Here is a 144,179-nt window from a genome sequence, read left to right as displayed (position 1 = left end):
ATGACTCAAGCATAAACACTGTCCACTGGCATATGCATCAATAATGTCTCATCCAAGAGAGCATAGCACTATCAATGCATCACCTGCAATGTGTCAAAGCTGTCCCTCAGCATAAAATAGCATCCATATGCAAAGCGTCCATAAAAAATAGCATCCCACAAGGTAATTTGGGCCTATCAGCGCATCCAACAAGGACCGCAATGCATCCAAATAGCCTATAAATCATCCATTGCAACCCAATGCATACCACGAATGAGCACACACTGCTCAAACTGCAACCAGAGTGATCTGCATAAGGTATGCTCAAGAAATCATAGTCCCACGGTAATGAGCGCTACTGAAAATAGAACCTGAGATGCTTCAAAACATGGGCGCCATTGCATAATCGGACTCAGCAAGAAAATGTGCAAATATCTCTCTTCTGCCAGAACTCCAAAATCCCAACCGATGAATGAGAAATGGGAGTCAACACTTATCCACTGCCATGTGGCATAAATCTAAGGTTTCAAAACCTTAGTATGAAAAATACATAACAGAGAGACGAAATCGAATACACAGAGATTTATAACTCTGAAAATCCTCCACCGAATCACGCAAGAACTGATAGGTAGGGGTTTTTGGGCATCCGGAACGCAATGGGACAGACGGTTTTGGAAACCGTGGCCTCAATCACTGGGTCCAACACACGGACTGAAAAAAGTTTTTGGAAACAGAGCTATCTGTAAACTCCACCGGAGTGCGAATGATGAGCAACATAGAAGTTTTAGGACCTCCTGAGTCCACCGGAACTGACAGATCTCTGCAAATGGTTGCTCCAAACTTGAGTTCCAACACCCGGGCAAAAAACGCAGGAATTGACACAGTGAGTCAGAAATCCAGTGAAATGATCTTAGATTCAAGAATGAAGGTGTTTCCAAGCTCCTGAAGTAATGTGGACACCAAAAGCAAGCAATAGTTGCCTCTACAAGTCAATATAGAGTCTTTGTCATCGAACAAAACAGGGAAAAGCTCAAAAAACGACTTTTTCTTTGAAAGCTCTTAACAGGCTCTCAAAACCACTTCGTAAAGCCAAAGTGACTTTTCCAAAGGTTCCTCCAAGGTCTCTGCACACTCGGATGCAAGTAAAGTCACCCACAAAGCTTCCCACAGAGCTTCTCCTTCCTCCCACAGAGCTGCTGAGCTTCAAAGCATTCACGCACGCTCAGCTAGATCACCCGGGCTCTGATACCAATTGAGAGTGCTCTCAACGGAAGCAAGAATGGAAGAAGGAGAGAGAGAGACAGAGAGCCACACAAGTTTTGGTGGGTGCAGAACCACCCTAATCTTCTTTTTCATTCATTTATATATGTGTTTGAGTATTGTACATAACTGGGGTTAAGGCACAGTGACCTTTAACCCCCACATCTGGATGGTCCATGAAGGATTGGGCGGAGATTTTTCCTGATTTTCTTGAAGGTGTAGCCTTGAGTTGGCATGAGCCTTGTCGGACTCTACCAAGGAGGACTGGGACCAAGTGGTGGCAGCAATGAAGCAGAGATTTGAGGCAGTGGAGTCGCCAAATGCTTTGATGTTGCAATTGGACCAGTTCTATCAAGGAGAGGGTGAGATGATCTCTGTGTTGGCAATCTGATATGAAACTTTATAAACAAAGTATGAAAGGGCATATGCTCAATGCTTGGTACAACTAGAAGCCTTGGATGAATGTAGATTACAGGCCTTACAAAACTTGGAAGCTTCTCAAAAAAGGCGCAAGGCCCGTTTTGACACCAAATTACGCAAGAAGAAAGATATTGCAGAAGGAGATTTGGTAATGAGATTTGATAGCCGTCTGGACAAGCGGCTAGACAAAAATTTTATCGGCCAATGGGAGGGACCATATTGAGTCAAAAATAAGTTCACAACTGGAACCTATCAGATTGAGGATATTGATGGCATGGTGATACCCGAACACACCAATGAGTATCGCCTTAAATTCCTCTATGCTCAACCACCTTAAGGGCCAACAGACCCTTTATGTCACTAGAGAGGATCTGCTGGGGGGGGAAAGATGTGATGCCAAAAATTAATATTTTTTATTTGGTATTGGTATTGTTTTCTTCTATGTCTAATAAGAGTTTGAGTATCAAGTGATAGCCTAGCGGCTCTCACTTATTTCTCTTTTCTGAAATATTGTATGGGATTGAGAGGATGAGTGGAATGGATCATTGTAAATACCATAGGTATGAATTATAAATACCTTGGTATGGGGTGAGAGTTATTTGTGTATGGGATATTATGGGGTTTTTAGAAAATAGGAAGAGTGAGTCATATAAACAAGTGGGCTCATGTCCATGTGTTCTAATAATATAAGAGAGATCACATGCCAAGTGTGTGGAAGGCATGTGGAGGGGTGTGGAGTCAAGAGGAATCCTTCTAGAATTCCTATGTGGAATAAGGAGGATGTGGACATATGGAAAAGAGAGGGTCCCTATGGGCTCCATGTGGGGAGACTCTTGACTTTCTCAATATTTTAAGAGTCTTGAGCATCTTTTGATGGGACACATGGCAAGAGTAGCCAAAAAGGACATGGATGGTGACATACGGGCTTATGTGATTGATGGGGAAAGGAATCTACAGGCAGCAATTGTAAATGGGTGAAGGAGGGTGACAAAATCTCTATAAAAGAAGCCCTCCTCTCCCTTGTTCATCATCTCTTCAACCATTAGGCCTCATGTTTATATAGCTCTAGTCTCCTCAAGCCTCTTCCATGAACCTTTTCTCCCTCTTGTAGATATTCTCTTATGTAGACTCTTGAGTCCATCTCTCTCTAGTTTATTCTCTCTCTATGAGTAGTTTTGGAGCTTCCGCTCCCTCTTGTATGTATGAAACCTCTTCTTCTCCCTTGTGTTTGTAGTATTTTGAGTGTATTTGAGTGGAGTCTTACTCTCATGGCAATGAAAATCACTTCTTATCATTTTCCTTGAGTCTCCATTCCTATGTTCTTTTCTCTCTCTATTCAAGTCTCTAAAGTAGTTCTCGTTGGACCGCTCACTGTGTACACATGGTCCATCCGTTTCCTGAGCCACCATGCAAGCTTCTTCCTCTCTTTTAGGAAAATTCTAGGGGTATTGGATCGTTGATAATTGTGGAGCCTTGAGGGAGTAGTTTGCTTAGGCGAAATCTGCATGGGCAGATGGCAGCAGTTAATATAGTAGTTAGACCCCCTATCAGTATTTGGCCTATAACTTTCTCCTCGGTGGTCCGATTTTAATAAAGCTTATATCAGCATGAAGCTCTCTTTAAGGGTCTCCCTCCCATGTAATTAATTGTTTGCATTGGGTCTAGGACAAGAAGTTATGAGTCTCTATGTATTATTGTTTATTTCTATGGTAGTTTTTACCCCCTTTGAGTAAACTGTCCATATCTCTTCAATTGGTTATCTGTTTTCAATGAAACTTATATCAATACGAAGCTCACTTCAAGACACATCCCTGTATGTACTTTAGTTTTTTATATCAGTTTTTTGGTGGAAGTTATAGACCTTTGTGTTTTCTAGTAGTTTGTAGAATGATTTTGAGCTATTTCTAGAGGCTTCTGTGAAGGAGGTGCCATGTTTCCCCAGAATTTACCCATCCAGCCAAATCAGCCCGTAATTGCCCAAGTTTTGAAAGCCTTTGAATCTCGGGATGGGATTTTGCAATTAGGTTTGATTTCAAAGTTCAAAAGCATTCCCCAAAAACACTTAAAGGGAGCCGAACGCTTTTTCAAAGATTAGTAACTTTTGATGGGAGTCTCAAATTTAAGTGTAGTAAATGGAAAATTCCTTTTCCCATGCCTTTTTTTGCATGGGAATAGATGGTGTAACTTCATTCTACATCGCACAATCAAGGCAAAGCATCCCACTTTGAGTTTAACAAAGAATGTCCATGCTTCTTGTCATGTTGGAGTGAGTTTTGTCAAGGGAGCAGTGTTTAGTAAGAAGATTTTGTGTCTATGGATAGTATCCATCAACAACGTGTTAAGAGGATTATATAGATGGTTTAAAGTGACTAATTCCATTCATGCTTCTCTAAATAGATGAACCAGTTAGCCCTAAGATAAAGAGTAATGTATCTGAAGCTAAGAAGCCAAATAGCCCTTTAATTAGTATGTTTATGGGATTGGATGCCTTGCATATCTAAGATCCCTTTTGCTTTAGTATGCCCTGAATATATTTTCAAGGCAAAGGGAGCCTATACGCTCAACACATCAAATTAGAGGGGGATTAAAGGACCTCAAAATGGCTTCATGGCTTCTCTAAACTAAGATGGAAGTAGTTGGCCCAAACCTAAGGAGTGAGGTCTCAGAAGCCAAGAAGCCAGCTATTCATGTAATTAGTCTATCTAAGGTGGCTTTTCAGCTCTTGCTATTCCACCATTTGGCTTCTTTCTCCACAACTATCTTCTTTCTCACAACACAAACTCATTATAGGAATAATAATAAATAATTGTAAGAACCGGGCCCATTACACTATCTACAAATGTTATATGTGCTAAACTTGCACCAAGATTGAAGGGCAGTAAAAGCAACACCTATTTTTCATCTCATTCATCCCAACACATCAAATTAGAGGAATTGAAAAAGATTTCTTGGCTTCTTTAGATGGAACGACATGGCCTTGACATAAAGAGTAAGGTATCTGAAACCAAGAAGCCAGCTATTCCTATAATTACTTTATTTATGGTGGTTTATCAACACTTGTTAAAGCTAGTTCTATAATTTTAATAGATAATTGTAGGGATTTAACCATTGAACTATCGATAGGAGCCGTTATAAATAATTGTACTTGTGCCAAGACCCATTATAGGAAGCAACAAAAATTTGCCCTCTCATACATTCCCAACAAATTTTATTTTGCAATAACTTTTCAAACTATCTGAATGGATAATAAGTATGTTTTAAGACAAATCAAAAGAGCACAATTCATTTCAAAATAAGTGTTTCAATCCTACTCTGTAGATGAGCATGCTCAAAGCACTTATCTAGAATGCATTGGAAGTCTACATTCGTAAAAAATAAGTTGTGAGCCTTTGAGACCTCATACTTCCTCTAATGCCATTGATACATGAGATGCAAGTAATAGAGCTTTGATCAAGATTGGTGTAAATATATATTATTATAACTTTCATTACAAAAAGGTAGAGTAGACATGATAATGCTCAAAGCACTAATGCCACAATCACTGCAAGCCTATAGTAGTCAACAAGAAGTTACGAGCCTCCTCTAAGACCTCAAATCTCTCTCAGTTGCTATTGCATTCCTCAACATCAATGAGGTTGTGAATGACATGGTGCTGGATCTATCAAAGAGGTTTACAATGCTATCTCCTGGCTTTGAGACCAATGCCAAAATGAACATGCACAACTTCACATATCACTGACATCCAACGTGCTAAGGCTTCTCACATTTGGTAAATGCAATTCCTCTTTGGGAACCCTATGGCAAACAACACAAAAAAACCTTCAGCCAAAGGGTATAGATTTTTATTGGAATATTGAAATTAGAAGGAAAATACGAGTAAACTCATTGTGAGGTGTTAACATGTTCCCAAGATCCTCAATGAGAGCTTGATTGTCTGACAAGCCTACGATTACCTCCCATTCATTGCTAGCAAAAGATGGACACGCCACCTTAACATATGAGTTCCCTCAAGGTTTGAATTATAACACATTCATATCAATAATGGTGTTGGGGCATAGATTCAAAAGATAACAACCATGAGCTCCAACCCCAACTACTTTGCCCACAATCAACTCTTCCTAGTCAAAGTCCTCTAAAACAGATCTACTGCAGTGCTTTGGCCCATTGCTTGAGGCAATATGAAAGGGGCTCCACCTAACATATGTGAAAATTTGCTGTAGAAAACATACACTTAGAATTTCAAATGGGCTAAATATGAGGGGTCACCATTAATCTTGTTGTAGAATGTATCTCTGTGGTTGCTATTGGGCTTCATTATGGAAACCATACATGCTCTAACTCACCATGCTTTAACTCATGGAAAGGTTTGGGAAACCTTGAACAAGATTCTCTATGACCCTATGGTCTTTAAGAAAGCTTTCGATTTCGTTAAACTTTGAGGGAAAGTTTGGAGATAGAAAAACTGGTATTGGGGTGACAATGGACAACATGACGAGCTCTAATCCCACACGATATACCAAAGCCATCAATATGGTGGTGGTGACTTCAAATTACTTGGTCACTTTAGCCAAGGCCCCAACTTTGGCTTACCCAAGATGGGTATCCTTTGCATCTATTCACATTGTTGATGTATAATCCATAGGTCGTAGCATGTGGTTCCCATTGTTGTATGTGATGCTAAGAGGTGCTCAAAAGAGGATGAGGCTAGCATGTGGTTACCATTGTTGTATGTGATGCTAAGAGGTGATCAAATGAGGACAGGGGTAAACACACCAATAGTAGAAGTGATGAACATGAATCCCCAAAATTGGGATTTGAATTATAGACTACTTTTATTGATCTCCCTTTCTCAGGCCTAAGTATGAGAAACTAGTCTTTAAGGCATGGGGGTAGTTCAAAATGGAACGTGCATGGTGTCCAATGGCTAGGACAATGAGTGTAGCCATTGTGGAGAGGAGAATTGCAGATCATCTCCAATTTTTAAGAAGGCATTGAGGAAGAGAGTTTCACAAGGTGTCTTTGACGAGCATGGTGCATGTTTTCTTAAGGTTACCCAAACTGAGTTGTACACATAGTTTGTAGAGGCACATCTCGACTACAAGACTCAAGCAAGTGTGAAACTAATGATCCTCCCACTTTGCAGTGTGGGTGTTCTGTATGTAAGGGTAGAGCTCCCTTCTAAATGCATCAATGAATGCTACATGTGGAGCCTCTTTTTAAACAATTTGTAGCCTTCTTGTCATAACTCAGATCCTGCAACCGTCTAGTATGGTGGGCTTTTGGTCCCATATCAAAGTCTTTGTGAAAATCCACAACACGTGAGACTCAGGAGTGCTATGAAGCCCATCTAGCTACTGACTATGGCATGACGATAACTAATGTGCACAAAAATAGCAACCGTTACGAGGAGACAATACCATGTTGATTTCAAGTTATTTTTATGGTATCTTTGATTCCCTTAGTTGTCATCACAAGAGAGGGTTACCTCCTAGTCCACATGTTTTCATTCACCCATTACTGTGTCCATGAGAGGAAGATGCCTTGAATCATGCCCTTACCACATCATGAAGACTAAGGAATCCTGTAACGCTCTAGTTCGTGCCCCATAAAATTGTATACAATGGGTTGGTAAAAGAGGGTTAGGATATCCATATCATCATCAAGGATGATACCTTCATGGAAATAAGCCATGACAATCAGTGGATGGGCTTGTGTGGTGGTGTGGCAGAAAACCTGTTCGAGGTTATGTAAAGTGAGTGTATTGTAAAAAGAATGTCGTGTGGGAGGATGGTTGTGGAGGTTGTGTGCAAAAAGTACTGAAAGGTGTCATGGACTGTGTGTGAGGTGAAGCAAAGGGTGATACGATATGACACCTCAAGCAACCTTTGTGGAGTTGACGGGGTTCCGCTGCATGCAGATCTGTTTGGAGGGAGATAATTTGTTGCTACCATTACTAGATAATTTGTTGCTACCATTACTAGATGAGCTCGGCTTGCAACAACACTCAGAGTTCCAAAGCCTGCCTCTCCTCCTAGACATGGGCGTGTTGCTCTTGATCTAGAGTCGCTTGCAACTATAAGGCCTCCTAGTCCATCTAGAGTGTGTCATTTCTAGAGCACTCCGTGGCTAGGGCCTCTTAGGTTTGTTGTAGCTCTTGCTCCAGCTTCTTGCCGATTTCAATGGCATGGAGTCCGCTAGGCTCCACCACTAGGCGCTCTACTTTTTCCTTTTGGAGGGCCACTTTTGTTTGTTGGATCTTGTTATTGGTCCAGAACAGTGCCATATTTTGTCCCATGAAAATTTCCTGCCACCTTTGAAGAATGTTTCGTGTGGCGACTATTAAGGCTTTGATGGACTCCATGAAGGCCATCTCCTTCTGCCCAGGCTAGGTGTATTCTATCAACAAATTTTGATATCCCATGGTGAAAGTGTGGGCACTAGAGGTGCAAAACTTCGTAGCCTACTGATATAGATTGGGGTGGAATAGGGGTTGGAGAGGCTGTTGTCTCAGGCTAGGCGTTGGCTGTCATGTGTGTGGTGGGGGTTTGGGCTCCTATGACTCCTAGATCATGTTTATTATCTCCTCAATTGACCATTTTAGATGGGGCTTGCATTGGAGCCGTTCAACACTATCAACGGCTCTCTTTTGAACTTCCTCTGTGCATAGCCTTTCCAATTCTTCTTGTTGTTGAGGGAGGTCTTGGTGTTTCTTTTAGGCCGCATCTTCTTCCCTGAGTCATTGGGCCTTGGCCTCTTCCTGTAGTCTTTTTGTGGCTTCTTTGTCTTGCTACCTCTTAGCAACTGCTTCCTCTTGGACTTGTTGGCTCTACTCCTCCCTTCTGCATTTGGGCTAGGACTTTGTTGGCATAGATCTTGTGGAGGGGGCTGTGAGCAAATCAACTTCTCGTGCCACATCACCATACCCTTCTAAAATAGTGTCATTGGTGGACAAGGGATAGATGATGGGCATGAGGAACATGGGGTTGCCAATTTTGTCCCCATGCATGCAGATGCCAATGATTTCTTGATAGAAGTCCACCTAGTTTATATCTTCAGGTTTGTGGAGGTGGACACTGCCACAATGTGATGCTCCATAAGTTGGATTTGTGCAAGCAAAGTGACATCCTAAGCTGCTTTGGCCATTGCCGTGTTCCAGATGAGGTTGATAAGGATGCCACCCCTATGCACCTTAGTGTTGTAGTTGACAACCATGGCTATCCTTTTCTCCATGGTACACAACTTTGCAAATGGTGGGAGATCAAAGGCCTGTCGAACTATATCTACTGTGAATTGGTAGTAATGGTACTCCCCGTCTATGTGTATCTAGCTGGTTGGGCCTATGGCCTGATTGTGCCTATTGATGAATTCCATTCCTTGGCAGAGATTGAGGTGGCATGTTGGTGACTGTGTGCAGCCCGATCGCTTGGAAAAATAGTACTACCTTAGAGTCCTAGAGAGCGTGATAGGAAATGGCATTGTCAGCATTATACCTAAGTTGGGAATGGATGATGACCCCTTGGAGTTGCTCGTCGATCCAATCCTATTCAAGGGGTGAGAAACGTGTAGCTTGTACCACATGTTCATAAAGGTGTTGCACTCCCACGGTATCTAGTATGCATCTTTTACAAAGTCAATGAGTACTGTTTGTGGTGCAAGTGGAGGTGCTTGAGGGGCTAGCATGATTCCATAGTTGGGTTGCCCTTGGGGTGGATTATAGAAGTTCATCGGCCAAATAGGATTTGTGTTCACTAGTCCTGGCCTCGTGGAACCTGGAGCCAGCATGCATGGTGTGCTCATGTCTACTGGCCTCATTGGTATTGGCCTTAGCATAGGTATGATTACACTAGGCACATGCCTATAAGGTGTGGCCATGGGGATGAGAGTACATTCTAGAGCTCCTTCACAAGTTGTGTATAGATTAGGACGAGGGCTTGTTGGATGTCGTAAGGGGTTCTCCCCAAAGTCTATTTGATCGTTCCTCTACCCATTGGGACTTGGTGGCTAGAACCTTGGTACCCAGGGCTCAGATGTCCTTGTGAAGGATGGTTCACCCTCATAAAACTAAACACCTAATCCTGTAGGTTCCTCACTCGAGACGGGCAAGGGGTTGCTTTGAGCATTACCTAATACGGAAGTTGGTGGGGGGTCTTCCTGCTCTTCTTCACCCACTCTAGCTCACCTAGTGAAGGGATTGACTAGGTCGGGGTCATACAAGCCACACCATCCCATGAAATTGGAGAATGACTCCCTCAAACACGAGGTTGTAATGGAAGGGGTGGGAGATCGGGGCCTTATAGAGCTAGAATTAGGAGCCGTGGCAGCCCCAAGATTTGGGTTCAAGATTTCCCCCATTTCAGCCTCAAAGCTCATGGCATCCACCGAATTCGAGGACTTTGTGTGCATGGGACCGTGTACCGAATATGAACTTAAGGTCAAGATCCCTAATGGAACTAATAGTGCAGTGTTAGATGGATCAATTATGACATTGTTTGAAGCACTATCCTCTAAGCAACAGTGACTCAGAGTCTAGCTATGTTGCCGATTGTTTTTTGGTGCTCTTTGAGAATTTTTGAGTTTTTGTGTAAGGTTTGTGAGTACAAATGGATGCTATACTACCTATTTTACCTACTCAAATGAAAAAAGCACAAAAAACAACTTAAAAGCATCAAACATGAGATTTTTGAAGGGGGTGCCTGAGAACTCACTCCTACTTCAACTCAATCTGATCCAAACTCATTTTTTAGTGTTTTGAGTGAGATTTGATACCACACACACTTTAACAATCATCCCAACTAGCTATTCCTACAACCTGACAAAACAAAAAGCACTAAAAACCAAGCTTAAATGCATGAAAAAAAACTCTATGTGCAAGAATGATAGTTTCTACTTTCCTACTCCAAAATCACACTTTCCTCCTTCAATCCCATCCTATACTCCACTAACAACACTTCTAGTTAAGCTAGAAGCATTGTGCAATGGGTGAGCTTCTGTAATTTGAAAGCATACCTTGAACTCCCCGACACCGGTGCCAAAAATGCGGTTTGGCAATGACTCACGTGTCATGGGGATCTTGGAATAATGCCATCAAAGCCTCTACTCTTGACAACTCCTTGTGGGAGCTTCGTATGCACAAGCCTCGTGGTTGTGTCACCCAAGTGTCTATAGGTTTGTGTGCAAGTGATTCCATGCAGGAGAAAGGAGTGAGGGGGAGGAAAAGGGAAAGAGAAGAAGGGAATGAGGGCAAGAGGATGGAGAGAATGTAGAAAAAGAGAGAGCTTCTATTCCCAAAACTTGCAAGTACACAATGAAGAGTCAAGACCAAAGTCAAACTTTTGGCCTTATATACATTCCACCTTTTGAAGGGAGGGCTAACCCTTGTACTCTCATGTACCTCTCTCATTCTCATATTACAACCACTTGGGCCCATATGTCTCTAAGGCAAATGTCATATGCTAATCCTCACACTCTCTCCTACATCTCTGCTTGCTATTATATATAGTACATGAATTGTTAACCATTGTGGTGGTTAACAAAGGGGAAGAGGAATTAAAAAAGGGGAGAAGAGGGGAGGGCAAAGATGGTGGGATATGGGGGAGGAGGGAAGAGTAAGGAGGGGAGGGGGAAGAGGGTGGGAATGGGGGAGACGAGGAAGGAGGGGAGGGGGAAGAGGGTGGGGATATGGGCAGAGGAAGGGCGTGGTAGAGTAGATGGAAAGGGGGGAAAGGAGAGGGGTGGGGGGGGGGGTGACAGGTGGGAGGGTAAGTTCAAATGCTAAGAATGGGGACAAGAAATGCTAGAGGAGTATTGGTCACAAGGTAGGCATTAAATGCTAGGGGTAGTTGTAGGAAAAGGGCTTCACATAAAAACTTGGAGGCTTGGAAAAGCCCCTCTCCCCAACAGTGAGACCTTATGAAGGGAAATCCCTACCTTCATTTTCTGCATTGTAAATGGGATTACTCAAACATACCATGAATGAGGTGGCACCCAAGGGATGATAGAGGAGGGAACCATGCACCATGTATGATGGTAATATCTCTCCCATGCTCATGCACATACATTATGACCATGGCATGTCACCTATACACTTGCAACCTTGTAGAGGTATTTTGCATGTCCACCCACCCATCCAAATTACACAAATTTTCCATAAACTCATGCCTTTATATGCCATTCATAATATTATATTCATATGGACAATTAATATTATATTAATATGCATGGTATTAGTCACACCTCGATCAACATTACATTGGTGTAAGTTAATAGCTTAATATTAAATTAATATAGTTAGTATTAGTACTATTATAGGTTTGATTTACCTCAATATTTAAAAAATTTACTTTAATATAGACCAGATTAATAATATCTTGAGTTTTTTATTAGTGTGCTTAAACTTATCTTAATATAACTAAATAATACCTTGATTGAGGTATTAGCTTTTTTTTGAATTTAAAAATAAAACTTTAAACAATTAAATTATTAATACCTCGACTGAGGTATTAATAATACTAACCTAATATTAATATATTAACTTATACTAATTGCATATTAATATACTAACCTATACTAATGTACTATTAATAAATTATTAAGCCCATATTACTAACTTATGAAGGACCTCGATTGAGGTATTTTTAATGTAATACTAAGCTGTAATAACCTCATATTAATATAATAACCTATGCTAACCTTGCATTATTAAATTATTAACCTCATATTAAAATCACATTAAGGACCTCCATCGAGGTACACATGTTACCATACCATGCACCATGTGTATGCCGCATAGGATACACAACATATTGCCACGTTTAGATTTTCAGGCCACATGGAATACCTTGATCGAGGTTTTTGACACATAAGCCTTACCACATGTATGTCCATCAACAAGTAGACTATCCATGTAGGATGGTCCTACCTACCTCGATCAAGGTTCTGCTTGCCATGTAGGATTGACGAAATATCTTGATTGATGATTAGAAAATGCCATGTAGAATTTTTCTGACCATGCCATGTAGGACTCAAATTTCCTCGATCAAGGTACTCAAATGTGCGCAGAATTTCTTGTAGGAATTTTGAACCTAGAGGACATATGTGTCACCTCTTCATTGAATTAAATACCTCGATCGAGGTATACATACCTGCTGCCCAATTTTCATGTTCCTTTGTATTTCAAGGGTCCTACTTTACCCCAGACTAACAAAAATGGGTACCCTTACCTTGCAACCACCCAACCCCATAGGCATTTTTCCATGAGGTGAAATCACAGACTAAGCTACCATGTAGGAAAATTTGTTCCATTGAAGATTACAAGCTTCGTTGTCTACAGACTTTGACTTCCCTTCCATATCATTTTCACACTCTGATACCAATTGACAAAACTCATAAGCAACCTACTATTTCATACAAAGATCTTAACCAAAGGAGATCATTGAACTAAAATGCAAAATGATTCCCATTATCATACGCAAAGTAGAAAACCCAAACTACTCAGGGGGGCACTATGTAAAAACCCCATATAACGTGTGCAATCAAGGAGTATTAAAAAAACCCCTATCTACGGATATCTATAACCTATATACACCCCTTTTGTAACTTAAATTGACATGATTGAAGTATCCCTTATGTATGAAAATTTTCACTTTTTGAATTAAAAATTCCCTTATGTATGTATATTTTTTGTAACAGTTACTCGATAAAAATATGCAACCCCTTCTATTGGTTGCACGTGCTATCTTACATATTTCTTAACCCCTCAAGGCTAGACTACTAAATGCAAGAGAGGGGAGAAAGGGATGGAAAATAACACCAAAACTATTTAGCATTGTGTAAGCTTCAAAACTATGTAAAATAGGATGAAAATTGTGTAGAAGCTTTGAAAGCTATGCTTTGAAAGCTATGTAAAATTTTGTAAAACTATGAATTCCATAAAAAACTATGTAAAAATTGCATGTAAACTATGTTAAAGCTCTATGCCTAAAATGAAACATAGAAGTATAAAAATTTTGAGCAAAAATTTTTCAAGGGGCGCCAACTCAATATGTATTATATTACTAGCCCCGTCCAAAATCCAAGGTATGGGGGGACAAGGTCCATATAGAATATGCATGCAATTTCCTTAAAAATTTTCAAAAATATAAGGGAAAAATATGAAAATCTCATGTCCTCCCTCCCATAGAATATAAGATATACCTTGAAAAATATGCAAGATTTTAAGATTTGTACATATTTTTCTTAATATGTGAGGCCCAAGGAGGGGGGGGGGAGGGAGGATCTTTTGGATGAGGGGGGGGAACAAAAATACACTAAAATATGAAAACCCTTCTCCTTTCAAATTAATATAACTTTTTCATGTATTACCTAAATTTCAAGGTGTAAAGACATATTTGCAGCTCTTTTAGTGTAGAACACAACCATGTTAATTTAAGTAATTTCTACTCATGGCATATTGTTAAATTCATCTCATACTCAAGTACAATGAAGTCATTAGGGGTGGAGAGATAATAGAAAATAAAAAGGGATCAGAAGTGATGGCCACCATGAGGCGGTTGAATGACAAGTGTTGGTGGGAGGCTTTGCTATCATACATCCATGCGTGAGTACCTCTCCTTTCTTTACGTGCTCATGACCCTGTCAGATGCACAATCCTCGTATAGTTGTGCCATGTACTCCATAACCCGAAGTTTATGCTCATCACTGAGCTCACCAGCTCCATAAGTCTCTCTTGGAATCTCTCATTGTTGCAACAGAAGGATGGGATCTTCCACGACATCTTCTAAGCATTTCTACAAAATGGCACGGTGCCTTTGTATTCATTTTCATGAAGGGCTTTAGTCTCTTGCAGTTTGTTACAAAAAGGTTGTAATAGATGAGATCCTCCAACAAGCTCAATAGAGATGAGGAGAATCATCTATGGGTCAATGTTTGCTTGGGTGTAGTCATTTTTGGTGAGGTTTGGGGAATTTTTTATAAATAGGTATTTGGCTTGGTCTACAACTTATGCATTACTGAACGGACTTTAACAAAATTTTTCTTCAAGTTGTAGTACACATTTTAGTCTTGAACATGAGATTAAAAGAATATGGAATAAAGATTTGGGACAAGACCACTATGTTGCATGTGATGCATGCATCCTAAAGAGTATAGGATATAACAATTTTACTGACATGTATCACTAGAGGGGGGAAACACTGGTGGGCCTAAAATTTTACTACTCTCATGAATTTCAAAATTTCATACCTCCCGCCTAAAAACCTTTTAGTGTAATCCTTGCTCATCAATTCTACCCTTAAACATGCGCCCAAAATCTCCCTCCCCTTAAGGAGCATTAGCATTGAGATGCTGAATGCTGAGATGGCCCTTGTAGCTCAGAGGACATGTAGCAATGGGCAGTGCATAAAAACATTGAGGTTGGGCAACTCGGGTAAGTTGTCTTCTAGTCTTCGCTTGCCTCACAAGCTATCTAGTCTTTGTTTTACAGGTTCTATTCGAGCAATTCGCTGATCGTTTCCATGGTGTCAATGGCAAGATGCAGCTTGTCATGGCTTGCAAGAGAAGCAGATAAAGACTATGAGATAGGAAAGCTAAAAAGCTTGGTCAAGGCACAAGGAATAGAATGTGGAATGGCACTTTATGGAAATGGCAATGGAAGACACTTTTGCAATGTTTGTTGTAGAGGGAGAAACAATGAGAAGAAAAAAGACTTCTTGCAAAGAAGTAGCAGGAAGCGGTTGTAGTAGTTGCATGCCATCAGAGCGAGAAACATGAGCTTAGATCAACTAGCTGCAAAGAGGGCGACATTAGCTATGTTGGTGTCCCTTGAAACACAAGAGAAATGGCTAGGGTGCACAATGTTGAAGATGTTGTTAATCAAAAGGACCAACGTGGCTCCACCTATTGGACGCAGAGTGGAAGCAATGCACAATCATTCTGATTTAAAATAAGAAGGATGTTTGCAGACGGGATGCAAGAAGTTGGATGAGCACATCATACACATGCTAGATACAACGTAGATCAGTAGTTGCCTAAATCATTGAGGTGGTTATCTTTGATTGAGTTTTAGAATAGTTCAATTGTTTAATTTTAAAACCGGGCCGGTGTGGACTTAATGTGATTGTCCTAAACTAGCCCGATGGTTGGAACATCATGTGATTGTCCTAAACCAGCTCGGTAGTTGTTTGTAATTGAGTTTTGGAATGTCTAATTTCTACATCGAGCTGGCTCAAAGTTAATGTAATTGTCCTAAACTAGCCCAGTGATTAGAACATCAAGCAACCATGGCTAGTTTAGGTCAAACACCAGTTATGTGATTGTCATAAACCAGCATGGTTGAATAGAAATTAACAATATTATCTAATTGATGACTAGCCCAGTGGTTGAAATTGCTGTGTTTTCTGGTATTTAAATTTACTTTTTGCTAGCTCGGCTCATATAATAGTTAATTTCTAAACCTGATTGTCCTAAATCGGCCTAGTGGTTGGAACATCACTAAGCTATTTCACATCAAATGTCACTTACATGATTGAGATTGTGGTTGGATAGAAATACAGAATTAAACATCAACATGTTTTCACTGTCTAATTGTTATAAATCATCGAGACCTGTTCAAGTCAGACACCAATTATGTGACTGTCCTAAACCAATTATGTGACTGTCCTAAACCGGCTCGGTGGTAGAAAATGTTTTGTTTACTAGTAGCTTTAATTAGCTTAATTATTAGCTTGATGAGTTGAATTAGACTGTGTTTTCTGCATGTACAGTAATATGTTATCGAGTTATGTGATTGTCCTAAACTAGCATGGTCGAACAAAAATTACTACAGCAATATATTTTGCAGTAGAATAGCAATATAATGTTATTGTCTAATTGATGACTAGCTCGGTGGTGGTTGAAATTATTGTGTTGCCTAGTAGTTAAATTATTTAAATTTAAATTTCTATTGGTTTGGGTCATATGCCAGCTAATTTCTAAACATGATTGTCCTAAACCAGCCCTGTGGTTGGAATGTCACCGAGCTAGCTCAAGGCAAACAGCAGTTACATGATTGAATTGTGATTGGATAGAAATACAGAAGTAAATGCAACATATTGTTATTGTCTTATTAATATATATCACCAAGACTTGTTTAGAACAGATAGCAGTGATGTGACTATCCTAAACTAGCCCGGTGGTAGAAATTGTTTTGTTTTCTAGTAGCTGTGATTAGTTTAATTATACTATGTTTTATGTATGTACAACAATATATTATCGAGCTGCAGTTCAGTTCAAACACCAGCTCGGTGGTCGAAATTGTGATTGTCCTAAACTAGCCTGGTTGTTGTTCTTTACTAGTAGCTTGATTAGTTTAATTATTTTGTATTGAGAGACGGATTTGTTGCGTGAGGGACTCACACCCACCAGACATCTAATGGATAACTCTTTCCTCCCACCTTATTTATTCGGTGCCACCTCAAGTGTGGACTTTCTGAACCAAATGAAACTTAGAGAGTGGAGAAGACACCAGGACCCTGATGGACATAGGCATATGGGACTTTCCTTTTGGCCTGCTTGCCACACTAAAACTCCATAAACTGGTGGGTGCTTGATCTAGAGCTGCCATACCCATACCGGGCATTAGCTCAATTACCTTGATTAGTTTAATTATTAACTTGATTATATGTGACTGTCCTAAGCTAAAATTGTTTTGTTTTACTAATAGCTTGATTAAGTTTAATTATTAGCTTGATTATATGTGACTATCCTAAACTAGTTCGATGGTTGAAATTGTTTTGTTTAGATAGCGTTTTTGCATGTACTATCTTTTATTTTGTTTTGCTCATAGTAGTGCAAAAAGAGGGCTCGGTAGGGTTGTTTGTGCATCTTGGGTGAGCAGACTCAATATTATCTCATTCAAAAGATCCACATTATGGTACCATCCTGATGTCTATTCCAAGTGGGTAGCTCTAAGAGACCATCTAACTGACAGGCTCAGATTTTGAAGATGGGCATTGTGGACTTGGGACCATCTAATTTGCAGGCTCATATTTTCAAGATCCACATTATAACTTGAATGTCCTTAAAATGGATTGATGTCTATTCTTGGACAGCAGCTCTAAGATTGTGAACAATTGAAGTTCATTTGGACAATTATAACAGCCAGTTAAACACCGGCCCTACATGTGAGTGGTCACGACCTACCTCACATGAGCTTGCATCAAACTGTTATAATAATGTTATGACCATAGGCTCAGATTAGCATTGAGCCAAAATCAGCAGACTGTAAGAACAATAAGAAATCAGATTGTTAGAATTTCTAGTCATAATGCCTTTCAAAATAGTAGTTTGCTTGCCATTGAGTTATTATGATCTTCGCTCTGATGATAGAGAAATTCTCCCATGGCAAGCATCTAATTGCACATCATAGGTGGCCAGATGATGATGTACATGATGGCCATAGGCTACCAGCAAGGTGGGTGCTGGCTAGAATATTTAATTTGGGCCACCTCTCCTCCACCCTCATTCCAACAGTGTCAGTTAAGGGGGTGCGAGTATCACAATTGTCTTGTCATAGCAAGCGGTGGATTATGTGATCATAGCAACTATAGGCACCCAAAGTCACATGAACTGTCATAAGAAATGAAGGGGAAAAGAATGGGAGGCCAACAAATCCTCCAACCTGGTTATATAAAGGCCTTAAGGGGAGAGAGAAAATTTGCCACACCCAGGAAAAGCCTCTCCTACCCCCCCCCATGATCTCAAAGCCCCCTTCCACTCCTGTGATGAATCTTCTGATGCAACCCTGATGCCTCTTTTGCTTAATGCTGCTCAGGATCCATTGTTTGCCTTGTGGCTCTCCATCCTATAATACTCCCCAGGGGAGTTGCAAGATGGGTAGCCAAGGGAAATGGTCTTAATGAGGGGCTTCCTGAAAAGGTTGGACAGAATTTGTGCCATGTAGAGGTGGAGAATCAACTCCTAGCAGAGCACACAAGACATGCCCTTCTTCATCGGGCTGCCATTCGAAAAGGGAATGGTCAATCCAAGCACTCGACAACTATTTTTCAACAACAAAGACCTTCCAAGTCAAAGCAAGGAAGATTAATATCAATGAAGCATTGGTGGCAACATTGGTGGCAAGCACCTTCAAGCTATCCAATGAAGATGACAATACGGTAGATCCAACAAGGCACAAGGTAGCGTTTCCATTTTCCTCTTCACCCAGAAGGTGATGGAAACAAAAAAAATGTTGGGCATCTCTCATACCATCCTGGCACCACTTTTGAGATGATTGACCAAGGTTTTTCCACTTTTTGGTAGATTTCATGAAGATGTTGGAATGCTCGAGTCAAGGCTTTTCCATTTTTCTCACTTACTGGAGACACTTTGGATGCACAACTTTGGACAAAATGTCCCAAAAGGAAAGGGAAATGAGATACATTCTGTTGTTAGGGCAAAAGTGACACAAGTTAGTGGTGTTTATAAATTGTCTTTGGATGTAGATGTAATCTCTTTTGTTCAATTCTTGCTCAATGAAACTCTCAAAAACAATTGTTGAGTTGCTTTGAACTATCTTTGGATGTAATCTCTTTGTTCAACTTTTGCTCTCAACAATGGCTGATTTGTTATACTCGTGTGAAATCTCTTTTTAAACTTTAATATAAATAATACTATTACCATAGTCATTGTTGGTTGCAATCATTGCTCAAGCACTCGGTGCATTTTCCTTAGTTTTAGGATTAACTGCAAGTAGCACTAAAATAGTTTCAAGAACTAGCTTTGCGGTTGTAAGAGAAATACATTTTTCTTGCAACCCACACTAAAATAGAACCAATGTGGTGGTCACACAAGAAATTACATTTTCCTTGTTTTAGTTTTAATTACAAGTAACACTAAAATAGTTCCAAGAAGCAGTGCTGTGGTTGTAAGGAAATACATTTTCCTTGGTTCAGGATTAACCACAACCTAACTATAATAAAACTAGTGTAGTGGTTATTCATTTAGGACTAACTTTTGACCTCTTGTTTTAAACTATTAATTGCACTCTCATTCCATTATAACAACATGTTGTTCCAACCATCGGGCTGGTTTTAAACCTACCTGATGGCATGCTAAGAAGAAAGGGGACTCCTCGATGCAAAATATGAACAATTGTGGGACTCCAATGATTAAGGTAAATACATTTTCTTTGGTTTAGTTAGGTGTACTATACAGCCACCTCCAAGAACCAGTGTGATGGTTGAACCAAGCCAACATCAGCACGGTGGTCGAGAATCTAGATTATAGCAAAAAGGCTATGCATGGATGACAAGTGGTGAGCTACAAGAAGATGACAAGTGGCGAGTTGCGGATAGACGATAGGACGGACTGTGGATAGTTTGATGCACAAAGATGCAGCATAGAGATTGTGTGAAGGAGGGTAGAACTATTTGTGTAGGGAAATGTGTCGAGCTCTGCAGTGTTAAGAATATAAAGCTTTGATAGATTGCATCTCATTATTACACCAATAAGGTAGTCATTATGCCGAAAAAAATTCTGGCTAGAGCGAGTCCACCCAAAATTCAAAATATCATTCACCAATGCATCACGTAGCAGCCCCCAAATTTCCCCTAAAATAATTTCATGATTGGCTACATCTGATCATGCATTGACCCCTATGGTTAGTTATGAATCCATTAGGAGTATTTATGGTGTCAGTTTTGGTTGGTGGGTGTATGTTCTACATGGCATCTAGTGGGAGTGACCACTCTAATGAGATTGATGCATGTGGCAAGCAGCCCATGGTGGAATGGAGTAGAGGAGGTGTAAAGAATTTTTAGTACAAGACAAAGTGCACTAAGATTCTTCACAAGCTCGATCCTCATGAGCATACACAAATCATGCTAGAGTAGTAGTAATAATGTGAGAGGTCTGTGGGCAACTTCAGTCTCTACTTCATATATCTATCACATGAATCATACCATCTAATGTATGTTTCATGTGTACAGGGGCATGTGGTTGGCACCCTTGAAGAATATAAGTATGCATACAAGAATAGGTACCAATGCTCTCACAGTAGCAATGTTGATTGGGAGTGTAGAAGATTTCAGGGATGTCTTCTTTAATGTAAGAAATCCTCAAACTTTTAACTTAAACATTAATTTATGCAAACATGCAAATTCTAGTATGTAACTTTGGTGTCTTCGATCTTCGAGGTGTAGACTAATGACACCATCATTCACATTTGTGAACGACAGTTGGCAGACATGGAGAGGACTAGAGCAACTAGCAGTGGTGGCAATGGCAAAGAGGAGGATGAGACATACATGGAGCATACATGCAACTTGAAGAGGAGGACATGTCCAATGACTTTGATGGAACCTCAAAGGAGGAGACAACTCCACCGAGCATTCCTCAGAAGGTAGCTGGACAACAATGAGTAGAAAAGATGGCATGTCTTTTTGGGGTTGATAGCATGCAGCTATTATAGTGGTAGACTAGGCTAGGTTGTCCTTGTAATAGAATGACACAGAATATCCTCTTGCAATGAAATTCCAACAATATTGTGCCTTTGAGGCTAGACTTCCAATATATTTTAATTTGTAATGAAATTTTGACAATGTGTCATTAAGGCCATACTTACACACACACACACACACACAAAATAACTTTTAGTTTGGGGTAATTTCGCCCCAATCTGTCCTTAATTACGTTTTGCAATTTGATAGCATCGATAGAATGGGGATAGAATTGTCCAAAATATTTCTTTTTTACTAAATAAACAAAGCTAAAATAACCATCTATATAAACATTGACCTATAATTAACCTATTGACATTTATGTAGATAGTTATAAAGATAGCAATGAATTTTGAGTTTAAAAAATGGCCCCTTTTCCTATACAAACTTATAACTGTTTTAGAAAATCCATTAAAAGATGCCCTATGTAAGTGTATTTTTGTGAATTTACATCCAAAAAGTAATTTAATAATATCTTGTTGAACTCAAGTGAGAGTCACTTTTTTTAAAGTGAAGATATTGATATATCCATCTAAGTTTTTCCCATACTAGGAAGCCAAAGATATTTCTAGTTGTATTCAAATAGGTTTTGATGGCCACAATATTTCAACTTGGCAATTTTGAGAAGCTTTGTAAGTGTTCACCACAAACCCCAAACTTCCCTTTGGGCAAATACCCAACCGCCTAAGCTATCACTGCTCCACCTAAGCTAGTTGCTGCCCATGTTCAACTCCCTCGCTTTGGGCTTGTGTCCTTGTGTTACCTTGATGAAAGGCCTTAGGGAAAGCCTTATAAATACATGTAGGGGAATATGGGAGTGAAGGGAAGGTGAAAAGAAATTTCTAGAATAAAGCATTTCAACTATTTCTCCAAAGTGTTTTCTCAATATAAAATATAATTATTTATTGGTCCTTTCATCATAACATGTCAAAGTGATAATATTTTAATGTTTCCCCATATAGACATGTTCATGTTTCAAAAAGTTGACACCAACAAGACAATAATGAGAGAATCAATGAATGAATATGAGAGAGAGAGAGAGAGAGAGAGAGAGAGAGAGAGGTGGTGAAAGAGGTAAGAAGAAAAAATCCACTATTCTAAAAAGAGAGTGTGTGTGTGAGAGAGACAGAGAGATGGTGAAAGAGGTAAGAAGAAAAAATCCACTTTTCCAAAAATCCTCTAAGAAAGAATGCAATAAAGAAAAATGAACAAAGAAGACCTTTTGAGAAGCATTCACACTCATTCAAAAGGGTGAAGTTGTTCTATTCACACTTAAGGAGACAGATGTAAAGGTAAGCCCACTGTTTTACGCACAGCAAAGCGACCTCTTGACATTGGATGAGATTTTGCACAGTGGACAAGATCACACTTTTTCACAACAAATGGGATTGCGGAGACTAGAGCCTTGCTCAGGCCTTGTGGATAACCCTTCATTATTCCTTTTTCTAAAGAATGGGGACGTCTTTTTTCCTATAACGCACAAAAGGACAAGGACCAAGAGAATCACATAAAACTAACAGAATACGATGTCTTTGGAGTTTGCCTCTCACTCATAAAAGGACACGTAAAGATTATCATATAACAACGCTATTACTAACAGAATGCGATTTAAAATCTCCAAACAGCTATTGCTAACAGAATTCGATTCGAAATCTCCAAACACAAACAAAGACCACATAAATCGGACCACGCCCAAGATATGATCAGACTACGATTTCAGCTCTCCAGACAGCTCGACAACAACATCAGAAAGTAGCCAAGGGCAGATAAATCAAAACCTACACGAGGTACGATAGAAAGGATATCTCGATTGTAGCGAAGACCACAAACTGTCTTTGGACATGAGAACGAACTGCGAAGCTCTCCCTACCTCGAATCCCCAAATACCCTTGAAACGCTCGATTCCAATAAAGGATTCGAGCAAAGAGTTACGAATAGCTTATACACAAGAAAATAAAGGATTCGAGCAAAGAATTACGAAAAGCTTTGCTGCAGAACGTGCAAAAAGCTAAAACCGGGCCAAAGTTGCACTCTAATCCTAGCTGCACTAATTTTGCCGCACCCTTTGATGCTTGAAAAGAGCGGGGGCATAAAGATCAGCATTGCTTTTCCAAGCCGCATTATTAGCTGCGCAAGGACTCTGTCAGCCTTCAAGTCTTTGTCATCCAGCCCATCGCTCCCTCTTCACCACACACTCCATCTTCTACTTGCGTCAAATATCCTCAACGCTGCTGCTCATCTTCTGCTCTTTGCCTTCTCTCGCCTGCCGGCCTCACTCTTTGCTGCTTTTTGAGCATTCCAAACCTTGTATGGGGATGGCGATCGTCCAGAGAAGGGGCAGTGCTGCGATCTTCGTCTTCTTGTTTTCTTGTGAAGGCATTATGCTTTGTACCCAAGCTGCCATGACTCACCAGGTGGGTGGTACTCCCGGTTGGAGCCTTCCGAGTAGAGCCAACGTGAATTACACTGACTGGGCAAGCACGCAGACTTTCGTTGTCGGTGACACGCTCTGTAAGTGGACACTAACCTCGTGAGCTTGATCGATGCCTCCATCTCATAATCTTTGTGCTTTTGCATGACAAGTGCCGTTGCGCGAAGATAGGCGTGCGTTTCGATTCGTTTTCAATTTGCTTCCTTGCCGTTTCACAGATTTCAACTACAGCAAAGCATACCACAATGTTCTGGAGGTTAGCGGGGCCGATTTCGGGAGCTGCAACGCTGCGAACGCTATGGCCACTTACAATGACGGCGATACAATGATTCCCCTGAACAAGACGGGCACCTTCTACTTTATCTGTGGTTTTACTTCGCACTGCTCTTTAGGCCAGAAGGTCGCCGTGACAGTCACCCAAAAAGCCTCCAATTCTGGCAGTGAGCACGTAGTATTCGATCGTACTCTAGCAACGGGCTTTATCATCTTGGCTGCGTTGTACGTCGTTCTTGTTGTGTAGAAGTAGAACCGCACATGCAGAAGCCATGGGCTCGGTGTGCATGGCAACCGGTCAGCAGCAACACAACGCAGTTCAGCAGCTTGCTATGTTGGATACGATAATCTCCCCTATCTGTAACTTACGCATTGCTATTCTGTGCTTTGATAATACCTGCGGAAAACCTGAGTTACTTACGCATTGTTATTCTGTGCTTTGACAAGAAAACAGGTTTTTGTAATACTGTGGATCTTAACTTCCTTCTTTTTTCTGTGGATCTTAACTTCTTTCTTATGATATTACGTTGGATGGATGTTCAAGAAAAGCATGTCACTTTTGAATCGGGTACATGCCGAAATAATATAGAAAGTCTATGATATTATAGTACATAAGAATATTGCGTAGAATACTCTACTAGTGTGCACTACTTTGTGCATGTGAGTATCGCACACTTGTCAAAGATGATGGGCCGATAAATATAGAATGCTAGGGACGTCTTTAAACTTGTAGTATGCTCCTTCCATGGGGATTTTGAAATTCAAGGGACTCTAGTATGTTCTGGTGTTCTTCATGTTTAAAATATTTGTTTTAAATATTTAGAATTTGTGGCCAAATAGGCCAAAGGGCATGCTATCAAGTTTGATGTTGTGTATTATGAATCAATGACCTTTGGCATGCTTATGAGCCATATACCAAGCAAGTGCATGGAAAAAGAAACAATTCAAAATTATAGATAGTGTTGGATTTATTAAAAGATCTTTGCACATGCACTTCCATATTGCTCCATTTAGATCCTTCATGCCTCAACGTGCTGCAGACTGGGTTCCTCCCTCGCTGACTTCATTGCTTTCTTCCACTCACGCTTGTGAGCGGTGTGGGACGGGCCCCTTGGTGGTTGACCTCCCTCGAGCTTGGCAAGCTCCGCTAGTGCCTGCCTCTTAAGCCAAGATCTTTTATTGCCAAGTATCGTAACAATCTTTGACTTGGCCCATTTATCTGTGAACTAAACATTGGGGGTTTTAGGATACCTAGAGCGAACAGCAGCGAGGGTCTCATCGGCCAACCTCTTTGGATGGTCTTTGCAGTGGATAAAGCAATCTTTGTAATTGTTAGCAATTACAGAGCGCATGAAGGCCATGATGTCCTTCCCCCGTGCATCCATCAAGATGCCTCCTGTCTGAGTGATGTCATAGAAGATCATACCATCACCTAGAGGGACGTCTAAATCATCTGAATCATCCTCATCCCCACCACCACCCCTCCCAAAGCACTGTGCCATGCATCCCCCACCACTCTCCTTGCTACTACGCCTGCTACCATGTCGTGCTGAGCTAGTACGCTGGCCACTCGTAGCTGGAGATTGCACGGGACTACGTGGACCACTTGTAGCTCTGGAGAATCGAGTCTCGACTACACAGGAGTATGCCGACAGCTCTATGAGACAGAAGGACTCCTGACGGCATGGGGGAAGGGGCATAAGATGGCATGGGGGAAGGGGCTCGGCTGTGTAGCCGGCTGGGCTATGTTGACTCCGCTGGAGTAATCTCAGCTGGTGTGGGATTGGGGTGGTTTGGAGTCTGTAGTGCCGACTCCTGGGGGGTGTTTAGAGTACCTGTCATGTAGCTGTATAACTCCCCAAGACTGGGAGGGTGTCCTAAAAGGTTATATAACTCTCGAAAGATGGTCTCCCGAAGATCAGGTGAGCCTGAAGAGCTTCGTGGCCACATGATGGACTGGAAAAAAGAAAAAAAGAAGATTACTGATAAGCTGAGAAGAGAAAAAGAAGAGAAAAAGAGAGAGAAAAATTACCACAAAAAGAGAGGGAAAGAGAGGATAAAAGCGAGAAGGAAAGAAAGGTAAATATAGGAAAAGAGAGAAGAAAAGAGAGGCAAATCCTTTTCTTGGAAGTGGAAGTGGAAAAGGAAAGGGAAAGGGAGGAAAGAGAAAGGAAAGGAAAGGGAAGGGAAGAGAAGAGAAGAGAAGGGAAGGAAAGGGAAGGGAAGAGAAGGGAAGTGTAAGGGTCTAAAACTATCGGAGCGTCTATAGACGCGTCTGAGAAGCGCGTCTATTTTTGCGTATAACAGTGCGTCTATAGACGTGGCTATCTATTTTTAAAAATAGAGTAGATGCTATTAACTGGAAAAGAAATCAGGACTAGAGGCTAGAGGCTAAGCATGGCGACGCTCGAGGGCCATAGAGGAAAGGAGAATGTGAGGGCGAAACGTTATCATAGGAGGGAAAAAGGAATTAGAAGGGGAGGGAGACTATGACACAAGGGGAAATGGAGAGGGGGAAGAGAAGCATGTACATGATGGGAGGAGGAATGTAAAGATGGAGACATTGAGGGAAGAGAACCATCCTTTGTTTTGAAAGGAAGGGAAGGAAAAAATCAAAGTACTAGCTAGGTGGCTTTACAAGAATGAGCGTGTCCCATCAAGGAATACCCCCTTCTTTTATAGCCAAGAGAGGGGGTCTCTCCCAATAAATGCATCCTCCCACATGCATGGTGTGTGTGGAAAAGTCTCCCATGTGGGCTAGGCGGTTACGTACTCGCAATTATGTGCGACAACCCTTTGCCTCATTTTTCCACATAAATCAAGCCCCATATCTCAAGTCTATGATACTCCCTTGGTCTCTTCCCAATTTTATAATATGTTCAAACCTCTAGGAGGATAAGTGGAGGGTTGGCACAAGGAATCTTGCCAGCTCATCCTACTTTCCCCATTATTTAACTTGCTCTCTTAGACCTTCTATACCTCCCCCACATGGGCCTATCCTATATGGAGGGAATAACCCAATATAATATCCCTCTCCACATATTTTATATTACTTCTCCCATGGACTTTGAGCCATATCTCACTAAATGCAGCCTAGGTGGAGGGGTGGCACATGGAGGAGCCATGCCACCTTACATTTTATTATATTACTACCATGGATCACACCTTATGGGTCCTCTTATGTGGAAGGGTGGCACATGGTCATGCCCTGCCACCTCAACCCTGGGCCCTATGCACACCATATTTTATTATACTATTTCCACACATACAAACACACACACATATTAATGCCTTTTTCCTTAGACAAATTTATCCATAACAGTTCCCTCCCCCAGGCAGGGAATGCACAGCATTTCCATGCCTGGGTCCATCACGCACAAAGAAGGGCTTGTAGTAACGCTTGTTGATCACCTTCTTGCCATATGGTTCATGCAGCTCCTGAACTTGTACAGACCCATTGCTACGTTCCTTGATGACTTTGTATGGACCGGTCCACAGTGGCAGAAACTTCTTATCCATTTGGTGGTCCAATCTGTTATCAAAGCATAGCACAACATCCCCCTCAGCAAAATGTCTTTCCCATCCCTTGCGAATCTTAGCATCCAAGCGGGACTTTTGTTGATTCTTTTGGATCTCTGTTTGGTGTAGTGTAAGGCGTCGGGTTTCATCTAACTTCTCAAGTTGTACCAATCTGGCCTCTACATGTTCATCTTCTGTCATCCTCTGTTCTTATGCCAATCTCAAGGCCAGAATCTCTATCTCTAGTGGTAAAACTACCTCAGTACCATACACCAACTCAAAAGGAGTGTGACCTATAGACGTTTTATGAGTGATGTTGTAAGTCCACATGGCTTCAGTGACCTTCTGATCCCACTGGCTCTTGTTCCCTGTGGCCATTTTTCCCATGGTTTTACAAAGGAGGCCATTGGTCTGCTCCGTTTGACCCATGGATGCTGGATAATAGATGCTAGAAGTGTGATGATCAATACCCATGTGATCCATGAGTAATCCACTCCTTCATTTAAGAATGGACTCCCATGGTCAGAGACTATTTCCATGGGTGTCCCAAACCTTGTGCAGATACGTTCAAATATGAAATTTGAAACTGCCTTACCATTTGCAGCGGGGAGGGTGATAGCTTTAGCCCACTTAGTGACATACTGAGTGGCTACCAAAAGATACTTCTTTTTGCAAGCAGTCATGGGCAAGGGCCCGACAAAATCTATTCCCCACTTCTGAAACGGATGGATGGACATCACTAGGTGATGTTGCCCAGGACGCAAATCCTTCCTACCAAAGAATTGGCATGGTTCACAGGTTTTGCAATACAAAGTGACATCCTTAAACAAGGTCGGCCAATAGTATCCAGCATGTAAAATCTTCTTAGCTATATAGTCACTGGCATAGTGGCCTCCACAAAATCCATCATGATAATGCTTCAATACCTTAGGCACTTCATCTGCATCAATGGCCCGTCTTAGTACCCCATCCATGCCTTGACAGTACAACACCCCATCAAGGAGGGTGTAGCGCTTACTATCTCTGCGGATCTTCTTTCTCTCATAGCTAGTACTTTCTGGAGGAAAGGAGAAAGCAATCAGAAATCTGTAGATACCACCATACCATGGATCCCCAACTTCTATGGCCGCTACAAGGGTTACATCAAGGCACTCCTCTAAATCAATCAAAGCATTCTTCAAGTTGGAACAACCCCCTTTTACAATTTTGAAAGAAAAATCATATTCTTGTAAAACTGCCAACCATTTGGCCAACCAGCCCATGGGGTTTGGTGATTAAAGAACCTACTTTGCAAGACCAATGCTAGTGAGTATAATGAAGGACTTTCCAGCCACATAATGCCTAAATTTCTCAATGCAAAACACCAAAGACAAGGCATGCTTGTCAACCTCTAAATAGTGTCACTCAGTGTTGAGCAATTATCGAGAAGCAAATCAAACGGGATACATGAACCGATCCTCCCCTTGTTGGAGAAGAATACCTGCCAGAGTGTGCTCACCAAACCCAAGATTGATATAGAAAGTCTTTGACCAATCTGGATTGCATAGAATGGGTTGTGAAGCTAGAGCATTCTTGATTTGTGCAAACCCATGATCACAATCCTCATCCCAAGAGAAATCAACCCCATCTTTTAATAGAATAGTCATGGGTCGTGTCAAAGCAGCATATTGATCAATGAAGCGATGATAGTATCCTACTAGATTGACAAATGAGTGTACCTGACGTTTGGTTGTTGGTGGGGAGAGCTTGAGGATGGCTTCTACCTTCTTGCGGTCAGCAGGCTTGATGCCCTCAGATGAGACAATATGTCCCAGTAACCTCCCTTGAGTAGCTCCAATGGTGCATTTCTCAGGGTTGAGACTACCATTCGCATCATTGACCCTTTGGAAGGCCAACCTAACCTTCATGACATGCTCCTTACGTGATGAGAATATACAAAAATCATTTAAAAACACCTCCAAGAAATCCCCCAAATAAGGAGCAAACACCATCTGCATAAATCTCTGAAAGGTAGCAGGAGCATTGGTGAGGCCAAATGGCATTACTTTGAATGCAAATGTCCCCCAAGGTGTGGCAAACGTGGTTTTAAGCACATCCTCCTCAACAATCCTGATTTGATAAAACCTAGAGTAACCATCACAGAAAGTATACATCTCATGACCACTTACCTTCTCAAGAATGAGGTCTTGAAAGGGAAGAGGATGATGGTCCCTCTTGGTGGCTGCATTGAGTTTCTTATAGTCGATGTAGACCCGCCACTTGTTGTTTTTCTTTGGGGTGACTACCACTAGTGAAACCCATTCAGTATTGTGAACCGGAACAATAAACCTAGCTTCTACAAGCTTCTGCAACTCTGAGTGCAAAGCATCGGTCTGTAGGGGCCCTAATCTCCGATACTTCTGAACCACAGGCTTCAGCTCTATCTTGTGCTCTATGGTAGTCACATGGCAAAGGTGGTGGTAGCTAGTTGCAAAGAGGTCAGGGAAATCTTTGAACATTTCTAGGAACTAGTCTTTCTCACTTGGAGTGAGGTCTAGGGAAAGCATAGATTCAAGCTATTGAGGACTAGCTGTTACCTTTTCTGCAGGTGGCGAGGTCAGAGACACCCCCATCATGTAAACTTCCTCCTCTAAGAACTCCTCCCCCCCGTCTCATTCTTCCATTGATTCAGACACCGAGGATGAGAGAGTATCACTGTCTTGCTCCTCTTCTTTTTCTGGTTCTGTGGCACCTGGTTGCACCGGGATCTTCTCCTTAGAAGCACCAAAAGACATGTGTCCTGTCTTCCAATAGCTGACTACATCACTCTTTCTCAACCATGGTCTCCCGAGTATGGCTAGGTAACCCCTACCTGTATCTTCAATGTCCACTACATAGAAATTGACGGTGGTGGTCAACCCATTGACAGTGATGGGCAAATCCTCAATGACTCCCAGGGTGGCAAGTCATCAACCATTTGCTACCTTGATTTGAGTGGAGGAATGCCTTGTACATTTCAAATTCAATTTCTTCATGATTCAGGGCACCATGATATTACATGCAGCTCCCCCATCAACACACACATTTTTGACGCGGCAATTATCTATGATGACATCTACTATATGTGGGTGCTGATCAATTTCTTTAGAGATAGAAGATACCTCTCGTACCTTTCCCTTTTTCTTGCTCCTCCTTATTGAGAGCCCTTGTTGCAGCTCACGTCTCACCTTAGGGCTTAATGCTATTAGTTGAGGGAGCGTGATGCTCAAAGAACGATGAGCAAGTTCCTGAACAGTCTTCTTGCCCCGAATAGTCTTCTTGCCCCGAGCCGATGGGAAAATCCGAGGGCGACCACTTACTCCTGCGAGATCTTTTAGTCTTCTCTATTGGTGGGCCTGCCATCTCAGCATCTGAGGGCTCTGAGAAGGACACCTTCTTCCGAGGGCGGCCTGGTCCATGGTTTGGAGAGGGGTCCGAGGTGGTATGACTTCTTTTCCCGAGGTCAAGGATCTCTACATAAGAATCCTCAGTGCCAGATTCACTTAGAAGATTCACCCTTGGAATATTGGGACATTTCGTGCGATAATGACCTTTCTGGTGGCACTCGTAGCATACAACATTAGCTCAGTCTCTTGGAGGGTGGTTGGCTTGATTTCTGATGCCCACCATCTCAAGCCGAAGATCATTCAGGGCCTTGGCTAGGTCATTGACTCTGGGTTCTTTTACAGGAGGGGCCTCTTTAGTTGGAGGGGCCGAGGGAGTAGAAAGGAGGGGGGCTCGTGGGTGAGGCTGGGGAAATCTTCGAGGCGGAGGGTGAGAATATACACCTTGTTAAGGGTAAGCATCTAAGGGAGGACCATACATTTGAGGTGGAGGTGGTAGATACATCCCTGATGAGGGGTGGGGGTATGCCCCTGAGTTAGACCCCCCAGGTTGTTGTTGCAAGAATTGAGGGGGTTGCGGAGGGACAATCATCTTCTTTGAAGCGGGATCAGACTGAACTTTATCAAACTTTTGAGCAATCTCATTTGCTAGCATCATAGTTTTTGGATTCTCCCATTTAAGCTTGAGGCAGAATTCGTCACTTGCTCCTGCTACAAGGTAGCCCAGCACATGCTGAGTCATTCCAGCTCAAAATCTAGCATTATCCTCTTGTGTGGCAATTAAATGGTCCAGGAGCACGACCGCTCGATCCACATATCGACGCGCCGTCTCACCTTCTGACTGCTTCAAGTTTTCCACCTACAGGTACACATTCTCCAGGTCCTCTTCTTTGCCAAAATACTCAATCATCACTGCTGTCAACCTTGGCCAGCTTTGGCGAACATCTTCGGCCTGCTTCTCATACCACACTTGTTGAGCCAAACCCTCTAGAAATGTGGGAAGAACCAACAGCCATCTGTCCTCAATAAGAAAGTTGAGAGAAACACAACAGTGCTTGAAGGCCACAAGATACTCATTTGGATTTTCTTCAACCCGTCCACAAAACACGAGAATGTCAGCCATGCTTGGAAAATGGAAAAGAGAGAAGAAATGAGCCTTATCGATGGGTAAACAATGGAAAGAGGTAGCTTGAACTAAAAATCAGGTGAAGATACATCCACAAAGTACACATAGGTAGGGTAGGGTGTGACTGGTGTATTGCAAAATACTACACGGGAAGAATTTTTAGCATAGAATAGCTCATAGACAATCTTAAAAGGACCAACCCTCATGATATCGTAGCCATCTTTACAAACGAGGGTTAGAGATGCGGCGCTGCATGAGGTTGTTCATCAAGGCAAACAAGAATGCCATGAAAAATGTCAACAGTTGGAGAGCTTGCACATCACCTTCAGCTTCTTCTAGTTCTTGTAGTCGCCATGCTATTTCTTCAAGAGTTGTGCGGTCTGGCATCCTTCTTTTGAGCAATGTCCTTGAGGACCTTCCTAATGATCTTCTGAAGTCGGTAAACTCGTATCAAATATGCCCAACACTTAGTTTCACGATGACCACAACCTTTGCATTCCTTACAAATGATCACCCTCCTCCGTGGCTTGCGGCTTTGTTGGGGTGGTGCTTCCACTCGTGTCATGCATGATTGAAGTACAAGCTTCACGTGCCAAGAAATCAACAACTAGATTTCGAGCTTGAGGGATATGCGGAATTTTTACCTCTTCAAATTGGTTGCAAAGTTCCAATGCTTGTTGATGTCGTGGAACCAAGCCTTTGCTCTACACCTTCCACCTTCCACTAATTTGTTCACACACTAGTTCAAAATCTCCTTGCACTTCAAGTTGCTTGACGTGATGTTCTTGTGCTTTTTGTAGCCCAAAAATGAGTGCCGAGTACTCAACTTGGTTGCATGTACTTGTAGGTGCAGACTTGCTATAACAATACTCACCACCCGGTGAAGTGAGCTTCACACCCACACCAACAGCCTTGGTCGAAGGTTTGTAAGCTCCATCAAATTGAAGGATCCAAGATGTCATCACACCAAGACTAAAATCCGGACATCCCAAGTTTCTCGGTAGTCCAAGATAAGTAGAAGGAGAGGGTGGGGAGAATTCAATACTTGAGCCAAACGTTCAGCACCAAATAAACTGGCAATCCTTTGTTGATAGTTTATCTTTAGACCAAAAAGAATTACAACTTGAAGCTCAATGAGTAGAATTAAAATCAAAGTTCGATCACCGCACAATGAGTAGAATTAAAATCAAAGTTCTCCTAGCGTATCAATAGTTCTTCACCTTGAATCAACCACAGTGTATCATCCCACCCGTTGTCTCCTTGAACAATGCACTGGACAATCAGCCGTTGAAGGTCAACATGAAGATCAAGAAAGAGATCTTGCTAATTGGTAGCCATAATGAGCGGAGGACCAGGCACCAAATCCTTAAACTCGTCGAGAAGTGACATAAATATCTACCCTCCTCATGTGGCGTGCGTCCATGAAGTGGACTTGGAAAAGTTCTGAATCGGAGATCTAGTAGGAGATGTGAATAGAGCACATGAAATGAAGTACTTTTTCTTTTTACAGCAAGAGTAAACTCCCCACGGTTAGAGAGTTACAGTTCCCGAGATTTCAATATATAAGCAAAAATCATCACTTCCAACTTGTTGGCCCAATGATAAGTCTCCCTTTTGTGAAGGGGGAGGTCTTGGGTTCAAATCCTACTCTTTAATAAAAAGTTTAATAAAAAGAGAGGAGAGGAGAGGAGAAGAGAAAGAGAGGGAGAAGAGAAGAGAGAGGGGGGGCACGGGATCTGTTACAGTTTTGCAGAAACTCAAAAAATTATCCGCGACCAGAAGACACAGGAGCCCAGAAAACTATCGCGCGGGTGAATGCAGTAGACGCACGAACCCAAAAAAACTATCCACAACCAGAGGACGCGAGAGCTCAGAAAACTATCGCATGGGTGAACACAATATACGCGCGAAGCAAATGCGTGTGCAGGAACTCAAAAGGAGCACAGATGTTACAGTTCTGCAGATGCGACCGGTACGAGCAGAAGATTTGCCGACCAGAATACACGTAGGAACCATGAGCAGAAAGCAGGCAGACTGAAAGTGCAAAAGCAGGGAGGTTTTGCAGCCGTAGAGACAAGGAAGGCACACAGTTTGGAGGTGCAAAAGAAGAGAACTGTGCACGGAAGAGCCTGCAGTGCCACACCCAGTCATAGGAGTAACAAATTTTATACCACTAGCCGTGGAGATTTCGATCCCAACAGCCACACCAATTCTATTAGCCGGAAAATAAATCAGGACCAGAGGCTAGAGGCTAAGCATGGCGACGCTCAAGGGCCATAGAGGAAAGGAGAACGTGAGGGCGAAACATTATCATAGGAGGGGAAAAGGAATTAGAAGGGGAGGGAATGAAGAGGGAAACTATGACACAAGGGGAAATGGAGAGGGGGAAGAGAAGCATGTACATGATGGGAGGAGGAATGTAAAGATGGAGACATCAAGGGAAGAGGACCATGCTTTGTTTTGAAAGGAAGGGAAGGGAGAAATCAAAGTACTAGCTAGGTGGCTTTACAAGAATGAGCGTGTCACATCAAGGAATAGCCCCCTCCTTTTATAGCCAAGAGAGGGGGTCTCTCCCAATAAATGCATCCTCCCACATGCATGGTGTGTGTGGAAAAGTCTCCCATGTGGGCTAGGCGGTTACCCACTCGCAATTGTGTGTGACAATCCTTTGCCTCATTTTTTCACATAAATCAAGCCCCATATCTCAAGTCTATGATACTCCCTTGGTCTCTTCCCAATTTTATAATATGTTCAAACCTCTAGGAGGACAAGTGGAGGGTTGGCACAAGGAATCTTGCCACCTCATCCTACTTTCCCCATTATTTAACTCTTGGACCTTCTATACCTCCCCCACATGGGCCTATCCTATATGGAGGGAATAACCCAATATAATATCCCTCTCCACATATTTTATATTACTTCTCCCATGGACTTTGAGCCATATCTCACTAAATGCAGCCTAGGTGGAGGGGTGGCACATGGAGGAGCCATGCCACCTTACATTTTATAATATTACTACCATGGATCACACCTTATGGGTCCTCTTACATGGAAGGGTGGCACATGGTCATGCCCTGCCACCTCAACCCTGGGCCCTATGCACACCATATTTTATTATACTATTGCCACACATACAAACACACACACATATTAATGCCTTTTTCCTTAGACAAATTTATCCATAACAACGCGTCTATAGACGCGCTTGTACACATGGTTTTAGACGCACTCTCAGACGCATCCATAGATGCGCTCCAATAGATGGATTATTCTAAAAAGTCGAAAAGGACATGCACCTGACACAAAAGCGCAACACTCATACCAAAAACATTCGTTTCTTGGATACGACAAAGGACGAATACAAAGAGAGCAACTTTCAAAGAAATGAACCATAAAGAGACTTACCTTGGATAGAGGTATGGAAGCTTCTTGTCCTTCTTCTATTTCTTCTCTTCCTTGTTCACCCTCTTCTCCTGTGTGCTTGGAGATGATTGTGTAAGCTTGGAAGTAAGTGTGGGTGCATGGAGATAAGTGTTGGATCTGTGGATCTATTAATAGCAAAGCAAGCAAGCCGCGTGTAGCTTAAGGTATGTGAAGAAAAGCAAAGCAAGCGCACTAAAAGTAGATTTGAAAATCGTGTCTATAAGCGCGTCTAATGGCACGTCTATACACGCATCTAAATATGCATGTAATTGTGCATCTAAATACACAGAGGAGACACGCCTATAGACGCGCACCACAGAATCGACAGATGCAGTTTTAGACGTGCCACAGAGTTTTAAAATTAAATATTTGAAGAAAAGCAAATTTTTTGGGTTGTTTAGTTGTAGGATGTCTTCATCTTCAACAAGTAGCTCCAGTGAGGATGAATCCCTCCGTATCCACCATCGCAAAAAATCAAATGTATGTCTGATCGATGTCGAGGAAACATGTATCGTGCACGCAGGGTTACACTCAATCACATCTCAAAGTATGGAGAATGGGATGCGACCGTAAACATGGTAAGTGTTAAAGAGTTAAGGTTGATTGAGATATCTATGGGTGTTCATATGTTTGAGTTATGATCCCATTTTAATTTGATACAAGATGCAGTGCCACACACACATATGTTGCCCATTTATATATGTGTTTGAGTATTGTACATAATTGGGGTTAAGGCACAGTGACCTTTAACCCCCACAGCCCTATGCTCGTCATGAGGAGGCGAAGCATCAGTGATATGAGGTGGGATCTTCAAGAGGGACCGTTATGGATGCATGGAGTGATGGTGATTGTAGCCCTCCACCATTACCTCATGAAGCCATGGAGGAGGAGGTGTTTGATGATATGGTGTGGGATTTATATAATCTGAAGGGAGGGATGATAGCATGGAGCAGGACGATCTTTTTACCGCAGCATCGACTCCACTATTTGAGGGGTGCACATTCTCTATTCTACGTGCCTCCCTTGAGTTACTAAACTTGCAAACCATCTATGGATGGAGCAATGCAAGTTTGAATGCATTACTCAAGTAAGCTTTAAAGTCTATTTTGCAAACATGGTGAATTATGCACTTTTAATTATGAGTAGGCAACTGATGTGGCACCTTGAACCCACCAACTCTTAATTGCATCTATTGTTCAGATCTCACTACATTGGGTTACTATGCATGTCCTATTTGTGATCCTTCGCTAGTTGCCTCATGGGCAGATGCATTGAATAAGGTCATCTATGAGAATCACCATCGATTTCTCCCACCTGATCACCCTAGATATGTTGCCCCTTGGAATGAAGTCCTCCCACAATCACTCACTGCGGGAGATTTGATGAGAATTTGGGACGGTTCCACGACTCCTCCACCACTTGGCATGAGCTGGTAAGGGTTTGTAACTATTGTGTTCTATATTGGCTAGAAATAAAGATTGCCCGCTAACACTAGCTTTTGTTTAGATACTCCATCTTTTATCGTTTACCATATTGGTTAATCACCTGCTTGATCCCATGCATATCTTCAAGAATGTGGCATCTACCATTTGGGAGCATTTGAATGGGACACGAGATTCCGTAGGCATAATGAGGATTTACGTACCACAGGGAGGATGCGTGAAGCTTGGCCACAAGAGAGACCAAATGGGTGTGTTTTTTTACCTCGTGCACCATGGAGGTTATCAAAGCTAAAGATGGTGGTGGTGAAGCATGCTATTACTACAATTCGTACTCCCACTGGATGCATGAGGTGTTTGAAGGGGGCCTTTACAAAGAGCAAGAAAAGAGGTGTAGAGCAATTATATGGCTTGAAATCTCATGATTGGCACAAGATGCTCCAAGTAAGTATTTTATGTGCATAATATCTTTTTCCTTTCAAATTTGTGAGTGAATAATTATAAGCAACTAATCAACCACCTCCTCGTGGGTTCAGTTCATACTACCTACTAGCATTTCTCGTAGTGCATCGAAGGACGTGAAGGATTGTATTTACAAATTGGGCGAGCATGTGAGGTACTTTACACGATACAAAATATGATGCGTATCAATGCTCCATGCAAGGTCTTCATATTGCTCATATGGTGTACTTTTTCATTTCTAGGTATGTGAGCTCAAAGGAAATAGATCCCACCACACTTGGGAATGCTCGAGTTATGTCAGTGGAGGTGGATTGTTTAGTGGAGGAGACATTTCCACGTTCTATTCTCACAAGCCAACTACATCTCATAGTGCATTTGGTGGATGAGATTGCTATATGCGGTACTATACATGCACGATGGTTGTTCTTCCTCGAGCGCTTCAGGAAGACCTTCAAGAGCTTCATGAGACAAAATGCAAGGCCCGAATGTAGCATGGCCGAGGGTTGGTTGGTACAAGAGTCACTTGTATATATTTCTGAGTTTCTTGTTGATGTGGATAGCTCTCTCCCATGACTATGGAGAGATGATGAAGACCTAAGGATGACCTCTATTGTGCCTCAAGGGAAAGGACACAACAAAGTAATAGAATGGAGTTGCTTAATAATATCAACCTCTATTGCGTGCTTAATAGTGATGTGATGAAAAGATGGGTGACAAGATACGAGGATGCAAAGGCAAGAAGACAAGAAGAAAGGGCCCTCTTTCGTACACACATACCCTCAGTTTCTAAGGGCACTTCCAAAGGATATTCATGTGGATTGGCTACTTGACAAAATGGAGAAAGTAGAGAAAGACGAGGGGATGCATATCACAATGGAAGAATGGGAGTATGCTAGGGGATGCATGAGCAAGGTCAGTATATAGAATGTTATGCATAAGTTAGGAGCTTTCAATAATTTAAATTGCTTATTTAATTGATTTTTTATTGGTGTAGTGCACTATGTTCAATGCTATATGGTGTGAGGGCAACGGATTGATGATAAGAGAGATACACAAGATTGCGGCATCATTGCTAGCTTTGAGGGAGCCAATGGAGCCATGGATGATTATTGTGGCATAATCCAAGATATTATTAAGCTTGACTTTTGACACTTCTTTGTGTATGTTTTGGATGTAAAGTGGTTTAAGAACATGGTGGAAAGAGGCCCTAATGCAACAATTAAACGCCATGCAAGTGGCTTTGTAACTATTGACTCCATAAAGTTTTGGCAAAGTAGGAAGGACACACTAGTACTACCGCAACAATGTGAACAAGTACTGTGCACACATATAAAAATACTCGCTTTTAAATATTTGATACCTTTGATGCAAGGAAAATAACATGATTGTATTTGTGTTTGAATTAGGTTGTCTATCAACCAATGGTGGATAATAATAGATGGTGGCATGTCATACCTATTATGCCATGTTCCAAAGTGATGTATAGTACATTTACTAATATGGAGCATATGGAGGATGATCATGACCATGGAGGTGATGATGACCGTGATACGAGAGAGGAGGATGATCATGAGATAGGAGATATAGATATTGAGGCCATTACCCGTGAGGACGAGCCTACCATTGGTGATGCTGATTTCGATGAGCACATGAGTAGCACAAGTAGTAGTGGGTTGAATGTATTTGTAGATCTAAACACTTGTTTGGATTTTGAAGTAGATAGTTTGGCAAGGGTTGATCTCATTGAGGATGAGATTGACCATCATTGATATTGGCAAAACTATTTTACATACTGTCTCATTCTCCTCATCTCACTTAATTCTTGTATATGTGGGCTTGCAAAAAAGCATTGATGTTTTATTAAAATTATGTGCTTTGGTAATCATGGGCAATGTTTGAAAAGCAGTGATGTACACCAAAATCTCACTTTCTGTATTCTCTGTTTTGCATCTAAATACGCATCTAATTCTCAGTGTAGATGCACTAATACAGGTGCAAATAGATGCACTGACAGACGTAGTATTAGATGGGCTCATATTTTCTCAGTGTAGACACGCTATGTAGACACGCTAATAGACGTGTCAATACAAGCACAAATAGATGAGTTTTAGACGTGCTCGTAATTTCTCTATTCAAGCAATGCCTATAGACACGCCTGCTATTTTGCGCATCTATCAAGCGCGTCTATAGTTGCTTTATGTTGTTGTGAACATTGGAGGCTCGTTATTCCATACCTAATGTTCTTGGTTAGGTGTGTCCTTAGGTTGAGGAGAAGCTCATGTAGTGTACTTTTGAATGATTAGTTAGTTGCATGTATGTATAAATCAAAATCTTGATATTTTTGAATAAATTGCTATGTCTTATACTCTTCAAGATGCATGCTGATCCACATGTAACATAGTAGTTGTAATGCTTTGACGATCTCGTTCTAAATTGTTATTTCATAATTTTTTGGTCTCATGTTCAAGTTTAGAATGTGTAAAACTTGAAGACAAAGTTTGCTGAATTCTGTTGAGCAATGCATACGTTATGGGTCATGAAAGATACCTATATACAAAAAATTCCTTGAACCTCATAAAAAATGGCTACACCCAACCAAACAATGACCCAAAAACATGATATAAGAATTCTACCTCATGAGGACTAAAACATTACTCACATTTAGGGTGGTAATACATATATTATAAAAGGGAATCTTGAAGACGAGCTACCCTAAAAGTTATTTTATCTAACTTTTACATATTTTAAATATTGATTTACTATGACATAATGTAATTATTTTCTCTTTTTGGTCTTTCATAGATATTAATAAATTTCTCTCTCTCTCTCTCTCTCTCTCTCTCTCTCTCTCAGATAAAATAAGAGTTTGATTGCAAGTGAAACTTTGTAATCTGTATGACATAGCATTGAATAGCACGTTGATAGTACACCCATCATGGGGAAACTAGAGGTGTCCATCACCCCTCCAAGGAACTAAAGACTTTTAAGACCAATAAATAAAAATTCCCATGTGTCAAGAGTGGTTCCTATCATGTCATGCCATCTACCATGTATCTGCTCATCATAAGTTAGCCTAACATCAAGACTTTTGATGTTGAGATAGACATCTGTAATTCAGAGAGAGAGAGAGAAAAAATCTTTAAAAAGAGCTCAAAAATAGTACATACATTCATTATGACATTTATGTGCATTAGAATACAAGCTTTGGGATATGCCAACCAAGTGTTAACCTAATGAAGAGAGAAAAAGACATCTCTATAAAAACTATATATTTCAAGTGCTATGGCCAGTTGGCCATGACCCATGATATGCTTAAGCACATAGCTAATGGGACGAAAGTTGGGTTGGTATGCAATTTTTGCACTTTGTGCAATGTGAATACATGATGAGTGCATCCTTGATGAGAACATAGCCAACATGACAATAATAATTGCAAGCTAATTCCATGTAAATCCTAGCTACGAAGAGGGTGACATTAGCTATGTTGGTGTCCCCTGAAACAAAGGAGAAATGGCCTGGGCACACAAGGTCAAAGATGTTGTCGATCAGAGGGACCAACGTGGCTCCAATGATTGAACATAGAGTGGAAGCATTACACTATCATCCTGATAAGATGTCTGTGGGCTTCAACAAAAAGCAAGAAAAGGAGAGACAACCTAAGTGCAGAAGTCATTGCTAGAGTGACGACGTTTTGGCATGAAAATACGAGAGTTTCTCCAAATAGAAAGAACATCTGTAAAAGCAGATGGGACGCAAGGTGTTTGACGAGCACCTCATACACATGCTTGATACAACACAGGTCAATGGTTGCCTAAACCATCCTGGTGGTTGTTTGTGATTGAGCTTTAGGATAGTTTACTTGTTTCATTTCTAAACCAAGCCCTGTGATTAAAATTGTGATTGTCCTAAACTAGCTTGGTGGTTGAGATTGTGACTGCCTTAATCCAGCACAGTGGTTGAAATTATTTTTTTTCTCTAGTAGGTTGATTAGTTTAATTACTAGATTCATTATATGCCTATATTAAACCAAACCAGCGATTGAAATTGTTTTGTTTTCCCATAGGTTGATTAGTCCAATTAGACCACTTTTTTGCATGTGTTGTGTTTTGTTTTTCTTTCCTCATAGTAGTGCAAAAAGGGGGCTCGATGTATTGTTGCTCCCGCATGTTGCGTCAGTACAACAGATGAAGCTATATCTTAAGTTTATGGATTAGAATCCTGATATTTCAATTGGGCAGAGGAGCTTTAAGCATTGAAAGACCTGGTACGTCAGGAAACTCAAAGATAGGAATGTTTGTTGTTGCAAAACACACATAGCCTTTGACCTAGCGTAGCAAGCTATGAATGACTTGAGATCTGGTCGTGTTGGAGCATTGCTCCATCGGGATTGATGCCCATGTCTCCCTGATGAATGTGTAGTCTGTAGGCCACTTGGATCCTCATCATGTGTTGCAAAGGAGATTAGGTAAGCCTAAGGTCACTGTGGGAGCCAGTGGTTTGTCCAAAGGGAGACTGTGAGTGGCATCGCATTGAATTCATTCATGGCACATGCAAGCATTGTAGTTTGAAGTTGAAGAAGAGGCAGTTTCATGTCTATCCAAATGAAATGAGGGAAGCCAACCCTGTTGCTCTAAAATGGAGGAGATTTGAAAATGTCAATGTTGAAGGATCCAATAAAAAGAGATGGCTACTATCATATAAGAGCACTCAGCCGAGGGAGCTTATAGGTCAAGTGGTTCAATCCATCCCAAAATATGTGCTTCACAATTTCACTGCGAGCTGGTAGGATAAATAGTTCAAGATGTGCCTTATCAACTTTCCCCATGACATTATTGTCCCTGTCATAGATTTTGCAAAAAGTTATTCATTTTAAGAACAAGATGAGATACAAAGTGCTCACTGGTACAACAAGGAGATAACAATTCTTGTGCATGTATCATGTATAATCATTTTCTTGATTCTTCTACAACTGATGCCAATCTACTTGCAACACACATACCATTTCTACATTTCAGATGATAGGGAACATGGCATCTCATTTGTGCAGCATGCTTTTGTACTGCATTGGGAATGGATGAAGAAAGAATATCCCCATGCGGAGAATATCAAACAACATTGGGTTTGGTCAGATGGTGCTGCCTCTCAATTTAAATTAGCCCGTGGATTCTACTTTTTCTCAAGGTTCAAATCCCTAACCAATCTAGACATGATGTGGAATTTCTTTGGGTCTAGCCATGGCAAGGGTAAACATGATGGATGTGGTGCTATTATTAAGAAAGCTCTATTTAAACACCAATTAGCATGCCCTCAAGAAAAGCTCAATGATGCCCATGATGATGTGCAGAGTGTTCCATGAAGTGCAAGTGGATGAAGTGCAAAGGAGAAGCCAGCATAGTTGCAAGAAGATTAAAGGAGTTCATAGTTTGCACATCATATGAGGCTTTTTAAATAACCACATGATCAAAACAAGAAAACTTTCTTATTTCTGCAGCGCGTGCATCATAGGGGATCATGACAATTGTGAGAACATTGTAACAACTGTGAAGAGATAGAAGCAAGTTCAAGTTTTTCCTCTATGTTCAAATGGAGTGACAAACAATGGAGAGACAAACAATGACTAGCCACAATTTAGGGAGAGTATCGATGACCTCACTGACTATCTAGAAGAGGGGGATAACTTTGTAGTTGTTGTTGCCTCTAGGGAGAATGAGGAAGATGACCCATACTCTCCCCATACTTTGTGTTGCAGTGCACAAAACGTAAGCACAATGTTGAGAAAACATTTAAGGATAATTAGGGACCAACCTATGAGAGGTGGGATGTAGTAGTTGGAGGTTTTTGGTACAAAAAAACATCCAAGGGAGGCCACAATTATGAACTACTACATAAGAGTCCACAAACATTTGTGCACTCTCATTTAGTAAGAGCTATTAAGTCCCAGATGCCACAATGAAAGAAGGGCAAGAGTATCTTCAAATTGGATTTAGACATGCATGAGCACATCTTGGGGCGTCTTGGAGTGGTAGATGAAGATGACTAAGATAGTACTAAGAAAATGTAGTCTCATTGCAAGGAAACAATATTCCACTTGTCTTACAAAATGGAAAATGTATTTGAGGCTACTCTTATTTTAGTAAATCCCAAACTAACCACCGCACTTGTTTTTGTAATTTTTTTGTAAATCCCAAACGATAAATCCCACGCTTGGTTTTAGTATATCCCAAACAACCACTGCACTTGTTTTAGAAAATCCCATAACTAATCCACAAATCCTAAACGAATGAATTATATGCCATTCATTCATCTTGTAACAATAGAAGCAAACCACCACACTGGTGGCATTAACATCCTAGTGTATACCCAACCACCATGCTGGGGCGACCACTTATCCTACAACTATCATTGTGCTATCCTAAAATTATTGCAAAGTGCTATACTAAAACTGTCCCCTTTAGGCTAGTTCTCTTTACTAATTGTCATATTTCAACCACTAGGATGGTGACCACAAATCCTAAACGAATGAATTGTATGCCATTCATATTTTAATAATAGAAGCAAACCACCGTGCTGGTGCGAGTAGTGTGCAACTAATCACCACTTATCCTACACTGCCGCCGTGCTTCAGTGTCTACTTTCTCACTTCTGGTAGTTGTAGCAGGCAGGCACATTTTGATAAATGGAAAGACAATTTGCTACATAAAACTCAAGTTCTATTGCAATGTTGACTATATTAGAGGGGCAGTCAAACCCGAGTAATATATATCCAAGATTTACTACTATACAAAAAAATAGAGTAGCTGAAGTTCTAAGAGATTAAGTTCGAGATCTTTGAAGAACTTGTGATGTATGCAAGGCTTCAAGGACATGTATGCACTTGACATAGAGCACAATGAGACTTAAACCACGTACTTTTTAAATTGTGGGTCCTTATAATACTGAAGGCCTTCCCATAATTCCTCCTGTAATTGATCCATCTTTTGAATGACAATCTCAGGTCAATGTTGTGGAACACTAAGTTCCTCCTCCGATCGATTAATTTTATGTACGATAATCTCGGGTTGTCGAGGGAACCATAGAAAAATGGCTTCATTTTTTGCAGGATAGGCTAAAGAAATGTCATTATTGCTACCGTGGCTTTCCATCTCTGCTCCTTCGTTGTTCATTCACTGGTTCGTATTAAAGAGCATGCAACTGGCTTGTATTGAAGAGCATGCAACTCTCAACGATATTTCTACAACATCACTTCGATCACTTTGGAAATCTTTATAATATTGGATCACTCCGATCACTTTGGAGCTTTGTACAACATCACCTAGATCACTTTGGAAATATCTGTAATATTGGATGTATACAGATATCACCATAGCGACATCCATCATCATGGCAAGATCATAGAAACATCTCTTTCTCCATCATTAGCATTATCCAACCACTTTATTTCAAATATTCAACTCAGTTTAATTGAAATCTTTCATCTCACATTATGGTTCTTAGTTTGTCGAAGCACACTATCTAGTCACATAGCTGAGAAAACATCACTTCAATCACTTTGGAAATATTTTAATGTTGGATATATACAAACATATAAATATATGTGGATATTCAAAATCTTTCATCTGACATTAAAGGACACTATCTAGACTCTGAGCATTCTCCTGTTGTACTATGTGCTAGCGACCATCATAATGACACATCTTTTAAGTAAATTGTCATTTCACTTCTTACCCGCTCTTGTGTTGGTTTTTGTTTTCGTGTTTGTGTTTGCGTTTGTCCAATCCCCCCAAATTAGACTTGACATCATGGCACCTTGGTAGTGGTGGTAGAACGAGCATGTTTCGAGGCATGGGTGGTAAATCTACTTCTTCTCATTTAATTTATTGTTCTATTTGTTTTATTACATATTGGTCGCACTTTATCTAACTCTTAATTGAGAGTTCTATCTTGCCTGTTTGCTTGTAAATATTCTTTTGTATTGCAAAAAAATAAAAATTAGTGGGGAAAAATGGAGCCATAGCAAGCCCTATTTTTCCCCACTAATTTGTTTTTGAAAGTTTTGTTAAGGCTTGGTATATACCAACCTTTACCAGCATCATTATATACCAACGCGCATATAGTGACACATGTTTTTTGAGGTTTCTTCCTCTCTCATTAGCATTATCCAACCACTTTATTTCAAATCTTCAACTCAGTTTAATCATAATCTTTTGTCTTACGTTATGGTCCTTGGCCTGTCAAAGGACACTATCTAGTCACATAGCTGAGAAAACATCACTTCAATCACTTTAAAAATATTTTAATATTGGATATATATATATATATACATATATATATATATATATATATATATATATATATACATACATATACATATATATATACATACATATGTACACACACACACACACACACACACACATATATCTATATCTTAACAACTACACTTACATTGAGAAATCTAAAATAAAAAAATAGAGCAAGATACATGGAGAAGTTTAAAGAATGAATTTACATTGTGAAATATTGTACAATGCCAATCCTTTCTAAACAGATGGCCAATGGAAACTAGTCAGGAGACACATATACAAAATTTTCACCGAATTCCCTTTCAAAAATTGAATGGGGCAAGGAGTGGTCTCCACACTCGTCAAGAAGGGAGTACCCAATCAAGAGGGGCATTGGCTAGTCTAGACTTTGTTGATGATATCATCAATACCCTATTCTTTGAACAGCCCCACATCTAATTCATAGTAGAATGTACCACTTGTGCCTTAAACCATATTTAAATGATTATCTATATAGCACTATTAGGCCTCCAATCACCATGGTGGCTCGTAATTCTTTTGCCCTCATCTAGGATTTATTGCAACAAGCACTAAAATACCAGTAAAGTAGAAAAGAGTATTCTACTTATCCATTTGAGACTACGCTTCTTTTAGTAAATCCCAAACTAACCACCGCGCTTGTTTTGTAAATCCCAAATGATAAATCCCATGCTTGTTTGTAGTATATCCTAAACAACCACCATGCTGGTGGTAGTTAATATCCTAGTGTGCAACCAACCACCATGATGTGACGACCACTTATCCTGCATTACCACAATGCTATCCTAAAATTGTTGCAAAGTGTTACACTAAAATAGTCCCCTTTAGATTGGTTCTCTTTATCTATTGTCAGATTTCAGCCACTGGGGGCTGGAGACCACAAATCCTATACGAATAAATTGTATGCCATTCATCTTGTAATAATAGAAGCAAACCATTGCACTGGTATAAGGTAATATCCTAGTGTGCAACCAACGTCCGAGCTACAACCAACCAGTGCTATACTAAAACGAATTGCATTACTGCAAAGTGCTATCCTATAGATACATTGCCCAAGTAAACTCTGGAGAACATCAATAATTCAATAGATTACATTGATTACATCTCAAAGACTCCTTTCCTTCAGGGGGTTGGTTCCACATTGCTTTGAGCAGGTTGCCTTTTTGAGCTCCTTAGTTGTAGGATAGCCCTCCTTGCTCCTTTTCTAAAGGGGGCTGGTTCCACATTGCTTTGAGTAGGTCACCTTTTTGAGCTCTTTAATTGTAGCCTCGGCCCTCCTTGCTTCTGTCCTAAAGGGGGCTAGTTCCACATTGCTTTGAGCAACAGGTCGCCTTTTTGAGCTCCCTAATTGCAAGCTCGGCCCTCCTTGCTCCTTTCTTGAAGGGGGTTGGTTCCTCCCTTCAAGGGCATGGCCCCTCCCTTCATGTTGCTTCCTTTTTCCTTACTTTGAGCCTCTAGTTGTAGGCTCAGCCCTTCTTGCTCCTTTCTTGAACTCTTCCCTTCAAGCTCCTTTTCTTCGCTATCTGGATCAAGCTTGGGCTTCTTCAATTCAAACTCCTTGTCTTTTGAAATTTTTGCCTAAATGGCAAATTAGGGTGCATCATTTTCTTTCTTACTATGGATAGCTGTAGGAGGCAGGTAAATTTGATCTATCCATGAGCTGGGCAATGGCACATTACATAGTCTACATACCGAGCTTGCATGCACAAACACCCTAAAGCAAAAAACATGCATAGGCTGGGAGCATGCGGGCCATCGAATCATGCAGTCATCTATGATGGGGGTATAGCAGACCATGCATTTCGGTCCCTACTGCATAACATGATAGGCATCCAATCTAACTATTTGTGGGGGTTAAAGGTCACTATGCCTTTACCCCGGTTATGTACAATACTCAAACACATATATAAATGAATGAAAAAGAAGATTAGGGTGGTTCTGCACCCACCAAAACTTGTGGCTCTCTGTCTCTCTCTCTCTCTCCTTCTTCCCTTGCTTCCGTTGAGAGCACTCTCAACTGGTATCAGAGCCCAGGTGATCTAGCTGAGCGTGCGTGAATGCTTGAAGCTCAGCAGCTCTGTGGGAGGAAGGAGAAGCTCTGTGGGAAGCTTTGTGGGTGACTTTACTCGCATCCGAGTGTGCAGAGACCTTGAAGGAACCTTTGGAAAAGTCACTTTGGTTTTGCAAAGTGGTTTTGAGAGCCTGTTAAGTGTTTTTAAAGAAAAAGTCATTTTTTGAGCTTTTCCCTGTTCCGTTCGATGACAGAGACTCCGTATTGACATGTAGAGGCAACTATTGCTTTCTTTTGGTATCCACTTCACTTCAGGAGCTTGGAAACACCTTCATTCTTAAATCTGGGATCCTTTCATTGGATTTTCGACTCACTGTGTCAGTTTCTACGTTTTTTGCCCGGGTGTTGGAACTCAAGTTTAGAGCAACCATTTGTAGATCTGTCAGTTCCGGTGGACTCAAGAGGTTCTAAAACTTCTATGTTGCTGCTCATCATTTGCACTCCGGTGGAGTTTACAAACAGCTCTGTTTCCAAAAACGTTTTTCAGTCCGTGTGTTGGACCCAGTGATTGAGACCACGGTTTCCAAAACCGTCTGTCCCATTGCATTCTGGATGCCCAAAAACCTCTACCTATCAGTTCTTATGCGATTCGGTGGAGGATTTTTAGAGTTATAGATCTCTGTGTATTCGATTTCGTCTCTCTGTTATGCATTTTTCATTCTAAGGTTTTGAAACCTTAGATTTATGCCACATGGCAGTGGATAAGTGTTGACTCCCATTTCTCACTCATCGGTTGGGATTTTGGAGTTCTGGCAGAAGAGAGATATTTGCATATTTTCTTGCTGATTCTGATTATGCAATGGCGCCCACGTTTTGAGGCATCTTAGGTTCTATTTTCAGCAGCGGTCATTACCGTGGGACTATGATTTCTTGAGCATACCTTATGCAAATCACTCTAGTTGTAGTTTGAGCAGTGTGCGCTCATTTGTGGTATGCATTGGGTTGCAATGGATGATTTATAGGCCATTTGGATGCATTGCGGTCCTTGTTGGATGCGCTAATAGGCCCAAATTGCCTTGTGGGATGCTATTTTTTATGGACGCTTTGCACATGGATGCTATTTTATGCTGAGGGACAGCTTTGACACATTGCAGGTGATGCACTGATAGTGCTATGCTCTCTTGGATGAGATATTATTGATGCATATGCCAGTGGACGGTGTTTATGCTTGAGTCATTTGGCACTTATTGGCATTTTCTTTTGGGCCAGATTTGCTCATATGGATGCATAGTATATGCACATGAGTCAGATGTATCTTTTCATGCTTTGAGCTTTGAGTTTTGGTAATATTTCACTCTATTGTGACATACACATTTGGGTGCACCTGGTATTTAGTGTGATTCTCTATTGCAGGCACTAGCATTTGGGATTTTGTTTCATTTGCATCATGGCATCCTCTTCCATGTCTGAAAAGGAGTTTTTCAACATTAAAAAGTTTGATGGGACAAACTTTTCTTTGTGGAAAGAACAAATAAGGGATGTGCTTATTCAAAAGAAGCAGATTAAACCCTTGGCAGGGATTAAAGCTAAGCCTGCAAATATGTCTGAGGATGATTGGAATGAGTTGGATGCATTAGCAAAGTATACTATTAGACTTCATCTTGCAGAGTCAGTTTATTTCACAGTAGTAAATGAGCAGACTACGGAAGATTTGTGGAAGAAACTGTGTGCCACTTATGAGAAGGAAACTGCCTCTAATAAAGTTTACCTCATGAAGAGGTTGTTTGAGCTACAGATGAAGGAAGGGGTCTCCATTGCTTCTCACTTGAATGAATTCAATATTATTTTCAGCCAACTTTAGGCTCAAAAAATGAATTTTGATGCGGAGACTAAGGCAATATTTCTCTTATGTTCATTGCCATCCTCATGGGATACCTTCCATATAGCTATCAGTAACTCTGCACCTGGTGGAGTACTGAAATTTGATGATGTTGTGGGTAGCTTGTTGGCCGAGGAGATTAGACGGAAGTCTATGGATGGCAACAAGCAGGATGCAGCCTTAAATGTGCAAAGGGGCAGATCACAGTTCAGGGGGAAGTCCCAAGAAAGAGGGAAGTCTCGTAGCAAATCCAGGGCATGGAACATTGAGTGTTACCATTGTGGCAAGAAGGGCCATATGAAAAAGGATTGCTACAAGCTAAAAAGAGAGCAAAAGGATAAGAAAAAGAATGCAAATTGGGGTGCAAATCAAAAGGAAGAGAGTCCAAGGGAGGACAAAGGAAAAGTGAAGATCGAGGAGATCAATGCAGTCACACATGATAGTGACAATGATGTTCTCTTCATGTCTAGTTGATCTACAGAGTTGCTTGCCACTTCAGATGATGCATATTCCCAGGATTGGATTTTTGATTCTGGTGCTTCATTCCATGTTACTCCCCATAGGGAATGGTTCTCCACTTATGACAGTGGAAAGACAGGTTGTGTGCATCTTGGAAATGACTATGCATGTGACATAGTGGGAGCAGGTGACATAAAGTTTTCTTTTGCAAATGGGTCTGTGTTTGTTTTGAAACATGTGAGACATGTGCCTAAGCTGACCAAGAGTCTTATTTCAGTGAGTCAGCTAGATGATGCTGGTTTTCACACCACTTTTGGCTTTCAGAGTTGGAAAATTCAGAACGGCTTTATGCTTTTGGCCAGGGGTGCCAAGTGTGGGACTTTGTATCCCTTACATGTATCAGGGGTATTTGATCATGTTGTTGCAATAACCGAGCAGCCAAGCACTTCTTTGTGGCATTGCAGGTTGGGGCACATAAGCTAGAATGGAATGAAACTCTTATGCTGTTTGGGTTATGTACCGCATTTGAGTTTCTCTAATTTTGAATTTTGTGAGCACTGTCTCTATGGGAAGCAGACTAAATCAGCCCATAAAAGAAGGGGAAAGAAAGAGTTTGAAAAGCTTGATTTGGTGCATTCAGACGTATGTGGTCCCATGCCTACACGGTCATTAGGCGGGGCTGAATACTATGTGACATCCATTGATGATGCAACTAGGAAAGTGTGGGCTTATGCTATAGCTCGGAAGAGTGATGTGTTCCAGGTATTTCAGAAGACACGTACACAAAATTTTTATCGAATTCCCTTTCAAAAATTGAATGGGGCAGGGGGTGGTCTTCACACTCGTCAAGGAGGGGGTACCCAATCAGGAGGGGCATTGGCTAGACGAATCTAGATTTTGTTGATGATATCATCAATACCCTATTCATTGAACAGCTCCACATCTAATTCATAGTAGAATGTACAACTTGTGCCTTAAACCATATTTAAATGAATATCTATATGGCACTATCGGGCCTCCAATCACCGCGGTGGCTCGAAATTCTTTTGCCCTCATTTAGGATTTATTGCAACAAAGACTAAAATACCAGTAAAGTAGAAAAGAGTATTCCACTTATCCATTTGAGACTACACTTCTTTTAGTAAATCCCAAACTAACCACCGCACTTGTTTTGTAAATCCCAAATGATAAATCCCACGCTTGTTTGTAGTATATCCTAAACAACTACCATGCTGGTGGCAGTTAATATCCTAGTGTGCAACCAACCACCATGCTGACGACCACTTATCCTACATTACTGCCATGCTATCCTAAAATTGTTCCAAAGTGTTACACTAAATAGTCCCCTTTAGATTGGTTCTCTTTATCTATTGTCAGATTTCAGCCACTGGAATGGTGACCACAAATCCTATACAAACAAATTGGATGCCATTCATCTTGTAATAATAGAAGCAAACCATTGTGCTGGTGTACGTTAATATCCTAGTGTGCAACCAACCTCCAAGCTGCAACCAACCTGTGCTATACTAAAACAAATCGCATTACTGCAAAGTGCTATCCTATAGATACATTGCCCAAGTAAACTTTGGAGAACATTAACAATTTAATAGATTACATATAGATTACATTGATTACATCTCAAAGACTCCTTTCCTTCAGAAGGCTGGTTCCACATTGCTTTAAGTAGGTTGCCTTTTTGAGCTCCTTAGTTGCAGGCATAGCCCTCCTTGCTCTTTTTCTGAAGGGGGCTGGTTCCACATTTCTTTGAGTAGGTCACCTTTTTGAGCTCTCTGATTGTAGCCTTGGCCCCCTTGCTCCTAAAGGGGGCTGGTTCCACATTGCTTTGAGCAGGTCGCCTTTTTGAGCTCCTTGATTGCAAGCTCGGCCCTCCTTGCTCCTTTCTTGAAGGGGGTTGGTTCCTCCCTTCAAGGGCATGGCCCCTCCCTTCATGTTGCTTCCTTTTTCCTTACTTTGAGCCTCTAGTTGTAGGCTCGACCCTTATTGCTCCTTTCTTGAACTCCTCCTTTCAGGCTCCTTTTCTTTGCAGTCTTGATTAGACTTGGGCTTCTTTAATTCAATCTCCTTGTCTTTTGCAATTTTTGCCTAAATGGCAAATTTAGGTGCAACATCTGCTTTCTCACTGTGGATAGCTCTAGTAGGCAGGCACATTTGATCAATCCATGACCTGGGCAATGGCACATTACATAGTCTACATACTGAGCTTGCATGCACAAACACCCCAAAGCAAAAAACATGCATAGGGTGGGAGCATGCAGGCCATCGGATCATGCAGTCATATATGATGGGGGTATAGTAGACCATACATTTCAGTCCCTGCTGCATAACATGATAGGCATCCGATCTAACTATTGCGGCTGGCAATCCACAGTCTGACTCTGTACATGAATAAGTTGCTTCTTGATTCCTTCCTCCATCATTTCAAGGCTGTGGATGTTCTCCTTCATCTCCCCCACTCTTTGCTCACTCCATGCAACAAGTTCATCTAATTCCCTCAGCATCTCTTAAAGCTACTTAAATTGATCAATAGCATCAAGGTGGGCCATTTCTAAGACTTCCACTCTAGTTTGGAAATCTTTCATAACGACGGACTCCTTTTCAAAACTGTCAAAAGACACTACAAGCTCATGCACAACCTTATCATAGTCTTGTTGTAGGGGCTTATGATTAACTTTCCAAAATTGCAAACAAGGTTCTATATAATAAGTTCCACTGTGGCTGCTGTAACTTGCTCCACCGTGGCTTCTTTTTGCATCCTTATGTCCTAGAGAGCTACCTCGTTGTCTTCTCCACTGTGGTTACTCTCTGCCCCCCCATCCTGCCTGGCCTTGAAGCTCTCTCAGAGCTTCTGCATCAGCAGTCTTGGTTTTTGCATTCTCCCTTTTCAGTTCCTCCATCATCTGGTCTTTTTCAATGTTCGATGCATGATGCATGTTGCAAAGACATTTGTAAAGAGCCTCGTTTTTTGCTCTCTGATCTTCAAGATGCTTTTGCATCATTGCTAGCTCCTTCTCTATGATGTCCCCATCTATTTTCACATCTTCAAGCCTATCTCGGAGCTCCTTGACGTGCTTCTTTGCTTCTTCTCTTCTATGCCTTTCCATGTCAACAATTTTTATAGTGGCCTTAGCTTTCTCTCATGTCTACAAGGCCCTCACTTCTTCCTCCTCTATCTTGGATTTTGCACCCATTTTGAGAGTTTTCTCATGTAGCGAGTAGGCTTTGCTGTATTGGTGGCTTTCTCTTATAGAAAAGTCACCTTTTGAGACATCTTCTTATCGTATTGCTTTAAAATCCCTTTGAGGGTAGACGTCATAAGGTGCATTGCAACTCCATCAGACTAAGCTAACAATTTGGATTTGCCATCCATGCAATTCTTCAAGTTGGTTATCACACTCTTGGAGATCTCGTCCTTATGAAAGAGACATGGCATCCTTTCAAGTGCCCTATTGCTGCTTGAACCTGCAAACTTCACAGTTCCTCTCGTATCAAGAAAGAAGTGCATTATATTCTTCAGCACATCTTGGAGGCCTATTGGCAAGCTTGAAAGCTTGACTCCACCATCTTTACTAATCTGAGTGTTGGGGTATACATCTAGAATATCTTGTCTCTTCCACTGCTGCTCCAAGAGAAGTGTGCTTGCAAATTGCCTCCAAGAATGCCTAGTGCATTTTCAATCATGCTTTCAGTGATCATAATCTTTTGACCTTGATAGACTATTTGTCCCTCCTTCACGTTCTCCTCCTATACTAACCTGGTGAAGTTGGTGAGAGCATCCAAATTGGGCTTTTAAAGAGCGAGTGAGGAGCTCCCATATGTTGCAATTTCAAGATTAGAGGAGGAGAGGCTCTTCCACTATGCTGCAAAGGGGGAGCTCGTGGACTCTGCAAAGGCATAGGAAAGATTATGTGAGGAGCTATCATACTAAGTAGGGGGGAGGAAAGATCAAACTGTGTAGACACATTTTGGAGCTTGGTGTGTCTAGAGGGATCCATTATGAGAGGGAATAGAAGTTGTAGGAAGAGTACAAGGGAGAAAGAAATAGTCGAGAGGGATAGAAGACAGAACAGTGAAGGAAATGGAATAGTAGAGGGTTCAATTTGTAGTCTAAGTACAAGGGAGAAAGAAATAGTCGAGAGGGATAGAAGACAAAATACTCAAGGGAATGGAATAGTGGAGGCTTAGGATTATAGCCCGATTGTTGTACAGGAGAAAGAAATAGTTGAGATGGATATCAGATGAAATAGTGAAGGGAATGGAACTATCAAGGCAAGAGCCACCGTAGTGGTTGGACTGAATTTTGATTAATTCAAGGCAACAGTACTACCTTGCATGGTAATGAGTGATTAGAGGTGATTAGGCTTCATGATTTACGTCTATGCCACCTTCCGCTAGTGGTGGCAGCTTAAATTCCACCGAGGTGATGTCTAAGATTACCAACCACGTCAATGGTGGCGGTGGCTAAGATTCCACCAGGTTGGCAGTTAATGACTAGCCACCGCAGTGGCCCACAATTACTCACCTACTAGCTACCACCACCAGGCCTCCTCGATACAACATGATCCCAATCTTGTTACCTTCTCGTCTAAGTTCATTGCCTTGCAAAGGTTAGGATTTAAAATGCTCGCTCTTGTGGAATCTCTTCATTCCCTCGGTCGATGCCCCCCACATCTGCATGTCACCACCTTGGATAGCATGCACACCTCTGGCCTATATATGGATGTGCTCTATGGATTCCCTGGAGACATTGACAAAGATCTAATGATTTTCATATAGCGAAGTACTCTCGTCTTGTTGGGGGGGCCGTATACTGAGTTCTGCATTTGTGCAATGTGCACGATCTTCGGCCTCTACATCATCTCCTCCATCGGCTACCCAAAAATTTTGAATGCAATAAGCTAGGTTGGTGGCAATACTGAGTTGTACAAATATCCTCTTGCTATCAGTAATTGGCAATACTAAGTTGTACAAATATGCTCTTACTCAACGAGGCTCATAACCACTCAACAATGGCTAGATGTAATCTTTGCCCTAAAAGGCTCTCAGTGATCTTTTGGCTCGCTAGATGTAACCTTTTGGTCTCTAAGGCTCTCGGCAATTGCTGAGTTTTTACAAATGCAACCTCTTTTGCTCAATTTGAGGCTCGTAGTATTAATTGTTGTTAATTTTTATATAAACGACTCAACAATGGTGGCTGAGTGGTTATGCTCGCTAGATGTAATCTTTTGGCCTCTAAGGCTCTCAGCATTGCTGAGTTTTTATAAATGCAAAATCTTCTATTCAATTTTTGCTCTCAGTATAAATTATTACTAATTTTTATATAACATTATTGGATGTGGATGTAATCTCTTTTTCTCATTTTTTTACTCGATGAATTGTAGTTGATTATCTGGATGGCCTAGGCCTCCAGTCATCGTGATGGCTCGAGGTGCTAAAATAGCTCCAACAACCCATCGCAAAAATTTATTATTTGTCATGTAAAGCACTTTTTTTATTCTCTCTCCCATTCAAGAATTGACATTAGCACAGACATTTGCATTAGTTTTATTTAATTGTAATTTTCATTTTAATTTTCCTTCTCACCTAGATTTATTAAATGATGTAGGCTTTTGCCTAGAAGGAGAGCTTAAAGACATAACACATTTAAACAATCTAGACTAGGTCTTTAAAAAAAGCCAATCCAATCATTATGTAGCCTCTCCACATGCTTGGCAAGCCATAAATATGGTAATTGATATTTGTTTGAGGTAGATGATGGTGCATATACCTTCTTTGATCTTTTCTAATGCCATTCTCTACTACCCCCTTTAAGTGACCATTACACGATGGTCATTTGAGGCATTATGGTTTGGCATCATACATTGCTATCAAACATTCGTATTCATAGACTCTCATTGATGTCTAGGTGTGTTTGTATACATTTGGTATATCATTGGTCCACCTTGCTCATTTCATTCCTGGGGGCACCATTATGGAAAAACCCCATATAGTACATGCAATAAGGGGTATTAAAAGAAACCCCTATCTACAAATTTTTATAACCTATATACACCCCTTCTATAAATTTTCGGATGATTGAAGTATCCTTTATGTACGTTACTTTTTGAATTATAAAACCCCTTATATATATGTATATTTTCCATAACTCCATAAAAATATAAAACTCCTTCCATTGATCGCACGTGCTATCTTATATATTTCTTAGTGGCTCCCTCGATATTTCATTAAACATTCAATCTATAGAAAGATAATGTTTAACACTAAGATAGCTTTTCACAACTAATGATTCATCTTGTCTTCTATGGTCAATTCTAACTTAAAGGACCAAAAAATAATAATAATAATTGAATAAGTTCACATTAAATTAAAAACACACACTTGTACTTCCACATGTCAAATGCAATCGACAATGGTCACATAAATATTTGTATTTGCAGATATTAAATGCTTTCATTGCTAGGTGAGTTAGGCTAGCCTACATGAACACACACCTAACAATGGATACCCACATACATATTTACAAAATCTAAGATGAATTTAAGTATCTATCTAAAACTTCAAATAACATACTTCAAGCCCCGTTTCCCCTCTTTTTCCCCCCTTTCCTAGTTGGAATTCCCTACAAGTGCACTCTCACACATTTAATCATAGAATTAAAAGATTGTAAAAAGCATGATGACGGGATCCTAGGCATTATTTATATAGCTCCTTATGATATAGATTTAAATAAGGCATACTACATGGTAATAAGACAAACCTTGGCACACAATAAATTCAAAATACCACATGGTAATAAGACAATAAGCAAAACCTTGGCACATAATAAGACATACTGCATGATAATAAGCTAAAACCTTAGCACACAATAAATTCAAAATACCACATGGTTATCTGTCTAAAGTGGTGAATTATGTGTACTGCATGGTCATATCTTCTATTAAGATGCCATGTAAGTTAAATCACTATATGATAATGAGATGGATGGACTAGTAGATTAAAATGGGTGATTGATCAATTTTCATTCCAAAATTTGTCCAATATATACAGTTATAATGGATTAACTTAGATGGCAAGTGAAAGCTCATTAACATGAAGGAGAGAAAGGAATCCATGAATTAGAAATGTGAATTCTTTTCTTGCTTCTAATTTTGAAGAGGGACCAAATACATCCTTCTAAAGAGGGCTCATAATGCCTTTAGTCACTCCTATACACTGAATTCATCTATCCTAGGCACTTGCAATCACTCACACCTAATTAATCTCTCACACTTCGCATAATCTCACCTTCACATGACTCTCTCATGCACATAAATTCTCACACACAAAATGCACACCACCAAGCTTCTCATACAAGGGAGATCACATTTTCAAATTTAGCAAAAAGGGGATTATGTGAAAAGAGAATGCAAGTCATATGGTTGGATGCATGAAACAAAAGCTCAAAAAGCATTTCAAACCCATGTGAGCTAGAAATTAAAGATATGAGAAATATGCTACTTGCATTCCATGGACGTTTCTTTTTTTAATAGGTCCATTGTCTATGTAGGATTTCACATATATGGCAGAAAGTATGGATAAAACTTCTAGGTGTTTGATTTCTTAACACCCTTGATAATGTGACCTATAACATGAGGCATTGCTTGAGGATTTGTTCATCGATGCGTCATCCTATATGTGATGAATAGAGATGTCAGTTCTTAGATTAGATGTGTACCTCTTTCCAATTATTGTTCTTCAAAGTTTAGAATTTAAAGGGAGATGGTTCAAACATGAGGGGCTCACTACTACTCAAAGATGTTAAATAGGACATGTGTTTGGAGGGTCAATTTTAATACCGTTATTACTCATAGATTTTTCATCCTAATTCTCGATAATTTTTAGTTTTTATCTAAAGGTCAATTAAAAAATTATTTTTCTAACTATGTAAAAAATGTGCAGATGTGAAAGTAAAAACCCTCATCTTATGAATGCGCATGCTATCTTACATATACCGATAATGAACATTGAGGGATCAAAGCCATTTCCTTAACCAAATGGGTTTCATTCATATCCCCATGTGAGGCACTCTTCCGTCTGATATGGGCACAGTGGACATTTAGGTAGAGGTAAAGAATAGAGTATGAAAATGGGCACAATGGACATTTAGCTAGAGGTAGAGGTAAAGATAGAGTATGAAAATGATTTTAAATAGATGGCCTAGTTTTTCCTGTGGATGGCCAATAAATAAACTAAGAATTGTTGTAAATATAAGATCAGTGGCCCACTTGTGAACCCCCAAATGAGGAGAGTAATGGGGCTTGGCACATGTAGGATGTTAAATCTAGGTTGTGCCACATGTGCAGAAATGGCAGCAATGATTAAGTAGCTCTTTCATGTTGTGACATGGTTTGTTGTGTAGGATCTGATTGGGCATGATTGGTATAGGACTAGCAATAAGGTAGCTACAAGGTAGCTCCTATACATGCCTAAGAAGGGACCTAATAGGTTGATAGAGTTAGGACAAATTGATAGGTTGGCAATGTTCGAACAGGTCTCCCGTGCTACAAACAAAGATCAACCACTGTCAAGATGCCACATGATAAAGTTGGGCAATAATAGCACACACATGGTTAGACTAATCTATGGAAATCTAGGCTAGAGTTGATTTGGGTCAGTTGGTTAGCTGATTGGTTAACCAAGTTTAAAGGCTACCAAGCCATACCCGCCCTATAAAGGCCCCCTTATTGGTGCAATTACCATTTCATCCTATGTGTAGCCCTCAGCCCAATATTGGGCTCTATAGTGCACATCCCTACAATGAATAAAAGAGCACATGTGAGTGTAGGAGGAGCAATAACTAGAGCTCACCATAGAGCAAGTAGTTGAAGCCTATGGAGAGATGTGTTGTGATCTAGGAGGGGCTCTATCATAGAAGGTTCAAGAAAGTTAGTGCCACACATTTGCATATCTTTGTTGTAAAAATTGGTACATTTTTGGAGCTTCATATATACAATTTTATATTCTATAGATGAGGTTGTATATCTGTGTATTGCCTCTCAAATCTAATAGTGTTATCTATCTACACAAGTCTATAAATGATATAAACTACATGTTGCACTCTAAAAAACCTCTCGCATTTAATGTCTCGAGTTTAGGTATGTTTTCCAACATGGTATCAAAGCCAAGGTGATGAATATCCTTAGTGGCAAATCCAAAGTAACTTACTCTAAAGATTTGCTCTAGAAGATGACTAAAGGTCGAGGCATTTGCTCCAAGAAAGAAAGGCAACTTCAATTGTTGAATCCAAGAACTAACGTTTTGGTGAACAAACTCAAAGAATGAAGTTTCCAAATGGAGCTCCATGGCAAAGGGAGACAGTAGAATACAACCAAAGGATTGGATGAAGCAGGAAGCAGTATGAATCTAAACCCCAACATTGAGTGCCACGTCTGAAGACTAGTTGGGGTAGTGCAAGGATAGATCCACATCATCAACAATGTATCGAGATGACCAGCAAAGAAGATAGGGAACCCACATAAGGTGACAAGAGGATTGTACTAGAAAGTAACTAGTCAGAGGTGTGTGGCTAGACACCAAAAAGGCATCACAATGCCAAATGACATTAAAGTCAACCCATTAGACAAACGAGTCCACCACTAGCCAGCACAAAGAATTCCTCCATGCAAAGTCTATAAGCCTAGACTGATCCAAAGTTCAGGTGTTTACTCTCTTGCCATGAGCAAAATGAGCCTTTATTAATGCGATGAGTAATACAAGCCATGCAAATGTCATGTAGCTAGCCTTGTATGAAAGGATAGAGAGTCCTAGGTGCTAGGGTCTATGAATCTCACAATAAGGCTACTTGTTTGTATGGATAATGGAGCGCAACCAAAGTGCTATTTTCATATAGTTGTTGTGGCTCCAAGTACTAGAGACCAACCATAGCAGAATAATTGAGAATCTCTCTCTCTCTCTCTCTCTCTCTCTCTCTCTCTCTCTCTCTCTCTCTCTCTCTCTCTCTCTCTCTCTCTCTCTTTCTCTCTCTCTCTCTCTCTCTCCCTCCCTCCCTCTCCCTCTCCCTCTTCCACTCCCTCCCTCCCTCCCCCCCCCCCCCTCTCTCTCTCTCTCTCTCTCTCTCTCTCTCTCTCTCTCTCTCTCTCTCTCTCTCTCTCTCTCTCTCTCTCTCTCTCCGTCCCTCCCCCCCCCCGAGAGAGAGAGAGAGAGAGAGTGATGAGTCTATATGAGCCCTTTAGAGGTAGAGTTCATGATCATAGAGGCCTATCAGAGTGGGTTGAGAGTACCATTAGTGTGAAGCAGGGCTGCCCCCTTTCATTGACTCTCTTCAGGATCTACATTGATGAGATCACGTCCTTTGTTGACCGTCTAGGAGGAGAGGGCTCTCTACTGGCTGATCTAATGATAGAGATACTATTGTATGCAAATGATATTGTCCTCATTTCAGAGGGGTTGCAAAAACAATTGGAGGCTATAGCGGTGTTCTGTAGAGAGAGGGACCTAACAATTAAACTTGGGAAGATGAAGGTTATGATCTTCAATACATCCCGAGCAGTGCTCCACCGACATAGTTTCACTTTCCAAAGGGAGCCAATGGAGATAGTGCAGTTCTACACATACTTGGGCAGACTTGGGCGGAACACTGGGCCAGTCTTCACAATGATCCATGCTGCCAGAGCATGACTCACATGAGGGCAGGGCGCCTTAGCCTCGGACTAGAGAGACATTGTTTCCAGGTGCACTTCTAGGATCCACCGATGAAGGGTTGGCTTTTCGATACTCTTGTGAGACCGACTACCATGTATGCAGTATCCTTCTAGGGGAGTGATCTTTCAACGACGATAGACTGAAAGAGATTTGAGAGGCGACACATGACCATGGGATCCAGGATGATTAAGAGTAAACCCTCAGTCCCCCATCAGATTATACATGCAGAGTTTGCCATGACACCCCTACAAGTGGATGCCATCTTTCAGACAATGACATTCCTCCACAACGTCTAGGCCCTACCCCAGTTGAGACTATCCAGTCTAGCACTAGAGTCGTCTAGGTGACTAGCAAAGAGTGGTATTGACACATCATGGTATGCACATGTGTCCACATGGTTTGATAGCCATGGCATTCAGATGGACAGGCTCCCTCTCTTCTACTACAACATGGACATGCCACCTGAGTTGATCCCACACGATGAGATTAACCATATCATACAATTGGACCTCCTCCAACTCCATACATCTCAGACTTGGGAGCGAAGCTAGGTACTCCCTACGAAGATCCAATTCTACCATGATCAAAGCATGGGCTTGTTATCAGACCCCAGTACCTTGAGGATAGGAGAGTCTCACATGCACTGAGGATTGTCATCAGACAGATACTAGTCTTGTCCCACCAGCTGAGGATTGAGGTGAGAGTGCTCTCAACGAAAGCAAGAACGGAAGAGGGAGAGAGAGAAACAGAGAGCCGCACAAGTTTTGGTGGGTGCAGAACCACCCTAATCTTCTTTTCCATTCATTTATATATGTGTTTGAGTATTGTACATAACTGGGGTGAGGCACAGTGACCTTTAACCCCCACAACCTCCCACTTAAAGGACAATGTGCCTTTAAGGGAGAACAACTAGTGAGCATACTATCCAATGCCCATCAATACACGACAATACTCAAACCGCTGACTAGGTAGACTCTTCGTCAGCATATCTGTAGGGTTATCATCTATATGAACCTTGACAAGCTCTATGCACTTGTCCTCAAGTACCTCCCTGATGAAATGGTACCTGACCTCGATGTGTTTGGTCTTTGCATGAAAGACCGGATTCCATGCTAGCTGAATAGCACTCATGGAATCACCATGCAATGTCGGTACACCTGTATGAATCCCCAAATCTCCCACTAGCCGATCAAGCCATATAGCCTCCTTGCAACCCTCTGTGGTTTCAACATACTCAGCCTCTGTGGTAGACAAAGCAACGCACTTCTATGTGTGAGACATCCACAACACTGCACCACCTGCAAAGGTGAACACATAACCAGAAGTGGATCTCCTACTATCCACATGCCCTGCATAGTCTGAATCTGTGTACCCAAGTACCAAAGCAGATGCACATCTCCTTGGTACCCTTCATGTACCTCATGATGCACTTAACTGCCTCCCAATGCCTCTTTCCTGGATTAGCCATATACCGGCTACCAATTCCCACTGCAAATGCAATGTCTGGTCTAGTAGCTATCATAGCATACATAAGACTCCCAACTGCTGATGCATAAGGAGCCTTGGCCATCATGGCCCTTTCCTCATCTGATTTGGGACTATCTGTATGACTCAGTTTCACATATGGAGGCAATGGAGTACTCACTGCCTTCCCCCCCTCCATATTGAAACACTGCAATACTTTTATAACATACTCTTTTTGTGAAAGCCAAAGGAGTTTCCTACTCCGATCATGCGTGATGCGCATACCAAGAATATGACCTGCAAGTCCCAAATCCATCATATCAAAGGCCTCATGCAACTTGGCCTTTAATGCATCTAGCTCATAAGTATTCTTGCTAGCCAATAGCATATCATCCATATATAGTGCCAAGATTATCAGGCTATTATCCTTAGCCCTTTTAGTGTAGAGGTAGTGATCAATTTCACTCATTCTAAAACCCTGGGACCGAATGAAAGCATCAAACTTCTGATACCATTCTCTAGGCGCTTGCTTAAGACCATAGAGACTCTTCTTCAGCTTGCAAACTAAATGCTCTTTGCCCTTTTCTTCAAAGCCTTCCGGCTGCACCATGTAAATTTCCTCATGCAAATCCCCATGCAAGAAAGTTGTCTTGACATCCATCTGCATAAGCTCCATATCCTCTGATGCCACTAGTCCAAGCATGCATCTAAGTGTGGTCATCTTCACAACCGGAGAGAATATCTCATCAAAGTCCACACACTTCTCTTGCTTGAACCCTTTAGCAACCAAACGGGCCTTGTACCTAGGCACATCATCACCTGTGACCTTCATCTTGTAGACCCATTTACATGGCAATGCTTTCTTTCCATGTGGCAAAGAAACCAAGTCCCAAGTCTTATTCTTCATAAGTGAACTCATCTTTGATTGCATAGCATACTCCCACTTGCGTTGATCCCCATGCATCATAGCCTCTCTGTAGCAAGAAGGCTCCCCGCAATCAGTAAGCATCACATAGTCTACTCCTGGAACAAACCTATCAGGCGGTCTAGACACTGTAGATGATTTTCTCAAGAGCGTTTCAGCTTGCTGTCCCACCTGTATCTCAGCCACATTTGGCTCATCATTTCCACCAATAGATATCCATCATCTACCCTTGATTGTATACCTGTGGGAGTACTTGGTGGTACCATTTCTTGCACATTTGGTGCATGGATAGCTTGCTGTCTATCAACATATGCAAGTGGATTCACATCCTGGAAAGTGATTCTCCTCATTTCCACATCCCTCATGGGTGCCTTTTACATCTTCTTCTCATTGAAGACTACATCATGGCTGCGTATGATCTTCTTTGCTTTTGGATCCCAGAGACGATAGCCCATCTCTCCACTTTCACCATAACCCAGAAAGATGCATTTCCTAGACTTAGGATCTAGCTTCTTTCGAAGCTCTTTTGGCACATGTGCATATGCCTCACACCCAAATATATGCAAACGAGAGTAAGAGGGCTTCTTGCCACTCCATGCCTCTTCAGGAATACCACCATCCAAACTCTTACTAGGTGATCTATTGATCACATGCACTGCAGTATTCATTGCCTCAGCCCAAAAACCACTAGAAAGACTTGCATTGGAAAGCATGCATTGCAACCTTTCTTGAATGGTACGATTCATCTTTTCTGCAACTGGATTTTGCTCTGGAGTACAAGGGGATGTGAGCTCCCTCTTAATCCCACATGTATCACAGAAATGCTAAAAGTCATGAGAGAGATATTCTCCACCATTGTCAGTCCGTAGGCATTTAAGCGTTCTACCTGACTGATTCTCAACCAAGGCCAGCCATTTCTGAAATACCTAGAACACATCACTCTTCCGAGCTATAGCATAAGCCCACACTTTCCTGGTTGCATCGTCAATGAATGTCACATAGTGTTTAGCCCCAACTAATGACCGTGTAGGCATGGGACCACACACGTCTGAATGCACCAAATCAAGCTTTTCAAACTCTTTCTTTCCCTTTCCTTTATGGGCTGATTTAGTCTGCTTCCCATAGAGATAGTGCTCACAAAATTCAAAATCAGATAAACTCAAATGTGGTACATAACCCAAATGGCATAAGAGTTTCATTTCATTCTAGCTCATGTGCCCCAACCTGCAATGCCACAAAGAATCGCTTGGCTGCTCGGTTATTGCAACAACGTGATCAAATACCCCTGATACATGTAAGGGATACAAAGTCCCACACTTGGCACCCCTGGCCAAAAGCATAAAGCCCTTCTGAATTTTCCAACTCTGAAAGCCAAAAGTGGTGTGAAAACCAGCATCATCTAGCTGACCCACTGAAATAAGACTCTTGGTCAACTTAGGCACATGTCTCACATGTTTCAAAATAAATGTAGACCCATTTGCAAAAGAAAACTTTATGTCACCTACTCCCACTATGTCACATGCATAGTCATTTCCAAGATGCACACAACCTGTCTTTCCACTGTCATAAGTGGAGAACCATTCCCTATGGGGAGTAATATGGAATGAAGCACCAGAATCCAAAATCCAATCCTGGGAATATGCATCATCTGAAGTGGTAAGCAACTCTGCAGATAAACTAGACATGAAGAGAACGTCATTGTCACTATCATGTGTGACTGCATTGATCTCCTCGATCTTCACTTTTCCTTTGTCCTCCCTTGGACTCTCTTCCTTTTGATTTGCACCCCAATTTGCATTCTTTTTCTTATCCTTTTGCTCTCTTTTTAGCTTGTAGCAATCCTTTTTCATATGGCCCTTCTTGCCACAGTGGTAACACTCAATGTTTCGTGCCCTCGATTTGCTACGAGACTTTCCTCTTTCTTGGGACTTCCCCCTAAACTGTGATCTGCCCCTTTGCACATTTAAGGCTGCATCCTGCTTGTTGCCGTCCATAGACTTCCATCTAATCTCCTCGGCCAACAAGCTACCCACAACATCATCAAATTTCAGTACTCCACTAGGTGCAGAGTTACTGACAGCTGTACGGAAGGTATCCCATGAGGATGGCAATGAACATAAGAGAAATATTGCCTTAGTCTCCGCATCAAAATTCATCTTCTGAGCCTGAAGCTGGCTAAAAATAATATTGAATTCATTCAAGTGAGAAGCAATGGAGACCCCTTCCTTCATCTATAGCTCAAACAAACTCTTCATGAGGTAAACTTTATTAGAGGTAGTTTCCTTCTCATAAGTGGCACACAATTTTTTCCACAAATCTTCCGTAGTCTGCTCATTTACTACTGTGAAATAAACTGACTTTGCAAGGTGAAGTCTAGTAGTAGACTTTGCTAATGCATCCAACTCATTCCAATCATCCTCAGACATATTTGCAGGCTTAGATTCAATCCCTACCAAGGGTTTAATCTGCTTCTTTTGAATAAGCACATCCCTTATTTGTTCTTTCCACAAAGAAAAGTTTGTCCCATCAAACTTTTTAATGCTAAAAAACTCCTTTTCAGACATGGAAGAGGATGCCATGATGCAAATGAAGCAAAAAATCCCAAATGCTAGTGCCTACAAGAGAGAATCACACCAAATACCAGGTGCACCCAAATGTGTATGCCACAATAGAGTGAAATATCACCAAAACTCATGTCTCAAAGCATCTGACTCATGTGCATATACTATGCATCCATATGAGCAAATTTGGCCCAAAAGAAAATGCTAATTACAATGGAAATCCAAAATGCCAATAAGTGCCAAATGACTCAAGCATAAACACCGTCCACTAGCATATGCATTAATAATATCTCATCCAAGAGAGCATAGCACTATTAGTGCATCACCTGCAATGTGTCAAAGCTGTCCCCTAGCATAAAATAGCATCCATGTGCAAAGCGTCCATAAAAATAGCATCCCACAAGGCAATTTGGGCCCATCAGCACATCCAATAAGGACTGCAATGCATCCAATGGTGTATAAATCATCCACTACAACCCAATGCACACCACGAATGAGCGCACACTGCTCAAACTGTAACTAGAGTGATCCGCATAAGGTATGCTCAAGAAATCATAGTCCCACGGTAATGACCGCTACTGAAAATAGAACCTGAGATGCCTCAAAACATGGGTGCCATTGCATAATCGGACTCAGTAAGAAAATTTGCAAATATCTCTTTTCTACCGAAACTCCAAAATCCCAACCGATGAGTGAGAAATGGGAGTCAACACTTATCCACTGCCATGTGGCATAAATCTAAGGTTTCAAATCCTTAGAATGAAAAATGCATAACAGAGAGACGAAATCGAATACACAGAGATCTATAACTCTAAAAATCCTCCACCGAATCGCGTAAGAACTGATAGGTAGAGGTTTTTGGGCATCCAGAATGCAATGGGACAGACGGTTTTGGAAACCGTGGTCTCAATCACTGGGTCCAACACACGGACTGAAAAACGTTTTTGGAAACAGAGTTGTTTGTAAACTCCACCAGAGTGCGAATGATGAGCAACGTAGAAGTTTTAGGATCTCCTAAGTCCACCGGAACTGACAGATCTGCAAATGGTTGCTCCAAACTTGAGTTCCAACACCCGGGCAGAAAAATGCAGAAACTAACACAGTGAGTCAGAAATCCAATGAAATATCCCAGATTCAAGAATCAAGGTATTTCCAAGCTCCTGAAGTGAAGTGGACACCAAAAGCAAGCAATAGTTGCCTCTACAAGTCAATACAAAGTCTCTGTCATCGAACGGAACAGGGAAAAGCTCAAAAAACGACTTTTTCTTTGAAAACACTTAACAGGCTCTCAAAACCACTTCGCAAAACCAAAGTGACTTTTCCAAAGGTTCCTCCAAGGTCTCTACACACTCGGATGTAAGTAAAGTCACCCACAAAGCTTCCCACAAAGCTTCTCCTTCAAGCAAGAACAGAAGAGGGAGAGAGAGAAACGGAGAGCCACACAAGTTTTGGTGGGTGCAGAACCACCCTAATCTTCTTTTTCATTCATTTATATATGTGTTTGAGTATTGTACATAACCGGGGTAAAGGCACAGTGACCTTTAACCCCCACATGAGGTAGGGAGAGCTGTAGACATACCTAGAGAGCAATGGATTTGCAGACTTTGCATGATGGGAGAGTTGAGACAGAGGAGCATTTTCTGTGTGTTTGCCCGGTATACTATGAGATATGAGGATGATATCACTATCTCTTTAAGGAGGGGCATGGCTTTGGGTCACTCACATGACTAGTCCACTTCCGCGACCAGGTTTTCGTCGAGCTCGTCGAGCTCTACTTGATTAAGATGCGAGGATATAGAAGGACACACTAGTGCGGCAAACTAGGGAGTAGCTAGAGATGATGCCACATGACACTGAGCTTGATTGAGTACAAACACGCATCATCAACTTCCACACATCCGAGCCAATCTCGAGTGAGATTGAGGTGGAGGAGGTAGACGACATGAGAGCATTATGGATCCCCATGGTGGGAGTCACCACGACACTATTAGGCAAGGCACACTGAGATCACATACGGCACGAGGGGCGACCAGAGCACATACGATCGAGGTTGACCTATCTCAGCCCTCCTCAAAGGGGACTGCTAGCAACGAGGCATCACTCTCGATGTAGCCCATCGGATACAGAGATCGAGGAGACTGCAACCTCCATTGCCACGAGAGACAGCTCGACAGATGTGGATACATGATCTCTTCTCAAACCCCATCAGAGAGCCACCAGGGTACTAGGGTATATGGACCCTGTACATGCACTTGGTGCACTAGCTCTTAGCACTTGATACTTTGACATTTTGCTACTTCGCTATTTTGTACTAGATTAGCACTTTAGCACTCAGCAAGGGTCTTAACGAGCCCTTTGCTCCAACCCACTGTGGTTTGTATGAGTTACCTCTATTTTGCACTTTGTCTCATAGGCTCGCGAGGCCTCCCAAAGACATTAATAAATCTTTCTTTTTCTTCTCTCTCTCTCTCTCTCTCTCTCTCTCTATTTTCCTTTCCATCTGAGCCATTCACACACTTGCCCTTATGCATGCACTTTGCATTCACTTTCCAATTTGCATTTGCTCACACCCTCTATTTATCTTGAAAAGGCAACTTCCCTACCTCCTAGATGGATGAAGGGCTCATGGGGCAAAGAGCTAAAACCAACAATTTGAAATCTCACATTTGGTTTTAGGAGTTTGAAGTTAGCACATTCAGCATCAACATTTGGTGATCTTCTAGCGAGTATGCAAGTGCACTGGAGAAGCCAATGGAGAGTAGCAATTGTAGTGAATGATGAAGTCAATAGATGTGAGAACAAGATGTAAACTCAAATATCAACAAAGAAGAGAAGGGTGGCTTGAAGGAACCAAAGAATAAACCAGAAACCAAAAACCAAAAGGCTCAAAGGAACCAAGGAAAAAACTAGAAAGCTCAAAATAGTCACTTGAGTAGAGTCCAACGTCACTGCCAAATGAAGAGAGGTAGAAGGGAGCGACCAAGAGAGTCAATAAACCCCACCTTTGAAGATTTTTGGGTGAGTTTTTGCTAAGGACAAGCAAATAGTGCCTAACACATGAAGATCGAATCAAGATGGAGTGAGCCGACATACCCAAAAGAGTCAATTAAGATGAAGTCGATTAACATGACAAGGGAGATCAAGGGGATAGAGAAGAGAGAGAGGAACAATCAATGCTACCCTACCAAGCACCCCACCAGATAGCCCTCATGGAGCAAGAGGACCAAAGATAAGGATGAAGTTTCAAAATGTCCAAAATGGAATGAGAAAGTTAATGCTTACTCTCATGTCCAAAATGTCCTAAAAACAAATGCAATCTTGTAATTGTTCTGGGAGGAGAAGTACTTAATGTATTTCCCCACCATGCTCACCAACAAAGCCATAAGATGATATGATCAATCCCCTAATAGACACTTCACCACATGGGATGAGTTGAAAATTGTGTTCCTGAAGAGATTCTAGCACGAATTCAACAAGGAGGATGTATTACTCAAGCTCAACCATCTCCACCAAGTGAAGGCAAAAATAGTGTATGACTTTGTAGCAAAGATGAGAGTGCTAACCAATCAGCTCACCAATGTGAAGGCTAATTAGTGGCTTCACTCTAGAATATAATGTACCCAATGAGGATGTATGATGAATTACTCACTAGAGTAATTGTGTAACTAACATGAGTGCACAATGGGAAACAAAAATTAACACAGTTTGGGGTGTAATTATGCTTGCTGGCATGAAGAAGCAATGACTTTATGGCCCGAATGCCCCCACCACACCCATTAAAATTTTTGGACAACTTGTTTGGCAAGTAGACACACCACAAAGACAAACAAATGATGATGGGGCCCTGACCAAATATGCCACTACTGCCATCATAGTCATAGCCCATGCCTTTGTTGCCATGGGAAATTCCCTTGCCACCACCACAACCATAGCCATAGCAACCACCACTACCTCTGCTATTGTAGTCAAACAACTCAGCCACAAAGCCAGTGCTTCAAAGAAGGAAAAAGGGAAGGGAACCATCAAACCTAAAGAAGAGACAATGACAAGGTAAGAAGAAATAGAGCAACTGTGCCCCAACCTGACTACTGCTTAGGAACAACCCCAACCGATAGGAGAATAATTGGTTCACCTATGACATCCCCACGACACTGCCTCCCAATTGCATATGCTAACTTGTGGCCAAGCAAGGCATATTACAATTGCTTGTGTTCAAGGCGTGATAAGCATCTAATATGTTCGGCTTCATGACATCCCCCCTATGATTTGCACCACTAGTAATCACTAACAATTGGAGGAGGAAAATGATGCACTGAGGTCTAGTTGTGTTCCATACTAGGTAGGCCAAAGGCTCTATTAGACCAATGCAAAGAAATCAAAGGAAGAGAAGGCCATGGCCATCTTTGAGGCCAATAAAGCCAAAAGGGAGATCGAAAACCCATGAGACAAACTCAAAGCGTTGAAATGGGAGAATTGAAGAAGAAAGGACGGACACAAAGGAGGCTTACGTACACAAGAGTTGCACTACAAACCTGTGTCAAGCTTCTGGAAGCACAATACACCAGCACCAAGAATAATGTCCCAATCTTCAAAGACAAACTCCAAGAGGTCCTGCACAACTCACAAACAAAGCATCAAAGGTCTTTGAGGGGTTTTGCCAGTTGAGGATAAAACAGAAGCAATTAGTGGAAAAACTGCTATACTTGGTGTCAACACGACACCAAGACCTTGAAAAGTGAAATATCAAAGATCTTTGGGGGGATTTGCCAGTAGAGCGATAAATAGAAGCAAAAGGTGGGAAAATACTACTACAAGTGTTAACATGGCCCCAAGACCCTAAAAAAGTGAAACATCACAAAGGCGAGGACGAAGAGGGGGAAGGAGACAATGGGGCATAAGCCCAAATTCTTCAGCAATGGTGGGTTCACTGAAAAAGGGGACCTCCAAAGACAAGCAATCTAGTGGCCACTCAAAAGAGGGTGGGAGTGGACCCACAATGTAAAGGGCCACAAATGCAGATCTCTTTGTCGCCACAAACATCAAACCAATGTGCCTACAAATGAAGGTGAAAGCATAGGGCAAATAAAGCATAATTGCAAACACTGCCACTGTGGGACAGATCGATGGGGAGCGCGAGGTCTGCTTCAAGCTTAGCTCAATAAGAGCAAATTTATGAGGACAAGCAAAATAATATGTAGCAGCTGCACAAATGATAGGTGAAGGGGGCTCGGAGCATCGAGACAATCACACTTTAATGTGGGAAAATCCCTAGTCCACTGTCACCAAGGAGGATTTGCCAACAAGTGCATTTGGAGGCAACATACCAAGGGCATGCCCCAAGGCATAAGTATATCATATCTGTCTCACCCTCACAAACGGTCTAAAAATCGGCCAAGAATGGCAATGGATGATGAAGATATAAATAGACATGGCCTCCAAAAATAGAGCCATGTGGTGATCATTCACTATCGTGGCACGAATTGGTAAGCAATATGGCCTCATTCCACTATACAATGAGAAACCCCACAATAACTAATTCAAGGGATATGGATGCTCAACAAGTTACATTAGATCCTTTGGTAAGATATCAGTTAGTGGCAGCAAAGGCCCAAAAGATATATGAAGTGTTCTAGACAAGCTCAAGACCCCCTTTGGAAACACCCCTAGAGCAAGACTAACCAATGGACGGAGTGAAGCCACAAGGACCTAGCTTCAAATAGAGCTGGGGCAAGTGTTGAACCTCAGAACTAATGTTTCAAAGAATCAATCAAGCCAAAAGGAAGTAGCCTAGAGGAAGAACAAAGTAAGCTCCATGGCGAAGGGTGACAAAGGAATACCAAAGGACTCAATGAAGCAACAAGTAGTACAAATGTAAACCCCCAACACAAAGCACTAACTGGTTGGGGCAGTGTAAGGATAGATCCACACCACTGACAACAGTATCGGATAGCCAGTAAAGAAGTTAAGAAACCGACACAAGGAAAGAGGAGCGATACTAGATGAAAACAGTAGTTAGAGGTGCATGGTGGCTCCAACACCAAGAAGGCACAATAATGTTGTCTAACATTGAAGTCAGCCCGTCAGACAAACGAAGTTGTTACCATTCATTTATTCAAGTGAAGTCTATTAGCTGAGACCAAATCCAAATTTAAGGTGCTTTCTCACCTAACACAAGCAAAACAAGCCGTTGTAAAAGTAGTATGTAGTACCCACCACAAATGTCATGTCATTGGCCTAGTATAAAATGATAGCGAGTCCTAGGTGCTAGGGTCCATGAATATTGCAATTGAGCCATTGTGTCTCCAAGTAATAGAAGGCCAATCGTGCATCAATCATTGAGAAACTCTCTCTCTCTCTCTATATATATATATACATATATATCCATCCATCTATACCTTGCACTCATCAACACTGCAATCCTCTTCTATTGACCACTTTATACCTTTTGAATTAATGTTAAGGCCGAAGTAGCTAACGCAAAGCTCCTAACCCAAATGCGGCTGGTTCTACTTTCCATCCCATGAGCCCTTCATTCATTTAGGAGGTGAGACAATTGCCTTTTCTAGATGACCAGTGGGTATAAGATAACGTGAATTGGATAGTGAATGGAAAGTGCATGCACGAGCGCAAGGGGGCAACAACTCAGAGGGAAAGCAAATCGTATATAAGAGAGAGAGAGGGAGGGGGAGAGGGAGGGAGGCAGGGAGGGAGGGAGGGAGGGAGGGAGGGGGAGGGGGAGAGAGAGAGAGAGAGAGAGTGAGAGAGAGAGAGAGAGAGAGAGAGAGAGAGAGAGAGAGAGAGAGAGAGAGAGAGAGAGAGAGAGAGAGAGAGAGAGAGAGAGTTGGCGGAAACTTAAGGGTAAAGTACAGGGTTGACCTTCAAGAGGTTTGCATTGCCTACACTATGGTTTTGAGGCACAAATTACATGGCCCACCCATCACTATCATGCATGCGAGTCGATTGTGTGGGTTTCATTACATTGGTTCTTCACATTACCAAATGGTCGTTGTTGATAAATTCTCCCTCTCCCAAGGTCATCAATTAGAATTGATTTTGGAGAGTAGCTAGAGAGTAGCTATTAATTTTGTATTGTTGGTCTTGTATAGATGCTTTAAGACCTTAAAAGCACCACTTGCAATATCTACCGATAGAATGTGTGGAAGCATTGTATCTACAATCATCCTGATAATCATTGACAATGCCTTGGCATCTCTAAGAACCTAATCTTTGAAATCATATAGATGTGCCTTGGTTGTTGCCATCTTACTTGTCATGTCATTAAGGCCCTTGAGATTTACTCACACGCCAAAGTTCCCTTGTCACACCATGTGACTCTATAGCTTGACCGTCATTACATATTTGAAATAACACATCATTGAGCCTCACAAGGAACAATGATGAGTCTCAGAAAGACACTTAACCCCATGGCAACCTTGGAGCTTAAAGGCACCCTTGTTTGTGCTGGTTGGTTGTGGGGGAGCGGTGAAGAGTAAATAGCTCCACCCTTTGTTTTTGATGTTTTTTTTCACACACACACACATGGCCAAGTACTAGGGGTGTGAATCTTGCCTTGATCCTATACAGGTATCATTTTCCAAGGTCGTTCCCTTTTTTTTTTTGGTGTGTGTGTGGTATTGAAATTGAAAGTGCCAGCACAGCAACGACTCCATAAGGGGTGACTGAGAGAGAATTCTGAGCTATGCGAGGCTTGAACTCAAGAGTGATTGGAAGAGACAAACCCACAAGTGTTACGGGCTTGGTCTAATATTTCCCTCCTTGTGGAGGAATATATATATATATATATATATAGCTAAAAACTGCATTTTCTTGATCAACGAGAGCAGAACTGCCAGCTTACTCAATGCGTAATATCAACACCAAAAGAGACGAGTATTGTAGGCAGCATTGCAACCTGGCTTCTTGGTGTTGACGCCATGGTGCTGTTTGCTGAGTGAACAGCAGGATTTGTGACAAGCTTTTCTGTAGGCTCCTCATGGATGCAAGCAACAGGCCTCAGATCCTAGCGCATATTAGTAAATCCTTGACCACCACCATCTACGACACTTTGTGGATCCCCAGCAGGTGAGCTCCTACCGCTATCGACTTTCAAAACAACCATTCCAGTCACGAGTGCAATATGGAGTTGGTGGTTGCCCAGGTTATCATAAATGAACCTATTAAAGACAAGCCGTGGAGAATTGAGCGTGTGCCTTTCATGCTTCTCCTATACGCACTGCTCCTCATAGCGCTCTCTTCCCTTACTGAAGATTGCTTACTTTTTTCTATGGCTGTTTTTCTGAAAGCAAGCGGTGGACGCTGTCAAAGTCGCCCCTCATAAGGAATTACTCTTCTCCTCCTGAGTGAACAACCTCCCCTATTTTCTTTGTCCAGGCTGAGCGCATTGTTTTGGCTCCTTCTAAACGTAGATTTCATGTGGTTCCATCCCTTCCACTAAGGTCAATACACTCCAATGATATGGATGAACAGAAGGTTTTGGTTCTCTTGCTTAGTTGCAGCACAAAAGGCATTATCTCACCAAAGATTGTTTAAAAAGTCCAGACTCAATTATACTCTGGTTAATCTTGTTGGTGCTTTATGTCAGAAAATAGAGACAGAGGTTGCTCGCTGTAGCCAACACTCTCCCAGTGGAAGAATGTATTGATAGGTAGCCCAGGAATCACACAATGCTAAAATCAGGTCTCTTTCCTTTCCGTCCTGCATGCAGTGGTTATATCGATAGATGCAGTCACAGATCTTGAACAGTACACTGAGAGTAGAGCAGCAAAACATGTTATGTAGATTGCTCCAAAGATGGACAAAATCCGATACAAACGGTAGATGTAGATCCCTGGTACAGAGCTGTCTTCTAACATCCTCTACAGTCTTCTGTCAGCCTGCGTGCTCTAAGGGAGCTTCAACGTGCTGTGTAGATGCCGCTCGAACAGACCTCCTTGGTTCACAGTGTATATGCTGATCCTAGACCTCCCTGCTTGCTGCTTCTGCCTGCAGCCATTCTTTGAGGTACAAAGGACCCTGATCCCTGGCCTTCCTATGCCCTGGATACAGCCAAATATGAGGCACACTGAATGATTTCCAAGGCCCCCAATGGGGCCTTTTTGTAGGGATGAACTGCCCCCAGTCTTGTCTTACTAGACTTACCGGCTGGGCCCACCCATTCTGTGGAATGCTGACATCAGCTGACTGTACCTGCTGTACAGCTGACCCAGTACAGCCTATAAATAAGCCTGTAGCTTTTCCTGTACCCTGCGCCTGTACCTGCCTTTGCTCCAGCCTCCTGCTGCAGACCATGCCACATGGCAGTTGCCTATTGGCCCCCCACTTGCTGTGCTGCTGACCCTTTATTTGTCTCAACACCTAAGAAATACAAGGCAAACACCTTGCCCAAATTCCAATACATGCTAGTGAAGTCTGAATGTATACAGAGAGAATATACATACTGTTGGATCCACCCGTACGGCTGCTTGCTTTGAAAACAAGCCTGGTGCCTCTCGGAGGCACCCACAACATCCACGTGTAACTCTATATTGCCACTAATCGTTGCTGAAGAGCTTCAACATGAAGAACAATTACCGGGTAGTGTTTTCTCGGCATGCAACAAAGAAAAAGGAGATATGTGCCAAGCCCCTTCATTGGTGGGGAACGTATGGCTTCCCTCACCCCTCCAAGCCTCTTTCAGCCCCTCTCCTCGCCTCCCTCAGCCTCTCTCCTCGCCTATCTCACCCCCTCTCCCTACCTCCCTTCCCCTGCCCCTCTCTAATCTCTTCCCTTATCCTCCCCCATCTTGCCTCCTCCCCTCAGTCTTCTTCCTCTCCTTATTAGCAGCATTTTAGTCGGACGGAGTTCAACCGTGTTCGTGTCGGCCTTTCCACCTTGATTGACGATGGCTCAGCCTTCAGCCAATCCTCGCCCGCTTCCACCGGCCGCGAAAACCATCACATTCTCAAAAGACGAGTTGCAGCAGCTCAGCTGTTAGGATTGCAGGTTACATGGAGTGGGACACGGACTCACAATGGTATCTTGATCCTGAGCCTGTTCTCCTGGCACTTGGGTCTTGGAGACTCTGGTTTTATTGTGGTTCTCCCGTCAGGTTCTTGTGGGACCTAGGGGAGTGGGAATGGATTGATGAAGGGTACCAAGAGAAGAGCATCTCCTTCTTTCGTTACACAGTCAGAAATGCCAGGAGATTTCAGCTTAGTAGTAGAGGTTGGAGGCCCTCCAAAGCTCCTCATTGGGATAGTTTTCATATTTTTGCAAGTGCAGAAAAACTTTTCGAGGAGGCTCTGGAAATCCCTCAGAAATAGAAAGATCACTCTTTTCTTTGGCTTTCTATTTATGGAGGGATTGCAGTGACCCTGTGGAGATTCAGGTTCGGGACTGACCCTACTTGTCCTTGATGCCACGCAGCAGTTGAGTCAGTTCAACATTGCCTTTGGGAGTGCAGACGGGCGAGGACGATCTGGAAGGGTGTTGCTAGGATTCTTTGCATATTTCATAGAACACCCTTCTTCATGACCTGGGGATCAGTGGCATTGTTATCTCTTACTGGTCCTCAGGTTTTTTTCGAGGGACATGACTCAGACTCATCCTTTATTATATGACGACAGTCTGTGGAGTCATGTGCTCTCCAGGATGTTCCTTTCACTCCTTTTAGAGCTGCTCATGCCTTGGTAGACACATCTTGGTAGATTCTGGCTAGCATTGCAGGTTGGTATATTTGGAGGGCTAGATGTACGGAGGCGAGGGAGGATTCACAGGTTCACCCTTCCCAATTTATGGCCAGTCTATGGACTGATACTATACACACACTGATGGCCATCTCGGCGAGCATGCAAGGATCCTCCAGAGCAGCTACAGCCAAGAGAGATTTTTTTCAGAGTTTGGAGAGGATCTCCGTTCTTCTCTGAGTCTTCTTCAAGGTTGAGGTGGAATTTTCAGCCTCCGTCCTTTTGAGCTGTTTTTTCTCTCATGCATGACATGATGTACTCCTGCATTTGAGCTTGCTCTTGCGGCTTTCATTCATACTTAATGAAGTAATCTTTTTGAAAAAAAAAATAATGATGGTAATTGGCTAACGATTTTGATTTTGAAAGCTGACATTTGAATTCTGACTTCTGAGATTTTTAATTCCAAGATTTATGAATGCAATTCATGCTAAAGCTACTACCTTCTATGTGTATGCTGCCATTATGCGTAGTGCATGCAGCATGCTACATATTTGTCATTTATGAAGTATTTACTCCCTCTCTCTGTCTCCCTCACACACACACACACACACACACACACATTTTTCCCCAGTGAAAGCTCACACACACGGACGCGTGCACACACACACACACAATATGTGGGAAGCAAAATCTGAGTATACTAATGGCACATAGCTAGAGTACTTGTCAATATCGATTTCCAAAAATGAATACCTGTAAAAATCTAAGAGGTACTTTTGGTTGTTTGCTTCTATCTTATCCTTTGTATGCTTAAGAAGATGTACCATTGCAGCTAATCTCTTTAAGTCATATAAAGCTCTAGGATAGCAATCTTTCTGTTCCTAATTGAACAGGTTTTACAAATTGCATCCAAAAAAGGAATTGTTGGATGATTCGAGAAGGAGCAGTGGAGGTGGAGTGTCTGAAGACAGAGTGAGAGAGAGAAGTATGAGGTGACCTAGGAGAGACCATCTTTGAAGGTAGTCATGTGCATAAAGAGCAAGATATCATGCCAGCTAATCTAGACTGGTGAGGTTGGGAGCCGGAGTGCACATGAAGATCCTTTGGAGAGTAGGATGCATTGTAGGGCTTCGAAAGTCAAGAGTTGTCCTTCTCCTTAGCAACATGAGTGTTCTTTTGGTTTTTTGTTCTTGTCTCGTGGTTTTTTCCATTGTCACATTTGTAAGCAACCACTCCTAGCTCTTAGCACGAGCGGTCAACAGATACGTCTAATATTTTAGCAGTTGAAAATGAAGATGATACTGAAAATCTAAATTGTGTATGCCTTTGCAAAACAAATTTAGTTGGTGCATTGTTGGTTGGTCACTTGTAATGTTGTCTTGTTACATTTTGTGATCTAGAAGAGTCTCTTATTTTGAACATAGTTCTTGCATGAATCTTATGCTTTTAATTTTTAACATGGCTTAGAATCCTCATCTATTATGGCAATTTATAGTAGCACCACTCTTTTTTTCCAAGAAGGTGTGATGGATTTATGTTTTCCGTTTGTTATTACCCTCAGTAGCTGCATTTCTACACATATGTAATAAGTTGTCTAGCTGGAAAGTGCATGTAACATGGTTTTAGGGAGGCTGGAAGGGAGTTGCATACTTAAAGCTGTATGGTGCTTACTGCAGTGCGAGGTTTGTGCTTCTTGGATCAACTCCCAGAACAACAGGAATCATTCAGGTATGCTCATGTCTGTTTACTTCTGTATGCAGCCAGGTTTCTTTTCGATGAGCACATTGACAGCTGTAATGTGAGGTCTTTTGTTTGAGATTTAGTGGAGTCCTTATACGAAGACTTTGTATAAGTGGATGCTCAAGTATGTGTGGGTGTGTGGATTTGTATGTGTGAGAGCATACTTTTATACTATGGTCTACACCCCCCCCCTGTTGGGTGCTGATGACATCAGTGGGGATGTCATAGTAGCTAGTCCGTGCTATGCGTGATGGAGTTTATGGTTTTCAATCTGATGAGTGACTCTCGTGAGATTGAAACTGCACTATGTTGTGTTTTTAGAGCATGAGTTTGGGAATGTTCCTGGATTCATCTAGGTATATGCTTCCGCCGTACTAGCGGACATGCAAATTTCACCTTATGAAGTTTTCGTCCAAGTTGCAGCCTGCTGGTATTGTGATAATTCTTTCTATCTTAAATGGTGCGTTGCCCTATCAGCTAGATTTAGATGCTCGTTTGGGAGAGACTAAAATGAAATCGTTTAGACTTCACAAGCAGTTGTAGCTTGAATGAAGAGATTTGGACTACTTTTTTATTAGCCTTCTCCTTTAGTGCTAGCCTTCGTCATGGTTGAGTTTGCCCTTCACCTCCGGAGTGCCGACAGAGACTCAGTACGAAGACTTTGTATAAATGGATGCCCAAGTATGTGTGGGTGTGTGGATTTATATGTGTGAGAGCCTACTTTTATACTATGGTCTACACCCACTGTTGGGCGCTGATGACGTCAGTGGGGATGTCATAGTAGCTAGTCCGTGCTATGCGTGATGGAGTTTATGGTTTTCAATCTGATGAGTGACTCTCGTGAGATTGAAACTGCACTATGTTGTGTTTTTAGAGGATGAGTTTTGGAATGTTCCTAGATTCATCTAGGTATATGCTTCTGCCGTATTAGCGGACATGTAAACCTTGTGAAGTTTTCGTCCAAGTTGCGGCCTGCTGGTATTGCGATAATTCTTTCTATCTTAAATGGTGCGTTGCCCTATCAGCTAGATTTAGATTTAGATGCTCGTTTGGGAGAGACTAAAATGAAATCGTTTAGACATCACAAGCAGTTGTAGCTTGAATGAAGAGATTTGGACTACTTTTTGATTAGCCTTCTCCTTTAGTGCTAGCCTTCGTCATGGCTGAGTTTTTCCTTCACCTCCGGAGTGCCGACAGAGACTCAGTAGGAAGACTTTGTATAAATGGATGCTCAAGTATGTGTGGGTGTGTGGATTTGTATGTGTGAGAGCATACTTTTATACTATGGTCTAACCCACTGTTGGGCGCTGATGACATCAGTGGGGATGTCATAGTAGCTAGTCCGTGCTATGCGTGATGGAGTTTATGGTTTTCAATCTGATGAGTGACTCTCGTGAGATTGAAACTGCACTATGTTGTGTTTTTAGAGGATGAGTTTGGGAATGTTCCTGGATTCATCTAGGTATATGCTTCTGCCGTATTAGGGGACATGCAAATTTCACCTTGTGAAGTTTTCGTCCAAGTTGTGGTCTGCTAGTATTGCGATAATTCTTTCTATCTTAAATGGTGCGTTGCCCTATCAGCTAGATTTAGATTTAGATGCTCGTTTGGAAGAGACTAAAATGAAATCGTTTGGACTTCACAAGTAGTTGTAGCTTGAATGAAGAGATTTGGACTACTTTTTGATTAGCCTTCTCCTTTAGTGCTAGCCTTCGTCATGGCTGAGTTTGCCCTTCACCTCCGGAGTGCCGCCAGAAACTCAGTACGAAGACTTTGTATAAATGGATGCTCAAGTATGTGTGGGTGTGTGGATTTGTATGTGTGAGAGCATACTTTTAAACTATGGTCTACACCCACTGTTGGGCACTGATGATGTCAGTGGGGATGTCATAGTAGCTAGTCCCTGCTATGCGCGATGGAGTTTATGGTTTTCAATTTGATGAGTGACTCTCGTGAGATTGAAACTGCACTATGTTGTGTTTTTAGAGGATGAGTTTGGGAATGTTCCTGGATTCATCTAGGTATATGCTTCTGCTGTATTAGCGGACATGCAAATTTCACCTTGTGAAGTTTTCGTCCAAGTTGCGGCCTGCTGGTATTGCGATAATTCTTTCTATCTTAAATGGTGCGTTGCCCTATCAGCTAGATTTAGATTTAGATGCTCGTTTGGGAGAGACTAAAATGAAATCGTTTAGACTTCACAAGCAGTTGTAGCTTGAATGAAGAGATTTGGACTACTTTTTGATTAGCCTTCTCCTTTAGTGCTAGCCTTCGTCATGGCTGAGTTTTTCCTTCACCTCCGGAGTGCCGACAGAGACTCAGTAGGAAGACTTTGTATAAATGGATGCTCAAGTTGTGTGGCTGTGTGGATTTGTATGTGTGAGAGCATACTTTTATACTATGGTCTAACCCACTGTTGGGCGCTGATGACATCAGTGGGGATGTCATAGTAGCTAGTCCGTGCTATGCGTGATGGAGTTTATGGTTTTCAATCTGATGAGTGACTCTCGTGAGATTGAAACTGCACTATGTTGTGTTTTTAGAGGATGAGTTTGGGAATGTTCCTGGATTCATCTAGGTATATGCTTCTGCCGTATTAGGGGACATGCAAATTTCACCTTGTGAAGTTTTCGTCCAAGTTGTGGTCTGCTGGTATTGCGATAATTCTTTCTATCTTAAATGGTGCGTTGCCCTATCAGCTAGATTTAGATTTAGATGCTCGTTTGGAAGAGACTAAAATGAAATCGTTTGGACTTCACAAGTAGTTGTAGCTTGAATGAAGAGATTTGGACTACTTTTTGATTAGCCTTCTCCTTTAGTGCTAGCCTTCGTCATGGCTGAGTTTGCCCTTCACCTCCGGAGTGCCGACAAAAACTCAGTACGAAGACTTTGTATAAACGGATGCTCAAGTATGTGTGGGTGTGTGGATTTGTATGTGTGAGAGCATACTTTTATACTATGGTCTACACCCACTGTTGGGCGCTGATGATGTCAGTGGGGATGTCATAGTAGCTAGTCCTTGCTATGCGCGATGGAGTTTATGGTTTTCAATCTGATGAGTGACTCTCGTGAGATTGAAACTACACTATGTTGTGTTTTTAGAGGATGAGTTTGGGAATGTTCCTGGATTCATCTAGGTATATGCTTATGCTGTATTAGCGGACATGCGAATTTCACCTTGTGAAGTTTTCGTCCAAGTTGCGGCCTGCTGGTATTGCGATAATTCTTTCTATCTTAAATGGTGCGTTGCCCTATCAGCTAGATTTAGATTTAGATGCTCGTTCTCGTTTGGGAGAGTCTAAAATGAAATCGTTTAGACTTCACAAGTAGTTGTAGCTTGAATGAAGAGATTTGGACTACTTTTTGATTAGCCTTCTCCTTTAGTGCTAGCCTTCGTCATGGCTGAGTTTGCCTTTCACATCCGGAGTGCTGACAGAAACTGAGTACGAAGACTTTGTATAAATGGATGCTCAAGTATGTGTGGGTGTGTGGATTTGTATGTGTGAGAGCATACTTTTATACTATGGTCTACACCCACTGTTGGGCGCTGATGACGTCAGTGGGGATGTCATAGTAGCTAGTCCGTGCTATGCGTGATGGAGTTTATGGTTTTCAATCTGATGAGTGACTCTCGTGAGATTGAAACTGCACTATGTTGTGTTTTTAGAGGATGAGTTTGGGAATGTTCCTGGATTCATCTACGTATATGCTTCTGTCGTATTAGGGGACATGCAAATTTCACCTTGTGAAGTTTTCGTCCAAGTTGTGGTCTGCTGGTATTGCGATAATTCTTTCTATCTTAAATGGTGCGTTGCCCTATCAGCTAGATTTAGATTTAGATGCTCGTTTGAAAGAGACTAAAATGAAATCGTTTGGACTTCACAAGTAGTTGTAGCTTGAATGAAGAGATTTGGACTACTTTTTGATTAGCCTTCTCCTTTAGTGCTAGCCTTCGTCATGGCTGAGTTTGCCCTTCACCTCCGGAGTGCCGACAGAAACTCAGTACGAAGACTTTGTATAAACGGATGCTCAAGTATGTGTGGGTGTGTGGATTTGTATGTGTGAGAGCATACTTTTATACTATGGTCTACACCCACTGTTGGGCGCTGATGACGTCGATGGGGATGTCATAGTAGCTAGTCCGTGCTATGCGTGATGGAGTTTATGGTTTTCAATCTGATGAGTGACTCTCGTGAGATTGAAACTGCACTATGTTGTGTTTTTAGAGGATGAGTTTGGGAATGTTCCAGGATTCATCTAGGTATATGCTTCTGCCGTATTAGGGGACATGCAAATTTCACCTTGTGAAGTTTTCGTCCAAGTTGTGGTCTACTGGTATTGCGATAATTCTTTTTATCTTAAATGGTGCGTTGCCCTATCAGCTAGATTTAGATTTAGATGCTCGTTTGGAAGAGACTAAAATGAAATCGTTTGGACTTCACAAGTAGTTGTAGCTTGAATGAAGAGATTTGGACTACTTTTTGATTAGCCTTCTCCTTTAGTGCTAGCCTTCGTCATGGCTGAGTTTGCCCTTCGCCTCCGGAGTGCCGACAGAAACTCAGTACGAAGACTTTGTATAAATGGATGCTCAAGTATGTGTGGGTGTGTGGATTTGTATGTGTGAGAGCATACTTTTATACTATGGTCTACACCCACTGTTGGGCGTTGATGATGTCAGTGGGGATGTCATAGTAGCTAGTCCCTGCTGTGCGCGATGGAGTTTATGGTTTTCAATCTGATGAGTGACTCTCGTGAGATTGAAACTGCACTATGTTGTGTTTTTAGAGGATGAGTTTGGGAATGCTCCTGGATTCATCTAGGTATATGCTTCTGCTGTATTAGCGGACATGCAAATTTCACCTTGTGAAGTTTTCGTCCAAGTTGCAGCCTGCTGGTATTGCAATAATTCTTTCTATCTTAAATGGTGCGTTGCCCTATCAGCTAGATTTAGATTTAGATGCTCGTTTGGGAGAGACTAAAATGAAATTGTTTAGACTTCACAAGCAGTTGTAGCTTGAATGAAGAGATTTGGACTACTTTTTGATTAGCCTTCTCCTTTTGTGCTAGCCTTCGTCATGGCTGAGTTTTTCCTTCACCTCCGGAGTGCCGACAGAGACTCAGTAGGAAGACTTTGTATAAATGGATGCTGAAGTATGTGTGGGTGTGTGGATTTGTATGTGTGAGAGCATACTTTTATACTATGGTCTAACCCACTTTTGGGCGCTGATGACGTCAGTGGGGATGTCATAGTAGCTAGTCCGTGCTATGCGTGATGGAGTTTATGGTTTTCAATCTGATGAGTGACTCTCGTGAGATTGAAACTGCACTATGTTGTGTTTTTAGAGGATGAGTTTGGGAATGTTCCTGGATTCATCTAGGTCTATGCTTCTGCCGTATTAGGGGACATGCAAATTTCACCTTGTGAAGTTTTCGTCCAAGTTGTGGTCTGCTGGTATTGCGATAATTCTTTCTATCTTAAATGGTGCGTTGCCCTATCAGCTAGATTTAGATTTAGATGCTCGTTTGGGAGAGACTAAAATGAAATCGTTTGGACTTCACAAGTAGTTGTAGCTTGAATGAAGAGATTTGGACTACTTTTTGATTAGCCTTCTCCTTTAGTGCTAGCCTTCGTCATGGCTGAGTTTGCCCTTCACCTCCGGAGTGCCGACAGAAACTCAGTACGAAGACTTTGTATAAACGGATGCTCAAGTATGTGTGGGTGTGTATTTGTATGTGTGAGAGCATACTTTTATACTATGGTCTACACCCACTGTTGGGCGCTGATGATGTCAGTGGGGATGTCATAGTAGCTAGTCCCTGCTATGCGCGATGGAGTTTATGGTTTTCAATCTGATGAGTGACTCTCGTGAGATTGAAACTGCACTATGTTGTGTTTTTAGAGGATGAGTTTGGGAATGTTCCTGGATTCATCTAGGTATATGCTTCTGCTGTATTAGCGGACATGCAAATTTCACCTTGTGAAGTTTTCGTCCAAGTTGCGGCCTGCTGGTATTGCGATAATTCTTTCTATCTTAAATGGTGCGTTGCCCTATCAGCTAGATTTAGATTTAGATGCTCGTTTGGGAGAGACTAAAATGAAATCGTTTAGACTTCACAAGCAGTTGTAGCTTGAATGAAGAGATTTGGACTACTTTTTGATTAGCCTTCTCCTTTAGTGCTAGCCTTCGTCATGGCTGAGTTTTTCCTTCACCTCCGGAGTGCCGACAGAGACTCAGTAGGAAGACTTTGTATAAATGGATGCTCAAGTTGTGTGGCTGTGTGGATTTGTATGTGTGAGAGCATACTTTTATACCATGGTCTAACCCACTGTTGGGCGCTGATGACATCAGTGGGGATGTCATAGTAGCTAGTCCGTGCTATGCGTGATGGAGTTTATGGTTTTCAATCTGATGAGTGACTCTCGTGAGATTGAAACTGCACTATGTTGTGTTTTTAGAGGATGAGTTTGCGAATGTTCCTGGATTCATCTAGGTATATGCTTCTGCCGTATTAGGGGACATGCAAATTTCACCTTGTGAAGTTTTCGTCCAAGTTGTGGTCTGCTGGTATTGCGATAATTCTTTCTATCTTAAATGGTGCGTTGCCCTATCAGCTAGATTTAGATTTAGATTTAGATGCTCGTTTGGAAGAGACTAAAATGAAATCGTTTGGACTTCACAAGTAGTTGTAGCTTGAATGAAGAGATTTGGACTACTTTTTGATTAGCCTTCTCCTTTAGTAAGCCTTCGTCATGGCTGAGTTTGCCCTTCACCTCCGGAGTGCCGACAGAAACTCAGTACGAAGACTTTGTATAAACGGATGCTCAAGTATGTGTGGGTGTGTGGATTTGTATGTGTGAGAGCATACTTTTATACTATGGTCTACACCCACTGTTGGGCGCTGATGATGTCAGTGGGGATGTCATAGTAGCTAGTCCTTGCTATGCGCGATGGAGTTTATGGTTTTCAATCTGATGAGTGACTCTCGTGAGATTGAAACTACACTATGTTGTGTTTTTAGAGGATGAGTTTGGGATTCATCTAGGTATATGCCTCTGCTGTATTAGCGGACATGCGAATTTCACCTTGTGAAGTTTTCGTCCAAGTTGCGGCCTGCTGGTATTGCGATAATTCTTTCTATCTTAAATGGTGCGTTGCCCTATCAGCTAGATTTAGATTTAGATGCTCGTTCTCGTTTGGGAGAGACTAAACTGAAATCGTTTAGACTTCACAAGCAGTTGTAGCTTGAATGAAGAGATTTGGACTACTTTTTGATTAGCCTTCTCCTTTAGTGCTAGCCTTCGTCATGGCTGAGTTTGCCTTTCACCTCCGGAGTGCTGACAGAAACTCAGTACGAAGACTTTGTATAAATGGATGCTCAAGTATGTGTGGGTGTGTGGATTTGTATGTGTGAGAGCATACTTTTATACTATGGTCTACACCCACTGTTGGGCGCTGATGACGTCAGTGGGGATGTCATAGTAGCTAGTCCGTGCTATGCGTGATGGAGTTTATGGTTTTCAATCTGATGAGTGACTCTCGTGAGATTGAAACTGCACTATGTTGTGTTTTTAGAGGATGAAATCGTTTAGACTTCACAAGCATTTGTACCTTGAATGAAGAGATTTGGACTACTTTTTGATTAGCCTTCTCCTTTAGTGCTAGCCTTCGTCATGGCTGAGTTTTTCCTTCACCTCCGGAGTGCCGACAGAGACTCAGTAGGAAGACTTTGTATAAATGGATGCTCAAGTATGTGTGGGTGTGTGGATTTGTATGTGTGAGAGCATACTTTTATACTAAGGTCTACACCCACTGTTGGGCGCTGATGACGTCAGTGGGGATGTCATAGGAGCTAGTCCGTGCTATGCGTGATGGAGTTTATGGTTTTCAATCTGATGAGTGACTCTCGTGAGATTGAAACTGCACTATGTTGTGTTTTTAGAGGATGAGTTTGGGAATGTTCCTGGATTCATCTAGGTATATGCTTCTGCTGTATTAGCGGACATGCGAATTTCACCTTGTGAAGTTTTCATCCAAGTTGCGGCCTGCTGGTATTGCGATAATTCTTTCTATCTTAAATGGTGCGTTGCCCTATCAGCTAGATTTAGATTTAGATGCTCGTTTGGGAGAGACTAAAATGAAATCGTTTAGACTTCACAAGCAGTTGTAGCTTGAATGAAGAGATTTGGACTACTTTTTGATTAGCCTTCTCCTTTAGTGCCAGCCTTCGTCATGGCTGAGTTTGCCTTTCACCTCCGGAGTGCTGACAGAAACTCAGTACGAAGACTTTGTATAAATTGATGCTCAAGTATGTGTGGGTGTGTGGATTTGTATGTGTGAGAGCATACTTTTATACTATGGTCTACACCCACTGTTGGGCGCTGATGACGTCAGTGGGGATGTCATAGTATCTAGTCCGTGCTATGCGTGATGGAGTTTATGGTTTTCAATCTGATGAGTGACTCTCGTGAGATTGAAACTGCACTATGTTGTGTTTTTAGAGGATGAGTTTGGGAATGTTCCTGGATTCATCTAGGTATAAGTCCTTATACCTCCAAGTGTGAAGCTAGCTCCAACTCATGTGCCTTCAGCTCAATCAAAATTGAAACTTTGTAGCTACTACTCTTTGATGATCCTGAAAAGGATTATTTTGCATTCTTTTAGTTGGCTACAGCTTTTAGTATGTGGCAAGATTGATTTGTTGGACACTACACTAGCAGAGTAACATATGCACAGTGGTGGAGAATGTGTTCAGGCAATGGATAGTGATGATGTGCTAGAGATGTCAATAGCTAGTGCTTGCTATGTGTCTGGAGTTTATGGTTTTGATTTCATGGGTGACCATTGTGAGGTCAAACCAGCATTCTTCAAATTGGCATGCTGTTAGATTCATGTCTTTTTTAGACGATTCTTATTTCGTCAAACCCTTGCAGCAAATATGTTTGCCTAGGCTGCAATTGCCTATAGACAAGACTGTGCAGCTAGATCCTAGACGTGTCTATATATCAAGGCATGTGCCATTTTTCGCATAACACATGTCATGCTGAATCATTGTATTTATTATCACACAAGCATCAAAAGCTAAAAGTAGAAAGTCAAAAAATGGAAAGTAGTCAGTAGGTTGGACTGTACAACCAGTGGCTTGCTTGATTGGTACGATTGTAACAGATGCCTGCGAGCCCAGCCTTGCAGAAACCTTGGGACCTCTTAAAGATGGAGAGGGACTCCAGTCTTGTGAGAACTGTCCGTCTAGAGTGCCTCCTTGGACATGTCTCAGGCTCCTCTGGTTTGGCTGCCTCGATCTCTTCCATCCATTGTCTGTCCCCTGACATGTGCCTTAGAGCACTGAGGTGCTTCTTTGGTTGATCAGGTAGATGGTTCCAAGCTCCCCTCGCCTGGGCCAGGCCAGTATCAGTGTGCCCAATCCATGAGCTTTCTTCAAATCTTGAACCTCTGAGTGCCAAATAAGCAGCTGTCATCAATATCTCTTGACAGGATAAGCTGGCCCCAATTAGGCCTACAAAAAGATGCCTCCACTTCCCAGTGAGTTACATTGTAAATTGTAAATTGTGCAAGTCCTTAATTTGTTTCTATTTTCATGGCCTTTTTTGCATGTGTTTTTTATATAAAAAAGGTAGACCTGACATTGTCGAATCATAACTGTATCCAGAATTGCAAGTATCTATTCAATAGTTGACTTTTTGTAAGCAAAAGCTTTTCCTTTGAGGATTCAGGTTTTTATATGACAACAATCCTGGTTGTTGCAGGTGTATGAACTGAATGGTTCTGATTTAAACAAGGTTATAGAGGTAGGTACCTGAAATGTTCTGGAAATCTGAAGACAGCACAAGGATATATTCTACATGCAAGCCCGTGAATTTTGGCTCTATGTAGTTTTTTTGAAACTGCAAAATAGTTAGATTATAGATCTATTAGACGACGACTTGCACTGAAATTCTTACTTAACTCATCTGCAATGTGACAGTCTGAGAAGCCTGCAAGCATCAAGTGTGGAACTTTTGGGGCTTCTAATCTGGTAATTCCTGGCAAACGTCTGTCATAGGTGGTGTTGTGCAATTGATGATGAGAAGCATGAATAAATATGTTTATGCGTGATTCCAAGTGAGTGCATATTCATCGATTTGTCTTATATAGGAGTTGAAATAGTTTGCAGATTGTTTTATCTTTTACTGGGATTAATGTGCACACCACTAGGCGCACTCAGGGCAAGTAATACATTTTGGAGACCTTCGGGCTTTGGCTGAAGTGCATCTTTGGTTGTTAGCCAGGGGGTATGGCTGAATTGTATCCCATCCTGCTTTAACTCTCATCCATCGAATCCTGCCATTCTTAACAAGATAGAGGCTTGTGCTGGGTTCGAAGAGACCAGCTACCAACTATCTATGCGAGAGCTCAGGAACAACTTTAAGCACATGGAAATTTCGTTTAGAGTCATTGATTGTAATGGTTCAACACTCCAACTTACTATTGCGTTGTGATTTGCAAGTTGTGGTGTGTTTAGGACATCTGTTGGTGAAGGATACATTTTGAGCTCGTAATACAGTCCGACTCACTTTTGTCGGACTAGCTTCTGTTCCTGCACTGTCTTGTTGTCTTTGCATTGCTTATGCATATTCCTGTTCTGGGCAAGTTTAGCCTACAACACATTTTGCGATCTTGCAGTTGGTTCGATCACAGAAGACGACTAATTTGATTGGTGTCTTGGCATTGAATAGAATGGAAAAAGAAGGAAGATTGCAGTCTCTGAAAAGAGAGGAAAGGGGGTTATCCATTTCGGCATTGGTGGAGTTAGCAAAAAATGCCATGCTTCTTGCATAGCAACTGAAGCTGGAGCGGGAGAGATTATGCTTACAACGATGCTGTGAGCTGCACAAACTACAACTTCTTGAAGTTTGCAAGGAGGACACTCTTGTACAAAAGGTTTCAGCCCGTAGCTGAAATTGATCCTAGCACAAAATCTGCAATGTTCCAGCTCAAAATCAATAATTAAACATATGTTTCGTCTGCATGGATTACCCAGATTCATAGTGTCAGACATGGATGTTAAATTTACCAGTCTTTTTTGGACTGGAGTGTTTGAGGCACTAAGGACTAAGTTGGGAATGAGTAGTGGTGATCATCCAGAAACGGATGGTCAGACGGAAATAATCAACCAGACTTTAGAGGATATGCTGAGAGCATATGTTTCATTGAGGCAACATACATGGGGCAAGTGGTTGCCAGTATTGGAATTTGCCTACAATGATAGAAACATTTCTCTGCAGAAATGAGTCCGTTCGAGCTGAACTATGGTTATAGATCAGCAAATCCAACTACGGTTGGAATACCTCAGAAAGTCCAATAGTGCCACGAACTATGTGGTTCAGATGCAGGACACGAACTATGTGGTTCAGATGCAGGAGATGCTAGCACTTGTGAGAGATAACATCCGCTAAGCTATGGATAGAGCTAAAGCGTATGTGGATGAAAATAGATCTGTTAGAGAATTTAAGGAAGGAGAAAAAGTTTTTCGTAGAATTCCTTCCCAAGGTGGCTTTGACAATTTTGACCGAGACTTGATGAGAAAAACCTTTGTACAAACTCAGTACACTTTCTCAAATCCTCGCAACTCTTTTCAGACCCTTAATCAAACTCGGCTTTGATACTGTAATCAAGGTTTTCAACTTGAAGTGAAACCAGCACTTATATGCAGTCTGCTCATGAATTACTAGACCATAGCTTAGAAATTCACCCCATACGTAGAGAGACGATGCAATATAGAACTCAAACGACATATATATTAAGACTTGACAGATGAGAAAAACCCACAGCTCACCATGACCATGTTTGTTACTATATACAATGATTTGGACGACTCACGACACTTCTAAGGACCCTACAACAAGCCTTGCTTGCTATGATTTGACTCTACTCATGAGATGACTCTCATGAGTTTCACACACTCTGAACTTAGACGAGAAGGCATCGCATGGGGCAAAAAGAGAGTGAGGAAACTGCCATCCTTCCTGCCTCCTTCATAGGTTTGGTCAGCCACTCCTTAAGTAACTAACCCAACCATTTTTCCAGCCCTATCTGGAAATCCTCTCTTGGGGGGTGGATTCAAGGTTTGAAATCTGATTGGCCAGATGACGTAGAGTTCTGGCGGTGCATGATTCATGTGGTCTGAGTGGGTTTGTGACGGCTGACCAAGACAACGTGTCCACTTCCTGGTCAAGTATCTCATTGATTGAGGTCACACACAAAAGTGTGGAACTTGTCGCTTGCGAACCCACTTCTTTACTTGTAATGACAAGACTTGTAATAAGAGTTTTCTTGGAGCAAGTTAACTGGATAAGTTTACTATTGTGGACGAATTGGTTTGTGGGACTGTGGAAGCTGAATGAAGGATCCTAGTCATAGAGCCATTGTTGTCCAAGAATGACACCAGATTGTGAGAGTGGCATGATGTCAAAACACAACTTGTCCACGTGTTGTTGAACACTGAAGTCAATACTGCTCATGCTTGTGTCCCTTTTTGGAGGACACAGAGTATGTCATCAGAACTTCACTCAATCTAGGGGTTTTTGCCTTGATGAGATCAATATTTTTTTGCCGAGCACCCATCTCCCACATACTAGACCTATAGCAGCCCTCCTCTGCGTAGAATCTGGGCGTGGGCACCGCTGGTTTCCTGTTATTATACTTCCCCATACACATCCCATGTACTGATTTTATTGTCTACTGCTGCTGTAATTTGATGCTTGAAGGACTTGAGCTGGGTGGTAACCATATCCTGGATTCTGGGTACAAGCTGTGGTGCAGGTGCTATTGCATTACATTTCTGCACTACCTCCTAGATAACCTCTTGCCCATGTCAAATAATTTCCTCTCCAAGGAGGCAAGTGAAGTTTCGTGATCTCTCTAAAGTCTTGCTGTAGAAAATAAATCTGTTCTTGTGGGTCTAAGACAACTGCAAGTGTACTCGGCCGTCTCTGGTAGGTCATTGCATGGGGGGTGGCGTCGGTGCAGACGTGATGGCGAATTCTTGCCTGCCCTCTCCTCCTTGCTTTGCTAGTTCCATCTTGTACAGGCGTCCCATGCCCCTGCCCCTGCCCCCTGGTGCAGCTCTTCGTACCTTCCCCCATCGCTGTTTAGCAAAACTGTTGTGCAACCGCAAGCCTGCTGCAAGAGCCTCACTAGCCCTTGTGGGCCTTCTACAGTCATCTTGGATATGGATCTTCCCTGCCCCCTTGCATGCCCTCTTTTTCCCCAAGAGTCTTCCAGTCAATCCAAGGGCACTCCTACTAACTCTTGAAAAAAGACTGCCCAGCTCTTGCTCTAGCAAAGTCCAGTCCAGTTTACAAAAAGCATTTCACGAAATGCGTTTTGCATGTTTGGTTTAGAAATATTTCGGTATTGTGATTGGAGTTGCATGTAGAAACGTGCTCTAGTTATAATTAATAATACATAATATATAAGGTATATAAATACTATATGCATAATTATTAATATATAAAGTCACTATCCCTTCACCTATGGATACACATACATGAGTACATAAGAGCAGGCATCAGCAAAGCTACGGAGACATGATACACATACATGAGCAGATTTATTGCTATCTAGACCAAAGATGCGCTGCACTCTTACTACTTGAGGTCACCCAACTCAGCTCTAGACTCATGAGACCCACTATGGATCACAACATTAGACAATAGGAGATCACTAACTTCTCCTTTACAAGAGAAGAAGTCTATCTGGGCCTTTCTCTCCTCTGTAATCTTTTAGAGGTAGCTTGTCGTCTGACAAGCACTACTGTCACTCCAAGTAGCCTATCTCCCTAAGTCAAATAAAGAAGAGTGCCTGTGGTTCTCATGTGAGGATCCACCCGAGGGTGAGTCTGCTGGGTCGTACTCTCTGGGTCTCCACTCTGGTGCATCTCGTATCGCCCCTGGCTTGAATCACTGGAAAGGAGTCTGTGATCGTCCTCTGGCTGGGCTCTCCTCTACGCTCACAGAAGCTGGTCTCTATGTCACTGGGTCTCAAGCAGGAAAATGGCCATGCGTCCCTGATTAGGATGGGCCATGAAATCTATGAATGGGCCAAAAATGCTACTGAATACATAGTGGTGCCATCCACGGATCTCATAGTATATAGGGCATCTGAATGCAAAGTGCTTCTCTGTCTCAACCTCTTGCATATCACAAGATTTTAATACATCTCTCTCTCATCATGATTGTACATCTGTAGCATGCTAGCAGAGGCTAGACAATGACTCCATAGTGAGATGTATATGGCTAGGATTAGCTTTTCATTTCAGTTTTTGTTTTGCATCATACCTAGGACATGGACTTACAGTATACAGATTTGTCTCGTAGGCCAATTTGGCCTTCCGTAGACGTTAAAATATCTTTGCATTCTTTCTTCACCCCCCTTCTCTTGTCTTCACCCTGAGTTTGGGCTGATCCCCTAGGCCAGCACAGGGGTTAAACAGCTAGGGAGTATTGCAGCTCAGGCCATTATGAAAAGTCAGAAGGTACTGGCTGCCAGCTCGAGCGAGATGGAGATGGTGAAGGGAGAGGCTGGTTTGACGGACAGGGAGAACCCACAGAAGCGCGCCACTCATGAGGGTAGAAGCATATCACAGTGGATTTGGATCTCATCCACCTAACCACTTCCCAATAGCATGATTGCGACTTGTAGAAGGATGTCTAGCACCATGACCAGGCTTCAATGGGGAAAAAGAGAGAGCATGAGGAGACGGATAAACCCTCAAGTTCCACACACCACTTAGGCAATTAAACTGGAATGCACGAATCCTCAAGTTCCACGTCACTTGGCCTATTAAACTGGAATGCACTAAGCCTGAGCCTATGCTTTTAATTCATATGCACAGTAGATTTGTAGTGGTTTACCCAATACACATGGGAATGTGTTCCTGCATTCCCATGTGTCCATATGTGCTTTTTCTGTTTTCCCACTCATCACGCTCCTTGCGGGAGGTTCGCAGCGTGTGGGAATGAGTGGCAAGGGCTGAGAATATGTGAACTTATATAAACGGCCAGGAATGTGTTCATTTATTGCCCTCTGTTCTGCCAAGAAAATAAAAGGCAGCTATGTCATGCCAGTCTGAAGATGGTTTGCTGCCTTATTTTGTCCACTTTCATATTTCTCTTCAGTGCCTATTGTATCATGTGTCATCTTTCCTTACATCGTTACAATTTGGGACTCGTCTGTCTCTTTACAGTATTTTGAAGTTTGGGAAACTGTTTTGCAACATGGATTCTTTTTCCTTGCTTTAGGAAACTGTTTGCAAAATGGATTTTTAAATATGTAAGGGTTTCAGTCTTCTTTTTCCTTGCTTACCTTTGTATGTAATGAACAGTTCAGCTGATACATGCACATCATTCCCGTCTAATGGTGTAATGAAATTAAGTTTGGCTGATACATGCACATCATTCCTGTCTAATGGTTTGCATTATACAGATTGACAGACAACTTGCCACAGGAGATTTTAAAGGGAATCTTCACATCTGGTAATCCTTGGATATGCTTATTTGGGTACTTTTAAGAAGCCGTATATCCAAATTGTTTATTCTATGGAATGTTGAAGTGTCAAACATTTTGTAAAATTCCAATTATCACTGGAAACTGGTTCACTTGGAAGCTACAAAATCACCTTGCAGGGATTTGGAAAAGCTCAGCAATCCTGTCTTTAATGTTAAAGGTGAGTTTATGAGTTTTGAGATGACTGATTATAATGATACATGGTTATGCTGCAAACAATCAGGATCCAGATGAATTATGAATATTTTGGTGTCTTGCAGCTTGCTTATAGAAGGGCAATAAACATACCCTTCAAGGACGATTCTCTATTGAAGTATCTGAACCCTTGAGCTCTGATGTCAGAAACTGAACTGAATCATGTCTTCTTTGTCACAGCTCACGACACTATTGTAAATGCCATTGATGGATGTGGGGGATTGGGAATCGGTTATGGTGCTCCAGAGATAGTCACAGGTGGAAGAGATGGTAAGGATTTTTCCTGAATACATACATGGGTTCCTTTATACACGGGTGAAGACGTGTGTGGGGAGTTTCTTTGCATCTAATTTAATTTAATAAATTCATGTGACTCACCTCGCCACATAATTATTTTCAGTCTTATGAAATGACTTCTGTAGTTTGTCATTATAGGAAGAGTTTGCATCTGGGATCAACGTCAGGAAGATGATCCTGTAAGTGGGTTTTTTTTTCACATTTACTAGCGATAGTTAGAATAATAGCTACAGTTATGTTAGGATTATGGTATGCCTTGGCAGACTAACGAACAATGCTTTGTTCAATGCATGCTTTGCAGAATCAAAGTGAATAGCATTTATTCCTCTGTTCAACCAATTGATGCATTGTTGTGAGATAAATTGTTTGTCACATCATCTAATTATGAAATATCTGTTGTAGTGAGCATTGAAAAGTTAAAAAATCGTGTGGAAAGCATGAAAGAAACTTGGAGCAAAGAATATGTTTGTGTTTCTATAGGTGAATATGAACTGTACTTGAAAACATCCAGCATGCTTAAGAACTGAAGGAAACATTCTTGAGTCATCACATACCTCTGTGCCACTATAGGCCAGCACTGGCAGCTCAGGTGGTTAGAGCATACGGGTTTCCTGAGTGGCTGCGGGTCTAAAAGCACTTTTGGGCTAAGCACTCACCCTTGGCCAATTCCCCCCCCGAGGGCAACCCCCCCTCAACCAATCCCCTGAGGGTATTTTCTCTGTTAAGCTTATGCTCACCATGGATGGGATATTGCCCTTGTGGGTTGTCAGATCAAGAATCTGACTCTAGCTCAATGTAGGAGTCAAGGGTCTTCGAGATGATGGTACAATAATAATTTCTTGAACCGTACATGTGGTTAATCTAGTTCTAGATTTTAGGAATCTTTTTAAACCCAGATGGCAGCTTATGCTTGGGTACTGATGAGAACATAAGCGTAGCTTTACTTACTAAGGTATTATTATTTTATTTTTCTCATTTACTCATAATTTTGTCTAAAGTCACGTACTTTCCTTTGTTCTTTCGCTTGTTCTATCAAAAATTTTGATTTGTAAGATTGGATATTTTCTAGCCCTATGAAGGTATATTCCAGAGTTTGGGAATTGCTGCAAAATCCACTTTTTCTTTGTATTTCAAAGCTGTGTGCAATGCCTTTCAGCTTCTCAAACCTTCTTTTGTTATTTATTGATGGGAACCTTGGGTAAGTTCTGTCCCTCCTCTGGCGATTGATTGGCCTTGGGTCTAGTAGGTCCTGGGGGTAGGAATCGTCTGTTCATCCAGTTTGATAGGTCTCGCCAGAGGGTAGGATTCCCTCTTAACAAGGAGGCGATCAGCATTTTTACCTCAGTAGAGAGGAAGGCCACCAACCCCGAGATTATTCCCATCATCACATAATGCTGAAACTGAAAGCAAGTTCTTTTTGAGTCCTGTTACATATTTGGCATTTTTCAGATACTTTACACATCTTTCATGTGAAGCCAACAATGGATTTGTGCCATGCCCTTTGATATTCAACTGTAGGCACTTGCAACATCTTTATAGAGAGGGAAAGCCATATGCTGTCTAGAAAATGCATCCAGACTTTGGGATAGATGAAGAGGAGAAAGTGGAAGAGGATGCTCCCCACCTTTATCATGCAAAAGAGAGCACTCTGACGATGAGAACAAAGGCTTGCAGCAACAAAATTTTACCCTCGAGGCTTGAAAAACAGCAGCAGGAACAATTGCAGCATCCCAAAGAGGCCAATAAAATACCTGAGAAATCACCAAGATGGTATGTGGAAAAACAGCAGCAGCAACAATTGCAGTAGCAACAATTGTAGAAGCCCAAAGAAACCAGAAAAACACTTGAGAAATTACCAAAATTGCAGGACATTTCTAAGAGAGTAGAGTTTTACTCAAGCAAACAAGCATGTGCATTGACATCTGAAAGACAACCATTGGCGCGCAGCAAAAAGGAGGCTCAGGAACATCTTTTATTGGTAGTCTAAAACTCTACAGCTGCAAGGGATTGTGACAGTAATTGGGCAGTTAGCAAAGATAAGAAGTCCACTCAGGGTACGCTTCTTCACTCAGCTGTGGCAAATATCTCATGGGTGAGCAAGAAGCAAAATACTATTGCTTTTCCTTCCACTGATGAGAGTGAGTATATGGCAGTAAATGCAGTAGTATGGAAGTGATTTGGCTTCAAAGATTACTTGGTGATCTTGGCATAGCACATGAGGCTTAAGTTCCTATTGGTTATGACAGTTAATCATGTGTTGCTTTGCCAAGTATCCTATTGATCATTCTAGGTCTAGATGATCTATTGTTCTACCAAGGTCAATCCAGCAGATATATTCAGCCAGGCTCTACCAAAGGATAAAAATTTCCTATGCAGGGTACAGGGTGACTTGTTTCTTTAAAGTTTAGAGGGGGATTGATAATACATGGTGATGCAATCTGTAAGAATCAAGTCAGACCCCTACAACCATTGTGCATTATGGGGGGGATTGTGGGGCTTATGCTCAGCCTGAATTGCTTCATGTGGTTGAAAACGAGTTTAAATAGAGAATCTGACTCCAGTCCAATTAAGGAGTTAAGGGTTCTTGAGAGCATGGTGCAATAATAATAATATATATGTGTGTGTTTTTGCATTGTACATGTGGCAGTATGCCACGTCTCGTTTTAAGACTTATCTAATTCTAGGGTTAAGGTTTTTCTACAAGATCGACTGTTCCTTTGTATTTTTAAATTGTGTGCAATTCATTTCAGCTTCTCAAGCGTTTTTCAACGCTGTGTCTTCTCTACCTGCTCTCACAACCTTCACATGCGTGCCCCGCCCATCCCCCCCCAAAAAAAAAGGAGGGAAAAAAAAGAGAAAGAGAAAAAGGGAAAACAAAAAGCTACAAGTTGCTTTTGCTCAATGTCTGCTCATTGCAATGTAATCATGAGTTAACCACAAGGAGCCAATTGGGTGGGGGGTTATAACAACCAACGGATGCCCTTGTTCGTGAAAAATGTGTGAGATATTTCATATTGAAAGAAAAATGGTGGAGGCCTTCTAGAGCGGAATTGCCTCCACGCTCATGCATAGGTAGGATAGATGCACACACACAAATGAATTTTTTCAATGGAAAATGCCAACACTGGCCAGAATGAAAGCAAATATCTAAAAGTGCAGTGAAGAATGAGTTCTTGCTAGGCAAAGTAAGTCGTGAAGAATGTACTCTTCAAACTTTATTAGATGTAAGTAGATGGTGAAGAATGAGTTCTTGCTAGGCAAAGTAAGTCGTGAAGAATGTACTCTTTAAACTTTATTAGATGTAAGTAGATGGTCTCAATTAGATGTAAGTAGATGGTCTCAATGTGCTCATAGACTTTGTATATCCAATCACTACCAAGGTTTACCCCCTGCTGAGTAATAGTGGAATGTAGCCATTCAGGAGTAATGTGCATGTTTCATCAAAAAATCTGGTGGAGATGGTTTGTTATGGGTTTGTGTCCCACAACCAAGTCTTTGTACACTTCTAGAGGCTAGAGCCTCTATTTTGCTCTGATGCTATGGTGAGGATCCACCACATGCATTAGCCTAACTCGTCAAAAACATATTTCATTTGATATTGTGGTTCATCACTGTGTTTCTTTTGGCGTGGAAAAATTGAACCTCTCTTAAGTATGACCAAATTAAATAGAATCAGAATAAGGTCTTGCAAAATTCATGCAGAAGAAATGAGGTTGTTGTAACGAGACTGCTGATTTGTATGGCTGTTTTTTTTAGCATTAATAGAAATTTCTGTTCATTGCAAAACAATAAAATAATGGAGGCCTTGCCATGTGGCCATGATGATGATCCAAGTCACACCCATGTAATGTTATGTGCTCCACGATGCATTGAGGTGCCAGGTAAAAGCACTTCACCAATTACGCTCATTTGCCTGACATGGGAGACTTCACCCTTTCTAGCAGCAGTCAATCCCTTGATTGTAGGGAGTCTCATAGTCCTACCCTGACTGGAGGCACCTACCTCCAAATCGCAACACTAGATCTGGCTGCTTTCTCCAGGAAAAATGAAGCTTGTATATTGCAGGGAGTTGGCAGATGGCATGAGGATCTTCTGGAATTCACCAAACTCAAGATTGCTACAATGTAGGGTTTGGTGAGACAGGTGGTAGTTGATAGTGGAGGAGGTTCCTACTCACTGAGGAGTCTATATCAGTTACATCTCACCTCAGTAGACGGGTACAGGAAAAGTCTCGACTTCCTGCTGCAAGGTTTATAGTGGTGTATGCACTCTTCTTCTTTCAGCTAGCTGATGCCACTGCGATCTATGAGCTTGTATTGAGAGATTGCCCCTTTCTTATCTCTTCCGTGAGTAATGCAAGTGTTTTTTTTGGTCCACTCAAGGACTACATTATGGTTTTGAGTCTGAGAGATCTCTTTGAGTGAGTGGTGTGGTGGTGCACATCACTAATATTGTTATACCTTCATAAGACTAGAACATTTCAATCTTAGTATTAAAAATTTTGACAAGCTTAGAAATCTTTATTTCCTTGGGAAAAACAAGCTTTTATTGCACTTGAATTGGGCTTTGAAGGAGATACTTTTGCGGAAGGAAGGTGAACCTCAAAGTATTGACAACAAAAGGATGTGGCCACTATCCAAAGCAAGGTTTGGCCAACCGTGAAAACATTTACATCAAAGATGGAAGTTACGAATAGAGCTGATAAAAAAATGTCTTGCAGATAATGCAAATGGCTAATGTAAGAGCTGACAGACTGTGGTATGGAGGGGTTGAGTGGTTTATTGGGAGCCCTCTTGTTGGAATTCCAGAAGCTTATATCGAGTCTTAGAAAATGAGAACATGAGGCTAGGAGGCAGGAAAATATTTAGTATCCATCTGAAAAGAAAGAGGGGAAAGAGAACCTGGGGAGTGAAAAAAGAAAATGAGCGAAACTAAAAGAAAAGGAGGCAAGCACAAACAAGTAAGGCTAATGAAAGAAGATTAAGCTGAATAGAGTAAAGGAAAGCAATTGAAGACTTCGATTGATTGGTACATGTAGCTTGAATCACCCATTGAGAAAAATTCTTAGGGTGGCTTACACAAGGAAGGAGCTTTCTCTCGATCTATAGCATGCAACAAACATGGAAAGGCACATAAAGACATAAGCATCCCAAAAGTTTACAAATCTTATATTTTAGTAGAGGCTGTAAAGCAGGGCTGCTCAATGTATCAGGAGCTTTCTTTGGAATTATAACGCTGAACAAGAAAAATGATCCGTGAAGAAGCAAGCATCCTGAAAGGTGATGAGATTCATTTTTTGGAGTATGCTGATAAAAACATATTGCTCAATGTTTCTAATTCGGTTCTTTGATGGAGGACATAATTTATGGGATGCATATACATGAAGTAGCTTTCATTTGAGCTATAGCATGCAGTAAATGGTAGATCGCACACAGAAAGAGGCATTAAAAAAAGTGACGTGTCTCAATAAACTGACTACCTGAAGTCGTTCAACACTAGTGCCTTCTGTTGATGTTGGAAACCATTCATTCTCCACCACATTGTGAGATGTGTTGCATATTATACCTCGACTAAAGGTACTACTGAGATGGTAACGTTATTATTATTCCATTTACCTACTCTTATGCCCAGTTTTTCCTACTGTTTTTCTGTTTTGACATGTGTTGCTTTGGCTTCTGCCTTGCGATTGTCCAGCGTATTTTCTTCCTGAAATTCTAGTTTGTTTAGTTGTTTCATTATAAAATATATTCTTTTTTCCTTTATTTTCCTCTCAAAATTCGTCATTTGTTTTAAGTTAGTCCAAAAAGTAATATATTTTGATTAGATAGCTAATGATTGCCTCCTTCACATGTGGTTCTTTATGTCAGGTCATTGCTTTTGAACCTGAATCAAAGGAGAGCGCAAGAGATTGTTGGACAGTGTCATTTGGTAAAATGTCATGTTTGATCTTGTTTGTTTTGGGAAGAGTTGCACTTTATGAAAGTTGGTGTTCTCACGAAGCAAACTTTCCAGTCTTGAACTTTTTTTTGCCGAAAAAACAGTGCTGATTATATTACTTCGAAAACAAGATACATGAGGTCAGCTTGCAGCTGATGGGGCTGCGTTCACAAATCGGACGCAGCCCTAAAAGGAAACAACAATATAAAGCTCTCTCTCACGGAGGGATCAGGCGAGTGTGAATGAACAGCCAGAGAGGTGGTGAATAGTGCCACTGAAGGCCCTGCGAAGTATGCTCGAAGAAGAGGCCTTGCGTATCCCAATCACGGAGGAAACGTCTCCGCTTCTCCCGGCCAGCCCAGGAATCTCCCTGTATCTGGTCCCACTGGCCCCTGAGTGTGTATAATCTCACTCCAGATGTCGGTCATGACCTGGGCAGTCGAAAGAGAGGTGCCACCGAGGATCTGCGCGCAGCGCGAGGTCCAAATGTGCCATCCAGCGATGCTGCTAATAATCTCCCAGACTGGCTGCCTCTTCTGAGATCTCGTGTCAGCCTCTGCCAGGTGCGGCGGAATGCCCTCTAGCGGCCCCCAAGTCCCCTGTGTGATAAGGAACATGGGGGCCTGCGGGCCTACCTCGAACAACTGATGAAAGCCAGGTGCGGTGCTGCACCAGCAGAACGCGCGCCAAGTGATCAAACCTAGCTCCGGTGCTGCGCGAGTAAGGATCCCGAAGGTCTACCTCCACACTTCCTGGGCGCGAGTGCAGCTCCACAGGCAGTGTTTTGGTGACTCCTCGTCCTCATGACAGATCTGACAAAGTCCATCCTGACCAACCTGCCGCAACCAGCTCCCCACTGGAAGACCCTTGTGGGCGAGTAGCCAAAGGAAGTAGGAAATCTCTCGCAGCCGCCAGCTCTCCCACAAGGCCTTCCAGAAGGCCTGCAAAAATAGCGTGGAGATACCCTGAGCATACCAACTGGGCCGCTGGGTGGGCGGGCGACTCTGCATCCTCCCGAGAACTCTCCTGCCCAATGTCGTGCTGTAAGCGAAGAAAGGGGTCGGCCCCTGGCCTGCCACAACCTCTGGCCATCTCCACTCTCCTGGGTCCCAATCAAGCTCTGACAAGGCCCGCCCCTCCCAAAGCCAGAGTCGCCATAACTGCAGCTGATCCTGCTCTATACTAGGATCGGTCCGCCAAACCTTCCCCACGAGGCCTACGACCCGAACCCTCTGCCACGGGAGGAGGGGGTCGATGAGCACACCCTCTCTTTTGAGACGGCCGTCCCCCAAAACCGCGAAGAAGGAAACAAAGGTGTCGTCCATGCGGCCTGCAACCACCAGTGGGATGCCACGAGGGGTGAACTGTCCAAGCCAACGGTCATCACCAGGCATGAGGATCTGAATCTCGGGTGGAACCAACCAACCGGCTGGAATCGCTCCGTCCATCTTTGTGCGTTTCGCCTGAGCTCCACGGGCACCTCCAGCTGCGGCTGCTAGAGCAACGGTCTCCAAGTGTCTGTAAGTGTCCCTCCAAACTCGAAGGGACCGGGCTGGCCCCCGCATCCAACCGTCCCACATGATATGTGATCTCTCCCCCAGCTGAAGGCCCAAGGCATCTCTGACCTGATCGTTCCAGATGAGCGGCTGGCGGTCGATCTCCTCCTGACAGCTAGGAGGGGACTGTATGAGACTGAGACGGAGCCACCTCCAAACCATGAGAAGGCTACGAATGAGCGGGGAGCGGGGGTGAGTGAGCGGTGCAGAAGTGAAGATCCACCGGAGGGACGGTAGCCACTCTCCACCTCGGCGCGGGGCGCAAGAACCGATCCCCTGCTGAAGTAACATCTTCCACGTTTGCCCCCCTGGGGTCAAACCGCGGATAACCAACTTGCCCAGTAGGGCCTGACTCTGAAGCTCAAGATCGATGACCCCCAAGCCACCCTTAGCTTGCGGAAGAATGACTGTCTGCCAAGCTACCCTGGCTCTGGTATCTCTGAGACCATCCCCCCCAGACCACGGGAAATTTCGGACCAACCTCTGAGCTGTGCCACGGTGGATCTCGAGAAGCACCAACAAGAGGCCACATACCAGGCCGTGGCCAGGAGAACCTGGTTGACTACAAGAGCACGACCTGCAAGAGAGAGCTTAGCAGTGCTCCAGAAAGCCAGCTTCTGTCGAATGGAATCTAGCACCGGGAGAAACTGCTGAGCTGGCGTGATGTCCAGGCCGACCTGAAAGCCGAGATATCTAGCTGTCTGTCCCCACGGGATCCATCTGAAGCCCAAAAACCTCCCCCACTGTGAGCATGCCCCAGGGTTTGTGAGAAAACCAACTGATTTGTTCCAGTTGATTTTCGCACCGGCTGCCGAGCAGAAGACCTCTAAGGCCAGCCTCACCCTCTCCAGCATCATCTCATCATCCTGAACGTACAGCGTTGTGTCATCTGCATACTCCGAGTCCAAGAGCTCCATGTCCTCCCTGATGGGAAGGCGAACACCCCGGATTCCGGTCGACCTTGCCCGAAGGTAGTATGTCATGGCCTCGGTGAAGAAGAGAAACAGGTAAGGAGCGAGGGGGCAACCCTGACACACTGATCTCTCCAAACGAAATCGTTCTCCCATCCTGCCGCCAATGATGACCCTGCTGGAAGCTGACCTGTATAACGCTGAGATACCCTGAATCCATCCTACTGGGAATCCTAGTCTCTCCAGAGTACCCTCCAGGAAGGACCAGTCCACTCGATCGTAGGCCTTCTCAAAGTCGAGAAGTAGGATGGCTAAGTGCGACCCACTGTGCTGAGCCCACTCCGTCGCCTCTGAGAAGGTGAAGACATTATCCAGGATACTACGATCCTGGACAAAGCCTGTCTGAGTGTCATGAATGAGGTCAGGAAGTAGAGGCCGAACTCTGGCGCTGATCATCTTGGCAAGGATTTTGTAGGCAGTGGTGAGGAGAGTGATCGGGCGCCACTGACGGATCTCCTGTCGATCTCCTCCCTTCGGGATGAGGCAAATCAATCCCGAGGAGAGGCTCTCTGGCATATGTCCGCTGCTGAAAATCCTCTGAAGGGCTGCTAGGAGGGGCTGATGGATCTTATCCCAGAAGGAGGTGAAGAAAGCGCGAGAGAGCCCATCCTCGCCAGGGCATTTCTGCCCATCGATGGCCATCAAGGCCTCCTGCATCTCGTCAGTAGTGAACGGTGCCATCAACGTCGCCTGCATGCTGGGCTGAACAAGGGCTGGAATGTGCCTCCACACCTCCTCGCGGGAACGTCTAGTATGAGGGGCAAGCTGCTCCTGCTGGAAAAGAGTCCTGTAGAAGTCGGTAGCCAACCCCAAGACCTCATCCGGATCAGTAACGATGTGCCCCTCCGCTGTCCTAAGACTCCGGAGCTGATCACCTGCTGCTCTCTAGCCATGCGTTCTGAAGAACTCTCTGCTCATCCGGTCGCCCTTCCGAGCCCAGTATGAGAGGGAGGTGTGATAGGAAAACTCTGAGCGGCGCTGGAGAGTCTCCTCAAGAAGGGCTCTGGCTCGAAGGGCCTGGATCCGAAGCTCCTCCGAACCCGGAGCTGCCTGCTGGAGTCGCTGAATGGAGGCGAGGTCCCTGCGAAGAGCTCTCTCTGTGCCCCACCACTCCTGGCGAACCTGAAGGGCTGTGAGCTGGCAAATCTGGCTGGACTCCTGCAAAGCTTGCGCCACCGAATCTACCAGATCCACGCACTCGCCCCAATCTCTGTCCCAAAGGCTACCGATACTACTGCGCACCTCCTCCCTTGAGAAGATGGAGTCGGGAATCCGGCACGAACGGGGAGGAAGGGACTGAGCTGCCGAGTCTAGTGATAAGAGCACAGGCGCGTGGTCGGAGAGTGTCATCCTTGGCACTATACCCACCTGACCACCTCTGCTGATGTCCCAATCACTGACATAAAATCTATCCAGTCTCTCCAGGAGTCTGCCTCCTTCCCTGCGGAAACCCCACGAGAAGTCCAAGCTCCCATGCCATCGGTGGAAGGACGGGTCTCTCCAGCTGTCCCTACCTCCTGTCGCGAAGATAAAGGAGTCCCAAGCGGACTGCTCTGCCTGAGCCATACCTGTAAACTCTGGTCCTCTGCCCTGCTGGTCCTCCAAAGTCTCCAGATTGTTGAAGTCACCTCCAACAATCCATGAATCCATGTCTGGGAGAATCCCTGTGAGTGTCCTCCAGAAAGTGGCTCTGCATCGGAGGTCTGTGGGAGCATAGATGTTGAGGATTCCTATTTTTTAACCCTCCAACTCTAGGCCAACCCAAAGTGCACGGCCTGGAATCAACGTACCATGACCAAAAACTCCCTGGGCAAACAACTCGCAAACGGAAGTACAGACACCGCCACTCCTCCCCTGTGCACCAATCGAGGGCTCCCAATAAGTGTGAGAGCGTCCAGGGAGGATCTTCCCGCAGCTACGGGAATGAGCCACTGAAAGCTTATGCTCCTGGAGCAGAAGTATATCCAAGCGACCAATCACTGCTGGCTGAAGTTCCTGTCTCAAGATGAGCTTCCTAGGACCACGGGTGCCAGAAGAATGAAACCCGTTCACGTTCCAGGAGACAAGGTGTAAGCTCATGATGAGGACTGGTAGGCTGCGAACAACTGTCTGCTCGCGGCTGATGTCGATGAAGAAGCTGACATTTCGGAATGGAGGCGTTGACGCTTTTGAGAGGGTTTGGAGGGGGAGGCGTGGTCATCCTGCCCATTCTTCAAAACTTTTAGCAAAGGCATGAGGCCTTTAGTGCCATGGACAAACGCTTTCTCGAGCCAACTCGAGATCTTTGAGGTAGTCATCCCGTAGAAGGCTCGGAGTTTCTGAGGAGTCCAGGCTCTGACATCCTGGGGAAGGGGCCACGACAGAGGGGGCCTGAGGATCACAATCAATCTGAAGCGCTTGGCGGCGCAACGCCACCGCAGGCGCACGTCACCCTCGGACCACTGAGTCTCGAGAAGCTGTCCACCCGACGGGCCAAACCTGGGCGTGCGTCTGCTCTCGTGCGTCTGCTCTCTGAGAGCTTCCCAGACCGAGTCGTCTGTCCAAGTCTTGGTGCCGTCGCTGAGAAATGTGAAAGCAAAGCTAGGGCCATCCCTCGGGGCCCAGGCTGTGATCTTCCCATCCGCCCCTTTACGGAGCAGGAAGATATTGATGTCGAGGCAAGCAGGGAAAGTCCCAAGGTCGGCCACATCCAAGTAATCCCAGGGACCAGATCTGTAGAAGTCGCGAGGAAGCTCTCTCTCCTGAAGCTGAGGCCCGCCAGAGTCTGCAACTGAGGGGGTCGGGCTAGCAGATAGGGAAGACTGCTCCAGGGGTGGTGTAGACTCGGGGTGTCCTGCCTGGGGTGGGGAAGGGGGAGGAGGCTGAGGGGTAGGCAACTCAGACTCCACGGAAGCGACTAGCGGGGGGGGCGGAGGAGGGGGAGTGGGGGCTGTACGCGGCTGAGGAACCATCGGTGCAGCTGACACTGCAGGAGAGCTGAGAGGGGCAGGGGGGGGGGGGGATGTTGGGGTAAAGGCACTAGCCACCCTATGTAAACAGTACTTTATGTTGTACTTTAGTGTAGGACACTTAAGTACGCTAAGTACACATTTGTACTTAGCTGTACTTAAGGGTTACTACCTTATCCATAATATATATAAAGTGTATGCTTGGGGAGGTACCACTCACTCATTGTGATTATCCCCACTATTGTGTGTGTGCAGTGAGTCAACTACTACTCCCTACTCTATCTCCCTCTCCAACTCTCAACTGGTATCAGAGCTAAGGCTCTCTTACTCCTCCCCTCATCCCCTCCATCCTCATGGGCTCTCCTCTTATGTGACTTCCGTCGCGAGTTCTCTCTCACTCAGCCAACGGGCTGTTGCTGGAAATCAACTCGAGGCGGCTGCACGCAACACTTTCATCGCGATGGCGAAGGCACGAGCTGTGTGCGAGCATTGAGCAGCTGCACACAAGCGGGAGCGGCTGCAAGCAAGGCGGGAGTGGCTGCCGGCAGGGCCAACACAGCGCGCGACGACCAGCAGGTCGGCCGACAGGGCCGACACAGCGCGCGACGACGACACAGGTTGGCCGACAGGGCCGACACAGCGCGCGACGACCAGCAGGTCGGCCGACACAGGTCGGCCAGGGCCAAGCCGGCCAACAGGGGTCGGCCGTACTGCCGAGCCCCGCCAGCCTCTTCCTTCTTTGCCCCGCGTGCCCCCGACCTCTTCTACGCTGCTCTTCGACAGAAATAGCAGCATAGGCTGCATTCAGCGCGTGTCTCCCCGTGGCTGCTCTCTGATAAAGAAAGCTGCACATACGTGTGGTTCTACGAGCTCTCCGGGCAGCGTGCAAGTAAATCGAGAAAGGCACATCGCTGTACCAGCCCCCCCCTTCTTCCGGCTCTTTTTTCGTGACAGACGAACAGCAGCAACGGCTGCACTCATCTCCGTACAAGTACAGCCAACAGGCAGGGTACCGTGCAAAGGTACGCAGGGTACGGGTGCATCCTGTGCAAGGGCACACATTGCTGTATTTTCTTGCACTTCGACAGCAGATTTTGATTTTTGTGCTTTCCCGCACATCGAGGAGGATCTTTGAGCCTCACTGGGCTCATACATTGAGGAGGAATTCTTTACTGTTTATTCGTTGTCCACGGGACAGCACTGTACTTCGCCATTGGCATATGAGCCAGGTACTTTGTTGATTTACATTGTACTTTCATTCCTGCCCTTTCATTTTCGTACCTCGTACTGCAAATTTGCACGTACAGGTGTTCTACTTGGGGCAGGGCTTACACTCGCACTGAGGCTTAGCTTATGCCGCAAACAGTGGCCGCAAACAGTGTCGAGACAGGTCTTATCACTTGGCTTGTGATTGTACACAGTGTTGGCACTGGGTATATGCATTGGTCAGATCTGCTTAGACACATGCAGTGTATGCTCTTGGATGCAGGTCAAACGACATGCAGTCACATGCCTTGTGAGCAGTAGCAGTTGATGCCATTTACTGTGTTAATGCACGGAATGTGCCGTCAATTCAAGGGGCTTTTTATGCTATTGTGCGTGGGACATATGCTTTAACTTGTTGCTGAAAGTACAACCACATTTGGTACAGATTTGGTCGATTTTGACCAAGTTTGACTTTCGTCAAATTTGGGGCTTTTGTTGCCTGACCGGCAATCTGTCAAGTGGGAGCACTCTACATGCATCAGACTATCTCGTGGAGCACTACTATGCTTTGAAAATGCACATTTGACTTACAGTGTTTGGTCAAAGGTCAATCTTTTCAGATTGGAGGTCAAATCTCTGATTTTCTTCATGCATTCAAAGGGCTTTTGAGCCACCTCACTTCCAAACTGTAAATTCAGTTGGGGGGGAAGTTTTTGGAGCATATGGAGGTCTAAAATCAGGGATTTTCATCAAAAAATCAGAGATTTACTGTTTTTTGACAGTCCGGGACTGTCAAACATCAGGTTTGACCATATTTGACTATAAAAAAAGTCAAAAAGTACTGCTGTTTTTTTTATTATATCAGTTCTGGGATTTTTCTGGAGCGATTTAACGCAGCCGTACCGCACTTTCGCCAGCGAAAAAGAAAGGAACAGCTTGCTGTACTGTTTCTGCAGCAAGTGGGAGAAAAATATTCAGTTGGTTTTGTGCCACTGAAACAGTACCAAGTTCACTTTTGATCGTACTTCCGCTGCGGGAGAATTTTCTTGGAGTGACTAGTGCTTAATTGCACGACTACAGGGAGTCAGGCGGTTCCATTGAGGAACAAACTCTACTTTCTTTACCATGAGTTCCGGCAGCGACGTGTCGTCCTTGTTCCAGATAAAGAAGCTCGAAGGAGCTAAAAACTACAACATATGGAGGACACAATGCTACAATGTGTTGATGCAGAAGGACCAGTACAAGCCTATAAAGGAGAAGGGTGTTAAGCCCTCCAACGTTACTGATGAGCAGTGGGAGAAGATGGACAACTTGGCCATGTCGACCATTATGCTTACAGTTGTTGATTCACTGGTTGTAGGCATCAGGGATGAACCTACTGCGTGGAGGATGTGGAAACGTCTTGAGGATACTTATGCCAAGAAAAGTGCCACGGGAAAAGCTTTTACTGGCTGAAAAAGCTTGTTGGTCTTCAAATGAAGGAGGGGACACCTATGTCCACTCATATTATTGAGTTTAACAGCATATTCAGCCAGGTGATCAACCAGGGGTTGAAGCTCGATGATGAGCTGAAAGCTACACTCATCCTATGTTCTCTACCTGAGTCATGGGACACATTCAGGACTTCTACCAGCAACTCAAATGCCATTCTGTTATTTGCAGATGTGGAGAGTGCTTTTCTACAGGAAGAGATGAATAGAAAGAACAATGCTGTTGGGAAGTCGAATGCTTTGAATGCACGCAGCAGGTCCAAGACACGTGGAAACTACAAAGAAAGAGAGAGGAGCAAGTCCCGCTCTAAAAGTGATCTTGTATGCAACTATTGCGGCAAGAAGGGACATATTGAGAAAAAGTGTTTTCAAAAGAAGAACGACCTGAGAGCCAAAGAAGGCAAGACTCAAGGCAAGTCTAAGGGCAAGGAAAAAGAGGAGCTGCATGTTACTTATGTTAGTGACAGTGACAGTGGACGTGAGAGATGTTTCACCTCTTCACTGGAGGCTCATACACTTCATGCTGGTGATGGATCAGATATGCTTTCCTGGATTATAGATTCAGGTGCTTCCTTTCATGTTACACCCTACAGAGATCTGTTTGTCAGATATGCAGGAGGGTAGAAGGGAGTTGTCTTTCTTGGTGATAACCATGCATGTTCGATCATTGGCATAGGTGATGTCAGGCTTGTTCTTGAAAATGGCCAACAGTTAATGCTCAAAGGAGTCAGGCATGTCCCTGAAGTGAAGAAGAACTTGATTTCCACAAGTTTATTGGATGACGATGGTTATCAGACCACCTTTGGCAGTCAGAAATGGAAAATCAGCAAAGGGGCAATGGCTATTGCCAGGGGTCCTAAGGTTGATACTTTGTATTCACTTCATGCTGGACATTGTCCGCATTCCGATGTAAATGCCGCCGAGCTGCCAAAGATTTCATTGTGGCATAGCCGGCTTGGCCATATGAGTATTAAGGGAATGGAGCAATTGGCTCATTTTGGTTACTTGCCGAATCTAAAGTTTTCAGATTTAAAGAAATGTGAATTTTGTCTCTACGGTCATCAAGTACAAATACCTCATAAGAGAAGGTCAGATCAGAAATTACAGCTCTTGGAGCTTGTACATACAGATGTGTGTGAGATGCCTACACTCTCTTTAGGAGGTTCTAAGTACATACTGTCATTCATAGATGACGCCACCCGCAAAGTGTGGGTTTACACTCTCAAAAAGAAGAGTGATACGTTCAAGGCTTTCATTAAGTTTGTTGCACTGGTCGAAAATGAGACAGGCAATAAACTGAAAGCTTTACGATCTGACAATGGTGGAGAGTATTTGTCCAAAGAGTTTCAAGAATTCTGTGAGGCAAAGGGTATTCAAAGGGTGTTGTCTGCACCATATGATCCTCCACAGAATGGTACCGCTGAAAAAATGTTCAGGACCATTCAAGAGAAAGTCAGATCCATGTTGTCACATGCTGCACTGCCCCACACATTTTGGGCTGAAGCTGTAAAGACAGCTGTGCACCTTATTAATAGGTCACCAAACAAGAGACTATGTGGCGGTGTACCTGAACAGGCATGGACGGGTAAGCCTCCGTCTTACAAACACCTATGGGTCTTTGGTTGTGTCGCGTATGTGCATGTACGCAAGGAGGACAGAACTAAACTAGATCCAAAGTCTCTTAAATGCATATTCCTAGGTTACGGTGACAAAGGTGAGATGGGCTACAGGATTTGGGATCCCAAGAACAGAAAGCTTATACGCAGCAATGATGTCGTGTTTGATGAAACCATCATGTTCAAGGAACCTGTTGTACAGCAGGGACCTTTAAAAGTAACTATTGATGATGACAGGCATCATGGGCAACACAGACAGGCTGTAAATCAGCCACAACAGCAGCATAACCAGCCATTAAATGATGCTGCAGCAGGTCCTAATGGACAGCCAGGTATGGCAGAAGACATCCCAATGGATGAGGCACAGTTAGGTGATCTTCCTGACATGCAAATGCAGCCAGGAGACATGGGACAGCCACCTTATCTGGGTGATGAACAGGCTGGACAGCCAGCTCAAGACGATGGTCATTGGGTTAGAAGGTCAACCAGACCGACGCGGCAGCCAGAAAGATTTGTTCCAGGCATTGATTATTTGATGCTCACTGATTGTGGAGAGCCTTCATGCTACAGAGAGGCTAGGCAGAGGGCAGACAAGGTTCAATGGGATCTTGCTATGAAGTCTGAAATGGACAGCCTTCACAAGAATGGCACTTGGGAATTGGTATCCTTGCCTACTGGTAAGAAGGTACTGCCATGCAAATGGGTTTATCGACTTAAGGTCACACCTGGTGAAAAGCCAAGGCATAAAGCCAGACTGGTTGCCAAGGGGTTCAAGCAGGAATATGGTGTTGACTTTGATGAGATATTCTCTCCTGTCGTTAAGATGACAACTCTCAGAACTGTATTAGCATTGGTTGCACATGCAGATATGGACTTGGTCCAAATGGATGTCAAGACGGCATTTCTTCATGGTGATTTACATGAAGAGATTTTTATGCAGCAGCCAGAAGGTTTTACAGTGAAGGGAAAGGAGAAGCTTGTGTGCAGACTGAAGAAAAGTCTTTATGGTCTTAAGCAGGCACCCAGAGAATGGTATCATAAGTTTGATACATTCATGCGAATCCAAGGTTATAGGAGAAGTGACATTGATCACTGCTTGTATACCAAGAAAGCTTCAGATGGCAGTTTACTGATCCTCATTTTGTATGTGGATGATATGTTGATTGCTGGAAAATCTCATAAGGAGATCAATGCCTTGAAGAAAAGATTGCACCAAACCTTTGATATGAAGGATCTTGGTGATGCCAACCATATACTGGGCATGCGGATACTTCGGGATAGGGAAAAGCGGTTGCTATACTTGTCTCAGAAGGAATACATTGGCAAGGTCTTGCAGAGATTTCACATGGAGGGGGGGAAGAGTATTGGTACTCCATTGCCTCCTTATGTGAAAATCAGTGCTTTGGACAGCCCTTAGACAGATGCCGAGAGGGCTGAGATGTCAAAGATTCCGTATGCATCAGCATGTGGCAGTCTCATGTATGCTATGGTTGCAACCAGGCCCGATATTGCGTTTGCAGTGGGAGTGGTTAGTAGATACATGGCAAACCCCGGCAAGAAGCATTGGAATGCAGTGAAAGGTGTCATGAGATACCTGAAGGGTACACAAGATTTGTGTATATGTTTCGGCAGTCAAGATGCAAAAGTGCAGGGTTATACAGACTCTGATTATGCCGGTCACCCTGATACCCGGAAGTCTACTACCGGATATGTTTTCACTTTCACTGGAGGTGCAGTGTCGTGGGTATCTAGAATGCAGCAATGCATTGCTCTGTCTACCACAGAAGCTGAATATATTGCAGCCACTGAGGCATGCAAGGAGGCTATATGGCTATCTCGGCTAGTGGCAGATTTGGGTTATCCATTGGAGATTCCATTGTTGCATTGTGACAGTCAGAGTGCCATACAGTTGGCACGTAATCCTGTCTTTCATGCAAAGACGAAGCACATAGATGTGAAATATCACTTCATCAGGGAGGTGCTTGAGAACAAGCAAATTCAGCTTGTTAAGGTGCATACAGATGACAATCCGGCAGATCTGTTAACCAAAGGGTTAGCTGCAGAGAGGTTTGCACACTGCAGATCTCTTATGGGTATTGGTTGAGGCCAGCATATTGGTCTTGTACATTGTATACATTTGCTGTTTTTTATTCTCTCTCTCCTTGAGGGCACACTGCCTTTAAGTGGGAGGTTGTTGGGGTAAAGGCACTGGCCACCCTATGTAAACAGTACTTTATGTTGTACTTTAGTGTAGGACACTTAAGTACGCTAAGTACACATTTGTACTTAGCTGTACTTAAGGGTTACTACCTTATCCATAATATATATAAAGTGTGTGCTTGGGGAGGTACCACTCACTCATTGTGATTATCCCCACTATTGTGTGTGTGCAGTGAGTCAACTCCTACTCCCTACTCTATCTCCCTCTCCAACTCTCAGGGGATGGGGCTGAAACTGGGACTGGGGCTGAGTAGGAAGAGGAGGGGGCTGAAGAGGAAGAGGCGGGGGCTGATGCTGCGGGTCGGGAAGAGGGGGCTGCGACTGGGCAAGGGGCTGGGGCTGAGTGGAAGGGGGTTGGGGAGCGGAAGAGAGGGGGACCTGAGGCTGCGGAGGGCGGGCTACAGTCGAAGAAGAAGCTCTCCCAGGACCCCGGGGCGGCTGCCTGTCAGGTCTCTGAGGCGCTGCTGCAGGTTGGGTAACCTTTGCCTCCTTGCCTTTGTCAGAAATCTTCTTATTCTTTCCTCTTTTCCTTCTGACCTCGGTCCAGCCGCCAACCACCTCTGGATTGGACTCCGGCTGCCTTTGCTCCTCCTGACGTGGCTGCCCGGAGGGGGGGGGAGGGGGCGGAGGGGGGGGGGCGGGGGGGGCCGAGAGGAGCTAGAGAATCGTGGACAAGTAGCAGCCAGGTGCCCAAAGCTGTGACACCTCAGGCACTGGCCTGGCTGTCCTGTGACTACCATGCTCTGAGTAATGCTGCCAGCATCTGTCACGATCTCAATCACTGCAGGGAGAGTCGCAGGGTCCGCCACAGCCACACGGACTCGGGGAGCTCTTGCCGCAGTAACCGCGTCGACGAAAGTGTCATGCATCACCCAGCCAAAGTGGGAACCCAGGTCCCTGACTATCGGCCGCAACTTAGCAGCAAGGCCTGGAAAAACTAGCGTCACTAGGTGGCGAGGTATGCGGAATTGAGCATCAAAATCCGTTGCGCTGAATCCACGGTACCAAGGGACTATCATGATGATCTTTCCATCCACAGATGTGGGGGAACCAGCAATCAGGTTTCTCGCAGCTTTCGCAGTGGAGAGTTTAAGCCAGAAGATGCCCCTTCCCATAAGGGCCACCTCCTCGATGTGGCTGTCCTCTAGCATGAGAGTGGACTGGAGCCAGTCCCTGATGGCTGATCTGGAGGGAGAGTGTCCAATGACTCTGCCATAGACGGAAGTAAGGGCAAAGTCATTGGCAACCTGTTGTACCTGAGACGACTGTTGCTCTGTCAAGATAACGCGGTAGGCATCTGGAGAGGGAGGGTCCGGTTGGGCCTCCGGTTCCGGGCAGGGAGCCGCCATACCGCCAAGACAAACTGCGAGACCTCCGATGAAGAAGAGGCTGCCACCAAAAAGGGGGGAGATAGACGAGGGATGGAGCCTGGGTGTGACGGAGAAGGATGAGACGAGACGAATCGAGGCGGTTGGGGGAAGCGGAGGCGAAGGCGGGGGCGGAGGCGGAAGGCGGAAGGGGCGGAGGGCGGATGTCGGAGGCGAGAGCGGAGGCGGAGGTCGAAGGCGAGGGGGAGGGACGGCGGCGGAGGCGAGGGCGGAGGGGGGGGAGGGGCGAGGGCGAGGGGCGAGGGCGGAGGGCGGAGGGGCGGAGGGGGGGTGAAGGGCGAGGGCGGAGGGCGGGGGGGGTGAAAGGCGAGGGGCGGGGCGGAGGGGCGAGGGGCGAGGGGCGGGGGGCGAGGCGAGGGGCGGGGGCGAAGTGAGGGGCGAGGCGAGGCGGAGGGGCGAGGCGAGGCGAGGGGCGAGGCAGGGGGCGGGCAGAGGGGCGAGGCGAGGGGCGGGGGGGTGAGGGCGAGGGGCGAGGCGAGAGGTGAGGCGAGGGTCGAGGGGCGGAGGGGCGAGGGGTGAGGGCGTGGAGGCGGGCTGAGGCGGGGGGTGTGCGGCGAGGGCGAGGGGGGTAAGGCGAGGGCGAGGGAGAGAGGCGAAGGAGGGTAGGGAGGTAGAGGCTGCGGAAGGGAGGGAGGGGGGCTCGCAGGAGCTTCGTTCTTTACCTTTTGATTGTCTGTTGAATATCCGGTAGTCCCAGTGTGGCCCCATTGGATGACAGACTCTGTGACAACCCCGTGGCCAACGTGCATGAGGTATCCATCTCCCGTCAACTCACTCTCGATTCCTGACTCAAAAGTCACGTACAGGTCATGGGTCGAGGCTGAAGTTCGTTGCAAGGAATGATGGCGCATTACACAAGTAAATTGTGGTAGATGTAAACTTTGTCACAGAATGGGGAGTCAAATCAGCAATGGGTCCAGTCTTGAACTTTTGAAGGTGTCCATACTTGTTTTTAACTCCCTGTAGTGTAGATGCTGATATCATTTTGCCATTTTCCTAGAGGAGATGCATTTGTCCAAAGCTGTAGGAATTTATAACAGCCTAAAAATTGGAGGCAATAGCAAGTCATCGACTGCAAGAGTGCAAACGATGGAAATACCATTGCACCCCATGTTTGACTTGAAACTGACAATCAGGGGCTTCTTTCTTGTCTCATTCTTTCCAACCCTCCATCATTCTCAATCTGTTTTTTACCACCCCGAAGGTAGCATGCACGACTTCCTGGCTGTTTCCAGTGGGCTTATTGCGTCCTCCCCCCCCTACCATCTTCAGGTTTAGAGCTTCTATTTATGTCTGGTATCGTTATCAAGCATTTCTTGAATGACTGTCATGGATTTCTGGCTCTCAACCCATCCTGGTCAAGGTTGAGTCGCCTTGGAGTGTCCTCTGACACTTTTCCCTCCATTTCTTGGATTCTTCCAAGACTTGCCCATGGTTGGTTTTAAGCTCTTCCAGGCATATTTAAAGTGCAGCGTTCTCATCTCTCAGTATTTGCAATATCTTGACATTTAGCACTATCATACTGCTGCCTGCATCTCAAAGCTGAAGGGCTTTTATGGCTGAACTTGGTCTTCTACTATGTTTTAAAAATCTTCATTCTCCTTCTACCTGCATCTAAAGAATCCTCTTGATTGTTCACTCTCTGTCTGCATATGGCCAGACATTCTTTCAGTTTGGTGCTAAAATCCCACACCTTTTTAGTCTCATCATGAGGGAAGGGAAGCTTCGCTAAATTGTTATTCTTGCAATCCCACATATAGACTCCCTGAATCTGCAAATGATATGTCCAAAATGGATGTGGTACCTTGCTGTTTTGATGATCCAGAAAGATCAGCGTCTGTTATTGATGGATTTGTTAGAAAATGGAACTCCCACCAGAGGGTATACCAGACTGGAAGACCGATAGATGAGCCCAGGAATTACACATGGAAGTGTTTCACTATAGGATCAAACTTCATTACTTGTGTGTACTTCACAACCATAGATGTGTGTGCAGGATAGCAAATAGACAGTGCATTCAAGACAAATATAGAAGCAACATTTATATTTCCGTCCGTCCACAAACTGGACACAATACAAAAGGAGATGCGGAGTCCCACCAAACCTTGGTCTTCCGATCTTACCAAAATTTCCTCCTACTAACTGCCTGGCACCTCTGAATCTCTAGCCCACGTGTTCGTCTGAGCTTATGTAGACTCTCTGTCCAGTGATCCCTTTCACCTTGCTGTTTGGATAGCCAGTCTAGGTGGGCAGCACCTCAAGCTTAGTCTGTAGCTCCTTCTAGGTCTCCTTCACCTCCTGGGTATAGGCCCAAGGAAGCCTAACTGCTGGTCCTATGTGCTCTTGGTTGGCTGTTCCAAGTGAGACCAATGGAGGCCCAAATGGCTCCCTTATATAGGGCACAAGGCCCTCTTGAACTGACCGACCCAGCAGGGGAATTCTGGCCCATCTTTGGCAGCACCTGATGGCACCATCTGCTTCAGTCACAAACCTTCCTTCGAACTCGAGCACTCCAGGTACCAGCATTCTCCAACTGTCCCCCTCATGATGGTGAACAGCCTGAAGTCCTCCATGCACCAGGCTCTCAGGGTCTGTTTCAACCCGCCCTCCATCTGGCTTAGGTCTGCAACCAAACAACATATCCGAGACATCACATCCTAGGCATAAATCCAGATTACCTGGATGGCTCCAGAAACTCATCACGGTCCATCACCTTCACAAAGTTTTTGACTTCTCTTGTGACCACACCTCAATGTCGGACATTCTGACAGTAACACCGCGCTCCATATACCTAATCTCAGCAGCACTCGGAGATGCCACCTCGAAAAATTTATCTTTTACCACCACCAAGTGAGCTGACTCCTCTGACTTTGAGCTAGCCCCCTTCTGCTTCTTATCAGTCTTCTTCTTTTTGTAATCCATAAAATGCCCTGGCTCATCACAATAGAAACATTTCTTTTCTTCTTGTTGTTATCTTCATTTGAAGAGTCCTCTCGGTCGTCATATCTGTCCTTTTTGGGCTTGCCTTTGCCACTTACGATTGCCCTTTCCTTTGTTCCTGTCCTGAGCTACTAGGGCCTTATCATCCTTATCTGTACCATCGTGTTTTTGTTACCACATTTGGTGCTAGTTTTGACTCCTCTGACTCATGTGTGGCCTCCTTCTTCTCTTCTTCTTCTCCTGCCAGCCTTTTCTTTCTGCAGTCCCGTGCATAATGTCATGGCTGGTAGAAGTAGAAGCATTTCTTCTTTTGTTTGCTTCCTCCACTAAAAGAATCCTCCCTGTCATCAGATTTGTTGTCTTTCTTCTTGTTGGGCTTGCTGTTGCCAGACTTGCACTTTCTCACATTCTTACTCTTGCTTTGTGCAATGAAGGCTTTGTCATTGCCATTGTCCTGCCATAGATTCTTGCCCTAGCCTGCTCTTGTGCCAACATAGCCCCTAGCTCTTCAAAGGTGAGCGGCGATGACCTTTCCCAGGTTGTAATGCTGTAAGATCTTGAAGCTCTTCGGCCTTGTTTGGATCACCTTTTTTTGTTACTTTTCATGTTGCATCCTTTACGTTTTTGGGCTCCCATTGTTATCTTCCACAACTTCCTTGCCACCCAGGTGACTTGTCAGCTGGAATAAAACTCAAGGCATATGCAACTGATACAACAACAAGCAATCCCTCACTAAGGCATATGTGTTTGATTCTTGGTCACCTTCCTTCTCGCAAAGGCACCTGCCCTTCAGATGACATAGATGATTTCCACGGACTTGAACTGAGATCTCCTTCCAAAGTTTCTCAACTCCAAGCTCCATGGACTTGTGATTCTTCCTCAGGGATCTGATACAATGTTTAGAAAGAGAGACAAAGGTTCCTTACTTTTGCCTACACTGCTGTAGTGGAAGAATGTGTATGAATGATAACCGTAGCTGAGGAAAGACAACGCTAAATTGAAATCTTGCTCCTTTCCAAGCAGATAGAGAGATGCAGACACAGATATTGAACAATGACCAATAGAGTAGAAACAGTAAACATGTATTGCTCCAAAGATGGACAAAAGAGGTGTGCTCATTGTGCCACTGTCTACAAGATAGAGTACTGTCTAGTTGTAGACCCCTTGACCTCAGCACTATCTTCTACCTCCTCCTGGCACTTCAAAAACTTTGGTTTATTTCTTGTTCGCTCCAAGGATCTTTTTATTGGCCCCTTATAGCATGTTTTTTTTGATGCTTGCATGATGTATTTCTGCTTTGACCTTGCTCTCACAGGTTTTGTTCATACTTAATAGAGTCCTTTTCCGCTTAAATTTTTTTTTGGTCAGCTTCCTATGGAGCTTCAATGGGCTTCTCAGATACCTCTGTCAGACCTCCTTGCTTGCAGTGCAGTCTATGGTGAGGTATGTTCTTGTACTGATCTTGTTGCTCCTGTCTCTAGCCACTTTGTGAGGTACAAGGAGCCCTGATGTCTGTCCTCCTTGCTGCTTCAATGGACAGACAATGGTGAGGCACACAATAAACAGCAGACTGCCCCATCTAGGGTCCTATTTATAGAGCTAGGAGCCCTGTGAATTGGCCAACCAGTTTGTCAGCGCGCCAGAGACCTCCTTAGATCAGCTGACCAGCATAGATGCCTATTTATGGCCCTGGTCCAGGCACCTATTGTTGGGACCTGCCCCAGCCAATCTGCAGTCTTATGGAACTGCACCCGATCCCCTGCAGACTTCTCAGGCCTTTTACCACCCCACTGTACCTGCAGTTGGATGCTGTACCAGTTGACTGTTCCTGCTGCACATATGCACCTCTGTATCAGCTCCAGTCACTTGTCCATGCTGCAGCTGACCAGGTACAGACCTCTGATTGGGCCATATTGTCTGCCTTGCGATCGTGTACTGATCTGCTGTCCTTTGCAGGTCCTACTGCAGCACCTAAGATTGCTGCTACATGGCAGATTGCCTGTAATCTCTGATCTGCCCACGTGGCAGTCTTCAGATGCCCACGTACATCATTCCCCTGCTTTGACCTAGGAATATTAGAGATAAAATCCTTAGCTACACTTTCTCATGGTGCCTAGGGTATGGGAAGAGCCATCCAGAGACCGGGTGTCTTCTGTCTATTATACTTCAGCTTCTGGCAAATAATACCTATGGGTTATGGGCCCAGGAGTGTCTCCTCTTTCTAGGCTGTATGGTAAATTGCAGAATGAGTATTCCTTGCCAGTGTTGGATTGCTCTTGTTGCCCGGCATGGCTAGAGCACCAAACCCATGTATCACATGCCTGTTTTGGCTGCTCTTGTTGCCCTGCATGGCTCGAGCAGTAAATCCATTTAGTACATGCCAGTTTGTGTTTGATTTGAACCATGAGGCAAGGATCCAAGTGTAGCATAGATTGGCTGAACCGATTCAGCTCGCGGTGATGCAAGTCTGAAAGGATATTGAGTACCGGGATCTATGTTCCTAGGATCCAATATTGCCATGTGTGTGTGGTCCAAGTTATTGGAGGAGAGTGAGCCAGCAGATTTCACTCAGAGTGGCATAGTCCACTCAGTAGTTGTGCTTTGAGCTGACTTTGGTTGTAACTCCTTCAGGCTTAGCAAACCGTAGGTCTGGAGCATTGCATGATGTTCAAGAGGGGAGTAGTTCCTCCACTCCCTTGTCAGCAGACAGGCTCTCGGTATCTAGAAGTCGCTTGGTGACACTATATGTCTCACCCGAGATATTGCTTGCTGATAGTACATCTACTATGGGACCTCTAGGATGAGTGTACTAGTCACTCCACACGGATGATGCATTGATATATGGATGGACTCGCGCGCTCTCCTAGAGCATATCATCATTGCTGGTTTTTATGTTTATTGCAACAAACTCAATAGTTTGCTGTTTCAAGAGGAGGGTATGTCACGGGGACGCGAATTTTTGAACCGTGATTAACTTTGGCATAGGGGACTATTCCAAGGGAAGCGACAATTCCCAAAAGTCCCTAGGAATGGGGTCAATTCCTAGGTGCGCACACTAGGCCTAAAATGCTAGGGGCGAGCCAAGGTTTAGAGGGGTCATAAAGTTGGGCCAAAGGAAACCAATGTTGTCATTGGTTTTAGGGGTTAGAACTATAATGTGGGGGCAAACCAATGTTCCATTGGTTTGCAAGGGTTAGACTTTAATGAGAAGCCACGTGGCAATCCCTCATGCAAGTCTACCCACTCTCCTTCCAAGGCTATTGTTCGGGTCTTTTGATGTTTCTTCTTTGCTCTTCTCTCACTTCTCGCATCCCGAGGTCATCTCTCCACCTCTCTCTCTCTCTCTCTAAGGCTCGCTTCCCAAGGCTGCTGTACAAACTGCATATCTTGCTGTATGGACCTATTGGCACCCATTTCGAGGCAAATCAGCTGCTTTACGGAATGTTTCACTCTCCTTCTTGCTGCGAACCCCCATTGGAGAAATGCAAATCAATTTTGACATCTTATAGTTACCAATGGGTCCCCATCGGAGAAATGCAAATAATTTGAGGCAGCCACCAGTTTGAAATTGTGGTGTGGACATCAATATCAGCATCAGTTTCTCAATTTATTATTTCCTTTTCAATCAGTCCCCCTTCCGCCACATGGAAGCTAGTACACTTCTTGAATCATTGGAGATTCTCCATCAATCTTGAGTTAATTAATCAAGCCTGTGGGGATTAGATTTAGCTGCTGTTTTGTTATTCTAATTGGGGAAATGAAAATAAAGTTTGTAGCTTCAAGGCTCTGCTTGTCCCCACACTCACATGCACACAGCAATGTGATGCTGCATTTAACCTGTGTGGTCTTGTGGTTAGTTTGCCTGTCAATTTGCTTGAGAAGGTGTCCATTTGCAAAGTGTCTTGAATAGATGAGCTGATATATTCTCTGTTGAATTCCAGGGAATTCCTACAATGATGAAGAACGATGTGTTTTGGCAGGTCTGTAAATTTCTCTTCATATATGATATTTGTTATTTCTTCCCTTGTATATGAGTCCCATGTATGAAATTGTCATAATCATAGAGATCATAGTAAGAGTCTTGAAATTCGTCTCTTGAATAGCAACAGTAATTTCTAGACAGACCAAGTCCAAGATTTTTTTTCAAGCATAACAAAGAACTTATTGTATCTTGCTCACAGGCTATGATAATGGTGATTTAAAGTTGTTTGATCTAAGGACATGCAAAGTTCGTTGGGAGACCAGTACAAATAATGGGGTAAACCACTCTGAAAAGTGGTTCTTTTTAAGAATATGGGTGATCCTGTGGGTCGTATGTGCCTGCCATTCATGCATATCTGCTGCTCAATGGACACATCTACAGTGCGAAATATTTATAACCATTGGGCCTTTCTTTTCAGTAACGGTCTGATAAAGCAGTTTTTGGTCATTGGTAACTTAAACTTACCAAATTGAAGTACGTGCATGAGACATCAGGTTTTAAAAACTCTTGATTTTGTGGTGTTTTACTCTGCTATGGTGGTTCTTAGTAGAAGGGACAAGTAGGTGCATGAAATATGTAGTTAGTAAGATCTAACATAGAGCTTTGTTTTTGGACTCTACAGTGATTTCTGTTGATTGAAGGGGACACATTTTCCCCTTGTTGTCATGGGTTTACTTTTCCAAGTTTAGTCATATTGGTATTTTCATAGGATTGCATGGGTCAGCTCAGGCTCTTGGTACGTAATGTCTTGTGGGTAGGATTAGATGGCACGAGGAAAACATTAGAGCCAGGGTCTATTGTGATCTTGCCCTAGGTAGAGGGAGGACATGGCATCATAGATCTACAGATGCCAAGCAAAGCCCTTTTGAGCAAGTTGGTAGTGCAAGGTCTCACCCCTAGGCCCATAGCCGCCTTGCAAGCTCTTGCTTTAGATAGGGTTTCTCAGGAACATCCTCGGCATAGGCCATTAGTGGCTGTCTGTAATTGGTGGATCTTCTCAGAGGCCCCACCACTAGGAAGGGCTCACCATTGATGAGGAGTTTGCACATAGTTTGGTAGCGTCTGTCTGGGTTACTCATTCGGGCCAGCCCTTGGTGTTGTGTGGAGTTTGAGCGCTAGTATCTTCTCTGGGATCCGGAAGTTTGAGATTAGGAGGGCTTTCATGTTGGGGTAACGGACACATTAGTTGCGAATAGTGGGATAGTGTACTGGCCAGATCTTTTGGAGCATGTTTTTAAAAAGAAGTGATATATTCCATTCAAAACAAATTATACAACAGGTGGGAGAGAAAGTACTCTATCCCTAGCCTCAACAATGTGGCAAAAAAGCCATGGAGGTGGTCTAAAATGCCACGACATCCCAAAAGGGGTCAAGTGAAAAAATAAAGAGCAGTCCCATGTCCTCATGAAGGATATAAGTCTCCCACGAGCTGCCAAAGAGGTGCCTGTACACCGGTCCCACTGACTCCTAAGAGTGAAGATAATCTCTGCCCAAATGGAAGCGAGAGTGTCAGCCTCCGTGCATAAATGGTCCCCAAGGAGAAAAGAACATCGCGAACACCATATCCGCCATAGGGTAATGCTGGAAATCACCTCCCAGGCTGACCCTGCAGCTGAAGTAGGCATGGAATCCTGTGCTAATACCGGTACCAAAAGTAAATTTTGCGGCTCCATGATGCTGGCCTCCATGGGACCCCGTCTCTAGCGACGCTGCATGAAGAAACCGAGGTCTCTTGGCTTTGACTCAAAGAGAGTAAAGGCTCCAGATCCTCTCTCCCAAAGAGTAGCGCCCCACGTCATCAGAAAGGACTCAGATGTGACATATGAGAACAACCTGAAGATACCTATACCACTCTAGAGCTGGTGCAACTCCATAAACAATGCTTGCTAGATTCCTCTGCAAACTGACAACGCCTACACAAGGAGGGTCTACCCATCTGCTGGAGCCAAGTACCCACAGGTATGCCCCTATGTATAGTGAGCCAAAGAAAGTAGGAGACTTTCCTGGCTCTACTGATGCCCCAAAAGTGAGTCCAGTAGCTCAACAAGAGCTCTGCAGTTAAGTCCCTGTGTGTGCCAATGCTGGGAGGCAGATGGAATGTGATGAGAGTCTCTCTGCTGGAGCGTGTAACCTGCCCTCGTCGAGTACTGGAAGAAAGAAAGAGGACGAACGCCTGCCACCGGAGCTGGCCATGCCCACTCACCTGGGTCCCAGTCAAGCTCCGCAAGAGGTCGACCCTGGAAAATCCAAAGTCTCCATCTAATATCCTTTGCAATGGTCAACCTGGAAGGATCTGTGGCCCATTCCTTACCCAGGCAACCAATGACCTTGACTCTTTGCCAACGAAGCTCCTGACGATCCAAGGGTTGAGTGGGATACAATCTGTGAGAGCAGTCCATCTCAAAATAAACAAACGGTGCCGGTCCTAAGCGAACTCCAATACATAGCCCATTCTCACTAAAACAACCTGACCAAGTAGAAATGGGATCAATATAGGCTGGATCTGTAAGTACATCCCTCCACTCCTAAGGAATAGCTCTCTTGATCAGTAATCTTGTGGCAGCAATCTGTCCAAGTGGCCCATGTCTATCTTTGATCACCTCCTCTGACATCTCCACACCTTCCCTGAACCAATCTCCAACTGTCACAACCCCCTGAGCATGCCATGTGGCCAAGGGAGTCCTAAGTTCTGTACCAAGGGAAGATCCCTGGTACCGAACTAGGGGGTTATGGTAAAGTGGCTGTCGGGCAATTTCCTCTCTGGAGGAGGGAACTGCTATGATGAGGTGCTGTCGAAAATGATCCCAAATCTGAACAAGCCTTTTCACAAGTGGTGAGGAAGGCTGAGAATGCTGGTCCGTCAGGAAGATCCAACTGACTCTACCTGCCCACTGACCTGCTGCTCTGGGGGTGCATTGGTGAATCCCATGCAGCAGGAACTGTTTCCACGGTTGATCTCCTGGAGTCAAACCTCTAACAAGAAGTTTGGCTAAAAGGGCTCTGCTCTGCATCTCCGGATCAAGAACCCCAAGTCCTCCCTGCGAGAAAGGTAAAGTGATAGTATCCCATGAAACTCTGGCCCTAGTGTCCTTAGAACCATCACCACCACTCCACAGAAAGTTCCGAAGCAATCTCCTCACCTGACGAATCGAGTCAGCATGAAAGCACCAACATGACGCAACATACCACATAGTCGCTAGTAGAACGTGGTTGAGTACCAGCGCTCTTCCGGCCAAAGAGAGTGTAGCCGTACTCCAGTAGGCTAGCTTTCTCCGGATACTCTCAAGAACTGGGGCAAACTGTTGCATCGGGGACACCTCAATGCCAACCTGAAAGCCTAGATATCTCGTGGAGGTGCCTCTGGGTATCCATACAAAGCCTCTGTCTCCTCCCCATGCTAGGGTATCCTGCTGAGCTCCAGTCCATATGCCTTTTGATTTGTTCCAATTGACAAGTCCCCCTGAGGCTAGGCAGAACTTGTCAATTGCATCCGCAGTAGTAGCAAGACTATATACATCTCCTCTGACTGTCAGTGCCGTATCATCAGCAAACTCAGTGTCCAGAAGCTCCTGCTCCCGCCGGATAGGCAGATGTAGGCCCAAAGTGCCATGACTGGTAGCCTGCATAAAGTATCCCATAGCCTCCGCTACGAAAAGGAAAAGGTAAGGTGCAAGCGGGCATCCCTGTCGTACCGAGGATAGCTGAAAAGCCGGTCCTCTACCTCCACAGACCACCATCCTGCTAGAAGAGTGAGAGTAAAGTGAGGAGACCCATAAAATCCATCTATCACTGAAGCCTAGCCTCCTCATAGTGCCCTCCAAGAAACCCCAGTCCACCCTGTCATAAGTCTTCTCAAAATCGAGAAGGAGAACTGCAATCTCCTGCTGACTCTCCTTCGCCCAGTGAGTGGCCTCCCAAAAAGTGAAGATATTATCCAAGATACTCCTATCTTGGACAAATCCTGTCTGAGTAGCTCTGATGATATCTGGCAGCATAGGCTTTAAACGAAGGGCCAAGGTCTTCGCTAGGATCTTGTAGGCTGTCCCTAAAAGTGTGATGGGTCTCCAATTACGTAGGACTGTCTTGTCTCCCCCTTTCGGGATGAGACAAATCATACGTGTGCATAATGCCTCACCCAAAGATTCTATATCGAGAGCCTCTGAAAAGGTCGAAAGTAGATGAGGCCCAATCGTATCCCAGAGAGCTCTAAAAAGGAGGGGCGACAGACCGTCCACCCTTGGGCATCTGTCTCTGGGCAGCTCATGTAACGCATCTGTGATCTCCAGGAGTGATAGCGGGCTATCCAAAACATGACTCATCCTGTCTGAGACCATCTGGGGGACATGACTCCAAATCTCCTCTCTGGCTCTGATCATCTCCTCGGTGACTGGATCAGCGGTGTACAGAGTGGAATAGAAATCAGAAGTGATCTCAACAAGTCGATGAGGATCCGTCTGAAGAGACCCGGCCTCATCCACAAGTCTACGAAGACTGTCCGAAGAGTATCTCTGACCCACTGCCCTGAAGAACTCTCTAGAGCCTCTATCCCCCTTCTGGATCCAGAAGGTCTACTGGGAGTAAAACTTGAACTGGGCCCTCCTTCCTTGAATCTCCTCTAGTCTCTCCTGAGCCTCTGAAAGCTGCCCTCTGATGAAAAGAGAATGAGGAAAGCTCTGAATCAATCTCTGAAGTTTGGATACCTCCGCTGTTGCGTTCCGATCTTTGATTCTGAGCTTTTCCTTCTCTTTTGCCCTCAACTGGCAAGCCATGCTGACTCTAGCCAAAGCCCCCTCTACCCACATCAACCAGCCCTGATCCTCAGGAGTGTCCTCTGTCAACCAAGCCTCTCTCAACCGTTCCACGAACTCTGTGTCCTGAAAAACAAAGTCCGGAACTCTCACAAAGCCTGTGCTCTCCAATCGAGAGGTAGGGAGAATCTGTAATAGGACTGGAGCATGGTTAGATAAAACATAACCCGGGCGGATCCCAATCTGTCCTCCTCTGGCCTGGCCCCAATGGCCAATATAAAACCTGTCAAGCCTAGCCAAAGAGAGAGAGCCATGGAAAACCCCGGACCAAGAGAACTGAAGACTATCAGCCAAGTGACGAAAGTCGTCCAATCGAGCTGCATCATGAAGTCTGGCATGCAAAACAAAACTATCCCACTCCACTCTCTCCCTATCAGAAAGTCCACCCTCTGTCTGGCCCGATTTGTCTTCAGAGAATTCAACCATGTTGAAATCTCCTCCAACAATCCAGGCATCTGCCTGAGGAAGGGACTCTCTGAGCTGTCTCCAAAATGCACGTCTGCGGGCTGGATCCGTGGGAGCGTACACATTGAGAACACCAACTGCTGTGCTCTCAATTTGAAGAATAACATAGCATGCCCTGCTCTCCACTAGTGTACCCTCTTGGGTGATATCTGGGGCCCACCTAGCTGAAACTGAGATACAGACTCCTCCCCTCGTACCATCCGTTGGGCTCCAATATGTCCGGCTCTGTCCTCTGAGTAGGGATCTGCATCTGTCAATCCTGTCGTGGGAGAGCTTATGCTCCTGGATAAGCACAATGTCTGGAGGGGACCCTGAGGAAATAAATGGAAGGGAGTCCCTAAGCAGCTGCAATCCAGGAACTCCCGATCTACGACCATCTGCATCTGAAATAAATCTGCGGCTGTTCAGTCCTCTCACGTTCCAAGAAATGATGGACAGCCTAGACATCGGATGGAAGTGAGGGGATGCCAGTGGCAGCGGCACAAATGACTCTCGCTGACGGCGCAATCCAAAGTAGGTCTCTGATCAAGCTCCAAATCTGCCCCAACTCATGTAAAATGGCTCCATCCAAGGGAATAATACTCTGGCGCGAATTGAGGAGCTGAAAGTCAAACCAACCAGCACTCCTGGGCAAATCAAAGTCTCCTTGAACCTCAAAGAACAGAAACAGAAAGGCCTTGCCTCCGAAGCCAGGTCGAAGAGTCCTAGGGCAAGAATGAATCTGCGAGCCGACAATACGGTGAACTAATGAAAACTGAGTCATGCTCAAAAGCTGTCTATCAATCTCGCTGTCAAGAAGCTCAGCTGACCAGCTTTCGCTCCCCCGAGAACGAAAGCTGCCTGCGGAGAAACGAAGAATGTGCCCCTCTCTGGATAGAGTAACAGATCCCAAGTACTCCTCTACCTCCTCTGACCGTCGACAAAATACCGGGAGAAGTTCCAATCTAGTGAGGGAGTCTGTGGAAACCCCTCGAGCCAAAAAGGACCAAAACTCAACGGGAAGATCTCTGTCAACCATCCTGGGGTCAGGTCTAGGAGTCAGAAGAGCTGAAAGAGGCTGAGCCATCCTAACTCTACACCTGGAATAGGTAAGAGGGAGAGGAAGAATCTATGACGAGGTGCCTGTATGCAAGGGTGACTGAAAATCTCGCTCAATCTCATCTGCTAGGATCTCCCAACCCTCACGCCTGTCTGGGTACTGAGCGAAATCTGTGACCGCACTCGCAAAAGATCTGGATAAACCAGGAGTGAAAAGCTGCGAGGACGAGGCTGTACTGGGAGGGGTGTCTGAGAGGACGCTCCGCATAGCAACAAAAGAAGATACTGTGCGACAGGGAAGAGAAAGAGGTCTTGAGGGAACCTCATACAAGCGCATGAGATCCTGGGACGTCTTTGACTCTGACCTGTGTCGTGAAATACCTCTCTCTCACTGGACTGCTGTGAAGAGGCATCCATCACCGTGTCCGCAGCCTGAGCAGTCTCCTGCTGGATAACTGTCTCAGAAACCAATATATGAACCTCCGGGGTGGAAGTGTCAAGAGTCATCAAATCCTGAGTTACTGTCTCCTGCACAGTGTGAGGCCCTGCTTGCGGATGGTCCTCTGCATCTCCCCTTTCCGGGGTCTCCTGCGCATGTGCCTCAACTCCCTGAGCTACCATCTCCTGCACAGTGTCAAGACCTGCCTGTGGATGGTCCTCTGTATCTCCCCTATCCGGGGTCTCCTACACATGTGCCTCAACTCTCTGCCAACTATGAGCTCGTACCTAGGGCTGCTCGAACTGCTGACTCTCCCTCTGTCTCCGTCTCCCTGAAAGCTGTTCCGCTGGAGGCACCTCCAAGTCCTTTGAGTTCACTGGAGGCTCCCCCAAAAAAGTCTCCTCTCGCTCTGCTGAATGAGTCGAAGCAGGCTCAGAGACCCGTGGGGGCTGCTCATACTGCTGACTCTCCCTCTGTCTCCGTCTCCTCCGAGCTCTCCATGAAATCTGTTCCGCTGGAGGCACCTCCAAGTCCTCTGCGTTCACTGGAGGCTCCCCCAGAGGAATCTCCTCTCGCTCTGCTGAATGAGTCGAAGCAGGCTCAGAGACCCTTGGAGGCTGAGGTGTAGGTTTTGGGTCACTCGGAGGATGAGATGTATCCGGAGTCTCAGATCGATGCCGACGACTGGGGCAATCCCTAATAAAGTGACCTCTCTTTCGACAGAAAAGACAGTGATCAGGAAGACCCTCATACAAAACCCTCTGCTGCATCTGGACCCCATCTCCAGTGGAGTACGAAATCAAAGTAGGCAAAGGTCGAGGAGGGGGGAAATCTGAAATGAGTCTAACCCTCGTAACACCTGTACCAGTAAGTGACTGAGCATAGGAAGGTCTAGCACCTGAAGGGATGACTGTACCTGCCACACTAGCCATATGCTCCACAGCTCTGCGACAAGAGCTAACCTCATCAGGAAGTCCAGGGAAAAGGATCCAAAAGGAGACCTGTCGCGGTCCAGGGGAAGTAGAACTGAAGTGCTTCCGCCAAGGCCACAAATGGATGACTCTGCTCTGAAACTGAATCGGTGAGCTCATAAGTACTCTTTGAGCCTGCTCTGCAGACTGAAGGCCAAAAGAAAAGTACCCTCTGCCAAGCAATCGGAAAACCGTAACTGAGACACCCAAAGAGGCCATGCTGGTGTACACCCAATCACGTAACTGCTGGCATCTACCGGGTAGAAAGCCAATGATGTGAGTCAAACGAAAACCCTCCTCTGCTACCTCAATCATCTGCACAATGTCGGGAGGAAAAGAAACTGTGACTTCAATCTCCTCAGGTTTGGCGACGGGAGTGACATTAGTGTCCTCCATTGTCTCAGCTGATGCTGTCCTAAGGGGAGGAGCTACCTCTGCTGAAAATACCCACCAAGAACTCACAGCCAACCACCAGTAAAACCCAAAAAAGAAAACTGTGTAAAGAAAGCTCCGATCTTTAGCGTGCGTGGGATGCAAACAGGTTGCTCAGTGCTGAAACAGACAGCTCCGCCAATGCTTGGAAATAGCTCAGGATAACAGCTCCCCGGAACACGAGGCGAACCGTCCCGGAGAGGGCCCTGAAACTGTCTAACCTGAAGCAAGGGAGGGGGGCAACCTGAAGGGGGGGGGGGTAGGCGACTTGGGCTGGGCACTGCCAAAAGACCTGGCCTGCGCTACCGGTTTGCAGGTGACCTGGGTGCCAAGAGGCCTGCGCGGCCGAGGCAGCAGATCGCAGGGCCAAGGGGCTGCGCGGCGACCTGTGAGCTGGGCGCTGCCAAGGGCCTGCGCAGTGACTAGCGAACTGGGCGCACGGCCAAGGGGCCTGTGCGGCCAAGGACGTGTGAGCTGGGTGCAGGGCCAAGGGGTCTGCGCGGCCAAGGAGCGAGGTGGCGAGGTGCTGCAAGGGGGCCTGCGCGGCCACGGTACCTAGGGAGAGGGGCTGGGTGAAGGCGATAGGCAGTGGCGGGCAGCAACAGCAGACGGGGAGCTCCTCGCTTTTTTTCCCTGTGATAGTAGATGTTTTGGTCACTTAAAAGTTTTTGGAGCATGTTGTCATCTCCTCTTCGAGACAGAGGCACTTGTGTGAGCCCTCTCACACCTGAAGAGGCAGGCACATGGATGAAAGACATAGACTCCACCATTCACGAGTCTTGCAGCTAGGGTTTATTCAGTGCCTTTGTTCCCTCATGCTGGTATGGATATTTTCTAGGATAGAGGTGGCCTTCGAGCCCATGGATAGTTCCACTCCAGTTACTACAAAGTGGGGCTAGGAGGTCTTCTCCATCTAGAGACAGATGGAGACCCAGAGTTTGATGGGGCCCCGGACTTGCTTGAGTGGCAAAGGATGCAATGGGATCCAAGCGAGTGGTTTTGGCCTTCCATAGTAGGGCACTCAGTGAGGGTTGTGGAGGTGCCTTTCTTCACAATATGCATTAGTTGTTGCCTCTAGCTAGAGGCGACAACACACGTTAGTCATACATGGCACACATTAGTTGTCGCATCTAGCTAGAGGCTATGGCTTGGACTTCTCTGAGTGAGCAGCATCAGATTGAGGTGGCCAAGGAGGTTGTTTCCAGATTTTGGTCGCGCTTGTGGATCAACCACCAGCCACAGAAGATTACTTATATCTTCTTCATGGTTGCCCATGGTGTCTTCCCATCAGCCCTTGGCTAGAGCAGATGCGTGTCGATGGGAGGTGCCACAGCTACATTGAGGGTGATCTCGAGATGATCTTGTATTGTCTATGGAGCTGCCCTACAGCGTAGCTGATTTGGCAAGGGGCCCTCTAGATGGCGGCAAGGATGTAGAGGATGCAACAGGACTTCACCTGGAGTATGGGTTACGCCTTCTCCATTGACACAGTTACACCAGCTTACAGGATCCACGGACAGATGGTCTTTCCAATCGAGTACAGGATGCGATTCCCCCTTCCCAACAACATCTTTCTTGTTTCTTCCCTAGAGGGCAGTATTTGGGAGATGGTGTCCAGCATCACTGCTTGGAACAAAGCGGGTCATGCCTTCTCCATTGACATGGTTACACCAGCTTACATGGTCCAGGACAGAGGGTCTTCCCAATCGAGGGAATGATGTGATTCCCCCTTCCCAACAACATCCTGTTTCTTCCCTAGAGGGCAGTATTTGGGAGATGGTGTTCAGCATTAGTGCTTGGAACATTTGGGTTGTGCATTGTTGCTTGGTGATGGGAAGCCACCAGGTGCCGTCGGCAGCCACCACTCGTTGCCGTTTGGCAGGACATTATCCATACCCTGTGTGCCCTATGGGGGTGCAAGACATCAGGATCTCTGATGGCCGCTAAGAGGCGGGCGCATTTCTGCAAGGCTTGGCTGGCAGGTGGTTTCTATATATTCACAAAGAGAGCTGTTTGTTGGATGTATAGTCCCAGGCCCTAGTTGTTTGTCCTTGTTTCAGAGATTCCCTAGGCATCGAGCCGGCGGGTTCTCTAAAATAGGCTGGTTGACAGCCGGGTCTTGCACTCTATTGAGTGACTGAGGTCCGAGGATGAGAGTGGTTGGTTGTTTGGGACGGAGTTGGGCCCTTGAAAGGAGCACTCTCAGTGGCTCTTGTGGCTGAGGGGACTGAGAGAGGTACAGTGGGATTCTGGTAAGTGGTTTTGGTCAATCCTGGATGGGGCATCTAAAGTTGACAACAGAGGTGCCCTTCTCCTCCTACAACACCCACATTGGCATAATGTTGTGGTTATATTCCTTGTCTTGGAGCCCTTCTTGGGAGCATCGGTGGTTGGAGCAGCAAGTGTCCCATGAGGTCCTTACCAGGGTTTGGTTTCCTTATGGACTAGCCTGAAGATTTTGCATTAATTCTAGCTTTTAGCCCACAAGGACTGCCCATAGGATTGTGGCAGATGTAGATGAGAATAAATGAGAGTCGGGACTTGTCGTTGTTGTGTAGCAGAGGACCTTGAGACAATCGCCCACCACTTGTGGAGCTGCCGTGCAGCACAGAGAATATGGCAATGCTCTCTCAGGATTGTGGCTAGGATGTAGAGGATGCAATGGGTCTTCACTTGGGGCATGGCACTGTCTATTAGAAATTCAAAAAATAGAAAATACAGATCAGCTATCAACGTGAGGTGCTGACCAAAGGAAAGTGATGGCTGCTGTGGAGCTTTGCCTCTCAGGATCCCAGCTCAGTGCTTTGGGTGAACTGAAAGCAAGTGCCAAGAGCCAGGGTGGAGGGCTAGACAGCCATTGGATTGCCATTGGATTTCTCGATGCCCAAACATGTAAAAGACACTTGCAGGCCATGCCTTGTAGAATTGCTCCTGCCGTTCGATGGTCTTTCTAGACCCCTCTGTACCTTGCTCCCAAATGCAAGGTATAGATGATATCATTGCAGATACTGGTGAGGATATCTTCAAGTCGTACCTGCTGCCTCCCCATCACGAAGCTGCAACATGCTATTCAAAGGTCCCAAAAGACAAAGGTGCTGGCAACTGTTTCCCAGATGCTATCCTCTGGCGAAAGCTCAAGTCATTGCTGGGCTGACGGCATTGTGTCCAAGGATGACAGTCAATCTATATATCTTGTAGGATGGAGAGAACATCTCAATGGGAAAAGCATGTCGTCCCTCTGTCAACCATGCTGTTTTTCTCTGGGGACAAAAAGGGGACAAAAAAGGGAACCTGGAGAATCAAATTCTTCTTGCTATGAGCTCTCCATACCCCATTTGAGAAGGAATTCTTGTCCTTTGTTAGTGACACAAACAAAGATTTTGCGAATTATGTTTTTCATTTCATGAGAAACAAGGTTCACAAGGGAACACCATTGTTCTCTAGTGTTGATCCACCTAATCTTTTGAGTGCGATCTGGGCAACCATTGACTTATGTGAGCTATTGAGGTTCAAGTCTTCTTCTCTTTCTTAGTGCTATGGCAAAGCTTTTCTTTGTCAACAATCTATAGTTGTTGGAGAGCTTAACAATCGGCAAGGCTTTGCCACTAGAAGTGGGAAGCCAGTGTATCTGTGGCAGTGGATGCATGTCCACCAATGACAGCTTGCACAGAAATCTAGCAAGCACTGTTTTTGGAGTTGCCATATCACCAGGGTGGTTTGGACAAGAGTTTTCAGATTATTCTCATACATTGCGTGTGAGTCCTTCACTCTCTTTGGGGCAGAGGGTTTGGTGCCTTTGCTCTATACATCATGCAGCGGCGTTACACACGTGGCCCTACAGATTTGATTCATTACTTTATGGCGGATATGGTGTTCAAGATGTGCTAGGGCCTGCCAATCTTCTAAAGCCAAGAGCCAATGGGAATACCTCTATGAATAGTTAGGCAAATAAAGTATGAAAGTTTCTTGGCCCTGCTGATCCCCAAAAATGACTACGAAAACTCGATGGATGATGCTCTCAAATCCACTATGCCTGCCAGTACTGAACAAGGGTGTGTAGATGATGGGCGGCTCTTTGCTGAATCATGTATCCAATTCTCATGGAATACTGAAAGAATGGAACAGGAGAATTTGGAGTAGTGGAAGCTGGCCAAGACCACTCCCCTGCATCCCAGTCCAACTTAACAAAAGGTCTCCCCTGAAAAATCCAAAGCCTGTGGCTCAGCTGTAACTGTAATATGGGACGGATGTAATGACCAAGCACTCCCTAGGCATCCTTTAACCATGATCCTCTGTCAGTGTAAAACCTCCTCATCCAAAAGTTGGGTAAGCGTGAGTCTGTGAGAGGTGTCTGAGGTAAAGTGTGAGAAAGGTGCTGGTCCTCCTCTCACTTGGAAACATGTGCCTTGTTCGCTGAAACACCCAGACCATCTGAACTCAGTCTAAGGGTAGTGAGGATCAATAATGGTAGGGAGGATATCTCTCTCTCTGTCTCTCTCTCTCTCTGTCTCTCTCTCTCTCTCTATATATATAAGGGTCTTTCTCCAAGCTTGCAGAAGGGCTCTCAAGATCTGGAGTTCACCTCTGTAATCTCCTGACCTCAACTGGACCAGTCATCAATACTAAACCCGCCATCATCCCAATTTGGATCTCTACTCATTGCCAAGGGTGGACCCTAATATAGCACCATTGAGCTGAAAAGCTCGATCCTTAGGAGGGCTGGTCATGTGCTGTTAGTTTTGCATGGGGGCGGAAAGGGTTTGGGGGGATCATGGTACTACGATTACAACTATGAGAGCAATAGAGGCTATCCAGATGAGTAGAGGTGGGCAGTGAAGTTGGAGAGTGCGAGGACGGAGATCGAACTGTCAGTCACCTCTAGCACCGTCTCCATGGTTGGCTACATATGACCTACCTTCATTTTGATTTGAAGATGTATAGGAGGTTTTGCATGCCTCTTCTTCCTATCCTCTTGAGAAGGAGGTACCTATTAATGGCATGAAGAATGCCATGGACCCAGTGATTGTTGGAGCTTAGGGAGAAGCACTAGGAGGGGGTTGTATAGAGGAGGGGCTAGACCTTGACATCATGATGGAGCCACTGGCTCACCAGATTTTGGGCATGCTAATGGACTACTCGATGAAAAGCTTTGTATGTGGACAAGGAAAGGGGGTGCTATAGACAAAGATTGATTTGGAGAAGATGAGGAGATAAATTACAGCTGCCATCCTCAACAAGCAAGCTAGAGAGGTAAACAGAGGGGATTCAATCTGATAGTGGCAAAGTCCATTGTGCTGCTCAAGTTCCCTTTGATCACATTCTCATGGAATATGGGGTGTGCTTTTCATGGGCTTCATTTAACACATTCTCTAGGTGGTTTGACAATGAGTTTGAGAGCAATTGTAGATTGCACAATGTGCACTTTGTAGGAAAGGGCTTCCACCGGGTCGACCTGGGCTCTTGAGATCAAAGAGACTTTTTGCTCTTCAAGATAGGATGGTCATCTTTTGTGTTGATGAGTAGCTAAAAGTTAGATGCCCAGAGTCGGTATACTTGCCTAATCTCCCTTCCTTTGTGTTGGGGATTCACATGCTGAAAAGTTTAGTGGGCAATTGAGTGGCTTGAGTTAAAAGGACCTTCAACATTTGGCGATTCTGTCTCCTCACCATCGGAGAAACGGGCTGACAATGATGGTTCACGAAGAAAATCGAGCTGACACTCCTTGACTTCTACCCATCTTTTCGTTGTGTCCAGTGAAGAATACCATGAAGCAAGAATTGCTTCCATGACACCCTGGGATGAAGGAATAGTGATTGTCCCAGATGCTCTGGCTCTGGTATCCACTAAGCCATCCCCTCCACCCCATGAAATTCGTGAGCAGCCTCTTCACTTGTCTAGTTCTGTCTCCATGGAAACGCCAACAAGAGGCCACAAACCTCATGGTAGCTAGAAGCATGATGTATTTCATGCTTTGCATGATTTACTTTGACCGGGGGGTTTTAACTCTGGGATGTTTCTTTCATACTTAGCAAAAGTCTATTTCTTGAAAGAGGAAGAAAAGACCCAAGAGCTGATAAAAGAAAAGACACTAGTCTCTGACCGTTCCAAATGATTTTGAGGACTGCTCATGTGCAGGTATGTGGAGTTCAATTTGATCGGAAGGACATTAAAATGAACAAATTTGTTGCAACCACATTGGAATCAAAATTTCATGTGAGTGAGTCATATGATCACATCTACGTAAGTTATCACACGTAAGTTTCGAAAGCACAAAAGGGAAACTTGGATCAAAGAGTGATATTATAAGGTTTACTAGTGAATGCAGGTGTTTGATCTCAGAACTCAGCACCCGGAGAAAGGATTCGCTTGTCTCACAGAAAAGGTGAATTATTGCTTTGCACTATGGTTTAATGGACCACTCTCCGATGATTATGCCCTGAGAGGCTTGTATTTAGCATTTTGACTCCTCGGGCTGAATCCGTTTTGTGATTGCAGCCCGCTGGCCTTTAGGCCTTCTTGTACTCTCGCTTTCAAGTAATATAACTAGCACTACTTTTTGCGCAAAAAAAAAAAACTATGGTTTAATGGAAGGAATAGGCTTTTAGCGATGTTAAGCAATGAACAATGTTATCTAAGAGGGTGGAAGACAAAGCATGAAATATTCCTCTCAATGTTTCAGATGTCACATGGAACCACAATATGGGGTGTGAAGCATCTACCACAGAATCGAGAAGTTTTCACAGTTCTTGGAGGAGATGGATCTCTTTCTCTTTACAAATACCACTACCCTGAGCAACGCTCATTGAAAGACACAGAGGGAAAGTCATATGGGGTATGTGCTCACTGCTTATCTTATTGATCAGAAGAAACTTGGATTCACATGAGATGTTTTGTTCTGAAATATATTTACCTAGGTAGACTGTACAAAGATTGAGCTGTTACAAATGGAAATAAATTTTCACACAAACAATATCCTTGTGTCATGAGATACTGCTTGTGTGCATGAGGCTTTCACATCTTTGCTGAAACTTCAATTTTCCACTAGAGGCATACTGGTAGCAACAGATCTAGGCAGATACTAACACTTGTTGGTCCTGTGAGCTTATTTCTCTAACAAACCATGAATGCTAGTCAAAGGCGTGCCTGCCTTAACAGAGAGAGAGAGAGAGAGAGAGAGAGAGAGAGAGAGAGGGTTCTCATTACAAAATGTATGTATTACCGTATCTTAAGAGAGTTAAGGAGCTGGTGACAAGATTTTGGATTTGTATTTTATGTGATTTGCATGTTTCTAATGCATAGATGTGTGCTACGTCCAGAATCGTGATGAAGACTAAGGTTCCACCTCTGTGCTGTTCCCTTTCTCAACCATCTCGAAGTCTCACTCCAATCCTCCAGACTTCCCTTGGAGAGTGCCTTCTCCCTCTTTTCTCTTTGGTATCTTTTTATCTTGAGGGCATGATCATCGTCATAGGATTGGTGCTAGACAGGTTCATGAGGTGGGTAACATAGTTAACTGCTTAACTGGACGGAGATCTCACTTCCAATGCACCATTCTTTTGCAGTGAGGCTTTTTCTTATGCCTCTCAATCACATAGAGCCTATATTTTGTATTTATCGTATGAGATCCATCCACCAAAAAAATAAAATAAAGAAATTACAAACAAGAAAAATAGAAACTTATCATGTCCCCTCTGCTTCATCTAACCCACCCTTGATACCAAGGCTGTCTTGTCTCTCAGTCAAATCTTATTCTGCCCGATCTTATTTCATGAAATGTGAGATGAATGTCCTCTAGGGACCCTGGTATCTGAAGTGACATCTGATGCTGGAAACACTATAGACAGATATTTTATGCTGTCTAAATCCTGCAAAACGTGCCTTTGTTTATGGATTTGTGACAATTTTAAAACAAATTAAGCTTCAAGACAGCCCCTTCGTATTGTACATGCATATTTGCAGACATTTTGTGGTGACAAACAAGCATTTGTGTATACTCAAACGAATTTTAAAGCAGTTTGGCGAAGGGATTGCGATTCAAGCCGAATTTGCAGATTTCGACAGTGCTACATTTCTTTTTTCGTGATCTCAGCAAGTCCACATGAAGCTTTTTAACCTTTTGTAGTGGTACTATTGTTCTTTTCGTATTTACAACATGTGCATTTGAGAATAGCTTTTTTTTTTGAAGCATGACTTCAGATATTCACATGCCTCATGTAGAAGGTACTCAAACTTTGTATAGTGACCAGAAGATGTAGTTCTATAGATCGAATGCAACGCGTGAAACGTTTCTAGCAGAAAGATTTCACTGAAATGCATGAAAATGCATGAAACGCACGACTTCTAGACAACTTGTCTTTTCTTTTTTGGATTGGTTTTTTGCTTTTGTTTGGTTTGGTTCCCTCCCCGCTCTTCTTCTCCTTCTTCTTCTTCTTTACCTTCCCGAAGAAGACTTCTATTCAGTATGAAAGAAACGGCAGAGAGCAAAGCACTTAAAGCACAAATAAGCTGAGAGCTACCAAGGTTTGGATATCAGAGGAGCTCACCCCAATTCAGCTCAAGATGAAGTCCACAGAACTGAACAAAGTGAAAGACGCTCGCAAAGAAGGAAAATGGGCTGTCTACAGAGATGGAAAAGCACTTATTAAAGACTTTAAATTCAAGCTCAAGGACTCTCTTTTGTTTACCCTTTTTGATGTGTGTGCCTTGTCTCATAGTCCCGTGAGGGCTTCTGAAGATGTGGATATATCTTTCTTTCTTTCTTTTCTTTCTTGTGTCAAGCAGGTCGAGGAGTTCGTCATCGACAAACCCCCTCTCGTCACTCAGCTGTCGCTCGTCGCTCGTCGCTCAGCCCTCAGGCCTTAGGCGTGTCGCTCGTAGTTCAGCCTCAAGCCAACTACCAACCGTCGCCCGCCATCATTCGTCGCTCCGCCCTCAGGCCGTTCGCCCGTCACTCATTACTCAGCCCTCGCCAACCGTAGCCTGTCGCTCATCGCTCAGCCCTCAAGCCGAGCCACCAGCTGCTCATCATCGTCGACCAGCAGTTCAGGCAGGTTGAAGAGGAGCTCGCTGTGGACAAACCCTAGCAGCGGCCAAACCTTATGCGCCGCCACTGCCGAACCCTAACCGCCTCCATTTTCCAAGTCTTTTCAAGTTGTTTACTAGCAGAGGCAAAACCCACCCTAGGTTGGGATGGACCCTTGGCCCAGTCTGGGGGTTAGCCTTAGCAAAGGGGATCACTTAGCACAGGCCACCAGATGGAGCTCCCCAAGGCTAAGCTTTTGCCACGACCCCAGCCAGGAAGCAGCCCTCCTACGCCTCCATAGTCTTAACGCCTTGACCTACCATAGATTCCAAAGTAAACTTGATCCACATGAGCAGATTTATTTCCTATAGCAAGAACTCAGAGATGCAAAGCTCCGCATTGCGTCTCTAGAAAAGGCAGTTTCAGACATGAAAAGCAAGGGCAATGAGGGAATAATTCAAGAAGTTCTATAGCAACACAGTACAACAAAGCTCGCACCACAGCTTGTGATCAAGGTACAGGAATTGATTTACCACTCATGTCAAATTGATAAAGGAGGAAATTTCAGTAACAATGGGCAATAAAATTAACAAAAGCGAAGTATTTGGCGAAGTACAAGAGCAGGAAAAGAGGGCTGCTATTGTCCGGTGTCTACACATTGGAGGACTCCCTGAAGATTGGCATGAAGGGAGCCTGGTAGCACAAGTCGATAATATTATTGCAGCAACCCCTTAGTTTGAGTGGGACTTAAAGGATATAGCCTGTGCTGCCCAAGTTGGGACACAAGACAAAGTGGTTCTCAATGATAGGAGGGCAAGAAGTACGATACTCATGCAAACCAATAAGCTGAGAGGTACCAAGATATGGATCTCAGAGGAGCTCTCACCGACTCAGCTCAAAATGAAAGCCGTAGAATTGAACAAATTGAAGGACACTCGCAAGGAAGGAAAATGGGCTGTCTATAGAGATGATAAAGCACTTATCAAAGACTTCAAAACCAAACCCAAGGACTCTCAGTCTTAAACTGATGTAATGTAGGCCGATTATCTTTCGTAGTATATCATAGCTAATCTATAATAACTTGGGGAGTGGTATATGCACTTCCAAGCGATTCTCAATCTATAACTGATGTTTGGTGTTTATCCTTTTTGTGTGTGCTTTGTCTCATAGGCCCGTGAGGCCTCCTGCAGACGTCAATACATCTCTCTCTCTCTCTGTCCCTCTGTCCCCCTGCTCAGCACTCCTTCGCTTAGCTCACCTCTCCCGCTCAGTACTCTGCTCAGCGCTCAGCTCTCCACTCAGCTCTCCCACTCAGCAGTCCTCTGCTCAGCTCTCTGCTCAGCGCTCACCTCTCCGCTCATCTCACCTCTCCCGCTCACCTCTCCTGCTTAGCACTTCTCCACTCAGCTCGCCTCCCTTGCTCACCTCCTCCGCTCAGCTCTCCCCCGCTGTCCCACTCAGCTCTCTCCCATCCAACTAGGCTGCTCCAAACAAGCGCACAGGACACAGCCTCGCAGCTCAGTGCGAGATCTTCAGGTCGAGGGGGGCGTAGATAGCAATGCCGCCAGGCTCCAGCCAGTTCTTATTTGAAGAGAGCACCCTTAGCTGGCCTGAACCCCCAGCCCAACTAGGGGGTTAGTACAGCCAGGGGTAGCAAGAGAATGGCCAGCAAAGACTCTTCCTTTTCCTCAAAACCCCCCTCAACTCCAGCAGCCCCAACCAGCAGAGTCAGATATGCCACGATTGCAGCTCGAACACCTTCTCCGTATGCACAAGTCTATGAACGAGGTGGTCTTTTTGACCGACCCATCATTGGGTATCATGAGCATGTTTTGTTCCTACAAAATCAGGTGACAGAATTGAGGATGCAACTGGCAGATGCAATAACTACAATCCAAGTTCTTGAAGGACCTGGTAAGCAGGAAGTACTAGATGAGGTTGCAAAGTCTTGCAAAGCTTCCTCCCCTACCCCCGAGTTAGTCTCCATAGTCAAATATTTAATTCACTGAAGTACAGACAGCCAAGCAGGAGGTCATTGTGGACTTTGAAGCAAGGGCAAACAAAGTTGATATTCAAGATGGGATCAAAGAACATGGAGCCAAACGCAATAATGCATTATTGGGGGGCTTCCAAACGGATGGTACAATGAGGAGATTCATTTGATGATGCCTTAGCACATGTCAAAGCAGCCATGCCTAACATTGACTGGACAGCAGACGAGGACGACAAGCCTGACAATCCTAATGAAGCTAGAGCAGTCCGTATTGGTCAACGTGAAGGACATGCTGTCATTACATTCAATTCACGAGATTTGCGATTCATAAGTTCTACGACAGTCTTACAAGCTGAAAGGGACCAAGTTATGGATAGCCGAGGAACTCTCAATTGCTCAGCGGAAGGATAAGGCAACAGAATTAGCCAAAGTTAGGCTGCCAAAGTGGGCAGTATACCATGGAGGAATAGCCCTCATTAGGAAGTTCAAATCTAACCGAAAGACTCTCAATCTTAAAATGATGTATGGGCAATTATATATGCTTCTTTTAGGATTTAATCTAGGTATTCTAAATAACTGGAGTTGCTTTCTGCACTCGTAGGGACTGCCATGTGCCCTCCCTAAGCTGATGTACTAGATGGTTTTTCTATTGTCCCATAGACCTTTGGTCTCCCATGGAAGTTAATAGACTTTCTTTCTTTCTTTCTCTCTCTCTTCTATTTCTACTATTCTGTTTGTTTTTCTGTTCTCATATTGTAAGATTGGTCTCCCATGGAAGTTAATAGACTTTCTTTCTTTCTTTTTCTCTCTCTTCTATTTCTACTATTCTGTTTGTTTTTCTGTTCTCATATTGTAAGATTGGATAGATTGCATTTAAAAAAAATAAAAAGATTGGATATATTGTAGTCTTATGAAGGTATATACATGTGGATTGATATTTTGCACAAAATCACAAAGAGTTTTTGTTGGTCTAGCATTTGTTCATGTTGTGATTGTCAGGAAATGTCAGTTCGGTTATTTCTGCAGTCGAGGTCAAAGTTGGATGTTTAAATATGGTTCTGCAGAGTCATTTAATTTTTCTGTGGTGGATTTATTCCAGATTGTTGGGAAAGTCAATCTCTTGTCATCCAGTGTGGTATCCACACAACCGATTAACTGTTTTGATTGGTAAATCCTTGTTTTCAATTCTGTATCCTTCAAATGTATTACATCTGTTATATGTTATAGTTGAAATAAACCAGAACAATGCAGATTTCGTTAGGTGTTTTTTAGGACTCTGGCATCTGAATGACCTTTTACATAATTTCTCAAATACTACATTGAAAGATCAACTTGCTACTAGTGCTGCAGTATCCACCCTTTACTGTAGTTGATGGATCAGTGTGCCTGAGTTCTTGTGATATTTGCTTCAGGAGCCCAGATAAAGAAGGATTGGCAGTGATGGGATCCTTCGACCAATGTGTTCGGGTTGTTATTGTTACGAAGCTACATAAAGTATGACACTCAGATTGCTGCATAGAACTCAGCATGGATCGCTTAGCAAGGGGAGTGGTCAAGATTACAGAAAACATGTTCTGATCCGGTTTGAAACTTAATTTTAAGAAAAGATGAGACACCCGTTTATTCAGACCTCATCAAGTGATAAGCTGCTTCTCAATTGCAATTATTTATTCCTATGGCTCATATCATGTCACCAAAGCATCAAACTGTATGGTTGTACATCATTATTGCCGAAGAACGAAACACATCTGCTGCTGTTAGTGCAGTTGAAAAGATGAGGCCAGCAGATCACCCAGTATTTTCAGCTTTCACTGCTTCGAGAATCTATTTTACTCTGTTAGCCTGAACATCAGTTGACTCTCCCATCTCCCCATCGGCAGTCTATTGCAATAATATAAATCCCCTTTTGCTTTCTTAAAACAGCTGCTTGGTTAGACTCGGAAGCTCTTTTGGGTATGTGTATGTAGTCAGTTTCTTGTTATGGTTCATTTCCTTTTTCTCTATCTACCATTTTTCCAAGTGTTCCACCAGGCCAGATCTTTGCCTTTTTATTGAACTTGTGGTTTCATTGTGATCTCTCGAGGTTTCAATTGCTTCTTAATTTTCAATGGAACTCAAGGCATGATCCTCTACCAACTTGGTCAAACTTTTTCTTTTCGAATTTTGTATAGAAACAAAGTGGTTGCTTTAGGATATAACATCGCATATGAAAAATTATAGGCCCTCATTTGCTAAGGTTGTTCATTGTTCCATTGTAATTTGGCTTCCTAAGGTCTCATTATTCCTTGTGTGTGTGTGCGCGCACACGCCCACGTGAAGGATTTTCGTGTTTAGGCTTGTCTAGGGTTGTGCCTGTTTTGGCAAGCTTTTCTGGCTGTTTGTGTTCATCTTGTCAGGTTGGGGTTTGATCTCTTTTTTTATTGGGTTTGTTATTGGGCACTCTGGGCGCAACGATAGGGTCTTTGGTGATGGGCCAAATATCACTTCTTTCTGGCAATCTGTCTCTGATTGCCTCCATGTGTGGAATTTGGATTATCTTGCTTTCTTGTCATATAATGAGATGATGTTGTAGCCGGCTCCCGTGGCATGTCCATTTACCAAACCTCTAGGTTTGATGTAGTTGATCCACTGTGTCATGAAAGATTCTCTATAGCAACTGTACATTCAGTGGTTATGGATATTCTTGAGGTAGTTCCATGTCATTAAAATGATATTTCTAAAGAGCATTGTCTATGCATGATCAAAGACACACTAGGATTCCTCCACTTTTGTATCTCACAAGCAATACAAAAGGCTATGGGCCAACTGTGGAGATCCTATTGATTCTAGATTGAAGTAGGTTAAGAGATTGAGGCCATAAAAATCGTATTCTAAGTAATCACTATGCATGATCGAGGATGGCTTCATATAGGCACCAAAATTCCCCTAGATCTATTTCACATGCAGTATGTACAGATAGCCATGGGCCAATGTTGGACATCCTCCTATGGATTCTAGATCGAGCCAAGGCAATAGATTCAAGCCACACAATATCATTATGACTTGAAGTTGTGCATCTTATAGGACATTGCAAGTTGAGATGGATGAGGTGAAATAAAAGAGGATTGTAGTGTCCGCAACACAAATGGATGCACAACCACTAAACTGCAAATGCAAAATGAACCCCAGCTAAAGCAAACCAACTGAGTAGGTGTAGGAGAAGCCTCGTGAAAAGCTTCTCACAAAAACCAGATCTATAGCTCCATCACACCGATACAATGACACATGCACTGGATGTAATATTTCCATCTGATTGGCTGCCCTAGAGTGAGTGAATGTGTGCAAGGCCAAAAGAGAGAGGCCAACAGAATGTCTCCACCCATGATGTATATGTGGAGACTTGCCACATCATGTGCCCCCTTCCAAGACTCCCCATGACATAACATCATGGATGTCCTATCCTAGGACTTGAGGTTTACTGAACACTCTTTTTTACCTTTAATTAATCCTAACCCAAAAGTACCCTAAGAGTAATTTAATGAATTAGGTCCATAGTTCATTACTTTTTCCAAGAGTCCCCTTGATGAATAATTCATGCCCATCAACCTAGAAAACTTCTTCTACTTACCTTTAGCACAAGCTACATTAGTGGGTGCTCTATATTTGGCTTTCATGGAGGATAAAGCAATAGTACTTTGCTTCTTACAACTCCATGATACTAGGCCAAATCTAATGTTGAAGCAATATCTAGACGTAGGCCTCTGCCATGTTTATGTTGGCTACCTTCTAATGGTTTTCTTTTGGATTAACCATATATTGGGATACATTGATTGGATAGGATATGTTCGGCTTGCAAGTATATTAGGCTACCAACAAGTTTCCTATATAATGTGCCATCTACTCCATGATTATGTTGATCTTTTGATCATTTCTCACCTAGATTCATTGGTGTATTGATCGTCTTGCAATCCTGCATTCTGAACCGTTTGAGGGTTTCATTGGCATACTTGATTTGGGATATGAATGTTTTTGTCTTGGTCTCTCTAGATTTGAATTCCCACATACTAATGCATATAGCCAAGATCTTTCATATCAAAGGCTTTGTTCTGCCTTGTTTAGCATGTTTCATTTGTTCCTAGTTAGTACCACTAATGAAAATATCATTAATGTTAAGATAATGAGAACTATATTGCCTTTGTTATCATGCTTTGTACTCCGATTGTAATATGATGAACTCTCATTCAAGCCCTTTTCATGTAAATGTTCATCAATTTTTGAATAGCGAGCGAAAATGTTCATCAATTTTTGAATAGCGAGCATGAGATGTTTGTTTTAGACTATACAAATCTTTTCGTTGTTTGCAGGTCTTTTTCTCTTTGAGTTTAACCTCAAATCCATGTGGATGGTCTAGATAGACTTCCTCTTTTAGATCACCATTTAGAAAAGCAATTTTAATGTCCAACTATCAACTTGATAATTTTATGTTGAGCTATTGGTGCGAAGGTCTCATCATAGTCAATGCCTTCTTTTTGGGCATAATGCTTTGTAACCAAATTGGCTTCACGCTTTATTAAAATTCCATCACTCTTTGTTTTAATCCGGTAGACCCATTTGTTATTGATGGAATTCTTTCTTATTGGTAAATCTACTAGCTCCCAAGTTTTTGTTTGTATGCTACTATTATACTCCTCTTTCATGGCTTCCTACCACTTGGGATTTCCTTTCATGGCATCTTGCCACATGGGGTTATCCTTGGCATCCTCATATCTCTCAGGCTCGACTAGATCTTT

The 144,179-nt window shown here is 43.6% G+C and overlaps 2 protein-coding genes across 3 annotated transcripts; both read left to right on the top strand.

Moving 5' to 3' along the window:
• The first annotated feature begins 23,273 nt into the window (after positions 1–23,273).
• On the top strand, positions 23,274–24,326 carry LOC147902215 (mavicyanin-like). The gene is made up of 2 exons (XM_087375133.1): positions 23,274–23,642; positions 23,781–24,326. The coding sequence occupies exons 1-2, from the start codon at positions 23,441–23,443 to the stop codon at positions 24,080–24,082; spliced, it is 504 nt and encodes a 167-aa protein (XP_087231259.1). The 5' UTR covers positions 23,274–23,440; the 3' UTR covers positions 24,083–24,326.
• Positions 24,327–73,218: 48,892 nt separating this feature from the next.
• LOC147902214 (dynein axonemal assembly factor 10-like) lies at positions 73,219–141,310 on the top strand. Of its 2 annotated transcripts, XM_087374641.1 has the most exons (16): positions 73,219–73,587; positions 77,867–77,918; positions 87,697–87,738; positions 87,915–87,965; positions 93,416–93,465; positions 93,616–93,656; positions 93,872–93,961; positions 94,127–94,167; positions 99,856–99,916; positions 120,202–120,240; positions 120,442–120,518; positions 134,531–134,608; positions 134,721–134,777; positions 135,075–135,227; positions 140,510–140,577; positions 140,823–141,310. In XM_087374641.1, the coding sequence occupies exons 1-16, from the start codon at positions 73,499–73,501 to the stop codon at positions 140,908–140,910; spliced, it is 1,077 nt and encodes a 358-aa protein (XP_087230767.1). In that variant the 5' UTR covers positions 73,219–73,498; the 3' UTR covers positions 140,911–141,310. The 2 variants fall into 2 exon arrangements, with proteins under 2 accessions (XP_087230767.1, XP_087230768.1); XM_087374642.1 differs by lacking the exon at positions 140,510–140,577.
• Positions 141,311–144,179: the final 2,869 nt, after the last annotated feature.

This window comes from Dipteris shenzhenensis, chromosome 5, assembly GCF_047967505.1.
Source record: "Dipteris shenzhenensis isolate YYH24624 ecotype China chromosome 5, Dip_SZ_1.0, whole genome shotgun sequence".
Taxonomy (NCBI): Eukaryota; Viridiplantae; Streptophyta; class Polypodiopsida; order Gleicheniales; family Dipteridaceae; genus Dipteris; species Dipteris shenzhenensis.
This window is presented reverse-complemented; position numbering and strand designations above follow the sequence as displayed.

What these genes read in the sequence shown, in the direction of transcription:
- LOC147902215 (XM_087375133.1), top strand. Translation starts at nt 23,441, where the DNA reads ATGGGGATGGCGATCGTCCAGAGAAGGGGCAGTGCTGCGATCTTCGTC. An exon ending in CGTTGTCGGTGACACGCTCT is followed by an intron (nt 23,643 to 23,780) that starts GTAAGTGGACAC and finishes GCCGTTTCACAG; the next exon opens with ATTTCAACTACAGCAAAGCA.
- LOC147902214 (XM_087374641.1), top strand. Translation starts at nt 73,499, where the DNA reads ATGGATGCAAGCAACAGGCCTCAGATCCTAGCGCATATTAGTAAATCC. An exon ending in CTTTTGGGGCTTCTAATCTG is followed by an intron (nt 87,966 to 93,415) that starts GTAATTCCTGGC and finishes TGCATTATACAG; the next exon opens with ATTGACAGACAACTTGCCAC. An exon ending in CATTGGAATCAAAATTTCAT is followed by an intron (nt 134,609 to 134,720) that starts GTGAGTGAGTCA and finishes TAGTGAATGCAG; the next exon opens with GTGTTTGATCTCAGAACTCA.